This window comes from Pelecanus crispus, chromosome 2 (genome assembly GCF_030463565.1).
Source record: "Pelecanus crispus isolate bPelCri1 chromosome 2, bPelCri1.pri, whole genome shotgun sequence".
In the NCBI taxonomy this organism is placed as follows: Eukaryota; Metazoa; Chordata; class Aves; order Pelecaniformes; family Pelecanidae; genus Pelecanus; species Pelecanus crispus.
Window position 1 is genome coordinate 150,395,152 of NC_134644.1, and position 109,859 is coordinate 150,505,010.

General features: G+C 43.5%; 1 protein-coding gene across 1 annotated transcript; it reads right to left on the minus strand.

The window, feature by feature from the left end:
- Positions 1–14,175: 14,175 nt before the first annotated feature.
- On the minus strand, positions 14,176–66,918 carry NIPAL2 (NIPA like domain containing 2). The gene is given in 14 exon segments (XM_075706035.1): positions 14,176–14,270; positions 14,586–14,680; positions 16,021–16,084; positions 17,814–17,902; positions 20,307–20,442; positions 24,732–24,828; positions 30,842–30,963; positions 32,946–33,005; positions 43,279–43,450; positions 46,562–46,630; positions 65,902–65,982; positions 65,985–66,176; positions 66,179–66,271; positions 66,910–66,918. Coding segments are annotated over 14 exon segments (1,374 nt in total).
- Between the last annotated feature and the right edge of the window lie 42,941 nt (positions 66,919–109,859).

Consider the following 109,859-nt stretch of genomic DNA (forward strand, 5'->3'; position numbering starts at 1 on the left):
CATGCTCGTTAGGTGATTTCCAAATCCTTGTAACTATCAAGCCAACAGCAAAAATTTCCTCTGGGACTGGGCCCTGTGCTGCACTCCATGAATGTATTTCCATAGCAAATGTCCCTGCCTGAGACTGCCTTTTGCTCTGAAGTTTTGCTTGGAGGGTGGGAGAAGGCAGGGAAAAGGTCTCTGTATTTTTGTAATGAGGAGAGGTTTTCTCCTTCACTTCCTGCTCACGCGGTAATGGCTGAAATTTGCTTCCTTTCTTCTTGTGAAGGAAATGTTCCAAAATAAACAAAACCACTGAGTTGCAAGCAGCCACGATGGCGGGAAACCTGGAACTGGGAGGCGGCAGTTTCCTAAAGTTAGGGACTGAAAGTGAGGTTACAGCCAAAGCCTTTTTACTATGTCGACCTCTGTTCTCACCCTAGGTTTTCACATTTCATTGCCTAAATAACTTACATGAAGCTAACGTGAAGAGAAGCAACAGAAGGACATGTTGGCAAAAACGGGTATTGCGGATATCCCAGCAGTGGGGCGGTCCGCAGGAGCTGCAGGAGCGGCAGAGGAGCTGTGCGGTGGTGCCGCATGGTGCCGAAGGATGGAGGGACCGAAAGGGAGAAACAAACTGAGAGGCTAAAGGTGCTGGGGCGGGTTGATGGGAAGCCTCATGTAAGGAGGGACTGTGAGAGAGCTGGCGGAGGATGCGCCTCTGAGACCAGGGGAATGTGCCTCTCCGACATGTGAAGCTGAACAGAAATGGGAGGAAGGAGGTCCCTGCCCACCTCCTCCCGGGGCCATCCCGGCTGACCCGCTGGCCCCGGTCCCACCTGCGTGGTGCTCGCAGCCTGGCCCACCTACCCTCAGCTCCTTACCGGGGCCAACTATTTTTCAGCTGCTTTTCAAACTCAGGCTTGGGACCTGTATTTTAGCTTGAAGATAAACATTTTGAAAGCTGTCTTCTTTCTCACAGTGCAGGCACGAGGTGTTTTTAATTATCTTAGGAAAGCTTTCCTTGGCCAGGCCAATTTGTTCACAGTTTCTCTTGTGTACTTGGTCTGTTTGTTTTGCGGAGCTGGCCTATAAACCAGCTATTAGGGGTTTATTGTATAACATTATCAAGAAAGTAATCTTTGAAAAAAAACCTGAAATAACTTAATAACAACCCTTTTTTTTCTTTGCAAATAACTTCACAGAAGCCAAATGATCTCCACAACTGACCACCCAAACCTGCTGGAAAATGCTTGCTCCAAATGAAAATGTTTAGGTTTAGTCATGTTTTAGTCCTAAAATGTTTTAAGTGATGATTTGGGGCAGGAAAAAGAAAGTTCTTCCTGTAGGGGGATGGTATGGGAGAAGGAAGACTATTTTTCAGAATGATGTATTTTTGAGTCATCAATGCATGATAAGTGCAGAGACAAGCAAGTCCTGTCTGTTTTATACACACACAGACACACACATGCACGTGTTAAAGAAAGAAAGAAAGCAATGGGGAGAGAGAACAGCAGCTTTTATTACACCTACTGGTTTTATTATTGGTTTTGCTGTGCAGACTCTGAACCACGTGGGTGTTGATGGCTGACTTTTTAAGAGACAATGAAGGTTACCTTTGGAAATTTTGACATTCATGATGATAAATGTGCTACTCACTTAGAGGAATTCAGTTATCTTAAACAGACTGTAACAAAAATTTTTCTTTTTTTTTCTTTGACATACTTCTGCATTATCCCTTTTCAGAGCTAATGCCAGTATTTTTCAGATGACTCTAATTTTATTGTTTTTCTACTGACAAAGGGAAAAGAGGTATCTTTCTTCAGTGCTCCTCAAAAGGAACAGGAAAGCAAGACCATTGCAAGTGCTGAAAGGAGACTCCTCAATATTTACATTTTATTACTATTCAAAAGGAAATTTGATTGGGGGGGAGTACTGATTCTAATCAGACTATCCTTTTATGTCTCATTTCTGAGGCACCTCTTATTCACCGAGAAAATGTTTCCAGACTCTTAGAAGGTTACTCCTCAACCCAGAAAATGAAAGAAACCCATTAGGAAACCTGGATCTTTTCAGGGGTCCGTACATTTACTGTCTGTATCTTCTAGAGCCCACCCACCTTTCTTCCTTGGGATGCTCTTACACTGGTGACTGCTGATGCAATTTCCTTAAAATCGATACTCCCTCTCAGTTCTTGCATGTTTTGATCATCACTGACATCAGTTAAAGTGTATAAGGCATTCAATGTATCAGCTCTGATTTTATACTCTAGTTCATGGGAATACCCATTTGCATCAGTTACATTTGCATTGGGGTTTAAACATTTCCTTCTCTATGACAACAATTAGAGTGCTATTTTCTATTTCTCTGTAAGTTAGAGCTGTGAATAAAAATGGAGAGGTCTAACCACCCGCTGCTCTCCGAGCAATCCCTCATGAACTCGGCAGCTTTAGGGAACAATGCAGTTCTGCTCTCAGATGTTATTGTGTCCGTGGGAAGAGTATTTCTCAACCTGTGCTCTGGGGATCACTCGTGGTCTGAAAGACTTCAGAGTATGGTTTGTGAGATCACTCTAAAACAAAGAGCTCTCCCCACTATCTCCCCCATCTCAAAACTGCCCAAACCCACACACGCGTTGTCACAACTTTCAAAGGGCAGCCTAATTTTTAGTTGATTATTCATGAAGATGACTGCATTAAGACTGCTCAAGCAGCCTGCAGCTTAGTCCTCCAGAATGTTCAGGGATCTTTGGATTAAAAAGCATGGAGAAACACTGCTTTGGAGAAGTGTGTCCACTATTTTATTTATTTGGGAAGACACAAAATATCTGCCTCATGCATTATCTGTACTCTCTAGAGTCAATGACAGATTGCTGTATCAGGCTTCCATCTTCCACCAGGTGCTTAATACTTATGAATGAAGCATACTAGATGCAGCAGTGCTAGTCATAAACCCCAGCAGTTTTATATTCTTTTACTCCACTCCTTTTGTCTCCTAGACACCACCTCAGATGCTGCCGAAGCCCTTACTACCACTGTTGCAGTAGGCTGGGTTGGCTTTTCCAGTATAAATATTGCTCCTGGAATATCTCAGTTACTGCATAGCCTCAGCTCAAATGCAAGTCTTTTCCCTTCCTCACAGCTCCACTATACAGAAGGGAGGTGCTTTCTGCTATGCAAGGAAGTTCACATTGCAGCTACAAACCGCAGGAAGCCAAGACTTAACATAACAGCTACGTCAGATTGTGGAGTGGTAGACAGGGAGAGACTTCCCCATCAGAGGCTCCTGTGCTACTGCAGACAGATCACACGTTTTGTAGGCTCCATCTTAAGACTAGTTAGGTTTTTTGCTCCTGTTGTTTCTACTGTAAAGCTTGTTGGAACCTTGTTCCAGAGCTTGCTTCTACCAGAGCTGGCTGGAAACTTTGTAATTACAGACACAGTTTTATGGTACATGTAAGCCTAGTTATTCTTGTGTTCATGCTGTATTTTATCTTAGTGAATTATTTGTACTGCAGTCACACCCATGGGCCCTACACAGACGCTGCTGAGCACCCAACAAACTCTGCATATGGAGCTGACCCAAAAGGATTTAGGATGAGACTCTAAGCAGAAGATGCCAAACGCAAATTTGTGCAGAGGAGTCAAACTGGTGTCTGGACTGCTGACAGCTCTTGTGCCTCTTCCATCACAGGGAACGTAGAAATACCCCAAAGTCCTGCTGTGAAAGGCAAATGGAGGGAAAGAGGAAGAGTCAAGAGGAGTGGTTGCTCCAGAGAGGAGGCCAGGTTTTATGGCTATACCTACTTCACCTGAATTCGATTCTTTGAAAAAAGGAACTAAAACATTGCCATACCCATGAACACACTGGAATTCAGGATTGTCTCTTTCCTGTGCTGGGGCATGGTCTGTTGGAAGTGCAAGCTCAAGACAAGGCCCTGAATGCCTCCCAGTAACCCCCTCAGCTCACCCCAGCAGTCTGGTTGTTAGTTATTAAGCAGCTGAAGAAAAGCACAGGGGCTCAGGTATCTGCCGTGGCTTCTTCAATCTATGAGCACCAACATTTGCTGAAATAGAGTTAGGACTATTCCTATCATTTTTTAGCACAACAGTATTCTTGTAGGTTGATGCTGAGATCATCTTAACCAATGCTTTACTGCAGTCTGTCTTGCACATTTACCCTGTTTCATACAGCCCCAACTGCAGCCTAGCTCTGCCTGTGGCTTGGTGTGTTTAAAGCCACCATTTAGCATGACAAAACAAATTAACATAGGCTTGAATTCTGGCCAGCCAAACAGGATACATTTTTCAGCTATGATTTTGTTTTGGCCAATGGTTAATGATGACACGTTTAAAGCCATGATTTTATTTTGCATTAGAGGACTTATTTATGCATAGCAAGTATTTTTTCCAGTTCTAATGATATTTACTGCATGTTGCACAACTTCAGTCTCTAAGAAATAAGAAAAAGGTGCACTCTGAGTGGCGCAGCACATTGCATGCTAAGGAACATATGATAGGGCTGGTACCTGTGAGATATTAATCTATGCCACACAAGTACCTAGTTAACCAGACATATCCACAACCACTTTTCCCTCCAAAAAACACTATTTCAAGCTGGCAGCACTGCTTCGTTCTCTGCTGTAAGATCCCATTTTGAGTTGATCATAAAACTCTGCCAAATTTCTACCATCTGAACTGAAATTTTCATATGAGGTGTTTACCTCAGAGTGCTGCTGATGGTTATTAATAATCAGTTGATTTAACAATATGGTTTAACTTCCTCAGAGAAAAAGGTAGTGAAAACTGTTTATTTCTTAGCAGAACAGCACTGAATTTCTTTTCTTTTTAATGTAGGAGGAAAGAAGCTTCTTGTCCTGACGGCCATATGAAGTGCCACCACAGCACCCTCCAGACTGCAGCAGCAGTGTCACGGTCGAGCAGAAGTCCTCATCCCCCGATAGCCCAGTTCTTCCAGTTCCTGAAGACGTAGCTAGTGGTCTCCAGTTCAGACTGGGGAAGGATTTCAACTCGGACTTTTAAACTTCACATGAATGTTTTGACCACTAAGAAGTGCCCTGGAGCAGTGCATACCTTGAACTTGTTTAGGCCATAGAAAGCCATTTGTTTTGTGAAGCGCTGCATCCTAGAATCCTAGAATCGTTTAGGTTGGAAAAGACCTTTAAGATCATCCAGTCCAACCTTTGAAGCCATGCCCACCTCCTCGGCCCAGCGCTGCAGGGCACCCTCCCAGTGTAGCTGGTGGCTGGGGTTATGCAAATGGTCCCTAATCTGCTTTGAGCAGTGACGATGAGATTAGTGGAGGTGTCCCTCATCAACAATGAAGGCAATGTGAGGACGCTCAGCGTTCACTGTGTAATGGCATTGGCTTTGGTCCGTTCAGCTGGCAGAGCTGTGGAGCATGATGGCAAGCAGCTAGGGGAAATGCCATCTTCTACTCAGCACAGCCTTTCCAAAATTACAGTTTGTGCTATAAGTGTCTAGGTAAAGTGTCTGGGAAGTACACATCTGGGATACTTCTGGAATTCATGTGAGTACTTGTTTGACATAAGTGGGATTCATGAAAAGCTCAGCTCAGCTAAGCATCTGCAGCATCAGACCCTGAATCAGGGAGGAGGGGGCTGACGTTCAGATCACTCCTTGGCAAAATTGCCCCAAGACTTCTTTCTCTCCTTTTCCTTCCCTTTCAAGGGTGCCCTTTTGGGTTCCCAAATGAAGACTTTGCTGACTGCAGCTGGAGAGCAAGGGAGCGCAATAAACAGGAAAGTGAGAGTCTATTTATCTCTGGCGCAGCCTGCCTTTTTCTAGTCTGGATGGAAAAGAAGACGAAAGTCCACGGAGCACTTGAGTGAACAACAAATGGCATAAGAACAAATGCAGCAAAAGGGAATGCCAAGGTTGTCATCCCCCGTCAGCGGTTTGGATGGGTTTCCTCCTTGGAGAAGCGTTGGGGAGGCTCGAGGAGGGACCTCGTGCAGGAAGCAGGTGGTTTGCTTTACCAAGAACCATGCGTAATGGTCAGGGAGCTGTGCCGCGCACCGGGCCAAGCTACAGCAGATGGGCTGCAGTTCGCTCTGCTCAAGGATATTTTTCATGTTATGTGTGGAAAAGAGCAGTAACCCTTGTTTGTTATATGAGGCCTTGTAGGACTTTGTTTGGAAAAAAGCCACTTTTGAGATAAAAAAAAGCCATTAAAAATGTGAGTCACTGTAATCACATTCAAAGTGCTCCAGCATGGCCTTTTATTTGCAAAGACTTGACTATTAAAAGCAGCTTTTTTTTTTTTTTTAATGAAGAATTCCACCACAAATTATCTCAGGCTAATTGAGGTGACATTACTGATCTGTTCATTTGAAATTACTAAGAAAAAGCACACCAAACAGCTCAAAGCACTGAATTCAAACTCTTCACAGTGCAAGGGTACCAGCAAGACAGCTGTGCCTGCTCTGTGGTGTAACACGAGACCTTGGAATGTAAACGCACCACAATGTTCTCTCCAACACAAATTTCAAAGCCTAGATCCCCAAAAGGATGGGGGAGACTCGTCCCTTCTGCAGGGAGCAGAAGCAGGACCCTGTGGAGAGCCTTGGGCACCTCAGGGTGGGGACATCCACAGCCAGAGCAAATGGGTGATCTTTGGGGTTTGGATGCCCCATTCAGCATTAGCAGGTTCTTGTGTCCTCTCAAAGGGGAGATGCCCAAACTGCTGCTTTCAAAACACATCCTCACCATGAGGCTGTGAGCCGCAAGGGGCAGAGGGAGCAGAAGCCTTTCTGTTGCGTATGACAAATATCAGCATCTTTTCTCGCTGGTGCACCATCACCATCCTTCAGGAGAGACCAGCTGACCTGGGCAGGGTCTCTCCACATCCAGGCACCCCTCCCAGAGCCTATTTACTTACTGCACCTTAAACAGTCACCAAATGAGTCACCCTTCTCTCAAATCCTGGCTGAGCTCTCAAATCTCTCAGGCGCTGGAGGAAGGGCAGCTCTGTGCCGTTGCTTACTACCACTGTCAGGTGCCACCATGCCTGCGCCAGCCCCTGGGCCAGAGGGTTTTGGGGTCTTCTGCTCTGCTGGGCCTCCCAGGGACCTCTGAGCAGGGGGACCTACTCTTTGGACTGTCACCAAACTCAGCAATGAGCCAGAAGTCAAATCGCTGAAAATGATCGAGGCAGCCACATCTCTGGGCGTGTAAAACAGCCACCGTTAAATTACAGTGTCAAAACAGAAAGCATAGGCACCTCCCGGGAGAGGTGGCAGGGCTGCAGCTGGGGGAAGAGGGGAAGCTGGGCACCCAACCACAGCACACTGGGTCTGGTCCAGTTCTGTGCTACTTCTTCAGTGCTGCTATGATCTGATTTGTACTCTGTATTTGGCCAATTGCAGACACTGGAAAAACGGAGAGAGCAGAAAACAACCACAGAAAACAATTTGAGGGCTGACAGAAGTGTCTGATTGTGAGAGACTTAAAAGCTCCGTCTGTCTGGCTTAACAAAAAGCCCATCTTACTGTATTTTACTAGAGGGACTTACCAAGTGCTTTAAATCACTGGCAAAAGACAAATAGCTGCAAGCTAAATCCAGCTAAATGTTAAAATAGACATAAGGCACAGCTCAAAAGCAAACAATGACTCATTGCTAGTACAAATTACTAATGGCGTTGGTGGATCCTCTACTTTGACTAGTAGGAGAGGACAGGGTGCCTTCTTCTGTGGATGGGCCAAAGGGTTCCCACAGAAGTGCTTGGAGGAGGTTGCCTGACTGGAGCTGTGGAGGAGGCCAGGCCAGATGACACCGAGCATTCTCATATTGATGACATTCTCATATCAGCAACCTGCTGTTATTCACACCGCTGCGCTGAATCCTGCAGCACAGCCAGGTACCCAGCATCCAGTCAGTATTGTCAGGACGTGCCTGTTAGTTAATTGTTCAGTATTGTCTGGAAAAAATAAACACATGGGTAACTGCGATGCTTAGTAATAGTAAATCATATTCCTCAGCTCCTTTTCCTTGTAAAACACAGAACAGCTGTTCTTGGAAATCTGAATAGAAGCTCCAGTACTTTGTTGTACTCCATTGCCGTACAAAGTGTTACCAGCAGTAATTTTCAGTGACAGGTTAAGCTGCCTAATTCCCAGCCTCTGTGCCATGCAAGCTTTCTCTTACTCTTGGCTGAGGGCATTACAGAGCGTTAGACAGCATAAAGCTCTGGGCCTGGTACACATGCTCAAGGAACTCAAGAAAAACTTTTAAAATTTTTTTCAAATGGAGAAAAAAGTCCTGATCTCGTGTTCATGCTGCTCTGGATTTATGCCCACCAGCTATCAAACAGAAGACAAATGACAGTGCTGTTCTTTCAACCAGTTTAATGATTCTGGCAAAAGACCTGGCAGCAGACTCCAAAGATTTCATCTAGGCAAGGCAATGCCTATTCCAAGAGTGGAAATCTCCAACTGGAGAGCTGGCAAGCGCATGTTTGCGCTGGAGGTTTAAATCAATCATTTCTATTTTTCCCAATGTGATCTAGCAAAGAACAGAAATTGGCTCCTTCATCAATGGCCACAGGCCACTTTTCATGTTTAAGGTGTTAGTGCCATGGGCTACAGTGATACATTCACTTAATGTAAACCAGTCAGTGTTAGAATCACCTGTTTAATCATTCCTTTATAACAGCTCTACTTTGAAAACTGTCAACAAATGCCTTGTTGACACTGTCAACAAGGAGTCCAGGAGACCACTGTATATTAGTGGTCCCCTGGAGTCATTCCTCTGTGTTCACGCAAAACTCTCCTGCCACCATGATACATTTCTGATTCTGCTGCTGAACACCATCCCTCTCATCATTACTTTGTGAACTGACACAAATTCCCCTGGCACTGATGCCTGAGTCCCTCAGCAGTCAAAATGCTACTGCAGATTTATACTATTAAATGCACTTTCTCCCTCAAAAGCTTGGACAAACTTTAGGGGCCTAAGTGAAAAACTGGAATTTAGATTACATAAGAAACCTACTCAGCAGCTGCCTAACTCTTTATTTAGGGTCCATCTGTTGCGCTTGGAAGTTCCTGAGGTGCCAATAATTCTGCTTCTGTGGATGCCCAAAATTGCCCTTGCTTACCCTGGTGGGAATTGCAAAGTAAAGGGAGTGTAATCAAAGACTGCAGGTTTGTGCAACTTCCCTGTAGGGCAGTACCCTATAAACACTTCCCAGGTCAAGGGAAAAGCCCTGGCAATATTGTATCTTGTTATCAGAGTAAGCTTGTGGTGTGTACCCACCACACAGTCTAATTTCCACGCAGGGAGGACCTGCAAGAGCTCTGCATGCCAGACAGTACATGCCAAAGAGGCATTGATAGGATGCTCAAGGGGCCTCAACCCCAGAGACTGGTTCAGCATGTTTCAAAAATACATTTATGTACAGCCTGAGAGGCCAGCTGAGCTACATGTGCTCTGAACAGATTTAACACATGACAAGAGGACAAAGATCCTTTCTAAATGGTCATGACTGCTTAATATGTGGTGATCTATTTGCCAGTGCTGCCTCCTTGTATAACTCAATGGTTACTTCAGCCAGGGTGCTTGGAAGGTACCTCTACACTTCTCCCAGCTTCAAAAGGTTGAAATATCTCCCATCTGCCAAGGGAATGTCTTATTTCCTCTCTGCCTCTCTAGGCAATTCTCTAGAGAATAGTCATCCTTCACTCCCAAATCAGTAAAAAAAAAAAAAGCCAAACTAAAACCACATACAAAAATATATGGAATCATTATTTATTCACTGATGTCCCTCATTCTATCCCAGAACCCAGAAACATTTCAAACACGGGATTTCTCAAACTCCTGAGAATCCAGAGCACTAAACATTTCTCTATCTTTTTCTCCCGAAGTGGCCTCAGGTTGTAAATCTTCCAGCTTGGCCCTCCAATAATAATTATGGTAATTAGCCTCTCTGTCCTTTGGGCTAGTTGCTAACACAGTCCAGCTGATTTCTCCAAAAGGAATAAACAAACAAATTTAAACAAGAAAAAGGCCAAGCCTCAGAGGGCAGTAACAAAAGGGCAAATTGAAAGACACCTCGGTCTAATCAGCTGCACCCCATTGTTATCAAAGTCAACATTTTTCTCTGTGAATAACCAATGATCCTGCATAAAGTGGGTTGGAAGGAGAGATTGCAAGGGAAGTTCAGAAGACTTTTGGTCCCAGTCCATCTTTCCAGTGCTGTTTATGCACCTTCTAGCAAACAGTTGATGGAAAGAAAAAAATCAGTCCTTCGAACAAGTTGTATAGTCAGACACATGTCCAGGCTTCTAGCTGACCTTAGAACGCTCCTCATGCCATGGAATGCCTCTCAGCCCCATGTGGAGCCACTCAACTCTCACTATGCATGGCCCAGTGAGTCTGGTTCAGGGTTTTGCTTCAGGAGTCAGACACTTAAAAGTGCTTCAAGGAGCTCATAACTGCTGCATTTGGGACATGGTGACACATGAGGAGTGAGCTTAGCAGGATGTTTGCTGTATGATGAAGCTCCTCAGAAGGAGAGAACTAATGTAATACTTCCCCCTAAAGAGGAGAGAGGTCTCACTCCCTCTCCTCCTTTTCCCCTCCTTCCCACCAGACACTCTGGTCAGCCAGGTTGGCTCAGCTCAGAGAGCCAACCCAGCACGGAGAAGAAAGCAAATGGTTTCTGCAGGGTGAGTGAGCTGAACGGGCTCACAGAGAGCCAGAGGCCATGCAGGACCTCACAGCTGGGAAAAAGAGGGTGAGACTTTTAGCAGAACTGAACTGTTCAAGCAGCACACCGAGTGCATGAAACTACAGCTTCAAAGCACAGAAGCTGGAACTAGACAAGAGGAAATGGGCTTAAGCTCCGCCAGGGGAGGTTTAGGTTGGAAATTCGGAAAAATTTCTTTACGGAAAGGGTGGTCAAGAATTGGAGCAGGCTGCCCAGAGAGGTGGTGGAGTCACCATCCCTGGAAGTATTTAAAAAACGGGTAGATGTGGCACTTCGGGACATGGTTTAGTCTATTCTACCCTTGATTGGCTTAGAGTAGACTTGGTAGTGTGGGTTAATGGTTGGACTGGATGATCTTAAAGGTCTTTTCCAACCTAAACGATTCTATGATTCTATGATTCTATAAGCTCAAGGTCCTGTTCATGTCCGACCTCCCTCCTTTGCTTTTAGGTGACCACTGCCCTTACACAAAAAACATGAGGCCACCAAACACTGGGCTGTAGCGAGGAGCAGGTGATAAGCCTGCCAGGTGAGCGCCAGGCCCCTACCATGGGCAGAAATACAAATCCAGTCCAAAACGTGTTTCTTTTTTGCCAGCTGAAACCATTTGGTAAATGCATCCTGATATTTTGCAGCAAAAATTAAACAGCTTCGCTCTACTCCAGAGCTCCCATTTCCAGGCCCATGGCCAGTTAATACTTCATCTCTTACTGCAGCATGACCAGCAGTGGAACAAGCGCTAAATGAGAGCTGCTGGTTCTGGTCTGTCAAAAATCCCAAGCTGGAGCCTGGAGGACCGCGTGAGCCGCCGCCTGCCCACCACGCCTTCCCGTGGTTTGATTTCTTCAGATCCCGTGGAGGATCTGTTCAAGAAAGTTCAGTCTGCAGGTGCAAGTTTTGCAGCTTATATCTGGCCCACATTTTTGATGTCAGGAAAAACATCGCAGAAAATAACTCATTATTAAAGAGAAGGGCTCCAGAGACTTTTTTGTATTCCAGTGAAAAGGCTTTTCATTTAGCAGGCATTTGCCTGTGGTGTTTGCAACCTAAATGTCGCAAGCAGGATCTGAAAATGACATTGTTTAGAAACTGATTCTTGAAACAAATCATGTCCCTTTCTTGGCAGAGCAATGAATTCTCATCAGTGAGTTTTTCCGATCTTGTAATACATTAATTAGCTGGAACGTGCTCACATCTCAAAAATCATGTCAAATCACAAGTTTTAATTGCACATAATTCCTGCCAGTGTTTTGCTCCATAGATTGATTTAAACTACATTCAAGTTTACAGAAAACGTTTTAAACATTATAATTTTTTTATAAACCCATAGGAAGAAAAGAAATGTTGTTCAAGAAGAAATACGGTAGTTTAAAATAAATAATAACTTTTGCCACAGATTTTTACATTTGATTTCCCACTTTAAAGAGAAAATGCTATACCTGGTAACCCTTATCATCTCCTCCAGCCCTCCTGAATCATGGAAACAGATTTTGGAAAGACGCCCAAGGCTAATCATTTAAAAAAGAAACAAAACCAAATCCTTTCACCCATTTGTTTCCGAGGTCACTGAATGAAAAACTGTAGGCCTCCTATTTCCATCTTTAGCACACATTCTCACTTGAGACTTAGAAAGGGGCTTAAATTTGACTTGCAAATGAAACAGGCATGCCCTTATTCCCTGGAGAAAGCATACAAAAAGAATGTGCTTTTATTTTATTTTATTTTATTTTATTTTATTTTATTTTATTTTATTTTAAGCTTTAGAACCTTGAACTCAAGCTCTAAGAGGGGAAAGGAAGGCCACAGCCAGGCAGCTGGTACAAGTAAGGTGCAGACGCAGAGTCTTGTCCTGTGCTAGCTGGAAAAGGTCCACACTGGAAAAAACTTCACAACCCACCGCCCCATGTCCTGGTTCCCAGGACATCGCTGCATAGGAAAAACTGCAGCTCTGCGTGCGCTTTGCAGGGTTTGAAATGAAACTGTCTTATGGATCTTCAGCTGTACCTAAATGGAATAGGTAATTTCATGTAAAATGAAATAAACAGTTATTTGGGGAAAAAAAAAAAGACCTCGTTTCCTTGTATCCCACTGAAACAAAATGCGCACAGGCTATGGCCCCTATCCATTACGGCAGGTTAATTCAAACCTAAAAGAAGTATCTTGCCCAAGATGCGGGCCCTTTTCAAGAGCACTGTCACTTGTTTCTGCAGAGGAGGTATCTGACCCCCACTGTGCTGGCTGAGGTAGATCGGTGCTACCAGGCATGGGTAAGTGGACCCATGATGAATGCCCAGAAGAAGCTTTCTTAGCTCTCTTTCCTGGGAGGCTGGGACTGAGGGACACCACGACCTCCCAGACCTGAACACAGAGCCTGTATTGCCGTGATTCCCATCACTTCCCATCTCCACATCTTCAAATCAGTGTGGAGACACTACCATTTAATGAAGGAAAAAATGTACTGTTACCATGGCTCTTTGTGTTCCTTTTTTTTCCAGCCTTTCCTCACCCAGGATTACCAGCAGTTTAGGAAGGAGGCAGGAGTTGCCCTACATTTTTAGGAGTGTTTTTCCAAGACACATCAAGGGAGGGAGCCTGGCTACCCCATTCCCTCTGGAGAACTTTGCACTTTCTTCACTAAAACCTTGTTTTCCTGAAAACAGAGGCTAAACCGCAGGCTAGACTATACTAACAAATAGTATAGCCTAGCGCAGTCCAGCCCAGTGCACCGGGCTTTCCTGGGAAGATGTAAAATGTCAAGCGTGGTTTCCTAGCCCTGCCTTGGCTGGGCACCACAAATGTGTGCATGCGTGCACGTGCCTATAGTTATGGCAAATGCTCTCTTCCTTCCCTCTCCTCACACAAGTGTTTATTTCCTTGGAAGATAAGACAATTAATCTGATGGCAGAAGATAATCAGGATTTTCCCTCTACACATAATATGTAATACTTTGTGTGAACATATTTATGTATACTTATATATGCCTACAGTTTTGACTCCTGAACAGGAAGGATCAGATTTTTAAAGGTATTATACATATAGCAGAATACTTTGAAGTCACTTAGGAAAATTCGTCTCATTTGCCACCTTCATCTTTAAGCATCTACACAGACCTGGGGGATTTCAAAGGGGAATTTTTATACACCTGTTCTGTGCCTATTTGCATTTCAAGGCAATTAAGACTCTAAAAATATCCCCAAGAGGCATTGATACTTGGAGAATGTTCAGTTTCATTAATGGTTATTTAGTTTTTCTTAAGGCTTCCTTTATCTTCAGAATACATTTGCGACAGCCATGGGACAAATTACGTAGGATTAAATAATACTATGACTCATCAACATACAGGAGTTCAACATGTATTTGAATGTGTCCAACAAAAAGGTGCTGCTGATCCTTGTTCCAGTGGCATTCCTCCCGTTAATTGGCATGTAAGGTGCTTTCTTCTTTCAGCTTTGACTTTTCACTGAGTCATCTTCATTATTCAAAGTGCCATAGTGTGAACTGTGAGAATCTGGTTGTATTTTGCCTGTCAATTTTTGTCCTAAGGAAATGGGGTGAGAGAAGGGAAAAACAACAACTCTGTGAAGAATTTTAATAAAACAAATCCCCCACCAATCCATCATTTCAACATTCTTTGCTCCAGTAATCATTGTTTTCATTTGACTGGTTGTAACAATAGCTTGGAAAAACTCTGAAAAATTCTTTGAAAAATCTGTTGGGAACAGGAATAGAAAATAAGGGAACAGTATATTTATTAAATATGACTAGAGCATATTTGTGACTCAACTCTCCTAGGTCATCCCATTATCTGATATCTTATTTTTAAACAGAGAGACAGAAAAAAAGCCCTACTTACTAGGAATATGTCCATAGTCAATAAAAAAAATTTGTAAATGCTCCTCCTTTTTATTTCTTGCAATTACAAGTACACCAAGGAAAGATAGGAGACACCTGCAAAACAATAGTGGCATAGTATCATTAGAAACAGTTCAATGCATCTAAGATGAGAATTTCTTTCCACGTTTCTTTTTCAAAGACTTTCAAACCCAAGCTGTTCAGTTTATAAAGAAACTTTTCTTCCTGGCAGCTCTATACATCCATCTTGGGCTCCCTTTCAGTCTAGTTCTTGCCTCCTGAAGCTTTATTATCAGTTCCAAAGGCTCCACAGGCAAAGTTACACTTTCAGCAATATATACCTAATCAAATGCCTGTGAGTGTAAGACCACAACATTTGAATCCCTAAGCAAATCTTCACAGAGCATCTAAGCTAACATTCTAGCATTTGCAATTTCATTAACAACTCAGTCTAGCTGCAGACAATCAACATCTCTGTTGTTTTTCTCATTTGACTTTGTGTCTCAGGGGCAAGCAGTAAGCCAGGAGCAATGAGAAACTGCTATGCTTGGATAAATCTTTTATCCGCTCTGTGTTGGACACACAACCACTAATTCCTGTGTGCCAAATACATGGGTTGAATTTGCTCATCTCCATTTTCTGTCACTTTTCCTGCAGTAAAACAAGATACCGGTTGCGTGCACCTACTCTGGTCTGATTGCAGAGCACAAAGATGTCTGTAGCTATCAGCCCCATTTATTTGACAGCACTGTGGCAAGACACCTCCAGCAGTTCTGGGAGATACTTTTAACCATTTCACACCCATTATGAAGTAACTGTCATCTGTCCCCAGGGTTGTTATAGTGCTGGTAGCCAGCAGAAGGTTTCTGCTCTCACAACATCTAGGTCCTTCTTCAAACGTTTATTGTTAACAGCTTCTTAGCATGCTCTGAACTTTTCTACAGGCATGCTATGTCTTTCTCAGCACAGGAAGATGAGAGCAAGATATTATAGCACTGCCTCGTAGGCAAGCAACTCATGCAATTGCCCACGCCTAATGGCAGCAAAGACCAGCCAGATACGCAAAGTGGAAGGTAATATGGGAGGAGGTTTCTCGCAGTTGTAGAATCACCCCTTATAACATGATCTTTGGTGGAGACCAGTGATTTCTCCTTCCTGCTGGAGGAACACATGCTGCTGGTTTTTCATTCCATCATGAGATTAGTAGTTCATAAGTGTCTCACATTTTTACATATTTGGATTCAAAACCAGGCCTCCAAACTCCCAAAGCACAGACATCAATCTTTCCTTTAATGTTTTTTTATCCTACTATAATGGCTATTCCATAATACTTTAATAACAAGACAGGTTTCTTCTTACTGAGAAAAGAAGGGATTCCGCAAGGCAATGCCGTTTCAGTACAAATGTTAGTGAAGATTTTAGGCTGATACACTTACCCAAACAGAAACATGAACACGCTCAGCAAAGCTGCACTTTGGAATTCCTGATAAAATATGACCCCTGGAATGTGACAGAAACAAGAATTGCAGATCTTGACTGGCTTCCAAGTGATATGAATTACAGCTGGGACGGTCAAGAGCAGTGTCATGCTCAAACAGAGCAAAAAAATCCCAAATAAGGTATTAATACACATTGTGATGGGTTCACTTTATGTGCCCATATTCCATTATCTAGGCTTTCTCAAGATACTGCATGGGACTGGAGAAGATTTAGTCTATCAGGTTGGAGCATGTGCTGTGTTAGTAACTGCACAGATGCAGGTATTTTTTGCATTGTCAGCAACAGTTTTTATGCAGGTCAAACTCAAGGTCTTATTCACAAGCAGAGTCATATCAATAGAGCTAACATGTTCTTAATGGGTTTAGTTAAGCCACTCCAACAGACTTTGTGGACATCTTAACTCCAATTGGGAACAGGTTTTTGATAACTAGCTGTGTCCCTGATGTTTACATCAAGTTAAGGGCTCCAGCAGCCAAGTTTGCCAAATCTTTCTGGCTGAAGGGATCACTAGCTCTTTCTGGTCACCCCTCTTCCAGGAATTAGCACCTCTGCAGTGGAGGTGACAGAACCAGATGTGTATCTGGATCTCAGCTGCCCCAATTCACAGCCAAGTATATTAGCTTTAAACACTGATGAGCATAGTTTTGCTTAGAAATGCCAGAGTGTGAACCAGCCTAGCTGAAGTGTGACTGTATCTTCAAAGGCTGTAACTTGGGATGGGGGAATCATGAGATGAGGTATCTTCTACGAGCACCCCAGCAGGATTCAGCAGAGGCTGTTCTTCTAAGCCCTACACTGGTTTGACTAACCTGGTGCAAATGCATGTGTATCCAGTCTCAAAGCTATTAAGCCATTCCTGAATAGGTACTTGATCTTTTAAGGAGGCACCAGGCCAAATTCCCCATATGGTCACAAGAACGCAACCCCCTTTTGGCACAAGTCTCCACTCCGTCACAAAGCGTAGGTCTCTTCTAACACAGGTGCTGAGGCAATCTGTGCATGAAGCTAACTCCCCTTCTCATTAACGGCAGCTCTGCATGAGAAACTCCTGCACAGCAATGACAGGAAAGCCCCCAGTGTGTGTTAAAATGAGTCATAAATGTTCTAACAACATGATCATTTTGGCTCATTGCTGATACAGCATCTTAGTCGTCCTCCCTGCTCATGTTCTTACGCTGTGCACCTTTTCCAAGATTTGCAGTCCCTCTTTAACAATGCTGAGTTCAAAGTTCTCACCCAGAATAAAATGTTAAATGCTTAAAAGGTCTTTGGAGTCATTTTATTTCCTTCACTTAACCTAGAATTCCACCTTCTGAAATGGAATATACACTAACTACTATGAAACACAGCTGGTTGTCATTTGAGTAGTTTGCCAGGCTGTTAAAATTACTCTACCAGTTCAGATATGGAGAGGCTGGTGTGCACATGGTAAACGCATTTACCGGATGTCAAGATGAGGCTAGAATAAATGCAGGTACTTCTAGTAAGCCAGCAAGGCCCAGTAAACCATACATATAAATTCTGGAAATGCTAGAATTTGATTATTTTCATTTTGCTTCAAAAGTTGTGAACTTACTCATTTTTCAGAACTTAAACACCTGTCAGTTAGGAAAAACTTCTTTTTGTGAAGACAAACATGACTGGTTTGTGTTCCTGTTCACAGGCAGTAATTCTTGAAAACCTGATGTTTAGAATATCGTTCCATAGAGGCAGAAGGCCAGAAACAAACCTGAAATGATGGCACTGGTGGTGAAGAACCCAAAATTAATGGGCACAACTGCTGTTGCTTCGTACAGATGCTTTGCTTGATTCAAGAACCTGGAAGACAAGCGTTATTGCACCTCATACCTACAGGAGGTTCATCGCACTTTAAGTCAGGTTAAGCCACTTTATGTAAGTTTAACAATAAGTGTGACCATTTCTTACCACAACAGCAAGCAGCCTTGGGCAGATGTGTACATGTACTAAATTCTGGTTTTGACTCTGCAGAGTACAAACAAATTGGTGAAAGCAAGAAGGTGGATTCTTCTGGCCATAGGCTGTCTTTGGAGAGTCATTTGAAGCAGTGTTGAAATAATTTTGTCTGCCACAGATAAGGGAGGAATGCTAGGGTATTACTGCTTATGGCCTGCATTGGTTCTTGGAAGCAGTGCTGCCTGTGAGCAGCCAGGGACAAGTTGCTCTAATTTAAACAGGTTGCGTAAGGGTGTATTTCCAGCACGGACATGAACACGCAAGTCCTCGTAGGAACTGTTTCACTTTGCTGAAATCCACATTGCTGCTACTGCTCAATCCAACTTGGCTAAAACACGTATTTGTATGTTTATCCATGCAATCATATCCCAGACACACTCTGTCATGCTGGAAAGTCCAGGAAGGTGGCTCCAAGCCTGTGCTCCTTGGGTTGGAAACTCTCTGCTGTGCTCCTCAGAAAGGCAACACAAACCCTCACCAGAATCATGAGCAAGAGTGTGCAGGACCACAGGAGCATACGCTGCACACAAACCTGCAGGACCAAGACATTGGCCACAGAGCAGCCTGCACAGTCTGCATCAGTGGGTGAAAAAGGCAAAGCAATTCACCCACTTGTACGGAGACCACGGTTATCAACATTTACCCATAGGATGATGAATCATGAGTATGAACTCTCGGATGCACCAGCAGATACTCTGTTATGTGAATGGTGCATTTCAGACTGAAAGAGAAAAATCAGGAGGCTGCGGAGTGTATTCAAAACCTATAAAAAGAACCATACTTAAATGTTTCACTGGTACAATGTATGTGCACAGTAAGAATCCAAGCTTGGATCTGTTTTAGCCATTAAAGTAATTGCATGGTTATTTTAGCAACTGTTGAACAGTCTCCATGGTGCTTTAAAAATAAAGAAATCCTACATATCCACAGGATAGTCAGGATTTTGAAGTCATTGAAAACACCTCATTATTTTCTCCCATTTGCAACAAACTTGGTCACAGGGACTAAAACGGTGATACCAAGGCCCAGCACTGAATCCAGGAGGATGTTGCAGCACAGGCTGTTCTCAGCTAACACAAAACAGTCAAATAAAATAAGAGAGGAAACAAATAAAATGAAAAATTTAGAATGACAGCACTGTCTCCGTTAGAAAAAGTGTCCAACAGAGAAGAGAGAAAGAGACACTGAGCCCAGGGAATGAAATGGGCACATTTCACTTCTGTTCTAACTCTGACCCAGCAAATGAAAGAAAAAACTGGCAAGAAGGAGAGGTTAATTCAGCAGCTTCCTATTTACCAAGCTTTTATTTCCTATTTTAAATGCCTTGAGCTGTTCTTCCAGCAAAGACAAACTGGATGTAAATCACTCTATAATCTGTTACAGGGGAGTTCCTCAGTCAGCCATGGAGAGTCACTGCATAATAACGCATGGACTTGCTGATTCCGCAGGGGAATGGTATGTTCTGCCACGAGAAAGCTGGGTTGGCTCTTCTACCGGAAAATAATCATGCAAGTAAACACTCAGACTCACACTGGAGCAGTCTAGATGAGATTACTGAATGATGCTCTCAGCACCTGAAGCAGAGGGACCGGCACAAAGGGAATGGACTCTCTGTTCAGCTGCAAGCCGTATTTTACCGTGCTGCCACCCCCAGCAATCTGCGAAGGCAGCATAAAACAATCACTTAACAGGCCACAGGCCAGCAGGGAAAACTCCGATGTCCCCTGCACACTCAAAGTTAACTATTTCCTAAAAAGGTACAGACATACAGGGTAGCAAAGCACAACATGCAGATATAACAGAGGCAGGGAGAAAGTTGGGGTAAACTGTCTTCTGCAGTCTGACAAGTGACATAAGCTAGGGAAAAGAGATGCATAATGCGGGTAAACATGGCCATTTGATTATTCAGCAATGAAACTTGCTAAAAGTAACAAAAATGTATTACATAAACATAAATTTCATTTCATGAGTTCAAAACCTGTGCCAAAACTAGAACTAAATTTGGGAAGGCCTTGTATAAGGTGATAATGAGATGAGGTAGCATCTGGGTAATTAATCAGTTGTAAACTGAGAAATAAGGCCTAAATAAACAATATAATCAGCTGTAGGCAATTCATGCATCTGTCAAGGCTCTGCCAGGAGTTTGTTGCCTTTAAGTGCAACTTGGATCTGGAGTTGATAGCAGTACTGAACAAGACTGACGGCTCAACGGGTACAAAGGTTAGGACATAAGTAGAAGCTCACTTACTTGACTTGGAAAGCACAAGAAGTTGCCATTAGAACAATCATGATATAGAAAACAGGATAAGTTAGCTGCATTTTCCCCTTCGCAGAGAGTGTTATCATGCTGGCCACAGCCTTTACAGCAATGACAGTCAGCGATGCTGAAAGGGAAAGGGAGAGATTAGCAGTGCAGGATTCACAGCAGGGACCTCAGGGCATCAGTGAGGGAGGACAAGGTGCCAGGTCAGAGCCACAGAGCTGATCACCTAAAGACACACTGAGGTGGAATTTGGGCACCTAAAGCCAAGCACGTGATTTTATAACACTTGCTAAGCTACTGCCTAAACTCAGAGTGGCCTTAACTCCATGCGTGCTTTGTGTTTTGCTTGGAATTTCTTGTAGCACTGAGGTCTGCAACCCTGCATCTACCCAGAGCTTCCCCATTTTCAAAAGGGTAGCTGAGGTTAGAGTCAGATAAAATCTTGCAAGGTAGGACTCTGTGTGCATGTGTGTGAGAGGCTGAGCTCAGGTAGAAGAAAGAACTGGATCCATTTCCCACTGCTGGGCACATGTCCTAAACACTGGAGTACCAGTCAGAGGTGGTACCACAGCCTCCACATCTTCCAGACATACTTTAGTTAGCTCCAGCTGCTAATTTGGAGCCCATGTTGCATTATTCAGGAGAGGTCTGAGAGGTCTCGTTATCTGTTCAAAGCAGCTGGGACACCTCCTAACAGCAGCCTGAATGTGACACCAGCAGCCTAAAATGACTCCTCACCCTCAGGATTTCTCTGCTGAGATGGGAGCTGGCCAAAGCTGGCCAAAGCTGACTTTTGGGATCACATCACGAAGCACCCAACTCTTCCCACTATTATGTACAGAGAGCAGACAACCAACACAGGGGTCTGTGTTTCATTTCAGAGGCCAGGCTCTTAAGACCATTAATTGATTTAGCCCACCGAATAGAGTACTTCAGCAGTGTGTTTTCAATCCATTTAGTCACTGTCATTGCATCACCACAAACAAATCTCGGACAGCACGCAATGGTTTTAATACATGTTGCCAGTTCAGAGAAGTCTTGCAATATACATCTTTTAGAAAAGGGGCTGACAGTGCAGCTACGAGTTACTTCAGACTTCCTTTTGGAGTGTGCTCTTGGTTTGTTGAAGCTAACCCAAGTAGGCCCTAATTACTGCAAATAAAATGTAACAAATTCAAAAGAAATGAAAAATTATAAGAAAAGTCAGGGTGCAGAGATGACCTTTGAAAAAAGGTAATTAATCGTCAGGAGCACCGTCCCCCAGCTGGGATCCAGTTCCACCCTCTTCCAGAGCTTGGAAGTGTTGGATTTCAGTGGTCTGATTCATCCTCCTGCAACTGCAAAATTCAGATTGGCAAGGAGAGCTGCACTGTGCAAAAAGTTCAGGCCAAGGGTTGGGAGAAAAGGTGGGGGAAGAAGAACAAAATCAGATCTGTGGTTTTGATTGCAAGCATTTTTCTTATAGCAAGTCCAAAAGTTCAGGGGGAGTTTAAGAGTTGCATATATCTTGTGATGATCCTGTTCACCATCATGAAATTCACTGTTTTCATGACAACCTTTCCACCTAGTACTTCACTTCTTGCTCTGTAATGGAAATAAGGTGGAGCGGTTGAACAAACACAGCAGTAAAAGTGAGCAGAGGAGGTCAAATCCTGGCCTGCAGTGGTGCTAACGGTATAATAAAAAGCCAAAACAAGCAGCCTACCTAAAAACTGAGATTTGCACTCTAACGTGGGGGAGTTATTATTTTAAAAGAACACTTACAGGTAAAAATTAGTAGTTTGAATTGTCCAACTAGGGTAAAGATTGCTGAAAAATTGTTTCTGATGAAAGGGCAATTTCCATCCCTTATAATTTTAACAAACCAGAAAAGAAAGCATCAAGGGGTTTTTTTTGTTTGGTTGGTTGGTTTGGGTTTTTTTGAAAAGTGGAACGGTCTTTTTGGTTAAATTATCCCTGGAATAAATTTCAAAACCTAGGAAATGGTTTTCCTATCTCTGACAGAATGACCCCCCCACAAGGCTCGTGTGACAAATGATGTCACTTTCCAGCTGTTAGGGCAGGAAACTCAGAAATCCCACTTTAATCTGAAATATTTCCCCCCAAACTTATGATAAGTCCCAGTATATACATGAGGTAAGATAATTCTCACCAAATGAACTTGCAGTTGTACTAAGCAAACTGTTTGCAGGTTTTCCAATCACCTCTGTATTTTCTTCATAATGAAATTAGCTTTCATATCCAATGAAGCACAAAGGCTGCCTTCTTTTTAAAGAAACCTTTCTACATTTCATTTGCATCTGTACAAACCCTCCACCAGGAATGTATCTGTGCAGATATGGGAAAAGGCAGAAATCCCCTTCTACGAGCTGCCACGGAGAATTTTCTGCACAGAGACCCCAAGCCTTGTCCACCCCTCCCACAGCCAGGGCCCTCCCAGGGCAGTGCATGTGTCAGGTAGCTGGGAGCAAAGCTGCTGGGCCCTCTCTCAGCCCCCCATGCGCCCCCATCGCTTTGCTCAGCAGAAAGGTCGGAGAGAAAGCAGAAGGCTCTAAGTGTAGCTTTGTGGGGACTGCCAGGCACCAGGATGGCTGCAGGAGCCAGAGCCAGCCACAGTTCTGGGTTTCCTGCTTGAGGGAAATGTCAGTATTTCAAAAGTTCCCATTAACCAGGGCTTGTTTGTTTGTGTCTTTTTTAATAGAGCAGAAAAAATGACACATTTTTCCTGAAGCTGCATATGCTCACCAAAACCTCAGCAGCCACCAGCTGAAATTGTTGTTTTTGGTTGATTGCAGCCTGACCACCATACTGCAGTTAATGCCTGCTGGGGCACGGGTTTGCAGCCCTGCTGCTGTTCAGCAGCTCCACGTGTCCCTTTGGCACCGGTGGCATCAGGGATGTCAGGCTCCATGGCAAAATAAGCATGCAGAGCTACGCAGCCCAATGGCCCAGGTCTCCCAGAGCCATGTGTTGACCTTGCTTGGGGCAGCCGTCATGGTGGGTCTGCCCAGAACTGCAGCAGTCAAGCACAGAAGCCCAGCCGGGGATCTTCAGGCTTCCAGCTATGCGACAAGAAGGCTGGACCCGCTCATTGCTCCTCATGGCAGGGCTGGAAGCTGCAGAGCAGCTCAAGTGAGCTCTGCCAAAGCTCCCAGGCTCCATGCTAGAAGCTGAGGGATGGCTGGACTCACACTTTGCTCCTCCAAACCAAGAGCAGTCGAACAGTTAGACCTAAGGCTTTTGGGGCTCTTCCATCTCTGCCTCATGCAGGCAGCACAGAAATCCTTCAAGGCTTCTGCAGAGCTACAGAACCTAATGTTCCTAGCGCTGGGTAACTTAAATGGGAAAACTGTCCCAAAAAAGTTGATCTGAAAGTCTGAGCTTTTCAGCTGGTTAAGAAACCAGTCAGGGATCTGAAGGAAGGCGGTTAATAAATCTGTGAGGGTTTTTCACATTCAGTTAAATCCAAATTGTGTAACAGGCAAACTTCAGTGAAATTCGGTTTTATCAAAACACTCATGACACTCATGATTTCTATTAGAAATGTGCTTTATAAGTCTTCACAGACTGATACATGCACCCACTGAACTCAGTGAAAATACAACAACTGACTTCAGTGGTACAGTTCAAGCACCTTTCACTTCAACCAAACAAATGCGGTGTCCCATCAGGGTTTCACGGAGAAGTGACAAGAAAAGGATGGGAGAAGACTCGGGGTGGTGAGAAATTATTAATATATGCCTCCAAGCAATAGAGCTTTAGAGATTGCCTCCTGACATTTTTCAAAACTGATTCAAGTTTAACTTTATTGAAAGCTGCCTGATTAAATGATCTCCCTTCTTTCACTGGGTATTGATTGCGGCAACGTTAATTAGAAGGCAAACTTCAGTGGCCCACTGAATTCTTGCAATGCTTCTGGAAAGGTGGTAAAGTATGAAATGTTGCATATGCAAACAAGCACAGATAATGCAAAGAAAAGTTCCCGTACAGTCACAGCATATCACTGCATTTGCTTACAGAGTGCTTACAAGGTCTTAAGCTGCTCTGTTTTAAATAACTGATTTTCACAGCTAGCCTGCTCTCCAAAACAAAGTTGCAAACAGTCCCTTTTCCCAGGATCTAAAGCTAAAGTGTTATTTAAAATAAGTTTCGGAATACCATGACACACAGCATATCAATTTCAGGAAATCTGTAAAAAGAAATAGTCCCAGCAATAAGCATAGAAACTATGTTTCATAATCAGCTTTTCTCTTCAAAAAGGCCACAGTAAGAATCATGTGAAATGTTTCAATGATTCTCCTTCAGCACACTGCTTTGAAATGTCCCTAATCTAAACTAGCTGGGGAGACTGAGTGACAAGGAGTTATCAAGTAACAGACAGGAACATTAAAGTGAATAATATGTTCTTACCCAGTAGTGCTACCATCATTAGCAAAACCACGATGTGCTTCACAGACTTTCTTTTGTAAAAATAAAGGAGAATGCAGAATATTATAATTTCTAAGATCTGAAAATAAAAGGGAAGAAAGTTAGAGCTGTGAAACTATGTAATAAATGCTTCATTCAAAGTCTTTGAGATGTCACGTTCATTTTCTCTGCTCTAACAGTTCAAAGGCAATTTACTTTATTAAGCATCTTCTGCTAGAAACTAACCTTATTGCCAGTTGACTGAGCTATCGAACAATTGTTGTAATTTATCTTTCCTATTATAGCAAAAGTTAAACTTTGAACATTTGTTATTTCTTTAGTTTTTCTTTTTGCACTTCTAGCTATATTATGTCACTGGTAGTGTTGAGAAGATTTTTTTAATGTGACAGCAAGGATACCCATGTTTATTGGTAGTAATTCGTACAGAAACTCTGTTTGTAATTCCTATGGAGTAAAGCACTTACCTGGAGGAACAGCAGTCTCTCCTTCTAGCTATGGTATTCCTAATGTCGTTCTTTGTGACATGCAAGCTTATTTTTGCTACTTTCTTTGCCCTTCTCCCCAGTCCTACTAAAAAAAACCCAAACAAACAAACAACCCAAACACCATCTCTTTGTTCAAACTTTCTGTCATATATTGTAAGGAAGAAAATATTTATTTCATGCAGCGGTTCTCAAATCACAAGTACCTGTCAGGAGCTTTCCTTGAAAAGCTCAATGACACACTAGCACACCACACTGCAGGACATCTTTACCTACACTGTGCATGGTCCAAACTTGCTCCTTCAACAACATCTGACAGCTAAATGACAGATAGTTAAATTTACTGACTGGCTGTTAATGTGTCTCTTTGCAGATTCCCTTAGCAACTCTTGCCTTTCGCCATTTCAAAAGCGTGGGTATTCTCCCTCCTACCCACATTGCCCAAATACCTCTTCATGCCTAGAGGAAACAGCAAGTGCAAGAGCCAAAAAGCTTTTGTGAAGCCCAGAAGACTCATGAAAACAGGGATGATGGACCTCTGCACTAAGAGGTGCTCAGAAGCCTGGTAGTCTTAGAGACTGCGTGGAGAAAGAGAAGTTCATTTGTGCATGTTGGAAAGTAATCAAATGGGGGAAATAAGACAGAAAATGAGATTGTCATCATTAATGAATCTGGTTATTGTCATTTTTTACCAACAAAACAAGTCATAGAAAAGCCTCATGGCTATCTCCTTGATTTCATCACCAACATACTAAATTATGCTTTATAATGCCATTCCACTCTTAAACCAACAGTTGCCATAAGGCAGCACTAGACTCGAAAAGACCTGGGTGTTGCGCTGATGAAATTTCCAAAGAAGTGACTGAAAAGTTACTAGCAGGGGTTATTTAATGTAACATAGATGATTTTGCATTTTGGAGAATGACTGCAATAGGAAAGCAGTCATCAGCTACATTCAGTTACTAAAATTCTCTACCACATTCACACCTCCCCCAGTTTAGTAGTGTTCAAAAATATGAACAGAACATAATTTTGCTTTAATTCATTTTCTATTTACCTTCACACTGATCCCTTGCTCCCAAAGACAACTGAGACACAATTGCATCTCAGAACATTAAAAACACAAATTTGGATTTTATACCACCTTTCTTTAAAAAATTTCAAATATTTATCACAAGATTAAAAAAAAAAAAAAGCGAAGTGGTTTTTGTTTTTTTTTTTTTTTAAATGTGTTGAATATGATAAAACATTTTGCTGTTGGTTAAAAAAAGCATTCCTGGACTAATCCTTGTTTAATAATCTTTGCAATCTCTTGTGGAGTGCTGGTCTCATCTCTCTCCCCACCAGGCTTGCACCCAGAGGTGAAATCTGGGCCACCAGATGGTAGAACAGAGGCCTTTGCCTCAGTCTCACCATAAGTAACTTGGTCAGCCTCCACAGATTTATTCAACACTGTAACACTGGGTATGTCTAAATCAGAAACCAAGGCAAAAGTCATGTTAAGATCTGCAGACCTGTGAGTTCATCTTGGCCTCCCTGTGGAAAACTACAACAGGGTTTTGAGGGAACTCAGGAGGAGAAGTAAAGGTAGCGACTTCACTCTTCATGCCACTGGCAAACACAAGGGGAATATCGCACTATCAGGCTGCAGCTACAACAGCCTCCAAATAGCTTCAGTTGCTATTTTGACAGTGAACAATTGCTAACAGAATGGAAGAAAGCTGTGCTAAATAAATATTCCCCACATGGAAAGGTACCCAGACTAAGAAAGAAGTTTCAGAGATGTCCCAGGCATCCTCTTCCACAATGTGCCAGTTCAGAACTCGCACACAAGATGGTGTGACTGGGATGGGGCCATGGCACCAGGTGGCACAGCACTGTGAGACCTGCTTCCCCCCCAGTGTGAACCTGAGCACCCGTCACCTCTCCCACACCCCAGACTGGTTGCCACAGAGTGTGCAGAAACCCTTGAGACAGCCCTACTGTAGGCAGCCAGCTACACCTCAGGTGTTGATTCATTTGATAATCCCTAGACAACTTTAATCACAGTGCCAATAGAAGGAAGCACCATCATCTGCCCTGTGACTAAGATTTCAAACTATGCAAGAGCAATCATCCAAAACCAAGCCCAGGGACAGTCACTGGCTCAACTCATGCCATCACACCAGCTCTGGCATTCCAAATCCCTCTTCTACCTCACTCCAGCCCCCAGAGTGGCAGGTAGTGCCAAGCACCACTGAACCTTGACTGAGTCAAGTCACCGTTGCTGGCTCTGTCTATCGGCTCTCTGTCAGTCCTCATCCTGTCGTTAGCTCTTCTCTTGCTAGAGCTACCATAAAACTCCACTGTGATCTCCTCCTGTTTAAAAGTAAACAAATGCAACAAGATGACTCACTTCTGAAAGGAAACAGCCAAGCAAAACTATCAAAAGGACATAAAAGAGTCCCTGATGGCAGCTCTGGAAGGGGCGCACAGGTCTGTGTGCTTGGCTGCTTCTAACTCCTGGGGAAGCCCCAAGAGCAGCAGTGGTGTAGGGCCAGAGGTGGCAGTCCTGCGGCCGAACCTGGGGAGAAAGCGGATGTTTGCTTTTCAGGGCTGTTATTTAAGTTTACTCAGCTCTGCCAAGTCTCGCACGCTAAGCGTGAAATTCAAACAATTAGTTCTCACCTCATGCTGCCGAGCAGCCAAACTATTCTTCCGTGGTTCTCTGCCGCTCAGTGACCCACCAACAGGTCACCTTTAATCACAAGACAAGGGAGAGGCCATCACCTTGAGTCACGCTTTAAGCAGAGTGCACGGCTCCTAAACAGGACCTCTGGCAGACAGGGACCCTCCTGGGGTGCCCCAGCTGTTACCTACGATTGCATCCTGAAAATTACCCAAAATAGTGCTCGCTCTCATAGTTGATAGCCATGATAGTGTTAAATACAAAGTCCAGGAACAGGAAGGGCATAGATTATATCAGGTTCACATATTCTGTTTAGAGGAATTGAAGGAACTTGACCTGCTTACAATCATTTTTGCTATTATAACTAATCTCTACTGAAGTTTCCTCAAGCCCACATCTCATCAACATTTTTTTGTAATCATGATGTTTTCCATGTTTCTAAGCATTACCAGAAGGCACCAGAACAAAATATTGCATTGTCTGCCTCAACTGTTTTTCTGGGATATACAGCAACATAGGGACCAATGAACCAGGAGGGTCTTCTAGGCACTTTGAAGGAAAAGCAGAAATGCTTTGAACCTGATTTTAGAGAGATTAAATATTAACAACCCAATACTCACTATGCTTCTGTGTAGGGGAACCCAAGAGCTTCATCTATAATTGATGTCTTCTGTAGTGACTCAAAGTGCACATAAGCAAAAGAGAAAAAAAACAAGCTAGGATAGTCATTCTTGCTCAGACATGATTATGCTACTGCAAAGTCTCAGAAGGTGACTCAAAGTTGTCTCATGTGGTAACTAGAGGCTATTTCTGCAGAACTCCTCTGATGCCAGTGGAGTGCTACATGGGGATGGTTTATCACCCACACAGAACATTTTGTACCATTGGGGCTTTGTATTTCTCAGCAGACCACACTTCAGGGCTACTTTTAGAAAGACTGTTAGACTGCATTATACTGCTGTACTGTCTCCTCACTACATATTTATACTGGAAACGGCAATTTCTGCTGCGCTTTTTTATGTCTCAGCAGCCAACCTGTTCTAGGCATTTTACAAACAATTATGAAGAGCTGGTTCCCTGCCCAAAGAGAATGTTTGTAGCAGGGTTTGCTTGAACTTCCAGCAGCATACCACGATAATCAGGCTGGTATCTCAGAGTCTCTTGTGGAGCCTTTCACTCCTCCCTCTTCTTTGGACAGAGGAAGCTCAAAAAAGATGAATCCAGGGAGCAGAAGGAACAAATAAAGCTTGATATGTTGCTGAGTCAACAAGATTTGCTGTGTGCTTGCTCCATCCTTCCCTGCAACCCATGCTGTACATGTAGAATTAGATACTGGCTGAGGCAGGGAAAAGAGAGAAGAGGGGAAAGAAAGTCCAGGGGTTACCTGCCACCTCCTCATAATATTTCCTAAGAATACAGAATAGTCTTCCTAGGCATTCAACTGTGTTCTTATTAACTTTTCCTGAAACAAAGTCAAAAAAGCTGTTAGATGAGGAAAAGCTCTTTTCCAGCAACCTGTTGGTTTTAAGAAAATGTGAAGACCATACAGCACAGAGATTTCTGCTGTCACTGGGCGTAGATGGAGAGTTTTCTCACTCCACCACAGCAATTTAAAATCAGTGCCTAAAATGCCAGGCTGTTTTAGTATCTATAGATGGAACAGCATTGCAGAGGGGGATATTCAGTAGGAAAGAGAAAGGGTCCTCCAGTGAGCACCAAGACCCCTGTTCTGAACCACCTCCTAAAGAAGTCCCTCTCCCTCTGCTTAATCAGCATGTAATCCATGCATTTGCTGAAGCTCTTGCTGAGGCTGAAGCTATGCTTACCCAGTGCCCCAAAATTCTTGGGCATTGCTTTCAAAAGCCTCTTTACTGCCTGATTGAAAGTGCGTGTTATGTTTATGTAGCATGATCATTAATTTCTTCCACTGAGCTGTATCGCCATCTTTCAGGAGCTTTTAAAATGAACAAAAAATTGAGCAAGAAGATCAAGATTTTTTTGTGTTGGCATGTACTTTCTGCTTAACCAGTATTCTCATGGCTAAAGATGTATTTAAGGCCTGCAGGTTGGCTAAAAGATTAAGGTCCTTAAACTGTCTACTCAGTGGCTTTCTAACTGAGCTTCCTACTGAGAAAAGCCTGGGCACTAATGATCTAACCCAAGTGAGTCACTTCACTGGAAAAAAGTAACTGCTTCTGAAGCTGCTATATTGCATCTTTTACATTCAGCTGGAGGAAAAAATTTTCAGCATTCGCGAGGAAAAGAGAGAGAGAAATTCCTCCTACTCACTTTGTTCTTGTTCCTGATGCTAATTAAATACATCAAAGAAGATATACGGTATTTGAAGTTTGTATACAGATACTTTAATCAAAATAGTATTTTTGTATTTCAATTCAAACTCAGGTTCAGATTAACCTGAGTGGCAGAGAAGCAGGCTGCCTCTCCACATCTCAACTCCATACAAAGCTCCTTTCGGACAGGCTTAGCAACATGGGGATAAAACAGTGATATGAAAGAAAAAAGCAGGATCAACAGCATACATAGCCTGATTTTTAAAAGCACAAGTCCATCACATTCCAGAAAAGCACTCTAACTTAGATGTACATGCAGAGAGTGTGGCATGAACACATATATAGAAAATACAAGCAGTGCCAATATTTAGGGTTTTCCTCAAGCCCACTAAAATCAAAAATCTTTCCATTCTTGTTAATCCTGCACAACTGTGACTTTCCCCTGGCACATAGTTCAAAAGACATCTTTTGGTTCAGCGTATTTTCAGCTTGGGGACTGGAATGATTACCCAGAGACTTGCTCTCTCTCCTATGAAAAGTCACACAATTTATCTTCAGGAGCAGTTTTTCTGCCGCTAATTCATAATGCTGCAAAAAGCCCAATAGCCCCAGTTTTTCTGATTTAGGGAATAGTATGAACCAGATACTCACCGAATATACCAAAAAAGGCCAGCTCACTAAGTAATTCTGTACTCGTCTTGCTGTGAGCTCTTGGCGTACATTTGGAGCAAATGTCACCAACAAGTATGTCCCTGTTACTGTCAGTGTTCCTCCTTCAAAGAAAAGAACACATTATTCTAGTAATACAATATTTGTTAATTATGGTCATCCTTGCTCTTCAGCTGAGTTGGAAAGAGTTTCTAGAAGAAAATTTAAGTCCATTTAATCAGATCTGGGCTTAGGTAATTGGTTTGCTTTGCATTTGTGGTCTTATCGAGTACAATTTTTATTAAAGACCAAAGGATTTTGGAAATATGAAAAAAGCTGTCAGTAAAGCCTCATGGATTAGGGTTCCAACTCAGCAATGCATTTTCAAATACTCTCAATTCTAACACCAAGTGCCTGACAAAGGAGAATCAATCCTTTGTATTTCTCACAGGCACAAAGCAGGTCACATAAACTTACCCTAAACTGAAAGGACAAGTTGCTTACTGAGGCAGACAGCTAGATCATTAACCAGGGTAAATAAACACAGTTCTCCTGAAGTCAGTGCGGCCACAGAGATCTGCACCAGCTATCAACCTGCCCTGGAAACATTAAGCGCAACAGCTATGTTCCAGTCCAATGCTCAGTGAAGCTGTCATGAAGCCAACATTTTGGCCGCTCCCTTTTGTATTTGCAGACCTATGAACTGTTTTATAAAAGGTTGATTTGCAAAAGACTGTTCAGCCATTAGGTTGCCAGGGCCCCTTTTCAAGGTCGAACTTGCATTATTATGCTTTTAATAAAAATCTGGAAGTTCTGCCTTGTGGACAGCCAGCTGACAAACACAGATGTTCATCGAAGTATTGAGATAGAAGTGATCCGATCCTGAGCTCATAAACTGTATTGGATTAAGGAAGATATTAGTTAATCAATTTTTTTTTCAAGTAATCTTTAAAGTTCTTGGCAAACCTATACATTGGTGTGGAATACAAGGCTCAGGAATACAAAACAAAGCACATCCGGAGGACTTTGCTGGCACTGCTATCACACACAGTTCCTTTGGAAAAGCAAAACTGTTCTATATTTATGTGCTTGCAAAAACATCACCATATTTCCCACCATACAGCTCATTCCTATGGAATGTAGCAACATTGTTAAATCCTTCTTGCAAAGTCGAACTCACAGAAATAAAATAAATCAGTGCTTGAACACTAGTTAAAGCAACACACAATGTATAAGGCCATAAGGGAAACATGGTAAGGCAAGGGAAGGGGATTTTGAATGTAGCAGCTGAGCTCGCAAACTTGGATCCCAAACCTAAATAAATATTATATAGTATTCCTGGAAGAATACTGAACAGATCTGTCCAAAACATCCATGAGAACAGCTGGGATGTCCTTGTTATAGTACGGACAATCAAGCCTAGATGCTAGAAACCCCACAGAAATACCAGGTGCCCTGTAGCAACATCAGGTGCACCATCCCAGCTGAGATGGCTTGTGTAAAGCCCAAACCCTGAAATATTCTTGTCTCTTGCTATTACTGTGTTTAAGCGGGGCAGTTTTGATATGCAAAAAAATCTTGGACACAGACAAAACGCTGACATGTTTTTACAGTGAGGAGCATGTTTCCCAACAAAACATTGACAACATGATTATTTGTTCTTTGAAGTGATAAAATTAATACCAAAAGGGAAGTTGTCACTTTTAATTGAGCTTGAATTTTTGTGCAATGTCTGTGCAGTAAGAAAAAAAAAATCTTATATTTGAATGAATAACTCAATAGTTTCATTGTTTTTATTAAAATTGTGTTGTACTCATAAATATAACACTAAATACAACCTCAGAGGCAAAAATATACAATGAAAATAAATTTGAGCAATAAGGACACATAAGGAATGAGTTATAGTTTATAAGAGCAGAGGATTTGGGAATGCAGTCTTCCACACGCATTGAAGATTCTCTCTGTCACTTCTTCCCAATTTTGAAAGTATCTGCCTTGAAACACTTGCTCGGGAAAGTGGGACTGTGAAGGTGGGGGGCTGCGTGAGAGTTACAGCTTGCTAAGCATATGGCGACACACATGTCCATATTAGCAAACGCTTACTTACCCAATATATCAGCAGCCCTCATGGTCTTCTTTAGGAATAAGACAGAAATAAATGCACTACCTAGAACAGAAATACAAAGACATTTTTTATATTTGGTAGAATATCCAGTGCTACAGCAAAAAGCTGCCCTGGGCCAAGTATAAATATATCTCATGGCCGTTGTTGCACCATACCATGATATAACCAGCCAGGAGTCCATTCCGGCAACCAACCAACCCTCAGTTTGTGCAAGATTTTAAACCTATCCAGCAGGCTCTTACGTGGTTGAAGAGATGCAGTACCCTTTCCGTCTCCCACGCAGACACTGCTTAAACTGCTCTGATTCAGTCATATGTGGAAGTGTCAGGAAAGCTGAGCACTGATCAGCCTTACCGTTCCACTCCTCATTTTGCCACCAACTCACTGTATGGACTTGCTCAAGGAAAATTGCCTCATAGAAGGATAAAATTCTGCTTCTTTAGACTTCAATGTTATTAGTATAAGAAAAGTAGCAGCAGCACAACAAAGAGGAAGAAAGGCACTGCAAAAGCATAATATTTAGTATGAACTAAGAGAGTGGTCATGATGTTGCAAACGAGCAGGTGGAAGAACCAACATATGTACCATACAGGAGCCCTGGTCTTCCAGAGCGACTTGTAATGAGGGAGGAGAAAAATGGATGTGAGCCCTGGAAATGGCCTCCTGTTCCCTGGGCAACTCCTTCCCTTGTTCAGCTCTCTCATGCCCCCTCTGCCAGCTCCTAGTCCTGCCTCTTCGGGATGGGCAGCAGTGGGTGGGTAGAGCAGCACTAGTGATCAGGCCAGGATTTCTGGTAAGCAGCTCAGTGTGAACATGTGCTAGAGAGGGAAGAAGGGGTTTGGAATTAAGATAGATGAGACTCTTGGCCACCTGGGAGAGATGGCTCTATTCCAGCACACAACATTATAGCATCTACCTCTAAGGAGAAGCAAAAGAGGCTGAATAGCTCCTATGTAAAAGATGAGGAGAGGCCTTTGGGAGAGGCATTGGTAATGTTAGATTCATTTAGAAACCTCAAAGAAAGACTCTGCCAGGAGGGACAGTGAAGGAACACATTGAACCTAAATCATGGGATGCTGTTACAAGAGCTCTGTTCCTGCCCACAGCGTGAAATTCTTGGTTTATTCTTGAAATAACAGTTCAACCTTTTTGCAGCCATCTTTGCCTCATTATCTCTATTGTTTTGATGGAAAATTTAATTTGTGGTTAGCTAGTAGATGTACTCTAGATAAATCTAGGGAGGTTCATGCCAAGAGGTAAACAGAAAACTGGAATTCAGCATCATGTCTGTGTTATCCAGTCAGTAAAAAAACAGATATAGCAGAAGTCATAAATTTAAACTCTATCAAGGGTTATGGAGATCTATGCAAACAAATAAGTGCAATAAAAGAATCTTCAACTGAAAATGCCTCACTGAAAGTAAGCTGCCTGATACACCTTTATTCAGTGTTTTAGTGACAACTTTGCTATAGAAAAGACACTGGTATCCAGGCAACACTGGTAATAGCAGAGCTACCTAGGTTTAGAAAAGAGAGAGGACAAAAACCAGGAAAGAAGCAGCAGCAGCCTGTGCAGGAATTAATTACTGCTGTCTCCCTGCTGTTGTAGCTCTCCCAGACTCCACCTCAGCCCACCCACCTAGGCAGTCTGTCACGGCAAAGACCTGTTGCTTAATGAACTGATGCCTCAGTGATCTTTTTTTTTTTTGAGTACCCCCTTGTTTGGGCTCTCTGCATTCAGCAGAGATCTAGTAAATGAAATTTAAGGTTCAATTCCAGTGCTGGCATCCAATTTGGGGTAAGATGAGTTATGCCCAAAATTCCACTGCCTGCTTCTCTGGAGATGACAAATGGCAGCTTGGGGGGATCACAATCTCTGAGGCTGGCAGTCAGCACAGGGAGGCACTGGAATGCATTGAGATAATGAAACTTGTCACTCAGCCTGTCATCTGCTTTAATAATGCATTCAAATGTGGCAAGCTCTTTCTCCAGAGATAGCTGTTAATGCACAAGAGATCATGAGCTTAACAGAAAGTATGTATAATTAATGCTTCTTATGATGTGTAATATGTAGAGGAATCTAAAAATAGGAGAGGTTTTAAGAACAGATATTAGGCCATCTGGGATTGGAGGAAAAAGTGAAGTAGGAGGGGAGCTGCAACACCAAGGTGAGGAGAGTGAGACCCAGAAGAGACTCTGAACACAAAAGGCAACTGTCCCTGTGGGTAAAGCCACCAACACTTCATATGCATTCAAGTGAAGAAGAAAAGCAAATGGGGTGAATCTAAGCAAAGAAGCAGAGAACAGTTACACAGACCTGATGAGATGCTAGAGGACGTACACAACTGATCAGAATCCTGGCAAACTCTGGCTACTACCTTCAGGACTGAATTTTAAGCAGCTTACGGTAGCACAGGCAAGACACCACCTTGTTATTATGGACTAACTAACACAATATTTTCATTTTCTTTTTATTTTGTTAATTTTCTGGGTTTTAAGCTCCATAAGTTTGACTTTTAAATAGTCTTTTATGTTCTTCAAGTTGCAGGTTGGGTTTAAACCAGGTTAAATCAAAGAAACCAAGGGCAGATCGTCTTGATGCGGACAGTGGATCACTAGAAACGATGGGCCAGAGGAGGAGGGGTATGAAGGGAGCCTGTGAGCCCTGGGAGTGCGGGCTGGCATTTGCTCCTTTTGCCTTCTGCTGGCTTTGCAGCTTTCCCTGGCCAGCAAGACAAATGACAGGCACCAAAGTGTACCCCAGGAGCCCAGTGAGCAATGCACAGTGCTCACAGCTGCTTAGCCCCTCTTCCTTAACTCCTTTGGGCTCTGGCTTACAGTCTCAGGTGTGTTTAGCTGCTTAAGACATTAACTCCTCTAGAAAAGGCAGTTTAAGACAATATGCTAGATGGCCAACACATTCCCCTGACCATCTCCTCTCTGCCTGGTGGTCTCCAAGCTGACCCTGCTGTGAGCAAGAGGTTGGGTTAGGGCCTTCCTGAGGTCCCTTCCAACCTGAGTTATCCTATGGCCCTGTGAACCCTTGGCAGAGGAGTAAGTGGGCATCCAGATGCCACAGCTAAGCCTACCAGGTATATGAGTTAAAACACTATGTCCCAAATGCAGCTCCTAAATGCAGCCCTGCTGAAACCCCCATGCTCATCAGCTCCCCAAACTCTCCACTCCATTCCCACCATCCCTCAGACCACAGGCGAGGTGCTTCCCATCTCCCCACCTCTCCTCCTCACTACCAGTGACGTTACACCCTCCTAGCCCCCTTCCCCTTCACCATGACTTTGCCCCATCGCTGCAGCATGAGTCTAACTTCCTACCACCCAGCCCCATTTTTCCCTTTCCCACGCCAGGGTCCTCTTTTTCCCCCTCTGTCACAGAAGCTGTGTGCCTCCTCCTCCTCCAGCATTATACTGCTGTGGGAAATAAATCACTGAACATTATATTCAACTCTACAGATGAATTCACTGAGGAGCTTGGGCAATTGCTATGCTGAAAAGCATTAATGTGTCTTTGCAACTGTTCATTTGTTTGCCTGGGTTTTTTGGTTGTTTTTTTTTTTTTAAAGCTATAGACAGTTACAGAGATTGAGATCTGTGTCAGAGTGAAGAACAGTCTATGTTTTTTTTTTAATTGGTCAGCAATAGAATACAATAATACAGAAATGCAGACAAAAAATTGTGTCAAAGTGTAAGCTGGCAACAGCTTGGCAACAAAACAAGCAATTTATCATTGTTCTGAAGCCTCATTTGTTTTGAACCACTGGTTTTAGGAATACAACGCATGCACAACTGTAAGCCTAAATTGTCAGCCTGTAAGTCATTGAAGCAAAGACTGCATCCCTGGTCATCTGAGAAGACTTGTATACTTTTGGGTGAATTAGAACATTTTTAGCTTTTTAACTAATTATTAAGGTAAAACTTTCAAAACTAGGCACAGATCCTACTCCTACTGAGAGCGGTGGCAGATAGCCTGCTAGATCAAGGGAAGGGCAGAAAATCTGGAAGATGATCTGTTACAGATGAAACATTACCAAACCAACACACCCTAATTAAATCCTTGAATTCATTTCATGCCTTGGTTGCATCATGCTTACATTAATATCCGCAAATTGAGAAGTGAATAGGTCCTGTAAAATATCTGTATCTATACGACAGAGCCTTTCTGAAAGCTCATGAAACTCTTCAATCCGGAAATACAGAGTTAGTATTTCAAATGAAAAATATTATGACTTGGCACTACATCAAAATCGTGATAAATAAAAACTATTGGGTAGAAAATGGGAAAAGAAGAGTTTGTTCAGGAGCATAATTGTTATGTTGAAACAACTTCATCTTCTCATACATCGGCATAAAACAGACTGTTTCATATTCATTATTGAATGAATATATATTCACATTATTGAATGGATATATATTCACTGCAGCATGTGAATTTCAATTTAAGTTAAAAAAGTGGTAGAAAAAGTCCTTTTTCTGCATGATATTCCATTAAGTGCCTTAAGGAAAGGCTGTAATGGTGCTACATATAGCTTAGTCAGCTGCTCATTCTCTTAGGAGAGTGATTGTTTATGATTATCTCCATATGTAGGTTTTTTCCAGCACAAATAGAAATAAAGAGTAGTGTGATATGTGGGTTCTGCCACTAGCAGACACTGAATGGTGAGAACCCAGCTCACAAAACAACTCCTCTGCCTCCTAGACATGAAAGCTGCACTAAGGATTTTTTTCTTGTTTGTTTCTTTAAGAAAGGGATAATACACAACAGGGGAAGTTAAAGATAGAAAATACATACTGATCTGTAGAGTGTATTTTCTGTATTTTGTCCAACCCAGCCTTAAAATCTCAAATGAAAGAGTGTCCATCACTTACTTTTCCTACCCAAAACTATTTCATAAATAAGTATATTTCATTATTAAGTTATTTTCCTGGTACAGAGGCTATTTATAAATCTCATCTTCTTACCTCTATTTTTATTGTCAGGTCTTACACTAAATAATTCTTTTCATAACTGTTTGTAACTTCAGATATTCCTATAGCCTTCATTTTCCTCTTTTCAGTTCTTAGATGAGCTTTATGTACTATTTTAAATAGATTAGTACTCTCCTCATAAGTGCATAGGCTGCTTTTACTGCTTCTCTCTTGTCCAATAATTTTCCAATAAAACCACAAAATCTAATATTGGCCTCAGATGTTCATTCTGTTAAGCTTAACTGATTCAGTCAGGTAAAGGCATTTAAAAACACCCATTTTGCAGAATACTTTTGTACCCATTTCACTGGTGGTCTGGATGAAATACCAAAGATGGAGTAGTAGCCCTGATTCAAAGAATATTGTTTAATGTCTGCACCTCTCTGGGTCTGTGCAACAAGAAAAACATGTCATTTTGAGACCAAGCGCTTACACTGTTTTATGCAACTTAAGGGTCTGCCTCCATCTAATGAAGCAATTTAAGCTCACCCAGTTGATTTTGCACTAAATCTGTTGAGGAATGCTCAAGCTGTGAGGATGCAGTTGCTGCCAGTCACATTTTAAGATGTGACCTTAAAGTATCTTTTACACAGACAGACCCTCAGTCTACCTTCCCAGCTGAAGAGATTCAGGACCATCCCAGTACAGAAGCACTTGGAGACACTTTAATCCATCCCCAAACTCAAGCTATTGTAGTCTGCCACACAGTCAGGAAGACCTGGAGAGATGATGAGGCAGGTAGTACATTTGAGCGCTGCTGCTCAAATGAGCAGGAGGTTAAGGGTGCGGGGAATGGGGAGCAGGTCTTCCTGGGCAGGTACCAGTATTTCCATGGGGGATCCAGAGGCTGCACACTAAGAGGGGGACAAGAAAAAGGGCTGAACTGATGAGGTTGCCGGTCATGAGGGGAATGTGGTTTAGCTGAAGGATAGTGTGAAAAAAAATTATTTTAAAAAGTGCCCAAGCATTTTTACTAAGCACATTCAGAAGGAAAGGAGCTGGTTTGGAGAAAGGAGCTGTACTCACAGCCTTGGAGCAGACTAAAATATCTCTCTCCCATGCAAAGGGCTACTGGGGGGCAGAAGGACAGGAAGCACAGATGACTCCTAATGCCTGTGCACAAAGCATGAGGACAGGCAAGTCCATGTGCACTCTGCAGGCACTGACAGATAAATCACGGCTGGTTTTGAGTGTCTGTAGCACCATCTCCACGCTGGAGTCTGGATATAGGCAATTCATGCCTGAGAATCTCCCTGCCCTGAGACTAGTAGCTTAAAACCTCCTTCATCTTATCCTGCCAACATCTCAGATATACTGTCTTGCTGAAGGGGAGGGCAGGTGCTCAAGGAAAACCAGTCTGCTGACCTACCATGTGTCATTTTGGGGTAGACAGGAGAGAGGATTCAGATATGATGAGGATGGATGCATTTAGACCTGGTGGGACCTGGGTGTCCTTCAGGGCCAGAGCTCTGTGTCAGGGAGGATTAACACAAATTTGGAGAAACTTAGAAGAATACCTGTATGCATAGCCAGAGTTAAACAGAGAGCTAGCTCTGCCCAAGACATCTGGGAATAATTCATCACAGCTAATTGACTACTAAAACCTATTCTTAGTTTTTATGATAGATATTAATAGTGCACTGAATACAAAGGAAGATACTACAGAATTTAGTCAGTTGGTGTGTGACCTCTTGATAGCTATCCTGCACACTGAACATGTAACATTTCTAACATGATTAAATGTTAGTACTGGAAAAGTGGTGGACAAAACATGAAACATTTTTCCCCATCGTTAATGCAAATATCCTAACAGAAAAGCAAGCCAAATATCAGAGGAATTGCTCAAAAGAGAGACCATTAAGGTGAGCTTAATTCTGGAAACTGGATTATAGGACATATACACTACAGAGAGAAGGAAGAACCCTGAAAATCCTTTTGTTGCACTTCTAGACAAGTACAAATAATATATTTTAAAGAACAGTCTGGTGAATGTTTCACAGTTCTCATTAGTAACGGAGTTTTCAAAATCCCAAGTCCTTGGGCCACAAAGACGTTACATTACAGTGAGTGAGATAAATCCATTTCTACGAGAATATCTGAGAATCTTTTTCGTAAAGCACCATCAGGGATATCAATTTTCAAAGCCTAAAGCAATTTCTTGCCCCACAGCTATTTCGAAGGAGCTTATAAGCATGCAAAGGGATCTCAACAATGTCAGTCTAAGTGAGTTAAGCGTAAAACAACTCTCTACAGAATGATGAAAACTGCAGAAGAAATGATCTCTGATACCACTGGTCTCTTCTCATCCCACCCCCCCACTCCCCCAACTTATTTCTGCAGGCAAAAGCAAGACAGTGAGCTAAAAAACAGAGCAGCCTAAAATTACCCAAGCTACATGTAAAACATGATTTTTAATTTTTAAGTATAAAAAGCTTTTTAATGATCACATCAAACATGTATTACTCCTCCGCTTTTAAATTAAAAATTTACCAAATTCTCCTCTTGAAGAAAACAACTGCTGTCTTCTCAAACTATTTAAAACCCTGAACAGATGTAGAGCTTGCATCATTGCAACCACACACAAAAATACTTCCACTGTGTAAGAAGAAAAATATAGTCTCTGTAGCTTAATTCCAAGAAAAAAAAATTTTAAATCTACTGGTGTCATGCCAATTCATGCTCTGTGGTGCTGGATTCTTTCTAAAACCAGCCGTCAGAAGCACCCAGCTCAATAGAATGAGGCACAAACTTTTCACTATTTAATTGATACCGGGTTAAGTGCACAATTCAGTTGGATGCAGTTAAATGTGGTAGCAGAGCATAATAGATGTTGGCTCCATCTATTTTAAGACCCAGGATGCTTCCCGTCTCAGAGGTCTGGAGATATATGATGGGTACAGCCCAAATCCACTCTGGGCCAAGACTCCAGTCTGCCTTATCCTCCTCCAAAACCCTGGTTTCCAAGCAAAGGAAACTTTCCATGCAGACCCAGAGTGATGAAGATCTTCAGAGAATCCCTTAGATGACTGGGCAAAGCACATTTCTGCTCAGTACACAGTAGGTACTGAGTACCCAATGTCAGTGAGAGTCAGCTCTTACCATGTGGGATGTGATGACACCAAATTTGGAAAAAAGTGCTTATCAGAAGGTTGGGCTTAGGGTTCAGATACACATTTGGAGTTTGTTATCAGGTGCTTAATTTCTTAATTTAAAAAATTAACTTCTGAAAGACATACATTCAACAAACCAACTGCCAACTAGACTGTGCAAAGTCCATCCTCCATCACCTAAAAGAGGTCACAGCTTAATGAGAAAAGTATTTCTTGATCTTTTAAATTGGAAGACCTGTTGCCTAAACTATACTTTTTCCCAGTTGTTAGCAGGTGATGCACATGTGTCTTGGTCAGTTTGTCATTGCCCTAAATGATGAACTCTTCTAAAATTGAAAGGAAGCTCTCTTTCTCTGGCTTTAATTTCAGAAGACAGGAAAGTATCTAGTGGTAGGAAGTGTTACTGGGAAGTTATTTTTGTAATTGGCTGTCTACATCATTTTTACTTTCCCTTCCTTAAGGGAATGTTTGCTAGACTAAATAAAATTTCAGATATCTCTATTGTTTGGACTGTGAAATGGATACTGTCAGCTGATATATGGGAATGGAATATAAGATATTAAAGTGCTTTCTGGGGTCTTCCAGGATAAGTATTTTTGGCCAGTTAAGAAAAAAAAATGTGGATGAGAATTTTGATAAGCTATAACAGCTAGGAAAATGGTTTCTTGGTATTTGTTATAAGTACAGGGAAATGGAGAATGGAGGAAACAGTTGCAACATTTCTTCACATATTGCAAAGGTAAAGAAGAAGGAATCTGCCCAGATAAAAATCAGCCTTAAATGTGACCTCTTCTTTGTAGCAGTTTAATAACCAATCGAATTTTTTCCCTTCCCACTGCTTTTCACTTCTTCTTTCTAGTTTTCTATATTTGCATTTTATTCAGTTTGGGCAACAAATCAGATTGGTCAATGTCCCTTTATGTTCAGAGACATCTGGAAATGTCTAAAATTGTTGAAGATATAACTACTGCCACCAAAATCACACTGGGATATGTCATATTAATTTACATTTTCATCTCAGGTAATATCTCATTCCTTTCTTGGAGAAATCTTTCCTACAATGGTGAACTACCATGGTTTTATATCTCATTCTCCAAAATTCTGCAATAGTTTAACATTAAATGTTACAGCAAATTGCCCGCAGTTTCCTTTTTCCACTACCTCTTTGCTAAATTGCACGCACGTATGGTTGGCTGCCTCCTTCCACTGCAGCTGGGCAGTCCACCGGAAAGATAATTCATCTTTTCTACCTTCCCATGCAGAATCACTGCACTGCAATGTCACTTCCAAGCATGAAACTGGTAGCTGGAGACAGACCATGAAATGCTATCACTTGTCAATAGCAAGCAAATGAGCTCCAGCATATGCAAATCTGCTGTGATATCTCAGTCCTGGATGATTCAGCTGTGGATATGAAGCAACTCGATTAAGGGATACAGCTGCACCCTGTATTCCTGTGTTCACAGCCTCTGTACAATATTGCCCTGTCCACTCTGCTTTGCATTAGCACAACATGATAACATATTTTAAAACGTGTGTTTTCAAAGAAACAGACATCTCATACCGGTCAATACCTTAATTACAAAAAAACACATGAAGTAAAGAGCAAGATCATATCAAATGAGTCCTAAGGATAGGACTTCTGCTAAAGTCCAATTAAGCCGCACATGAAGGAAGAAATTAACAACTTTGATAACGTCCATAATTACACTAAACACTTCAGGAAATTTCTAGGCCCTTTTTGTCTCACACTGCAGAGAGTCAAGCAAGTTTGCCCATGTCAACATGAATCACGGTGATGGGCAGGGGACAGGCAGCAGAAACCGCTTGGTGTGACGGTAACATAGAAAACACATTGTGTGTCAGGATCAGACCACAGCTCTGTGCAGTCAGCAGGATGCCAGCCCCCCTCTTCGGGGGCTTGCAGAGCCGGCAACTCCAGTACAGCACTGGGTGGCAAACTGGCAGGAACTAGCGGAGCACAGAGTGACACAGAAGACAAAACTATGGAAAAAGAAAGATGTTAGAAGAGTCTCTGGGTTAAGCAGAGGGCTTGTGTTAAACTGTCAGCTCATGTAATTATATGAATAATTTCTTTTCAAACCACAACATTAACATTTTCCCCTTGTGTTTCTGCTGCAGTTCCTGTGGTATTATTCCTCTAGTCACAAACAAGCATTCAATTAAAATATGTACCCAAGCAAGAAATGGCAAACCATCTCACCTATGACAGATATGCATCCCAGTGGAGCGACGAGGGCAACAGGGGCAAATCCATAGGCTGTGAAATTGCCCACCTCTCCAAGCCCCAGCAGGGTAATCCCACACCACCATAGCTTGCTCATGTAGTAGGGCTTCGGCTCTGTTTGGCAAGCGAGTCGGAGATGAGCGCATTTCTAGAAAATTAATTATTAGGAACAGGCATGAAAAGAAAGACTTCCATTGTATTCTTATGTCTGACAAAAGTGGAATAATTAAGGGGGCTGTCAACTTCAAATTCCAGGTGCGTCAAGGTTTTCTTTTTAAACACGACTTTCAGCTTGTTGGTGCAGACACACTGCTTTGTGTTAACTCAGCGCTGCTTCAGATGTGTGCTTTCTTAGCTGTGGTGGAAATGACTGAAAAATTAGGCCTCTGAATAAACCTGAAAAATATTAAGTGAATACTAGCTAGTGCTTCCTAGCTATCACTGCACACCTCTGTTCTTCTCTCAAAGCAAAGCTCAGGAGTTGTGCTGTGAATCTGGAAACAGTCAAAGGCAGGAGATGGGGCAGAATCAGAACTGTGGCAACAAACTGGAGAAGGGGAACAGATAACGTGGTGTTCCTGCTCCATGATACATGTCCTCGCCAGAAATACAATTTCAAAATGAAAAAGGCAGTACTTAATTACATCTGCTGTAGGGAGAAGTCTAAATTAATTAGGTAGAATTTAGGATTTGGCTACAATCTCCTGTTTGACCTTAGAAGAAGATCTCAGGTAAAGCATTATTTTCAGAAGAAAAGCCAGCTATACCTGTATCAGCAGGTATAATATATACTCAAGTAATACCTCATCAACACTTCTTGTTACGTGGAGAAGATATCATTGACACATGTAATTGTTTTCTCTCTGGCTGTACAGCAAGAACCTGTATATAACAAGATAATTTGACTTTGATCACACTGGTCTTCTGAAGCAGAGTCCCGGCAGTCTCCATCAGGAGGGTATCATGATTGGGAGGGATGCAATGTTTACCACATTAGCTCTGCAGCGTATGGTTTCCTTTCTCAGATTCCTCACCAGCCTCTCTGCACATGGGTCAAAAAAGTTGGAAACCAAATTATATGACTATTGTAGTATAAATGGTGGTAAAATACTTTTTTTTCTCCATCACTTGACATTTGATTTTGGAAGAGTCCCTGCAGAGCCCCAGGGAAGTTGTAAACAATTTTCCTCATACTCCCATTCTACTCTGTAGGCTACGCTACAGAGGATGGGCCAAACAGTAACATCTGTGATACACCATAGTATCAGTTATTCCTCTTGTGCTAATTATTGCAGCTTCATGCTGTGGAACATGTTGAGGGGATGAAAACCTAGGAAGAAGTTTAGCCCTCCAAGGAGAAAGGGAGCATAAGGAAATCAAACTTCGCTGAGCCACAGGCCAGCAATTCACAGTAACATCCAGGATTTTGCATGTTTCATTTTAATAAACAAACAAACAAACAAACATAAAGCCCCAAAGAGAAATGGATATTAAATAATATTGTGAAATCAAGAATCCACGTTGCTGCTGAAAACCAAATAGGACAAGTTCTTTACCAAATCCTGAGCTCTGGTTTCTCCCCAGATTCTTGTAGGAATAACTCTTGAGGGCACAGTGTGATTGAAAAGATGTGCGACGAACGCAGGAGGGTGAGCTCCGCAGCTCCCCTACAGCCTTCTTTCTCCAGATGTCTGCCTTCTTTGCATAGTAATGTGTGTGGATGTTATTTAGGTGGAGGCTGTTTAAAATCCAGCTGAAATACATTGCAAATGGTGGGCTGTTCTTTAGCTGACAACCAGCTCAGGGGAAGAGAGGGAGGATAACTAACTGCATGGTGGGAAAGGGAGAGAGAAGAAAAAACCTTGGCCTGTCCATATAATATGAGTGCGACAATAAATGTTGAGATCTAGGGAAAGTTATTATTCATATTTATAAGATATTGTTATTAAATGGAGAAAAACCTATTTTAGAGGATAAATAAAAATTTCAGTTGAAACTCTCTGTCAAATGGCAATGCAGAGCTACTGGGTTTTCCTGAGCAACATTTAAAAAGCTGGATGATAGTTCAAATCCAGTAAATGATGTTAATGATTACGAGTCAATAGAATTCTCTCCGCATGCCTCAGTACAACCCCTGGCAAAGCATCCACTTTGGAATCTCAGTGCCCTCAGCAGAAAAGATATGAAGTCTGAACAACCTCATTATTATGGACTAGACTGAATTTTCACTTCACCAGCAAGAGTTTTTCCATTGAAATGGAGCCTGCCCTAGTACTGTCACTGTCAGCGGGTTGGAACTCATGTTGGAGAGGCAGCAGTCATCTCAACCTGCCTGCCATGTCTGGCTAAACTGATTTCTTTCTATGGGCTTCTCCAACTACAGATACTTAAAATAGAAGGGAATCATTGAAGAACCTTCCAGCATTAATAAAATGGGTTATTATGAACAGAAGATTTCATATTTCACAGCTTTCTGTTTCACCCTTTACAGAAAAAGCAAGAAGCTTTATACGAGACATATACAACTTATAAAATACAAGCCAACAAAAATACTTTTTCCGGACAACTTACACAACAATGTCTCCTGTGCTTTAAAAGCTTTTGTTAGAAGACCTAAAAATACCATGAGGTCTACAAGATACAGATTATAATGAATTATTTAACTTTCTACTGACTATGTATTCTAATTATTAATACAGAAAGGATTTTATAAATCTCATCCTACAACCCTTTGTCATAGTTGTAAGGTCAGCACCTCCCATTGCTTTTATCATTTAAAATAATATTTACTCGGATTATTTTATCTTAATTGCAGAAGGAAAACTAAATTGGTCAAAGTTGTTTTGGGGCCAAATATTGCAAAAAACCTTTATGTCTCTATGCATTTAATTACATTCATCACTCCATTAAGCAGCCCCCAAGACCTTATGATCAATTCCATTTTAGATTTGGACACTCTGAGATGATGACATCCAGTAGGACCACAAGCAGGTCACAGCTGGTATTTCCGTATGGCACATTACAAGGAGGAGGAGGAGGAGTTATGAATTCTTATTCTGTTCCCATATGGGAATCACAGCAGAGAACAGGTTGAGAGCTATCATACTGCCAACAACTACAGCAGGACACTAGTTAAAGAGAAGGAATGTTTATTAAATGCAACAAAATTTGTATTTTGAAATTCACCATAAAAACAAATTGTAACATAAACTACTTGTTAAATATAAACAACTCAGAATAAAGAGAAATAATTTTATACCTGTATATTCAAAGAGACACTAATCAGAAAGTTTGAAGCAGCAGCGAGTAAAACTCCCAAGAGCTGAGTCTGCAAGATCACAAAACAAAGAAATACAAAAATGCTTGTTAGTTTAAGAACAATATAACAGTGGTTTTCTGACAGCACATTGTAACCCAATCAAAAACAAATTATTGCACTTTTCAGTCACTGAGTTCAAGCTGCACTGAGTAAACTGATTAAAAAAGTATCTCTGCACAGTTGACTAAGACTTAAGTAGTAAACAGCTGGGAACAGAAAGGGCATCCCAGTGCAGGACGCGGTTTGGCTGTCTGTCAGTAGAACACCTTCTTAAATCTCATGAAAGAAAAAAACTAGACAGGTCTCAGTTGAACACTACACACATGTATTCTTCTTTTCCAAAAAAAAGGGACCTGTTTTATTACATAATCCAGAAGGAAAATCAACAGCAATCGAACAGTTCATATTGGAACACAATTATCTTACGTGTTAACATATCCACTGTTTGACAGGACAGCCAGGAACATAGGTCTCCTGACAGTTTCTTTAATGTATTGTGTTATTTCATCAAATACTTTTCTAATCAGCCTGTCTAATTTCCAGTAAGATTTGCAAACTTTCTATGAAGCTGAGAAATTAAAAACATTCAAGCAGGATTCATTATTTTGGAAAGCAGCCATTTAAAGATGCCATTTCAGCAAGCTCAAATAACAGGTACACGGTAGAGCTCCCTGTCTACTTTCAAACTGTTGTAACACTTTGTAGGTTGTCATAAGTGTATTCAAAACCCATTCAAGGTCACTGGTATAGTGCTGTGAGGAGTCCCATTAACTTGTAAAGACAAACATACTATCAGTGAGTTTTTATAAACAAGGTCATGGTAACATAACCCAGCATAACTATTGCTTGCAAGCTGTAAAGCAGCATCCAACTCAGTGCTCACAGCCTCAGCTTTTATGACTCTTCTCCAAGAAGTTCCCTGGGCACCTATGAACAGGCAGTGGCTACCAGCCACAGAGACTGTTGCCCCTCAGCATTTATAAAGAGGCAATATGTGGTCCAGCAAGCCCTTGGAGATGACAGTAGAAGGGGATTATCGTTGTGGCTAGATAATTCCCAGAGTAGGAAAGATCACCCCCAAAAGTGTGAAGAAAAAACAGCCTTAATACAAACGGATGATAATATTCTTATTTAAGAGACACAGCTGAATCCAACTGTCTCCAGCCCATGCGTGTCTGTACTGGCTTGGACTCACAAGGAGATGCAGACAGCAGAATCGCTCTGGGTGAAACGTTTGGCCGGCTGCCAGGTATCACCAAGACGTGACTGACGGGTACAAGGGGATGCAGAGAGGGGCATGCAGGAGGTGAGAGGGCTCCCTTTGCTCACACACCCTCTGTGCTAAGTAATACAGCACCAGAGCCACAGTCTGTGTGCAAGAAACATCCAGGGAGAAGGATTACTCAAGAGTTTTGCTCCTACGCTCTGGTGCCTGGCCACTGGAGGTCCTTCCCACCTTGCATCCTCTCCTCCCCCCTCCAGTATTCCCCAGTGGATGCTCCAGCAGTACATCCTGGGCTCTCGCAGTGTATTTTCCATGCGCTGGGAACACCCTACGCTGAGAGCAGCAGGGGTCTGTGAGAAGACGTCTCAGCACATCTCTGCTGAGATTATGGGGACATGAGCAGCCTTGCAGCCTCCTTACGCACTGGGGAAACGCTGTCAAATGGCCCTGGGGAGCACCCAGAGCTCCACAGGAGCAGAGGGGATGGGTTTTCCTTCCTGAGGCTTTGATGCTGATGGTACTACATATTGCACAAAGTTTGACCATTTCACAGGTGGATTATTGCACTCCCCTCATCATCCTGCACACACAGCAGCTTCAATAAAGCAGCAGTTAAATCAAAATTGTTTTCTTGCTCCCAAAGACTTGTTCTTTTTAAATGACAACATGCTCCCTTGTGAGGGGGTGGAGAAAAGGCCTTGTCAACCTCATCATGAGGGGTTTAAGAAAAAAGAGACAGTAGGGAATACAAACCAGAAATTGCCACCTCATTTACCTCATTATTTTATTGCTTTCACACCAGTAATTGTAATACATCCACACTACTCCCAGCAGAGAACCCAGTCTCTCTGTGGCTCTTTCTGTTTCAGCGGCCAGTCCTGCCCTTATGGCTGCATCTCTGGATAAGCCCTTGCAGCTCCTTACTCCCAGCTTTCAACCAGGGGTCACAGACACTGTGCAGGACTCAGAAGGCAACCAGCACACCTGGGAGGAAACACGGCTGGTCTCAAGCCAGCCCAAAGGAGGGTCACCATGCAGCTCTTGAGTAAAACTTGCATGCAGCTGGTGGGCAGAGGATGAGGCTATGTGTTCCATCTGTCATCCAAAATAATGTGCAAAATCAGATCCATGTATGGGTACTGATGATGATCTGAGTACCTGCCTCCAGAGGCTGTGAATTGTATGCCCCTTTCACGGCTTTACACACTGCATGGATAGGGACTCCAGCAGGAAGTCTTCCAATGCCCTGTGTCACTGGTGTCCTCTCCAGAATTGACTGCTTTTGTACCATGGTGGTTGCTTTCTTAGGTACCTGCGAGCTTGGCTCAGATATCCTTGTGGGACGCACAAGATTTCTAACCTGATGACCACCCCATGTCTGAACAGGAACCATATCCCAAAAGCCATTGCTCTTTTTACAGGTTACAGAAAGCGCCAGGAACAGAAAGAAGCTCAAAAACTTGGGTCTTCTCAGTCTTCTCCTCATTTTGTGGGAAATACTGAGACATGTGACTGATGTCTCAGTAACTCACTTTCAAATACCAAGATCAGTATTTCCCTCAGCATTGCCACTGACATGTCCTAGGGCTGGTAGTGTCAGGGGCTCCCCACGGCAGCCAGAAAGGATCTGGTAGCCTGGGCCTATCCCCACCCAACCAGGGGGAGGGCAGCTGGGGCACCAGGGCAGCCCCAGGCATTGGGCACCTCCCTGGAGATGGGGACAAGCCAAGGCTGGGCCAGCACATGGGTTCCTGAGTTGGCCCGGCTCGGTGGGGCCCATGGCTGGGCATGGCAAGGCTGTGGGAAGCTGGATATGGGTCCTGCTGCAGTGCTGGGAGGGAGCAGGGACTGATGGAGGGAGCAGGGAGCAGAGCAGGGAGGGAGCTCCCCTGGAGCAGGGACTGAAGGCCCCAGGGGGCTGAAATGGGGTCCTGGGCGGTGGGTATGGTGGGGAAGACCCAGGGGTGGGCAGGGACGGGCAGGGCTGTGGGTGCTCTCAGGACCCTGGCAAACACATGCAAAGCTGCTGAGGCAACATTACCTTCTGTCTACCTTATAGAATCATAGCACCATAGAATGCTTTGGGTTGGAAGGGTCCTTTAGAGGTCATCTAGCCCAACCCCCCTGCAGTGAGCAGGGACAGCTTTAACCAGATCAGGTTGCTCAGAGCCCCGTCCAACCTGACCTTGAATGTTGCCAGGGATGGGGCCTCCACTACCTCTCTGGGCAACCTGTTCCAGTGCTTCACCACCCGCATTGTAAAAAATTTCTTCCTTATATCCAGTCTAAATCTACCCTCCTTTAGTTTAAAACCATTACTCCTTGTCCTGTCACAACAGGCCTTGCTAAAAAGATTCTCCCCATCCTTCCTGCGGGCCCCCTTTAAGTACTGAAAGGCAGCAGTAAGGTATCCCTGCAGCCTTGTCTTCTCCAGGCTGAACAACCCCAACTCTCTCAGCGTGGCCTTGTAGAAGAGGTGCTCCAGCCCTCAGAACTTAGGCAACTTTGTGTGTCTGCACATAAGCTAACAGGAAAAACGGTGCATGTTTTTCATAGTGGCCGTCTGGGCTCCAAACTTACCCTCATTGCTAAGGTCATTTTATCATAACGACCACGTTTCACCTGAGCACTGCTGTTGGCATATATACTGCACTGCTTGCTCCAGACTGACGTGTGTTAATGAGCTCTGGTTAATATGGTGATAACACCATACCTCCAAACCCAGGGCTGGACACACACCTAAAGATTAAAAGCAGCATACGATGCCCTAAGGAGGTCAAATATCACATGGATCAGTTCAGGGAGATGAGATGAAAGTACAGTAACGCCATGCAGCTATAGCATGGCAAAACAGTTTTGTACAGGTTCATACTCAGACATGCTAATAAAGAAAACAACAGGGAACAAAAATGCAGTAAAGAGGAAAACTGGATTGCAAACTTCAAAAATCAGAGTGCATCTTAAATCAGCAGGCATTTTCTAATGCTCAAAGCAGGAGAGAAAAAATAGGCTACCATATCTCAGGCTAGTAAAACCATACATGAAAGAAAGGTGACCGGTGACAGAAGATAGATCACCCTATCAAATGAAAATGGTTGCTGTATTGCCCTGAAGGCCACCAGAACCCTTCTGTTCCCATCTTCTCATGTAAAAGGCTTCATTATTTGTGCTGTGTCTGCCATTCAGCATCCTTTAGAGGCTAGAGAACTGGTGAAACAGCCAGTTTTATAAGTAACATGATATTCTCTGAACACAGAGTTTCCAGTTGTGATATCCAGTTGTGATATCATCCGCAGCACTGCAGGGCTTCCCACACACGTCTTGAGACAAACCTCCATGAGGGAATTCAGTTGCAGAGACAACTTCAGAGCTATGGTGCTACTTCAGTCAACTAAGGACTTTTACAGGAAAAAACCTTAAATATTCAAAACTGTTGGCATAAAATGCAAGTCCCTTCATCACCAAAACATCTGTCTGAACGTACAGGCCACTTTGTTGGACCCCAGATTTCAAACTGTTGACGCATTCTTCCAGTGCTTCCAAATGCATGAGGCTTGTCACAGAAACATCCTGCCCTTAAGTTTTCCCGAAAGTAAAAAAACACCACAGAAATTTGACTTCCTTCACCTCAATATGGTTTGGAACAAGCCATGAAAGTCCCTTGCTGACTTTGCAGTCCTTTTAGACGGTCCCCGAGCACACAGACCGCAGGCTGAGACTGTGGATCTGCCAACATTTTCCTTGGTGGCAGAGCTGGCTTGAGGAATGACCTCCCCTGGCCCCTCGTTCCCTCACTGCCTCATTTGCATTAAGACAACTATTTGTGAGGCTGGCAAGGCACTGTTCCAGGTTTGAAATAACCGTCCCAAAATATACCCCATTAGCATTATGTTCTTCATAAGCCACCTGCCAATGTTTAACACTGAAGGCAGATTAAAATTCACAAGCCACAGCAAGGGTTTTGAAATGGTGACCCCGCACAGTTTGCCAGTGGTGCCAGTGGCCAAGGGAATGTGACTGTAGAGGGGGCTGCCAGGGGGAAAGAGTGTGAGAAGCGGCAAATTCGTCTCAAGCAAGACACCCTCAGCAGTCATCTGGCATCTCCCGTCCAAGCTGCGTGAGGCTCTTGCACAAGCCCAGGCATGGGGAAGGGAGGTTTGAAGGATCGGTCAGGAGGCGTCCGTTTGCCAAGTGGAGCGGCAACATATTGTTATTCAAAATAAATGAGCGGTAGTACGGCATATTGCTGCATACAGTCCTGCTTCGAACACTCATTCAGGACCTGATGCCTATTTACCCTAACACCTTTTCACATCATTCTGGCAGTGTTTTAAAAGGCATTTTACATGCAAGGTCTTTTTTTATTGTCAAAGTAGGGGTTTATGGCAAATGAAAGCCAGGCTGAAATCTAAATCTTTGGCACTAATTCTAATAAATTTATCCCTTGCAGACTAAAATCTGCATTGGAGACTCAGTTATACAGTGAGATGCAATTTATCCATATCACATGTATGTTTTCCTAATGCACATTAAACTGCAGTTGCCAGGCCTGTGAAATGAAAACTTAGAAAGTTTAACTTAATCTGCATTGACTAAAAGGTATATGGCCACTATTTATGGAAGCTTGCTATGTCTATAAATTGAACTGATGAGCAGGAAAAAAAAGACTTCAAATGTATGTTGTCAGCTCACTCATCAAAGCTAGTTAAACTGTTCCTGCTATTTTTCTTTATTTCTGTATTTATTTGTGATCTAAAGGTGTTTCCAACAAATGTAATGACATATACTGCTTCAAAAACTGCACATCGTTTCCAGTAATTAGGATTTTGTAAGATCTCAATGGATCTTATTAAAAAAAAAAGGGGGGGGGGGGGGGCGAAATGCCTCCTAAACTTCCAATTCTGAGTTAACTCTGAAGCAAGGGCAATTCAGAGTCCTTAACAAAAAACATATTTTTCAAAGAGCCACCATGTGGAATTAGGAGAGGCTTATCATTTAGTTACTATTATTCACAGAGTTCTGGCTGTACTCAGTGCTTTACAGATGTACAAAGAAAACAAGGTCCTTGTTTCAATGTTTTTCATAGTGCAATTCATATACTCATACATGGGTTCAGGCCCATATGAAGTACTGAGAGAGACCTGAAATAAGAGTAAAAGGGCAATTACCAGCGTTAGAACATGTAATGAAAATACATTTGATTTGTTCATTGTCACATAAAAGAAAAAGGACATTGTTCAATATACAAGAAGGAGAGCATTAAAACATTTGGCACCTTTTTTGTTGGGAACAGAAGGAGAGAGAACTTGGAAACTAAGTCAATAAATTTGAGTGGAGACAAGACAGTTAGTAGGTTTTACGCAGGTCATCAGGCTGGATTCCAGACCACAGTAGATAAAGTTCCTATCTCACGAATACGACAGTACCCTTGCCTTCACTAGGTTTCACCTTTCAGTACCTCACAAATTTAAAATATATCTTTTTTTCCAGAAAAGAGACAAAGTGTAAAGGCTGGAAGGAGAGCCTGGTAAGTTATCAAAAGGTGTGGGAACTTGAGAGGATAAAGCAACTACAGAAGTGGGACCTTTCTATTCATCTCCATGGTTTAATCATTTTCATGAGGTCTTATTTATATTCATCAGTCTGGTTACTTTAATTAATGTCCATAATGGATAACAAACTGAGATGAAGAATATGAATTGTGAAATATACTAAACTAACTTTCCATATGCTCACTAAGGTTATACACAAACATATCCATCCACTATAATGTTAACAGGCATTATGAGTAGTAATTTTTTTCCTTTTTGAAGAGTTACAACCAAGCCTCCCAACTCCTAAATTTCAATTTCTTATTCTCAGGAAACAAATCTCAAAATTAGAAATAAATGGGAGAATAGGGAAGGCGGAGAATGGATTTTTACACTGTTCCTCAGGTGGATAGCCTGGGATATTTTGCTGCATAATCAAAGACCATTTCATGTTTTTAATACTGCCTGCTAGATTGCAAATAAAAACCTCTCCAGTGACTGTATAACAGAGGCTCTAAAAATTTCAATCATAGTTGATAACATCTTAATAGAAAGATTTTCTCAAGGACCATCACATAACATCTCCATGGCAACTATAGAAATTACATAACAGGAAAAGCGAGCATAAGATTATAAACTTTTGCCAGTTTCCAGGTCCCTCAGGAGAAACAAGGAGGCAAGCCAGCATTGCCTGACCCCTTCTCCCACAGAACAGCCAGTTGGCTTGGGGATAATCCTCTATTGCTGCCCAGGAGCAGGCTTTCTGGATACTCCTGTTTGACCCTGTCTAGTTCCTGGTGTATGAGGTAAGGTTCAAGCCAGACCACTCAAAACCTAGGTATATTAATTCCCAGAAGCTACAGCCTGGCTCACATTGAGATGCTATGCTGCATCCTGCTATGCTATGCTCCCTGCTTTGTGTGGCTCCCTGGACCCCTAAATCGAGAGCTGAGGGGGGGACACAAGGCTCATGGCGAGCTGGAGTGTGCCAGTTCATGCCCTGCGAGATGGAGCTAGTGCTGCCTGTGCTCAGAAAGCAGGCAAGTTCAAAAGGGAGCTATCTGAACAACTGAGTAAATAGTGCTGTTAAGTGTTACATCAGGTTGCAGGACAAGGCACAGAGAGTACGGTTGAAGGGGTGGCTCATTCCGCATGTACGCACAAACATGCCTCCGAACCAAGCACAGCTATCTCATTCCCTCTTGTTATTGGAGAAGAAGCCTTGCCGGAGTACAAATGAGCTAATTCTAATTCCACTTAAATCAAATGTACAAAACCCTGACAGCAATGTAGCCAGCTTAATACATTATTTACCAAATCCGAAAAAGAACTTTTATATAAAAATCTCCCTTTACCAACTGAGAGGAGCAGGGGAATGACATGCCTTTTCCAGCATGCACCTCTCCAGCATCACTTTCACACAAAGGCAGGCTTGTCTCTCACCCTGTCTCAATTAATCCTCTGTTAGCTATAACTAACCCTTCCTTTGATGTGCACAGAAAACGCTTCTCCACATCACAGCCCGAGTGAGCATGTTCAGTTGTTGAACCCCCGGTGTCACACGTGCAGACCAGGGGTAAACATAGGCTGGAAATGAGGACACTTCCAAGCCAGTGGCATTTCGGAATAGTTTCTAACAGGAGTGACAACAGGGGAGGGGAAAAAGAAAAGATTTGACTGCATTTAGAATGAAGATTGATCCATCTGTTAAAAGAATTATTTGATTTTATGGTAGGGGAATGGGCAGCCTAAAGGCCCTTCCAGTTTGCTGTTCCTACAGAGAAGGGATGCTGTACATTAGTTCTTTGCTTTCCTTCCTGCACCTCACGCACTTGGCTCTCCTAGCTTCATTTCCACAGAGAGTGCTAATCATTTACAGATATCTCTTAATGCAAAAAAAATGACTGGACTCCAGAAGGCAGAACCTTCTGGTTAGCAACATTATTCATTTAAATATAAACAACTGCTAGGTTATCAGTGATGATTTAAAAACAGGAGGTCTTGCAATCTCTAAAATATTCACATGTATGTATGTGGGTGCATACACACACAAACACACAACTGGATGCATTTAATTTGCAGATGCTTCTGGTCAAAACTTTAAGATGCAAATCTGGGGATAACAAACACTTTAAAGAAATGATCTCATATGCAAATTTCTTGCAGGGGCCTGAGATACAGGCAAGGGGCTCGTGTTTTCCCAGTTGTCTCCCTGTGACACATTGCAGTTGTGCATTTTGATCTTTTACTACAAGCTGTAACCTGGTTTAAAGTATTGGTTACCATTTTCTAGTTCACAGTGGGTGTTGACATAAGGAGTAGGTGTCTAGTTCACAAGAATTGAAAACATCTACTGCATAGTTGCCTTCTGTTGCAGAAAACAGAAATCAGTATAGCTGGATGATCCCTTCTAGGTACCTTTATCACCTTTTTACATTCTCTCTTGCACTTTAAGAGATAACAAGGTGGCAGGTTTTTTCCCCAGTTTTGAGTATTATTGCTCTTTCAGCAACTGTGCCTTATGTGGATTCTCCCATATAGAACTGGGTGTCTTCTTCCCGGTATTTTTACTTTAGTATAGGATATAATAGTTAGAAAGTTTCTTCTTGACACAGATTACTATAGGGATGGGGCCATGAAGATAAATTCTGTCTACTCCTTTTCAGGAATTAAAAAACATGAAGGAGAACTGAGCACCCTTTTCCTGAGTCAGATGCTAGCACACAGCAGTGTGCCCAGATGGCCAAGAAGGCCCACGGCATCCTGGCTTGTGTCAGGAATAGTGTGGCCAGCAGGAGCAGGGAAGTGATTGTCCCCCTGTACTCGGCGCTGGTGAGGCTGCACCTGGAATCCTGTGTCCAGTTTTGGGCCCCTCAATACAAGAAAGACATTGAGGTGCTGGAGCGTGTTCAGAGAAAGGCAATGAAGCTGGTGAAGGGTATGGAGAACAAGTCTTATGAGGAGCGGCTGAGGGAACTGGGGTTGTTTAGTCTGGAGAAGAGGAGGCTGAGGGGAGACCTTATTGCTCTCTACAACTCCCTGAAAGGAGGTTGTACTGAGGTGGGTGTTGGTGTCTTCTCCCAAGTAGCTAGCAATAGGACAAGAGGAAATGGGCTCAAGCTGTTCCAGGGGAGGTTTAGGTTGGATATTAGGAGAAATTTCTTCACGGAAAGGGTAGTCAAGCATTGGAACAGGCTGCCCAGAGAGGTGGTGGAGTCACCATCCCTGGAAGTGTTCAAAAAACGGGTAGACGTGGCACTCTGGGACATGGTTTAGTCTAGTCTACCCTTAATTGGTTTAGTGTGGACTTGGTAATGTTAGGTTAATGGTTGGATTGGATGATCTTAAAGATCTTTTCCAACCTAAATGATTCTATGATTCTATGATTCTATCTCTATGCTTTTGTAAACCACTCATTGCTTTTTAGTTTGTCCTATTAGCCTCTGATCTCTAGTTGTTGTGGTTTAACTCCAGCCAGCAGCTCAGCCTCACGCAGCCACTCACTCACTCCACCCCAGCAAGATGGGGGAGAGAGTTAGAAGGGTAAAAGCATGAAAACTCATGAGTTGGGATAAAGACAGTTTAATAGGTAAAGCAAAAGCTGCATGCGCAAGCAAACCAAAACAAGGGATTCATTCACTACCTCCCATCAGCAGGCAGGTGTTCAGACATTACCAGAAAAGCAGGGCTCCGTCACACATAACAGTTACTTGGGAAGACAAATGCCGTAACTCCAAATGTCCTCCCCCTTCCTCCTTCTTCCCCCAGCTTCTATTGCTGAGCACAACGTCTTATGGTATGGGATATGCCTGTGGTCAGTTGGGGTCAGCTGTCCCAGCTGTGTCCCATCCCAGCTTCTTGTGCACCCCCAGCCTGCTCGCTGGCAGGGCAGGGTGAGAAACAAGAAATGCCTTAATGCTGTGCAAGCACTGTTCAGCAATAACTAAAACATCCCCACGTTATCAACACTGTTTTCATTACAAATCCAAAACATAGCACCATACAAGCTACTATGAAGAAAACTAACTCCAGCCAAAACCAGTACAATAGTCAAGAGATGGAGCTAGAGTCTTGATCAGATGAAAGCTGCTATTATTTGTTTGACTAAAGCTTCTGCAGACACTACAATCTTTGCTCTCTATCATCTTGACATGATGACTGAGTCATTGCTGCATAACACAAACACTGAATGATAATGTTCATGCTGCTTTAGTCACTGCAGGGAGCAAAAGATTGTCACTGAAAGAGAGAGAAATGAAGTGAAGAGACGAATGTCATTAGAAGTCAATAAATACAAGAACCTTGCGACAATTCCAAAGCAGAAAAAAAAAAAAAAACCAACCCAACCCCCAAACCCCCACAAAAACAGAAGAGAAACATTAAGAAATAGTAGGTTAGAGTCATAAAACAAAGTAAATGGAGTCACGATCCATTTACTCCCAAGCTGGAGCCCCCAAAAATTTAAGTAGGTTTTAATTGGGAGTTAATTATCCAGGTACAAGTCTGTTATGTGCACAAAACCCACATTTTTGTTGTTTTCCACAGGAACCTCTTTCCAGTGGAGATATCTTTGGCTGTTGAAGAACAAGGCTTCAAGTGCAATCCATATCAGCTGGCAAAATGACTTTGTTTTGAGCAGGATGACAGTTAAGTCATTGGACACGTTATCTAAGACTCTGGTGGAGATTTTAGCTCCCATGAAGCTGATTTGGTTCTAGGGTATTAAATGTCAGCAAGAGCTAGGCTTGTCCATAAAAGGACATGTACTTCTATGTACATTTATTTTTTAAATAAAAGTTACCCTTCTCATAGAATCCCACCTATGACACTGTGGCCCCTTATGATTTTGTGACCCAAAGAAGACATTATTGCTCTTTGAAGCTGAAGCATGATCTTCCTCTTCCCTAGCTCTTGTAGTCTGCTTTGGGCATTGAAAAAAAAGACGTCTGAATCTTATCCTTGTATGTCTCCAACAGTCTGCTGGGTCTGATTAACTCCTGTTTGAAGGAATCAAAAGAATCCAAATGACTCAAGTAGAAATTTGACCAAACTCAAAACCCAAGGCTTTAGAAAGATGAGTGAAGGACATGTACTTCACCTCAGCCAGCATGAAGAAGCCATGTTCAAGGAGTCAGCATTTGCTTTGCTGTGAGTCATTGCTTCCACACATGGAGAGGTTTTCTCCAAACCTTGCACTCATCATGATCCAGACCTTGCATTCACCATAGGCCTCTGCATCACAGGGTTGTTTCTGAAGAACACAGCAGGATACGAAGTGGAATATAGCCAGAGAGTCACTGTGTGCCTCATCCAAGAGTCGAATTCCAGCAATCCTGTGATTTCTCTCTATCAGAGTTCCATAATCTCTCTTCGTTTCCCCATTATGGGCTAACCAGTTCATATCACCAAACAAGGCCAACACTTTTAGCCTAGATAATGTAAATAAACTATGGACATCATGGAGAAGAATGCAGTTATACTGGTATAACCTCAATTTAAGCAGTACACATCTGTTTGGGTTTGATATTGACTATTTACTTTCGAGCATACTCTGGAAATATCACTGCCACATTTCTTAAGATCTCTGCTCCAGGCCTGGCGTTGATTCGCACACCAACTGGCTGTCTTTTGAAGCTGCTGGCAATACGTTTCAAAGTCCAGATTAGTCACAGAATGGAAAGCGTATCTCCCAACTGTTCACATTAACGAATGCCATTCTTCTGGGACAATCTGTGGTGACATTATAAACATGAGTGTAACAGTTTATACATGTCACCAAAACTCCAAATGGAATAATTGCAGCCTCCAATTACTAGGTTAGCCAAAGGTCCTCACCTCCCTTATGACTGAAGTGCACAGTCTGCTGTTCACTCATCTTTCTAAAGCCTTGGGTTTTGAGTTTGGTCAAATTTCTACTTGAGTCATTTGGATTCTTTTGATTCCTTCAAACAGGAGTTAATCAGACCCAGCAGACTGTTGGAGACATACAAGGATAAGATTCAGACGTCTTTTTTTTCAATGCCCAAAGCAGACTACAAGAGCTAGGGAAGAGGAAGATCATGCTTCAGCTTCAAAGAGCAATAATGTCTTCTTTGGGTCACAAAATCATAAGGGGCCACAGTGTCATAGGTGGGATTCTATGAGAAGGGTAACTTTTATTTAAAAAATTATGTCAATGAGTACTTTCTTGTCAAGTTAGCCAGACAAACTGCCTCATCAAGGAGTCAAATGAGCGCTAGGGCAAACGAAGCAGCAGAAGCACAGATTCAAGATGGGAGCAACACCACCTCTTTGGGTGGCAGCAATGTCCTAGATCCACACAGCAACTTCATGAAATCTCAGTAGCAGACAGGTGTTTGCCTGAGCGGCCAGACCTTCACCCTACATCACCTTGCAACTCCCAGGCAAGGCTGTAAGACACCAAAATCAGCACAGTAGCCACAGACAATTTAATTTAAATTCCATTATTTGCAGAGTAGTCTAGAAGTTAGGGGCAGGGAGGGCAAAGCGCTGCACTGAGCCAGACAACTCGAAAGCAGGGTAGGCATTCAGAGTCGTCCCATGCCTGATATTTCCTATTCAGTGCTTACTAAGGGAGGAGGAGAACTCAGCCTATTCTGCTGGCTCCTCTCAGACTAAATCTGATTCTGCTGCTCTGGATCTCTGGTGCTGAAGAGCAGTGCCTGTGTTTTAAGCCCTGTAGTAGTGGCTGAGCTGGATATCAGACAGAGTCTGCACTATGCCCCCAATCGTTCTGTAAAATGCCATTTTGAAGCAGTGCAAAGCAAACTAATTTCTGCACTAGGTAGGATATGTATAACTTGTGACTCAGGTTTCCTTGCATTTGTCTTCTGCACCTCACTTTCTGACAAATGACAAGAATTGTAATGTTCATTATTGCCTAGAAATTTCCAAATTAACATTCTCAAACCCCTTAAAACAGATCAGCATAATTACTAAAGCTCCTGTTTAACTCACTGTCACCTTAATCATTAAAAAAAAAAAAAAAAAAAAAATCCAATACACATGTTCTTTAATGTCCTCAGAAAAACTGAACTCATTTTACGATAGCAGCTGTTGGGAGGGGAAGCATTGAAAACAGTCTGAGATTTGGGAAAAATAGCCCAGTGAGAATCAGGGAACAGGCATTCTGCAGAGCTATAGCTGGTGGTCAGCATGGCCCCAGCCCTGCGAGGGCTGTTGTTTCCAATGTCCTGGCTGAGGTGTCCAGGAGGAGCCACCAAGACTGCTTTGGTCAAAATGAACTGTGAGTCAGCCTAAATAAAAGGGCTTTGCTCATCAGCTTCTGTTGGCTGTCAGGCTAGGAAGGACTTACTCAAGCAGCTCTGTCAGCAATGCTGAAGAGATAAAAGTGTCCAGGACAGATGGAGGATAAGCTCTCCCATCAATAGCATTTGCTTTGGGTCTGTGTGCCCCATGCTCAAAACGTGGAGCGGAGTTGGTTTGCTGTATCTGCTGCCCAGCACCGTGCCGGACTTTGGGAGAAAACTGTCACAGGCATCTGACTCCTTCCAGCCTTGTTAGGAGAAACCCAAGCAGGATGCTAGAAGCCTGCCAATAACACAGCACTAGGAAATTAGGATGTTCTGGGACCTTCTGGGAGTGCCTGGTGGAAACCAGATAAGCGAGTCACTCCTCAGGCTGGCTCAGAAAGCCGCATGCTACCTCCAGTCTTTGGGCTATTTTCCCACCCAGAACATCTGTTCCACACCTGCAGCTCCATCCCCTGCCTCCTCGATATTCAGAGGTATAAACAGCTCCGTGGCTTCCTCCCACTCTGCTTGCAGTGATTGAAGGAAAAAAGCTACATTTCCCTAAGGAATTTGAGCGTCACAATATCCCCATGCAAGGGGACAGGCAAGGGGTAAGGCTCTCCTGTACTTACATCCCTTACCTTTGAGTAATGAATAAGTTCCCATGCAGCAGCTGATCTTTCTTTAACCTGGAGGCTGCAGCTTATATAAGCTGTGTGCTCATTTCACACCAGACACGTTGTGATCTTTACATCTGCAGGGACAGCTGATGTTTGATAAGGCAGAATAGATGTATGAGGCTGTAAAAAAGATATGGGTGATCCTTTCTAACCAGTGCTTTATTTTGCTTTCTCATGTCAGCTTCTCACTCACACTAAAGCTAATCAGAGCACAGCCCCCAGCAGATCAGACCCACAGCTCTGGCAGAGCCTGAAAGCTGCGGTGCAAAGCTGGCCCAGCTGACAGTCCTGCATTTACAATGCAAAGCCACACATCCTTTTCTAGCAGAGCATAATTAAATGGGGACTAAGCCATGGAAATGCTGCTGGATTCCCAACAGCAGAACAACACCAGAAGAGCGTGCATCAGCACTGGCAGCAACTGTTTACCATGCTTCTTCATTATAAGCTTTGACTTTTGGATTCCCTATGACTGATTCAAAAAAGGTGTATTTGAAAGGCTGAACAAAGTCCTCTTCCTAACTTTTGATTTATAAGGGCTGAAAAAAACACACATTTCCCACCTAAGAAAACAGTATGCATTTTATCCCATACACACTCCCTATAAGATGAAGGAAAATGAAACTGTGTGTGCTCTGAAATCTGACAGGTAAAGAACAACACGATGATGAAACACTCAGTGTTTCAATACTCTTCTTCGCTTTCAGTGAACAGTTTTCGAATAAGGAGCTGGGGGGAAGAGGAAAAACTTTTCACCATAGTCTTTACAGATGAGTACAGCAGCAGAGAGCTAAGTGAGGACGTGTTTGTCCCTACTCTCCCCATGCTCAGGGACTGCTTTACCGATTAACCTGAAACAGTAACATCTGCAGTCCATCAGGGAGCAGACTGCAGCACGAGGTACCCTACAGAGACTGAGACAATGGCATTAAAAAAACCCTACAAAACACTTGAAGTGGAAAAAACCAGGAGGGTTTGCCTTCACCTTTAATAGCCTGATAATATTTGGTGTTTGCTTCTTGCAGAGGAAAGCTGCCCTGGTTGAAACCCATGTGTGCTGTGGCCATGCTGCCCTTTTGGCTCCCACCCGTGCTTACACAGGTGTCTTCGCTTGCTCTAGAGCTTTCCCTGATTGAAAACCATGGTTGGAAAATTTCATGGTTTAAGTGCTTATAATATCCTGGTGAATGTTTGGAGGATGTGCCATGACAATTCTTTTCTCTAGTGGCAGTGCCAGCTGAAGAGGCCCTCACTGTTTCTGGGGTGCGTCCTCAGCCAAGGGAAATGGAGAAATAATCTTCCTCTCCATGGTGGCAGCTCCCTGCCTTCCTGCATGGGGTCTCTCACAGCACAGGGGCAGCAGCCCCCACGATGGCAGAAGTACCAGCAGGGATTGTGCTGCCACTGGAAGAAAGCGGGACCAAACCATGCCCTCACCTTGCTGAGGCTCAGTGGCACTAGATATCAAACCCTTAGCAAGGGGTGAGTTGAAGCACTGAAGACTTTCTCCTTGAACAGAATGAGCTAAAAACCTTAATTGTGGCACTTCACACGAAATCTAGATTTCATGTATAAGACAGAAGGCAGCGTAGAGAGAAGACCTCACAATGATGTGTTTAATCCGTGGGATTTCTCATCGCACCTGATAGCAGCCACCACTGCCTGCTGATTAGAGCACACGAAGGATCAGGTTCCCTGGCTGCACATACTCACCACCTGCAGGTACGCCCTGTGACAGGCTGTGATATATTGTCACGGGACAAGAGGCCACGGATCCATCTGAAGGAGCTGTCAACATTTTAAACCTCAAGTATACAGCCGAAATGATTTATTACCACAACCCACGAAATAAAACAATCTCTTGAGGTGAATGTCTGGGCAGCCAGTAATAACTCTGAGTTTTTAAGAGACAGGCAAAGGAGGAAAAAGAAGCAGAAGTGAAATTAATTTCCATCTCCAGCTCAGCTTCCGCACCTGAACAACTACACACAGTGACTACACACAACAGCTCTGAACTACTGAGTTATGCAAGAAGTATTATTTTCATTGATTTTGCCACCCAGCTCTTTTCTCCTTCTCTGATACAAAGTCAAACCAAGATCAATATTGTAGTTAATAATCTCAACTGATCTTGCAAAATATTTTTGTCCATAAACAACAATATTGGAAATAAACAACCTTTGAGAAATGCTGAGGGAAATAAAAAAGAATTAAACTGAAGCAATTACATACACTTTCTATTAAGCAGACCAAATCCACATGTGGTGGCTTCTTATATTCATTACTCCAGCAGACCCAAAAATACTACAATAACAGTAGTTTCTCAGGAAATACTTCAGGCAACTAAGTACATATTTCATCAGATTTTACTGCATCATTAAACACGCCCATGTCCCATGACAAACAACGCAGGGCTGAGACAGGGAAGGCTGTGGGAGCACAGGATCCTGTGTTGCAGATTTCAGAGGTGCAGTTCCTCAAGCAGCATCAACCAAGCTACATCCACGCTGATGCCAAGGAGAAGTCCTACCTCTACCCTTTTTTATCACAATGATGCATTCCCCCTGCTACCCTCATGCCAAGAGCCAGCTCCAATTAGCCTGATCAGGGACCTGGCAGGAGAATAACCCCAATGAAAAAAACCCAAAGAAACGTAATGCCAGCACAAGGAGGCATTATACTACACAACCACATGGACACAGGCACTTTAACTTCTTCCAGGGAGCTGCGTGCTTACAGACATTGTTTAAGGCTTACTCTAGTGCCACGGATGTCCCTAATGCATGTGTCAGATCTGCTGATCCCACGTGAAAGTCTCTGATGCCCATGTGGCACTAGGCAGCTGTGACTGGAAGCCATGCTGAGCCCCTCTGAAAGGGGATCTCACTCTTTCACCTTGTGGTGGTTCATGGGGCTGAAGGGGCTGAAAAATATTCTCCCCCTGAAAACAATTCACCTCAGCTTTCCTGGGATGTTTCCAGGCAGATGACAGCTGGTGCAGTTATGGTCTCTTGCAGAGGCAGAAAACAAAGAGCTCCTCTTCAAACCAAACTGAGAGGATGAAATGGCCTCAAAAAACAGGGAAGAGCCCCTGTGTGAAGATCTGAAACTGGGCTGATCCACTGAATCACAGCCAGGATAACTGGGAATGGAGGGAGGAAATGGTTTCTGATATTTCCAAAAATGTAAAATGTGAAAATGGGGGTGCACAGACGAATTTAGCTATTCAGAAAATTAAGGTTGGCGGCAACACATGACCCATAGTTACCCATTACCTGCTCCAAAGCCTCAACTCTACAAGTAAATGGAAGCACAGAAAATCAGTCTCACCTGCTGATACCCAAGAAACACTAATAATTTGTTCAGGTCTTCCCAGAAAACTACCAGGCTTAAACCACAACAATCCTCACACAACCGCCCCAAGAAGTACAGGAGCAGGTGGTGAAGCGCTGGAACAGGTTGCCCAGAGAGGTGGTGGAGGCCCCATCCCTGGCAACATTCAAGGTCAGGTTGGACGGGGCTCTGAGCACCCTGATCTGGTTAAAGCTGTCCCTGCTCACTGCAGGGGGGTTGGGCTAGATGGCCTCTAAAGGTCCCTTCCAACCCAAAGCATTCTATGATTCTATGATATGCTTTGCAAGAAAACCGATAACCCCACCGTGATGTGCAGGTGGGTGTCCCCATGCCAAGGGAGTTCCCTGTTGCTGCCTTCCTCCGGCAGCTCTGCAAGCACGGCCAGTCCCAGGGCCCTAACTCCCAAACCCACAGTAACCCTTGGCTCCGCACTCTTGTCTCCCATAAAAGATCCCAGCTCCGGTCCTGGGAAGCACTGCCACCAGCCATCAGCCAGAAGGCCTGCTGCTCCAGGGACACAAGTACAGGAATTCACAGTTTTCCTTCCGTCTGAGAATATGGGGCTGAGAAATGCTTCCTGCCATCTGGATATCGACCCAGTAGCAAATGAAGAATCCAGAGGGGAAAGTTTTTGGGACCTTCCCCAGGTTATGACCTGCTACTGGGCTTCTCATAGAGAAAGGAGAGCAGTTAGTTGCAAGCCATTTTATGCACAATTTATACCAATACTTTGCATTGTAAAAAAGTGCTTTGCTTCTCATGCAGTGAAAAACAAGAATGTTGAGTAACCTCCAATGCCTCCTAGTTTATGAAGCAAAAAGCAGAGAAAAGGTAAAGGGTTTAATCAACCTCCAATTCATTTTTATTGTTAGCAGATGCTATGACTTGCTAGTTCTCCAGGGCCACTTCAGTCTCTCTTTTGCAGTTGCCCAAATACATTGTCAGCACTGACAGTGACAGAAACACCGATGACAAAGAACAGCGATGCTCTAGTGCAGAACAGCACAGCTCTGCCCAGTTCCTACTCAGAAAGCACTGCTTGGAGGGGGAAGCTAGGGTGGCATGGGCGGAACAACTGGGTGAAGAGGGAGCAGGTGTCAGCAGCAAATGGGTCCTGGAAGGGGGCTATTTGGAGGGTGGTGGGGATGATTACCCAACTCTCCCCAAGCCCACTCATTCCTGGGCCCCAGCGTGGTGTTGCACAGCAGGCACTTACCTTGTGTGTGCTGTACCAGGGGCCGGAGAGGGGCCCGCTCCCACTGCCCGGGCCCCCAAAGGATGCGTTCCAGGATGCCCACTCCGAAACAGGGAGGATGCCCATGTCCCTGCCCTCAGGCCCCGGCCACTGGCCATGCCATGCGCTGTCACACCAGTGGGGACGGGTGGCTGTGAGGGGAGGTCGGCAGGACCGGGAAGTGGCACTCGTTTCCTGGTGTAGGAAAGGCTGCTCTCGTGGGTCACCCTGCACGCAGGCGTGTACGGCCGAGGGCTGCGGCTGCTGGTGGGCACCAGGAGACCCTCAGCTGGGCAATATTTGTAGCATAGGAGAGGAAGGGGAGCTAGACAGAAGGTTTTACTGCTCCTTCCTGGGGCTTTCAGGTGCCTTTTTTTTTTTTTTCTCTCTCTGACTTCCTCAATGCCCCACCCTGCTCTGAAAAGGTAGCCTGAGAATTTAACTCCTTCAAATCAATGCCTAAATCTAATGGTCAATTATTAATTCCTCACTGCTAGGTTGCAAGAGCTGGAAGTTGTTGTTCCCTTATGCATATAGTCACTTGCATAAATTCTTACTTCTGTCATGTATTCTTCGCTTGTATTTTCTGAATAGTTTCTTTGCAGAGATTTCAGGCAATGGGTTTATTCCCCGGCTGTGGCTTTATCCATTCATTCTGCAGGTTTTGATTTGATCACTTAAGCTCTCCTGGGGAAAAATGATAACTAAAAATGCTCCTTAAAAGGGAGAGTAGGAGCTAGCAAGGTAGGAGGTTGGGAGAATTACATGGGAGACAGAAATAGGCTTCTACAGAAGCACAGACAGGAAGAATTAAGCCACTGCATCTTCAGGCTCTGGACAAGACAACTGCTTGCAATCCAGAGAGCTCATACTGTGCCTTGGAAGTATTGGGTTGTATTAATTTATCCTGTTGGTCAGCTGGGCTTGAAAAGGTCCTGACAATTAGCGTGATTGCTTAGTTCCAGTGGGACTGGTGATCCTACCATCAGCAAGATGCATCGAGAGAGAAGAGAACAAGCCAGCATAAGGAGGGCACGCTGGGGACTGTGCTTCCAGCAGGCAAGGAGGTATGATACCTAACAGAAATGAGCAGCAGCAAAGTTGACTGCAGAGAGAGAAATGAGGATACAGCCCCCCAGTATGATTAAATTGTTTAAAATTGGAATGAACACGCAATTACAGGAAAGAAACTGAAGTTAAATTAATACTCTCCTACTTGACTACATAACCAATGCCTGCATTAGCCACAAGGATGTTATCTGAATCCAGCCAGAAGGTCATATAACAAAGGCAGAAGTGGCAAGGTAGTGCTTCGTTCAGATGATGATATAACACCCCAAAATACAAACCCTTGCCTCATAACAAGAAATGCTTTGTTCATGTGTGTGGCGTAACTTGAAATACCAGTTTCTGTGATCACAGCTCCAGTGAGTCCTCTGTAGATACTGAAGCTAGCTGCAGCCATGTATACATAGGTACACTGGAAAAAAACAGCTCCGATATTTCACAGCTATGTAAATTGCTGCAGACTATTTTTACGGCATTGCGTAATTATTCTCCGGAGTCTAAGCTTACATTTAAAGAAAAAGAAGTTTCTAGGCAATTGGGGTTATGGTTGCAAAAAAAACCCTTTAAAGTGGAACCGGAGCGTAAACTGCAGCAGTGATATTTGCCCGGTCTAGAGAGAGTTGAAACAATAACTCAGAGGGAAGTGTGAATGGACCCATTCTTCTAACTGGAGCGCTAAACTGGAAGTCTGCTGACAATTTAAGTGTAAACATCAGCTACTTCAAGGCGGATCATTTTAGCAGAAACACCAGGCTAATGTTCTTATTTGTCATCCTCAATTTGCACTTGTTGCATAGCAGGTCCTGGGGCAAAGAGGAAAAACAGCAACTGGTTGTCAAAGGTTGCTGAGCTGAGGAAAGTTCTCCAGTTCCTCTGTCTCCCTCACCCACAGTCACTTCTGCCCCAGCTCAAAATGGGGAGCAAAGAGGTCGACGCTTCTGCAGGCTAGGGAAGTTGTCTTTGGTAGCCAAAAGCTGCAGCAGTCCCAACCAGCCTGCTAGTGACCTCTGCAGTATGGTTCTGTTGCCAAAAATGCACAAACTGGTAAAAGATTGAAAAGGAGTGTAAGGGGAGTGGGAGGAGAGGAGCAGCCCAAAATATCTCTTGAGGACAGTTCTTGTTGTTTTCCTTCATTCTTGTTGGTTCGCTGCCTAAAATACAAATGTGACTGTGGTTTTCTCTTGCATAAGAAAGCTATTGGAACAGGTTTTCTGTAATGTTGTCTATGTGGAGCCCTTGTTGAATTGCTTTTAAAGTTGATCTAGCAGTGACGGATCGCTCTTCTGCACTGGGTCCAGACATGTTAACTCTGTCTAAACACACCAGGGGCACTTGTGGCATCCTTTATTTGTTAAAAATCTCTGATTGTCTTGCATGTGTAAGAGCCCAAAGTTATTCAGATGAATTTAACCTTTCTTTACATTGCACGCCAGTGCTATTAAGAAAGTAAACAAGGTTTTAGAAACTACTTCTGCTCAGTTACCACCCTCCATTAGAAAAACCAACTCAGTATGTGCAAATGTCCCTACACTTGTGCATTGCTGTTTTCAGGCTGAAAGTGATGCTGAGGTGATTGGCATAAAGGTTTGAAAGCCCTGGGGACTGATGCTTAAAATATTCTCAGGAAATGTCCCATGGAGTGGAAGCAGAAGGTGGGATCTGCAGGATGTTTTGACTGAGAACATTATTTCCAGTTTTCAGTGGTGCTCAGCGGTGCTGCAAGCTTCTGCCCAAAGTCGAGTTCTGTTTAAGGGTCCTTCAAAGCAGGGGTGTCCTCTGCCAAGTGGGCCAACAGAATAGACTAGAGCCACTTCAAAACCATGAAAATATAAGGTGTTTTCAGTGGGCACCACAATACATTAGCAAAACAACAAGGCAGAGGTCTGGCACCAGAGTCAGGGTCACATCACTAGGGACATGTTCAGAATGCACCATGCATGATTCCCTGCATGTGTATTTTCAATTGTTGTCCTTGTTGTACTGTGGGGAATCTGTGGTAGCTAAAGAAATACCTCAGGGAAAGTATCTTCAGGGTGACCTGACTTCCTATTGCTGGCTCTGTCTGTCTTTACACCTGGGCAAAAGTAACAGAAGTACAGGTTTGTGTCTGGCTGTGGTGGCTGACCCACATCAGAATCAGGACAGGACTGATTCTCCCTGTGAGTAGCATCTCTCTCCCTCTGAGTAGCACACAGCAGGAGATAACACCTGTGAAGATGGACTAGATGCTGCTTGAGTTGGTTTGCTAGAAAATCTCAAGGTTGACTAAACTGAGTAATCTGCAAGGTGGCAATCTTTGACGCCTCCTATTCTATTGCCAGTCATTTTGGGGTAGAAAAGAAGAGGTTACGCAGCCTGAGAAATGACATCCACCTTCTCTAGTGGGTCCTATCAGGCTCTTAACAGCTTGGGTTACGTCTGAGCAATGGAGACACAAGAGACTATTGTGGGTTTTAATTGCATGGATTCCCTTACTTTGATGCTGTATTTCTATCTGATATTTTTCAGCCAAGCATGGCTCTCTGTTAACAGACAATGATGTTCCTCTGTTGGGTCACAAAGCTTTGGAGACTGCTGTTGTGCTTTAACCCCAGCTGACAACTAAGCACCTCACAGCCACTCGCTCACTCCCCGCCAGTGGGATGGGGGAGAGAATCAGAAGGGTAAAAGTGAGAAAATTTGTGGGTTGACATAAAGACAGTTTAATAAGTAAAGCAAAAGCCGTGCATGCAAGCAAAGCAAAACAAGGAATTCATTCACTACCTCCCATCGGCAGGCAGGTATTCGCCATTATGAGGAAAGCAGGGCTCCATCACACGTAACAGTTACTTGAGAAGACAAACGCCATCACTCTGAACGTCCCCCCCTTTCTTCTTCTTCCCCCAGCTTTATACACTGAGCATGATGTCATATGGTGTGGGACATCTCCTTGGTCAGTTGGGGTCAGCTGTCCCAGCCATGTCCCCTCCCAACTTCTGTGCACCCCCAGCCTACTCACTGGTGGGGTGGTGTGAGAAGCAGAAAAGGCCTTGACTCTGTGTAAGCACCACTCAGCAATAATGAAAACATCCCTGTGTTAACACCACTGTTTTCAGCACAAATCCAAAGCATAGCCCCATACAAGCTACTGTGAAGAAAATTAACTCTACCCCAGCCAAAACCAGCACAACTGCAATAGGTGCTTTGTCAACCTCAGGTTCAGATGATCTGGGACGGTGCTTGATCCATGTGTCTCCCTGAATTCTGGCTTGTCTGATATTGGGACCACATAACCAACAGAGTCATTATGCAGTTTTGTACCTCTAGTTGCTTTAGTCTCCTGAAGTCATCCATGGATAGCTTGACCTGGCACCAGGGTCACTTAATTTCAGATACTCAATGCACTTGGGTGTCTGAAGAAGCAACAAGAGGGCCTTTCGTGTTTGCTTGCCCATGTCCCATTACTTTTCTGAGCTTACACTTCACCACTATAGACGAACCACATTCTTAGCTGAGAAGAGCCCACATCCTTTACTACTGGGCTCTGGTCACTGTTACCAAGACTCCCTAGGCCAGAAAATGATAGAGGTTATGGTCTCCTCCTCCGCAAAATAGGCAAACAACCCTTCCTCCAGGGTACCTACGTGTTCCGACCACCATCTGCTCTCCACTGTGAGGACAGAGCCCAGGTGATGGGAAGTTCACTGCTGGGATGGATGGTCCCAGCTGGGTGAAACAGGAGAAAGTTGAAGACCTTGCTTTTACCTGCTGCTCAGAGGACATGGCTGCTAGTGCCAGATTAGTGCAAAAAGTGCTAAGCTTGTGCAGGATGATCAGACGTGTTTCTGAGTTAAATGTCTACAAGCAGACTTTGCTGGGTCAGTTCCTGTGTGTAAGGCCGTACCTGAAGGCCTGAACCTGTGAGCTGGGGAATCTGCCTGGGGTGGGCTGCAGCCAGGGTATACTGTGTAGTGTTAGCACAGGACAACTTGTGGAAGATGTGTACAGACAGTCTGTTGATTTTTACAAGGAGCTTTCATCTCCCTTCCCCCAGCAGCTTTACAAGTCCATGGTGCAAGTATGTTCTACTCCATATGCTATCAATTATAGTCTTGACTGGAAGTTACTTTCCATCTTGAAGTCTACAAACGTACAAAAACCAGGAGTCCTGGAATCAAGATGTACATTACAGACCTTGGAGAAGGCTTTTGTCATTCCTTTCTGGATGGTGGATCAGTGAGAGATTTGTAGACTTTGGACATTTTCATTTTTGCTTTTTAGACCCTACCAATTTAGGCTTAATCCTGATCCTTTTAAAATCAATGACAAAGTTCCCACTGACTTCAAAAGAGACGGCCTGAGCTCTCAAATACTTTAAAGAACAATTTTAAACAAACAAACCTAAGATGGATAAGAAATGCATTTTCTCTCTCTATTAGGCATGCAACTTATTTTCTCCGAATGTAAACGTTACCTGGAGAGCTAAGCAGTGATGTGGTTTTTATTATTTCTTTAGGAGGCTACAGTACCCAAAGTATATTCCATACATACTTCTTCATTTAGGAGCCAAACATAGCTATGTAAAGTGAGCAGCTTGTTTACAGTAGGCCCTTATGGCTTGCTATCAAATTAGTGGCAAATCAGGACTGTAGTAAACAGAGGTCAAAGATCAAACCCACAATTCCACATAAAATTCCAGACCATGTACACAAAATTTAAAATGCAAAATCTTCAAATCACAAGACCATCAACTGCTCTTAAAACTAATCAAAAGCAGGATAAGGACTGGAGGAAATGAAATTTAAACATGATTTTAATCCAAATTTTAATGGAACAGCTACATCATGGATATCTTTTAAACCATGACAGCTGACTCCATGCTACTTATTCTCACTTGCCATGAAACAAGGTTTTGGTACATCTCACTCACTATTCATACATGCCGTTTTGCTTCTTTTTCTCCAATTTTAAATAAAGAGAAAATAAATTATATAAGAAGTGTTACCACCTAAGACTTTACAGTGGCTCTGTTCCTGCTAAAGCACATGGTAGTTTTGCATCACGTATTTTTAGTGCAGTGATTCTTTGTGCTCAGAATGGGAACTGGTAAGATGCCGTTTGCTCTGTTTTGTGCTGGAGTGACTGTGTTTGAACGCAGTCAGGTCCCTTGGCTGGTGGTCCCTTCCTTACCTGGAGGCCAGTGCCCACGTAAGTGTCTCGCAAGAGATCCAGGACCATGCGAGTCCCATACGTGTGTGTTAGACTAAACCCCAGTCTGAAGTGGTCTGGGAGGAATCCTGTTTCTGAACCCAACTAAGGGAAAATAAGAAGGCAGACTCCTTAAAACTGGAACTTATTCGTTTAATGAAGATTTGGTTACTGAATGCCACCAGATGTCAGCATACACTATATGATTAAAAGCAAGTGTCTAAGACCTCTGAGAAGAGAGCAGCGATAAAACTGCCTCCTGTCTCATGGAAATGATGTACCAGATCAGCTTTGCTGTGGGAAAAATTATGGCAGGGATTAGCTGGAAGAAATTGCCTGTGAGGTTTTGCTCGAATATCTGCTCAGTTCTTCCATCCTTGGGGGGTGCCCATCTGCCTTCCCTTCACCCTTTCTTCTCACCCACAGGCATGCTAGAGGCCTGGATCAGCCCTGTCCCCAGTCTACACCTCCCTGGAGTTTCCCGGCATGGGTCCAAAGACCTGCATCTTGCTTGGATCCAGGGCAAGGGGAGGAACTTGCTAGGGATCCAGAGACCTGCTTTCCATACATGTAGTTAGGGAAGATACATGCCGACCCCACATACAGCAGCAGTATCTGCTCTGGCTGTGTAGGAACATGAGAACTCACCAAGGAGGTGGGCACAGAGAGTGACTACTGATGGCTTAGGGGAAAAAAATGTGACTAGCAGGAAAAGTGTAGTGTGATATTTTTTTTCCCCCTGACATACTCCTTCTCACTCTGGCAAATGCCAGAAAGCCAAAGCTGTTCTTTGGATCACCCAGTTGAATACCTGCTCAGAACAAGTTTTAGACTATAATCTGTGTATATGAGGGCTCTATTTTCTCCTACTGAACTCAATGCCACAGCTCTTCAGAGTAAGGGCAAACCTTTAGGAACCTGCAGCCAGGCTTCTTCCCTGACTCTTCTTACCTGTCTTATGGCAGGACCTGTAATATGAACAAACATGCCCCGTCTATTTCCTGATGACTTGGCTATTTAAATTTTGCTACAGCTGGGCACACATTGTATGTTTTCCTTTTCCTCCAGTCATATGCAACTTTTAAAACAGGTAAAGCAACAAGGCTTTGCAATGTAGCCCTGGCCTGAAAGGCCCTTTCAAAACTGTTTTTCTTAATGGACAAGTACACAGCTGAAGCCATTATTCTGCCACTGTAAATTTTGACCTCAATCTGCCACTATCCACACACATCCCAAGAAGTCAGAGAACGTTGATCTGTCAGAAAATACGAGTCCAAATAAGATAGCCAGAGCCCAGGGGACAGCCAAGCAAGGTGATGTTCCTCTGGAGCTGGGATTCAACATGCCATACAGCCGAGTTTTCCAGCATGCGTCCTCTTTTTCCCTCTTGGAGGTTTAATTTAATTTTGAGGATTTCTCTGTGTTTGGCTGAGTTTCTGGGCGTTCAGCAGCTTTGGTTGAAGGTCCAGTACAATAGCTCCAAGTGCACTGGCACCCCTCCAGACTTCACAGCCGTGGCTACTGTGCTGCAGCAGATAAATTCTGCTGCAGGCACGTGCTGTTGTCACCACACAGCAACACAGCAGATCTGATGCTTTGGGGCAGCTTCAGAGGTCACATGTTCATAGGGAAGACACAAAAAGCACAGTGCTTCTGGACGCTATCAACACCATTGCCTACGTGCTATTCAGCTGCTTTGCTCCTTCTCAGCCAGTCTGGTGCATCCCAGAAGCATCAGATGTCCGTACCAGAGGCACGTGTATGCAGACCATCTGCACAGCAAGCTCACTGCATGTGTGTATGCAGTAACACCACAGAAACTCAAGGAAACCAAGGGCAAAAAATGCATCAGGTCTTTCAATCTCATCAACGGCATAAGCTGGAGCGACCTGAGGATGGCTCTGTTTGCATCACTTGAGTCTCACCTAAAGAAGGACACATCCCACCTGTGTCTCATGTTAGTGGCCTAGCAGTAAGACTAGGGGACAAGTAGTCATGAGATTGTCTGGGGAGTGCCTGTTTAACCTGCCTCTAGCTATGGTTTGGGGAATCCCTCCACCTTTGAAGGGGATAAGGCAGGCACCTCGCTTCAAATCAGTGGAATATCCTTAAACAGGATTTGGGTGCCTATGTGCCTTTGAAGATCTGACCTGGGCCTCAGAAACCTTATTCCACTGAATAGCCCATTGACTTCAGAGGAAGGAAACTGCATATTATAAAATCTGTATTCCAAAACCACAGTGAAACCAGCCCTGGAGCCAGATACTTTATGTATTACAGCCTTGACAACACTTACATATGGTGGCAGTGAACTGAAACAGAATATGATAAGGTCTGATCTGGATTGGATCTGTTTAAAAAAAAAAAAAAGTGATTTAAAAATAAAAATTATGGTATTTTGGTAAATCCATAAAATCCCTGCAATATTAAACGTAAAACCTAAAATAACCCGAGGCAACCTCCAGCATAACTGGCCTGAGAAAGCACTGGTTTCTTCCCTCCAAGAAATACGTTGTTAACATGAATATCACATATGTTTGTGTGTGTGTGAGTGTGCTGGGAGCAAGGGAAGAACTCAGATACATTTAATAACCAGTCAATTGATATCACAAACCTTGTATATACACAATATTGCTTGTTAAAATATTTGGGGAATTGGAAACAAGCTTTCTTCACATTACAAAAGACAAAATCTTTTTATGCCTTTGCGTTTTAAATTAAGATTCAATAGGTTTATTTCCTTAGAAGTTCTGTTTTCATAAATGTACCATTTTGACTTCTAAGAACAGACAAGATATCCTGATTACAAACTAGCTTTTATAAATGCCAAAGATCAAAGTTCAATGTTTTTTGCTTTGACTACAGCAATATTCACTACAGTGTTTCGGAAATGCTGCTTTCAGCCTTGTAAAACCATCCAAGCAAACAAAACCTGTACAGATCTTCAGGGATGGAGATAAACTCTTTGGATTATTTGGACAGCACAACAGTAAATAATAATAAATCAAAAACGTGGTGATAGGTTTCTTTCGCAGGGAACATCTTCACTGAGGTGTATTGACACAGATGTTTCCTGAAAGAGCAAGTAGAGATCCCTGAAGCATTTGCTGCAGAAGTTTGCTTTGGTGGGGAAGAGTATCACAGTATAAGTAAACAGGATTTTGCAGGGGTATATGTTGGGGAGGGGGTGTTAAGTTTTCTTCAGGCAAATGATGAATTTCAAGTACTTCACTGAAGAAGCAGCTAACCGCAATAGTGCAGAAAATACATACTTTGCCTGTAAAGTGGGTTTTTTCTAGACATAGACAGTTTTGTTAGAATATGTATTCAAGTTCTTAAAAACAATTCATATAGAAAATACCTCCGTCAGGGATGCTCCATGAGTTTTAACTTCCTTTGGGAAAAGCATTTCCTTTCTTGCCAGAAATTTGGTTCCTTATTTAGAGTCTGTAGAACATTCCTCCCTATATTTATTATATTTTTTACCATATTATAATAATTTTAAGATGAATAGATCTTTTTTTTTACCTTGGACTGTGTGATGATGTCCCTTTTTCAACTTAGACATGAGGAACTGATCTTTCTTCTGAAAATACCTTTTTTATTATTAGAAAGCCATTTGTGATACAGAGTTTACAGACTGTTTATGATAGTTTTGAACATGATGGAAAGAAAAAAAGAGCAGTAAAAATTGAAATCAAGCTCTACCAGGCAAGGAAACATATTATATAAGGAAAAGATTTACAGGATTTCAATCAAGAGCGGCTTATGTGTGTAACACATGGAGAGGTTTCAGTTTGGTTGTTGCGGATCCTCCAATTCCTCATCCAGTCTTTGCACATGTGGAATAAATGGATTCCACCCAAATCTCAAGAGTGCAAGGTTTTCCTTTGCCCTGTAATACACTCTCCTAAGCAGAATAGGTTTTGTGGATTTCTCCTAAAGGTCAGTGATCAAATCCCAGATGCATGTGTGGGTGGGGAAAGCCCATTTCCAGTCCATAGCAGAACAGGTTTTTTCAACTATTAACAGAGTTTCATGCAGAAACCTACTCATCTCTTTATAAATCAAATGCAGCAATTCCTGTTATTTAAATAAGCATGGTTTAGAGTGTGCACAGATATCTTCACTTATTGCCATGGTTATACAGATCAGGTTTGTATCCACTAGTTTGCTATCTTAGGACGCGTGTAACTGAAATGTATGACAGAATCCGTGGAGACTGGCTTTATAAAGAGCTGAGATACAGGTAGAAACTGTAAGCCAGAGGGGATTTTAGGTCTTTGACATTTTGAGGAGGTTTTATTTTTTTCGTTTTTCCTCAAGGGTGATTTAGATTCTCTGTGAGAAATGGTATTTTGGAGTCTGAAGGCTATAACAGGTTTCCCTTAATTTTTACGTTGGATGCAAGCTGTGTTTGCCATTTCTGCAGTCTTATCTTACCCCCTGTCTTTTCTATTTTTGTATTATCCTTCAGGATGAATCTTTCGTATATGTACATCCTCCTTTTTGCCCTCTGTCCTGGGATATGGGAATGGCAAAGTAGGGATTACGCCATTAAGCCTGTGGTGGACTTCTGAGATTGCATTTATTTAACCTGTACAGCTCCTGAGTTTGCTACTTTTGAAAATCCAAGTGTAGACAAAGACTACTAAAAAGAAGCAGCAAAAGAGTGTTCTAATTGCTTGCTAAAATGACTGCAGGGCTAGCTTGGGAGACAAGAAACCCCAACAGACAGGCAGGCACCATGCCAATGTCGCAGCCCTTCCTAGCCCAGATACACATGCCCATCCCTGGTGGCAAGAGGGAAGAGGGATTTGGGACAGGCTGTCTTCCAGCTTTCAGCTGGGGTTGCTCTGTGGCAGCTTCTGCCACAGCCTGCTGGGGAGGCTGCCTGGCACACTGCAGAGCTGTACGGTGCAGGGGATGGGGATCAGGGTGGCAGGCTTCTGGGTTGGACTCTTTAATTGGTTTTGTAGCGCAGCACAGATATTCAGGTCAAAGAGGGCTAAAATAAGTTTTAGCTCTTTTTGCCTTACCTATCACTGAATGTGAATTTCCTACCAGTAGCAGTCATAGCACTGACAAAGCTGCTTGGAAAATAGGTTTGGGGTTTTTTTTCAACGTTGCTTTTTTTTTTTTTTTTTTTTTTTTATTAGACCTAATAAAAAGCACAACTTAGTCTCAGGTTTCCAAATGAACATTTGGAAATTGTCCAGGAATGAATGTCTTGCCACAGAAAGACAAAAAAGAATGAAGAAAAGCAAATTTTTCATTTGAAAAATTTCAATGGAAAACATATTTGCCAGGCATTTTAGCTTTTGTAGGTCACCCATCAGCCTCAGGTATGGCTTGCAAGTGTTCCTTGTGTAGATACGTCAGTGATTTTAAATAGTATGTTGCAAGTAGCAAGCTTTTGTAATAAATTATATCAGTACTGGTAGCTCAATTTTATGTTGTCTGAAGGTGTGAATACAGATTCCTCTAATCCCCATATTTTCAACAAGGAAAAGTGTATTTGGTGGCTGTTATTGTTAAAAATTTGCATTCTGGTAGCACCTACAATTCCCCAGCACAGACCAAGACTCCACTGTACAAACATGACAAAACGATAATTCTTTCCCCTAATAATGATTTTCACATGGAGACCAACAGCAACTCCTATTTGCTCTGTGCAGTTTGATTCAATGCTCCAAGGTACTGAAAGTAGCTACTTCGAAATCATGTTAGAACTCTGCGTGCGGTCCCATTATAAGCAGTTTGTTTGTTTAGGATTCCCATGTGTAGCATACTGTCTGGTGGTGCATGCTTATTTTCCAGCACATGCTGGTGCTGCTGAACTGTCAGAGAGGAATTCCTTCCTTTGCAAATGTAGCAGTATCTTTGAAGTGGTTCATTGTGAGCTGCTTCTCAGTAAAATTGTGTTCGATACTAACCACAAGGGAAAAAATACACAGGAATTGAAGGGGAGGTGTTTTTAAATCGAGTAAAGAGAAAGGTCCCCTAGGGATCGCTCAGGTCTTGTGTCTCTACAAGGCCTAAACTCTTACCCACAGTTTATGCTTCCTGTTTATCCAGTGGAGAATAGCAATAGACAAAGACTTTCAACCGACTAGAGGTTTCATAGGCTTTCGTTTGGGTAGTTCATATAGCAATACTATATGGGGACCTGGCTTTGTCAGAGCTTTGTACATCTCATCTTGAAAATCTAATCACTTCAAGGCACTCCATCCAGACACTGAAGGCTCTGAAATCACTGTCCGCTTTCCACAGGACCTTTAGTGCTGCAATATAGAGTCAAATAAGAGATATGTATAAAGTGAGCCCAAGTGTTGTGCTGCACCAGAAGAGAGCCTTGTGTCCAAAGTGGTTTTCCTGCCGTCTCAGGTGCTAAGGACTGCCCCTGATTTACCACCTGTCAATGTTTGAAGTTTCTCTATTCCAAAGATAATCCAGATCTCCTCTGCTCATCTCGCAATTCTCCAAACTTTGTCCTTGAGCAAAAGTTGTTCCTCAAGGATGTGACTGGTCCTGAGGTTTCACAGATGACTTTGCAGCAACCTAAGAGGGAGTGCTACTGGAAGAGGTTTTCCTTTTCTCCAGATACCTCTTGCCCCGGCCCTGGCTGCACACTCCTTCCCTCCTCTCATTTCAGCTCTTGCAATCCAGCAGCCCTGTGGAAAATCAGAGACATGAGCCGATCTGGCTGAAGACTTTTTTTTCCCCCGGGTTACTTTTATAGCTTTTTCTGCTTACAGTTACCCTTATCTTGATGTAAAAATCTCCTACTTCACCCTATAAAATATGCACACACTACAGTATGCAAAAATAACACGTTACTTCAAGCTCACTTAAGAATCTGGTGTGAGAAGTCCCACGACCACCACCCCTCACCAAAGCCCTGTGTAAAGTGATGCAGCATGTGCACAGGCTCACTGGAGAGATATGAGCAGAGTACTGAACACTTTGGCATGACCTTGGAATAATTAACCTAATCTGAAATACAAGCAACTATCCTTTGGTATTTAACCTTTCCTTATATATAATTAAACCATAGGCTCCCATTTAAATTTTAAATTAATAGTTCTTGTAGGTGCTATTTTTTTCTTTCTTCGTAGTGGCCTAACGGCAAGGAGCCAATGCACCCTTGCTTTTTGGAGCAACTGTATTTCAAATAGTGAAGCCTCAAAGCCTGCACACTGTTTTGCCATATTTATCCTTGCCTAAAAGCACTGACTGCCCATTCAGTCACAGAACCGAGCATACACAGCTTGTTAATTGATACTTTCCTATTCTGATCTTCGTTGCAGCCTGCCAAAATTATTGGGAGAAGAGTGGAGATTTTGCTTGGTTTAGGACTATAAAAAACCCCATGATCTAGTTCTCCGAAGATCATTTAAAAAAACAAAAATAAAGCTTGTTGGCGCTTACAGCCAGTAAGCAAAACTACGCAGCATGCCTGCACCATGCCATTGGAATGATGCTGAGGGCTGGGGCTCAGCCCTGCCCCTGCTGCAGAGCCTGTGGCTTGCGGCTGAGTCACCCGCTGCCCAAGGAGCTCAGACGGGAGCAGGAGCAGCCCAGTCCGCTGATGCTCGGCCTCCCTACAGCTGTCTCACAGGCCTTGTTTATGACGGGAAGTTACACTGTGGTAGTCACCACGAGTCCCAAGCAACATGTTCTAACATGATGTAATTTCCCAGTGTAAACCATCCTCCTGGTGTCTCTTTCCAGTTGCGAGGCCAACAAACAACATGAACGTTGGGCTCAGCCGCTAGTATTGCAAAAGTGTCCAAGGATGCCAGTGTGAGGAAGATGTAAGCTCTTTCCTCGTGTGCTTCAAACCCAATTTAGTCCAACTGTAACAAGCCCAGGTGAGACTTCACACCTATTCTGCATTGTCCTGGTTTCAGCTAGGATAGAGTTAATTTTCTTCCTAGCAGCTGGCATAGTGCTGTGTTTTGGGTTTAGTAGGAGAAGAATGCTGATAACACACTGATGTTTTAGTTGTTGCTAAGTACTGCTTATGCTACTCAAGGACTTTTCAGCTTCCCATGCTCTGCCAGGTGCACAAGAAGCTGGGAGGGGGCACAGCCAGGACAGCTGACCCAAACTGACCAAAGGGCTATTCCATACCATGTGACGTCATGCTCAGTATAGAAACTGGGGGGAGTTGGCCAGGGGGCAGCAATCACTGCTCGGGGATTGGCTGGGTGTCAGTCAGTGGGTGGTGACCAATTGCATTGTGCATCACTTGTTTTGTGTATCCTTTTGTCATCATTATTGTTGTTGTTATTATTATTATTAATTTTCTCTTACTCTGCTGTCCTATTAAACTGTCTTTATCTCAATCCACAGGTTTTACTTTTTTTTTTATTCTCTCCCCCATCCCACTGGGGCAGGGAGGGTGAGTGAACGGTTGTGTGGTGATTAGTTGCCGACTGGGGTTAAACCACAACATGCATGTACAGAGGTGCATCAACTTAATTATGGCAGCTTTAAACGGATTCCATTAAGCCAGTGCACTTGTTCAGATTCAAGGTTTCAGTCTGGCTTTCTGGGTGCAGGTGTGATTGCTCTGCTCCCCTCCATTAGCACCACAGGGGATGTGAGCATCCCCATCCCTCCAAGCAGGCAATTCCAAATCATCCTGGGTGACTGCTACAGTACAAATCATCCTGGCTGACTTAAAACAGTTAAATCTGTTGGCCTGGGCCAATGCTGGGGTTAGGCTACAAAACACTTCCACCTGCGTCCCCACGAGTGAGCTGCTGGGATGAAGAACATGGACAACTGCCAGCAGCATCTTTTCCATCAACGCAGCTGAATCCTGAATAGGATGTCTGTCCATGCTAAGGAGTGGACAGTTGCACTAGGTACCTCGGAGGTGAGTAGAGCAAGGGAGAGCAGGCATCTCAGCAGCAACATTCACCTCTATAGCATAGGCACTTCCACAGTCTCACAGCTCTGAGTTACTTTCAGATTTATAAGATATACACCAACAAATACTGACATTCCCCTTGGCTCTCTAGCCAACCAGTGGTACTTAATGATTTCCTACAGGCAAAAGCAGATACTTCAAAATCACAAAGTCTCAGCTTCACATACAAATCCACATTTACACTTGACAAAAAGTGCTCTCAGGACAGTGCAGTGAGGGACAGAGAAGCAGAGACAAGAGAGCCCAGAAGGAAAGGAACACTGAAAATTACTTCGATGTACTCAGCATCTTGCCATGTAGATGCACTTTGCAGAAGGAAAAAAAAATTACAGTAATAACAATACTTTGCATTTGTTATGGTGCAAGTGCTAGAGCACGTACTGACCTCACCCTGTCAGCAGGGAGAGCAAGGGATTATCTGACCGGTTTGGTTGCACTCATGACATTTTTTCTCACATAAAACTCCGTTGACTGCAACTGATTTACACCTGAGTAAATAAAAGCAGGAGCTGTTGTAATTACTTCATCCTCAAAAGATAGAGGAGAATCTATAGTTAAGAGCCTGGTTTAGAACATGTTTCTCTTTCCTAGCTAATTGATAGAAGCCAGCATTTTCTGTCAGAACGACGTCACTGCAATGTAGCAACAAACATTCGTAGAACTGAGCCTTTTTGTAAACTCCTTCCAGGCTAGGTGGATCACTGAACACATCCTCAGCACATCAGAGATTAATTTCTTCTTCTTCTTCTTTTAGTGTTGGCAAGCAAAGGCACAACAGCCTGAAGTGCTGTATCTCCAGGAACAGCATGGTCCTTGAATACAAATATGATCTCAGATGGAGAATTTAGGAAACCTAAATCCCGTAGCATTTGATAGGCTCCGCTTGATGCCTACAGTTGGATTTCTCACATTTTGCAGCTAGGAGGGGCAATATATTTGTGTTTATGGTGGAAACCCAGAAAACCTGGACATTGAAAAAGATGATGTAAGAAGAAAGATTGGTGTTTGCTTTGCAGTGCTGTCCTACCCACAACCGCAAGTAAAATGTATTCCCTTTATATGTCATATGAATCCACAGTGCCTCTTTGCCAGGTTACAAGTGTCGCTACAGCCTTGTGGTCCTCGCCTGGTGCCCTCAGCTCTACCCCTGCAGCGCCTGCTGGCAGCAAGGAAAACCTGACCATAGGTGTGTCCCTGTTACCTGCCACGCTGGAGCACAGGGCCGCGGGAGGCTGGCAGCAAACACGGGAACCACAGGTGATGTTTCCCTCTCCAAAGGCACTTCGATACTTCAGAGCTGACAGCAATGATCTTCTTCAGCTGGTATTAGCAGGAGAGAAGGTAAATACACACAGCGTGAAAATCATCCATCTGCAAAATCCAAAGTGCTTGACTTACATTTAAACACCTGTGCACAGAAATGAGTTTCCTCTGCAAAAAAGGTCTCGCTTCAGACAGCAAATACTGTTTTAATACTGTCACTGCTCCTGGCACAGCCACAATTCATTTGTATCACCCAGTCATGTTGTCATGAGCCTGGTTCTCTCTGGGTGAGAGCTGATAGACTTTATGGGACTGATAATGTAATCAAATCCAGAGAAATTAATAAAAGATAAAATATTTTCTCAAGTTTGTTATTACAGCATAATGACAAGGAGAAAAAAGTGCCATTTGTTGCAGAGTAGTTGGATTTAATACTGAGATTGTTTGGTCTTTTGATGGAAGCTTTTATTTTAATCAATTGCCATCCTTGGAAGAGTGGGTGTTACTTGCCGAGTAGCTCTAAGTGGCATATTAATATTGAGATCTTTAGCTTGTTTGCAAAATTGCCACCCATTTCCTAAAGCTTGCAAAGGAGACAGTAGCAACCCATGTGTCCTCCTGTATAAAGCCACTGATTTTGTCAAAATTTGTCTGTGTGCCTGCAGAGACATCATTAAAAATGCATGATGCTGAAGGTTGCAGTGCCCGGGAACAGCCCGCACACTGAAGACAGCAAGAGCTGGCTCTGAGTTAAAACAGTGAATTTGTATTTATTTTCTTTTATTGCTTACTCATTTATTAAGCGGGAGAACATTTGTCACTTGCTCAGTTTTTCCAGCGCTGCACTGTCTCTCCCTTTCTCTCTTTCTGCATAGTCTTCAGCCGGTTTGCGTAGGACACGCTCTCTCCTACACCCACTTAACTCCCAAGGTCTCTGAAATGCCTACGCCCTTTATATCCACTGGAATGCTTTTTTTTTAAAACTCCAGCAGATGCAGAGCCCCACCTTACAAAGAGGGGGAGGCAGAGGTCACCCGCTCCCCGGGGAGCGGAGGAAGGTGCAGGCAGCGCATCCTGCTCTGCCGGGAAAGCCTCCCGTATCACCCCCCCGGGTGAACCGACCCACCGTGCTGACCAGAGGAACCCCGTTAGTGACAACCGCTCTAAAAGCCAAGTTAGCCTTGCTCTGTGTAAGTAAGGATATGTAAAATGCTGTCACTGTAAACAGGCCTGAGGGAGTCGAGGTCATTAACACCATTAAAACGAAGCTTCGTCTCTTCGTCCTCGCAGGGCTGCAGAGCAGCGGAGGAGAGTGAGAGCAGCAGCTCCTGCCTTCTCGCTGTGCAGGCAGAGAGCAGGCAGCTCTTCCCCGCCCTGGGTGGGTGCCTGTCCTGCAGCAGCTCTTTCAGAAGCCCCTGCCCACGTTGCCTTCCACACCAGCGTCCTCCTGGCCTGTCGATCTCCTTAGACCCCATGCTGGGATCGGGGCAGAATAACCCGCCACAGAGGTGTCATTCGACAAAGATTTCTTGTGGTGGCCGTCGTGCCTCCCCACCAGGAAACAAAATCTCCCTCTGGTAACAAACCTCGCGTGCACTCAGAGCCACGGGAAGGGCCGTCAATTGATTCCCATCGCTTTCTCCGGGACTCCAGGTATTCTGCCTGATGGGACCTTATACATTTATACTTATGGCTTTACATTGTTTCATTTCCTGCTAGTTTCTCACTAACAGCCTGCTTTGATTTAACTCCATGTGGCCAGGCAGGATATGATCAGCCAGGAAAATAGAGAGGCTCTTGATATTGATATTGATGTACTGATATTTAGGAAGAAATCAAAAGGCATATATTTTTCCTCATTCTTTCCTCCTGGGGTTTCCAAATACACCTTAACTTAGAGCAGTAGGGCAATAAGGAAGAGTCCCAGCACCAGGGGAGAACAAAGCCAGCCTATTGCCCCTTTCCTGTCTTTTAGGAAATGGAAATGTGGGAACTTCTGTGATCTTTCATGTAGGCGAAAAGTTAAGGCTAAAGTCTTAGAGAAGTGCCCATTCATTACCTGACACTCTTGTTGCCCTCGGGATTCATGAAAATTGGACTGCAATTTTGAGTCCTTTCTGCTTCAAAACTTGCCTTATTTTTAGAAAGAGACATTCCTGCATTTATTTTGTCTTTGTGTGATAGATTTTTCCTTTCCCAAGTCTAGGACTTTGTACTTGCCTTTATTGAATTTCACCTAATTGCTTTCAGACCATTTCTTAAATTTATCAAGATAATTTCAGATTCTTCTCCTGGCCCCCAAAGAGCCTGCCAGCGTGGTGTCATATGTGAAGTTCACAAGCCCATTTGCTCTTCCATCATTCAAGTAATTCACAAAAATATGGAATGGTACCAAGCCTAGGACAGATTTCTATGAAACCTCATGCATGCAACTTCTTCTGTTTGTCAGCAAATTCTTGAGAACTACTTTTTGAGTACCTTTTTAATTACATTTTCCAAGTATTTGTGCATCCTGCCCATAGCAGTTTCAGCCTGACCAGGCTGCTGAGTTTCTGCATGAGAACACCATATAGAAAAATGTCAACAATCTTACTAAAATCGAGATAGATCACATCTACTTCCCCTTTTCCGTGATGTCCATTTTTTTTCAAAGAAGGAAAGTAGATTACTTTTACATGATCTGTTCTTGCCAATCCCATGTTCCTGTTTTTTATCATATTTTTTCCACCTAGGTGCTCCTAAATAAATGCATTTATCTGAATAACTTGAAATCACTGCAAAGCTGTCTAAGTTATAGATTTCCAGACCCTTTCTCCACCCCTCACCCCTTTTAAAGGCAGGTGTTTTTATCTGTCTTGACTCCGCAATATTGCCATAATTCAGAGTCAATTGCTTCTGGTCAGAGATTGCTTTTGATAATTCTTTGACTCTTTCTTTTATTAGGCCCTCCTGCATGAAACGTCTAACCCACCGCAATAAACTTCATATATTCCCCTCTGCTTTGTCCTAAGGCACTGTTGCCTTGTTAGTATTAATTATATTGTAATTACATTACCTATTTCACAGCCTTTTTGGTAGGATTTCTTCACCTTCTACATCAGCTGCATTCACTGAAACCTCTTTGGTTTGGTTGGATTTTTTTGCAACTCTTGCTGTTGGCAACAGCTTTGGGGCCTTTAAGACTTTCTCATAGTTATCTCATTCTTACGTTGTAGTTTCTATTCAGCTTAAGAACATGCTCTTGTTTCTCCTTTTTGGATTTCCAGATGAAGAGGAGCTCTGAGTGCACTCCTCGTGAGGACAAGAAGGTCCAGTAACCCCAACGAAAAGATTCAGCTGAGCCTGGGGAGGGCAATGTTCTGAAGAATGGTCTGACACTGCCCATGAACGAACCTGTGTGCAGGTGTTTGAACAGGGAGGGCAAAGGTGTTGGGACAAGAACAACCTGTTTGTGGGCCCAGTGATGTCTTTTAAAAGTGAAGCTGTACTTTAGGGTTCCTCCAGTGACCAGGCAGATGTGCAGGAGGCTCCAAGCATCTCCACCAGCAATTTTTTTCCCTATTCCCCTCATTAGGAAAATGCAAAACTTTGGCTGGATTAGGGAACTGATCCGGTAGAAACAAAAGCATACTTCAGCAGAGCCTTTTAATTTTTCACTGATCTGGCTCAGAAGAAAACTGCACAAAACACTGAGCCAGTGCCACAGAGGCAGCAGTAGCATAGCTGGAGGCAGGGAACAGGAGGAACCTCTTAAATCTCCTCCCTGCTGGGGACAAGCTTTCCGCAGGCCGGCTCTGAAGGGGAGACCAACTTGCAGATCTGAAGTAAGTGCCAGTGAAATGCCATGCAGCGCAGAGCTGGTCAGGAATTTTTGCTTTAATTATTTTTCCCCACAAAAAAGTTTACATTGCAACTTTTGGCAGGAACAGGGCAATGGCCAGAAACTTTCTTTTTTTCATGTTTTGTAAATAATTGAAATAGGATAGTTCAAGGGGGTTTGGTTCAAAGCCAGCTTTTTTCAATTGTAAGTTAATTTATAATTTTAAAAATATGATATCAACATTGGAACTATTTCTAGATTATTACCCAGGCTGCACAGATGAAGAGGACTGTGGATTAATGGCTGCTCCCTGAAAAAAAGAAGTGTGGTGCCTTTAGGATGGAATTTCCATCATCTTCCTTTCTTGAACACAAAATATTTAGCCCTTTTTGAGGAGGAAATGTAGGACAGGCAGGAGTGATTGCTGCAGGCCACAAAATGAGCCAGGGTGAGCGGGATTGGAATTCAGGAGCTAAACCTGACTTCCCTGGGCTGCATCCTGATGAAGTGGGAAACCTTCTGCTATTCAGTGATTTTGAGATGAACAGTAATAAAAGCTTGAACTTCAGGCAAGGCTGCCTAAACTTGATACAGCAAAGAAGTGGACCCAAACAGAATTGATCAGCTGAGGGGGCTGAACAGTCGATCAGTGATTTACCCTTGTAAAAAGTGGATTATGAAAACACAAGGTAGCTATTCTGGTTAACAACATGCTAGATAGGGATAGTGAAGCTTTGCACATGTCCTAAGTATCATCAGATAGCTCAGTTAACTCCTGAGATACGTGCCAGAGAAGTAATGGCAGGGTCTGGCCCTGCTGGAATGCGATGACTTTTAAGAAGTATAAAAGTCAAACGAGTTTCTGGTAGTGAAGATATCTTCCCAAGATGTAATCATGGAAAATTCCTTTCAAGAGCTGGTGTTTAGACCTCAGAAAATGCACAGCAAATTGCATTGTGATTTATTTGTCAGTGTCTTTATAGGTTGGGCGTTACTTTACCCCACAGCTGGAGTCAATTTTTAATATTTAAAAGTGGAAAGAAAGCAAAACCTAAACACATACAGATCTGTCTGGTTTAGATTGTACTTTTCCCAAACATTACTGTTTAGAATTGAACCCTGAATAGATTTCTGCAGAGGCCAGCTGGCAACACAGAATTAAAATAACTGGGACTGGATAGACTGTATAGAAAGACCTCCTAAACTGCAGTTAGCTGATCTGGTATTCACAGTCACTCCAGAAATAAATCTAATCTTTCCCTTCTTCTGATAAAGGACATGAGGTTCCATCTCCGTTTTTTTTTTTTTTTACCTCCACCTCTTTCTCTTTCTTTCTCTCTTTCTCTCACTCTTCCATAGCAAAGTGCTGTACCGAGTAGGTGTGGTACAGTGCATTCTTTAAATACAGTAGTTGCTGGTTACCATGAGAGCCTGCTGAAGAAACAGATAAATAGAGTGAGGTGGCAATGATGATTTACATCACCCTTGAATCACACACATTCAGAGCAATTAATGGAGAAATAGACGACAAAGAAATTTTCCGGTGCCCATCAGCTTTTACTCGGTTAGCCAGGAAAGGCTAACGAAATAACAGCTGGAGTCAGAAACAGATCCTATTTCAAAGCCCATACTGTACCTACACTAGAAAATTCAGTCTCCTGTGGTTCATGCTCAAGCTTTGTTACGAAGTTGTGCCTGGTTTGCTGCAGCATTAAATGAACTGACAGGTCAGTGCTTAAAGCACAGCTCCAAGGACTAGGATTTGGGAATTTTATTGCCTGTTCTGCCAACAACGTGCCAGGTGATTTCAAAGCTTAGGCACATTACCATGATATAGCAGATAATCACACAATGGCTAAGCACAGTAACTGTCTGTACATGTGTTTATAACCTCTAAGTCTGCCGCTAAAGGCGAGATAACAACTTAACTTGATCCACAGAGAAAGACAGTTACATTGGATCTGCTGTGGGCTGAGAGCAGAAATGTGGACACAGCTCAGCTGATGCACAGTGAGTTGTTAAGCCTGTGTTACCAGCTCCTGTGTCTAAGTGCTGGGAAAAATCACTTTGCTTCTTCATATCTCAGCGACAAACTGCAATGGCATTGCCTGACTCACAAATGTGATGTTACCATAGTCCTTACTAAGGTCTCAGAGATTCCCAGACAGAAGGGAGAAATGGAAATATTTTAGCTGCTTTATTATCAACCGTACAAACAAACAAAAATCGCTAAGCCTATTCCCAATCTCCCTCCTTTTTTTAGGGAGAGGTACCTGTGGAAGAATCGTTGTGCCAACCGCCAGCAGCTTCCAGCTCCTCAGAGCCTCTCTGTGTTATAGTAGACTACACATGGAAACAAGACCATCTTTGCATGGCATATCGGACTTCATGCACAATTTCAGTCTCCAAGTTGCTGGTGAGTGGCCCTGGCACCCCTGCAGGGAGCCATGGATATGTTTACCAACAAAAGGGCTCTGTAATATGCAACATATGGAGATAGGAAAAACAACTCTAATTGGGAAAGGCACAATCCCATTTGGTAACATTGTTGTACCTCTTAACAGTCTTTTATTTATTCTCTCTTCCCTACTGAGTCATGGTGGATGCCAAAAGCCAGGACCACCAAGCAAAGCTGGCTCCTTCCCAAAAATATGCCTTGCCTGAGTGGATTTGCTCTGTGAACGATTGCAGGGAGATGTTCTCCTTCAAAGATTTTTATATGATTGGAAGGGATGTTGTGAGATAGGCAAGGAATGCTTCCAGCTGAGAAAGGCTTTAGCTTCCTGCCTGTCTAGTCCAGAGCAAGAAACTTTTTGGCTGTCTGTGGAGCTGCTGTCTGCAGACCACAAGGCTCTTGGTTCAAACCTCAGCTGTGAAAATGTGCACTAAGGAGCGTTTATTCAGCAGCTGGGGGACATCTCTGCTTGAGGAAGGCAGCTAATTCAGTGTCTGGCCAGCAGCTGGCAGTCCTGGCAAATGATATATTTTTTTAAAATATCAACTCTTGTGGCTTGTCGTCCCCATCATGAATTTTCACATCACTTCTTTGAAGATTAACACAATTACAAAAGGTTTCTATTACAAACCTTCCAGGATCAGAAGGGATTCTTAGAGCAACTCCTTGCTCTTAAGGGCAACTGGTCTTGACTGGTCAGGCTCCATCATGATGGGATTAGTTTATCTTTCAGAAATCTGCAGGAGGTGAGAAAGGTAATACAGATTGCTGTAGTGGCTAATAGGAAACACCAGTGAGGAGGGCTCATTGCTTCGTGTCTTAGACTCTGTGTGCATTCTTTGCAAACAAGCATCTTGCTAGCTCTAGAGGCTGCCTGTAGTCGTAGGAAACATGGCAAGGCATTTTCCTGACAAAACTATACTTCATGGAAAAATCCTTTGTTTCTACTCCTACAGTGTTTTCAGTTGAAAAATCTCTTGTTCATTCAAGCTTTCACCAAATTAAATAAGCACAACCCTGCCTGGATTCTGGGCAGGATACATAAAACCAGGTCCCCTTTCTCTGGGTCTGTGACACCGGGCCAGCCCAGCCGGCCGGGTCTGCCGTAGGCTCTTGGCAGTCAGGAATTCTGCTCATAGGCAGGGTAGCCCCGGCATCAGGGCCTCTGGCAGCCAGCCCCGGTCTGCAGGGCTGGGGGAGGGATGCCAGGCAGCACACCCGGAGTCTGGAGACCCAACGACTCCAAAAAGTGAGAAGCCTGCAAGCTCTGGCTCTGTTCAGGTCTCAGCTCCCTGGGTCAGAGCAGGGATGCTGGCATCTCGCAGAGCCTCAGGTGGAGCTGCCTGATTCCCAGCTGCAGAGCCAAGTCCTGGGAGGACTGAGACAAGCCCCAGCGTTTCTGTCTACAGGGCAAGATAGGAGGGTGGGACCGCTGCAGCTCCTGAACGTAAATAGGAAAGACAGGGAAAACTTTTCAGGCCAATTTGGCCCAAGCCAATATTTTACAAATTTTTCTCAGATCAGACACTCTGGTTTTGGACCATCTCTAGTGACACAACAAAACTCACATGTTAAAATGACTCGCAGTACTTAAATGGGGAATCTAGTCCAAACTAAAGAGGCCACCTAAAGGGGACCATCCCCTTCCCTGGCATAAATGTAGTCTTATTACAAGCTGCATTTTAACCTTACTCACATGAATTACATGCTCGGCTATCTGAATGGAAATGAGTAGATTTGGACTAGATGTACCTTTTTGCAAGAATGACCCAAATCTTACCCAAATATTGCAAAATTTTCATGTCCATACAAAAATTCTCAAAATCAAGGAAATGAAGACAAGCACATTTTGGTGTGCAATGAGAGCACAGGAGTGGGAAAAGAGACGTATATAACATAGAAGGAAAATATATTAAAAAATCAAGTCGGACACAGAAATATAAAGTGTTCTGTCTCTCTCAGGCCACAACCCATTTTATCCAAGGTGTGTATGTGCCAGCAGGTGTGCCATTCACATGTTCAAACCCTTTTTCTCTTTGGAGCAAGATAGACATAGATATAGAGTCTAAGGATGGAAGGATACTTGAAAATCATATAGCTGGATCTCATGTGACACAGAAAATCTCAGGAACTGATCTCTGCATCATGTCTCAAACTTATTGTTGAACACATCCATACACAGACTTGACCAAGAGAGACCCATCCCTAAATTGCTCTAATACTAATTTCTCCTCAATAGCAAAAATGTGTCTGCACATATCTACCCGGTAAGATATATTTTAAAAGTGGTGTGGCAAAGGAAAAGATTCAAGGCATGTTATCAAGTTTTGGTCAAGATTCAGATATAACAATGTTCTCACCTAGCTGGGGCCTGAGGAGGTTTGGCCTGGGTACATTTCTCTAGAGAAACCAGATGTGTGTTTGCATATCCCCAAGACTGACTGCAGTACATAAATGTGAGCCAGGACACCACAGCCCTGCCAATGTTTCCTCTGTTCAGCATCACTTGAATGTGATGGCCTTGCTGCAGTCACTCCAATATTTTAGCCATGGAGTTGTCCCAGTGACATGCCTCTCAGCTGAACAAGGCCATCTCCGAAAATGCTTTCCTAATTCCTGTGGTTAAACCCCACTCCCCAGGGTCGCATGTGCTCACGAGAAGGAGAGAGAATTTTCCTTCATCCCGTTCTAGCCAAAGCACTTCTTTACAACCCAGAGAAGGTAGCACCACCAGAAACTCTAAAGGTCTGTGTGCAGGTGAGCTCTGTCCTGTCTGAGAAACATCCTCAGTCTCAGAAACTTTTACAGCGACTCTCTGAAAAATATCAGGGAAACAAAGTATGGAGCAGCTTCATCCTCCCGACAAAGTGTTCAAGCAGATCAGCTAGAAATGTGGTTTGCAGAAAGAACCTGCATGGAGGATCCAGGTCACTTGACACCCAATTGTAAGTACCTGTCACGTGGCACAGGTGATCCTTCCCAAAAGGCAAATGACATCTCTGTACAAGAGAAGGCATACCCCAAAATACGTCCTCATCAGCACAAATGATTCAACAGTATGCAGGGAGGGAGCAATTCCAACAGCAGCAGTGAAACCAGCCTTCCTATTCCTGGCAAAATATCAGTGAAGTACTTCCCGGAGCGGCTCCTCCAAGCCGTACAGCAAGGTGCTATTGCTGGATATGAAGGAAAGAGCATTAACCTTCAGAAACAAATCCTCCTGCTTTTGTGTGTCAGGTTTATAGGACAAATAAGGAACATGCCTGAAGGGTCTTAGCAAGACTCTTATATTCCCTTTCAACAGTTTGTTTTTAAATATGCCCAAACAAGCTGTTGTCCTTCCCTCCAGTTGTTAGGAAAGGAAGCTATAGCACTGTAGCACTTAAATTCCTGGGTGAAATCTTGGTTGCACTTAGTCATTGAGGTATTTGCTATTTACTTCAACATGGTGAGAACTGCACATCTCTTACTTGCCTGAAAACACAGTAAGGGACCATCTGCAAAGTTGGCTGCAGGAGGCTTTCACAGAGCCATTTCATGGGATTTTTGAGACTGCTGCCCCAGGAGAGGGATTCTTTATGGTTTCTCATTTGGCAAATCTGTGCTGCTTATAAATTCTGCTATCAGATACACAGGAGCAAATTTCAAAGTATGAGGTGTGAGTATGCACCCCAGGGCAGAAATTGCTTCTTTTGATAAAAAAATTACACAGGTTGTATGTGAGCTCCTGGACTTGTGAATGCTTTTGAGGCTCTTGGTCCAGGTACACACCCAAGCTGCGTCCCCCTTCTGTGTTTGGACAAGAGCTGCTTGCAAATGATTACTGTGTCCTCCTACACCGCAGAAATACACCCAGAAATGGGGTCTAAGCAGAACCCAATGTGTCCAGTCAGGTACCTGGTGTGAATAATCAGTGACTATATCTGAGTCGCACCATACAGCCTGTCCACTACTGCAAATAGAGATGACTGGTGATGCTCCATTGCAGTTCGTTATTTTGTTATTCTTTACTTAATGCTAGTCTCAATCTATAGGGCACATATATTCTAGGGGCACCTCTTGTGAATGTGAATGTGATCTGCAAAGCTCACAGTGACTGCGAGCTCCACTTTTCTGCACAGTGCTACATTTGTTGAATTTATTTTCTGGGCTGAATTGGCAGTTATTGATAATGATAATAGCGCCTAGCTTGTGTATAGCATGCTCCAACAATACATCTCAGAATGTTTCCCAAAGCAACACAATTCCCTTTTATTTCCATATGCCCTGCAATTTCCATATTCCTAATTTAGCTCCCTCCTTTACACAATCTGATACAATTCAGGAGGAAAAGGCAAAGAGGGAGGCCTTCACCTGTTGTTGTTATCCAAGAGAACATCACTGCTACTGCACACAGATGGAGGACCTGCAGGAAAGGGTAGGTGCAAACAGGTCAGTGAAGAAGGAGCCAGCAGCTGTGTGGGCCTAGCCCCACACTCATGCACAGCTGCACTGAAAATCGTCCTCGTCTTTGAGTAGGTGTAGAAAAACCTGTAGCCTAAATTTCACCTATCTCCTTATGGCAGTGGGGGAGCCTCAGAGAGTGATTCATAGGACCTAAATAAGGCAGTAAGCAGGCAGCTGCCTGGAGCTAGTCAATAGGAACATCAGGCACAGAAAGGCAAATGGAATTTAGCCCCAGTGGTCTAATAGAAAAGATCTGCCAGTGACCAACTTGCTGCTTGGGTGGTTCTTCTGATGGTAGTTTGTGGTTTCAGTTATTACTTTCAACAAAGGAATGAGGATAATAAAGATTTCTGAGTCTAAATTAATCTTGTGAGGCTTGTAAAAGTTATATTCTGTACCAGCTTTGTGTTAGGCACAATCCAGTCGCTTTTATTTGCCTGAATGTCCTCAACTTCTGAAATATGCGCAGTACATGGAGATACCACATTCTACAAGAAACACAAGGATGAAATTCATGTTTATTCTGCATTAAAACACCCGGTGTTGAATGTCAAAGGCCTGTCAGTAGAAAGTTTCTTGAAAACGAAGCATCTCAGATAGAGCAGGATCAAAGTTTTACTTTAAATTTGGAGTCAGACACTGTATTTTCCCAAAAACAGCTACACTCACATGACTAGCAAATAGGCCAGAACAAAATGAGAGTTTTTAGATAAGTTATGCTCTTCTGCCAGCTATTGTGAAACCCTGAAAACCTACGCATACTTGTAAATAGATCACACTTACATGGAAGGAGATCTCTAAATGCACTGTGACTCATACAGCTTAAATATACAAGGATGGATCGTACACTGCACAGTGCTGGAGTTTCTTTCAGGATTGTACATTAACAGACTCGTGGTATGCAGTATTACAAGGGAGCATTGGTAAGAGCACTGGGGAAGGAGAGTGGCTGTTTACCTGGCAGATTTTGAGGAATAAAGATCCAATCGTCATTTTACTTTCCTCCTCAGTAACTACTAATCAATCTAATTATCAACAGGACATTTTTAAAGCTTTGGAAGGTCTCATTTCACTCAATAAGGAAGGAAAATATATGGCCATCCTCAGAACGTTACACTGCAGGCTTGTGAATCTGCTCACCAATGTTCTTTTGATTCCTTATAGTTATGAATACTCAGAAATTAATTGCTTACAGGCTTAAAGTTAAGTGCATGCTAAGTGCTTTGCTGGACTGTTCCTTTGCTTAAGTGCTTTGCTACATTCTCAGTAGACTGTGGGCTCAAATCCTCATCTGTCTTCCCTGTGATTTTGGCATTGAATCTCATAGTCTACGTCTACATAGCTCTGAAGGATGATGGACTCAGCAGCCCATGCATCTCCGAGTCATTTGGCTGCTGTGGTGACCACTGGCCAGTTGTTCTGCAAGACTGCCTGTTGGTGGGTCATTGTGTGGCTGTGTTTGGACACATATTCCCACATCCCCTGGAGCATGTGTCTGGGCTGTTATCTCCTATATGTTATCTCCTTGTGCCAACGAGGGTGGCTGGCACAGCCCCTCTTGATGGGGTTCCTGAGACTGTCGTTACAAGATAGTGGAGATGTAGTCCAAGACATGCAGATCTTGATTTGAAGCTTGTTTGAACACGGAGTCAGGAAACTATCCATGGCCTTCTGAGCATTTAGAGCCTCAGATAAGCTCCACTTGTCAAAAACAAAGGGTTAAAGACAACACTGACATGTTTTATACATTTTTCACTTTATTCCACAGTAATGAGGACTATAAAGATGCTTTATTCAGATTGAAAGATGAGATTTTTGGAACATGAATCTTTGGCAAATTTGGTAAGGAAGTTGCCTGGAGCACCAGGTTTGGCTGATGAGTGTACTTGCAGGCTTGTGAGCCAGGATGGGGCAGCATCAGCAAATGCTACAGGAAAAAACAAAGAACTCCACTTTGTGCACATCTACCCTGGGAGCCTGCTTTCGGCCCCGTCCATCGATCAGCACATGCTTGAATGCTTCCTTTAACTGGGGCTCTGAAACAACACAAACCATTCGCTCTGAGGGAGGGAAGGAACTCCTGAGACTTCTGCAGCCTGAATTTTGAGCATCAAACACTAACATCATTAATTGCTTCCAACCGAGCTAGCAAAGCCAGAGCGATGCACAGACATCTGTGCATGAGCAGCTCACATTGAACACATTTAGAAATGTTGGGGCAAGTCTACTTGGAAGGCTAGTAACGTTCACTAGGCAAGTCAGTCGCTGCCAATTATTCACTGTGCTGTAATTCAGAACGCCGTCCTTATGTTATAGATTTAGTGATCTCGGCCCCTGTTCAGAAAGACTTAGAAGCGCAAGGCACTCTGCTTACAGGCTCTGGCTCTGCACAGGGTTTCGGCATGTGAAGGACACCTATTTTCATTGGAAAAGACTCGCCAGCAGCAACTGTCAAATTCTGGCCCCATGAATTTTGTTTGTGAAAGGAAAATTTTAAATCTATTATTCAACTTGGAAAACAACTGAGTATGAGTTTGTGAACCATCTTGCCATTTGAGGAGACAAATTAATGAACCCTAGTAATATATTAGTCCAATTGCCTCTTTTCTCCTATTGAAAAAAAAGATGATATTGAAAGAGGTTAAAAAATGTTGTCTGCCCATTGAGCTGATGCCTGCTTTTCTTGAGTTACGAGGTGCATACATTATGAGCCTGGAGGGATGCAGAGTTCTGAGTGCATTTTGATGCCTTCCACTCGCTTTGCCATTGAGATGTTTGCTGACAACCTAAAAGGGTGGAGGCACCTCTGCAGTTCTCTCTGGGGGCTTTTAAGGTTTATTTTGCATTTCTGTTGTATTCCAGGCTCGCAGCTGTAATTTTTCTACTGTCCTTTTCATATTATTACTGATCATGAGTTCATTCCTTACCCAAACTGGCTGAGGCCTGTTTGTAGCCATCCCTTTCCCTCACCGCATTTCATGCCTGAAGAGGGATCCCACAGCCAGTGTCTCTGTGCCTGAGTGGAAAAGGGGGAACACTCAGCCAGCAGCCCGGCTTTCCCCTTGTCACCGGCAAGCATGCTCTCTGGCCTCAGCAGGACCGTGCAGTCCAGGGGCCATGGAGATGGGCACTAGAGGTACAGCTACGTGCCCAAGAGGCAGGCAGGACCACCACCAGCTGTCACAGGGAGACCCAGTACAGTCGCTAGTTGTGGATCAAGCAACTCCTGTTTCCCACTGCTCATGGCCCACTGCTGGTGGAGGGGGCTGGTGCCCTCTGCCCAAGCTCATCCTGGAGGAGCCGCTCTGCAGAGTCAGGCAAGCCTGCAAGGAGTCTCTGGCCTTTTACATGCAAGGAAAGCTCCAAGAGACCCTGTAACCACAGGCTGTCCCCTCAGCCCTTTCCCAGTCTCACATTTTTCAAGCCCCAAGGTCTTACACAAGCCCCCAGCACACCACACACGCACCAGGGCCAGCGCAAGGAGGAGCCGGGTTCGCTTGGGTTTGGCTCCAGCCAGGGCCACAGCTGAAGCAGCCACACCCTGGCCTGCATCCAGCTGGCATGGAGCTGCTCCCCGAGTGTCCACAAACACAGATGCTAGCTTAAAAACAGTGTGCAAACACAGCCAAACTGCTCTTTTACCTGGGCTGGTAGGAATGCCCATGACAATGTAGTTCACTAACTCGGGTTCCCCTGCTGCTTTCCGTTTGGTTTCTTGCTGCAGCATCTGAATTGCCCAAAGCTGTCAAACGCTCAGGACATATGCCTACAAAATAGAAATCATGAAATTAGTTTAAGTAGGAGATTTTTAGCAGATCAATCAATCCCTTCACTGTTTGGTATTTTTTTTTTTCTTTTGGTCTGTCTTCTGAGGCATTAAGATGCACGTGCATCACACTGTGTTTCCTCTGCTGTCCTTCCTTTTTCCAGTAAAAGCTAAGATTTTCACTTAATTACTTTTCTCTGCAGCTATAAGGAAAAAAAAAAAAAACCCAGAAATATGATGAGACTTGTGTTAAAATCAGTGTTGGCAGTACTATCTCATATGTTGAGTTCTTCCATGGCAGAGAGTAACTTTGCCACTAGCCCAGAATATGGAGCGACACATAGTTTACTCATAGAATCACAGTCTGGTCGCCAACTGCCCCTTCTTCTAGGCATTTATTATACTAGTAGATAACTTCCCTTGGCAAGCTGGTTGTCATATGGATGAGGAAAACAAACCTTCACTTCATGGATTGCACAACTCATTTGAGCAGATAAACCATTAAGATGCTTTGACATCAGGTAAGATCCTGTTGCAACCCCTCCAAGCCTCTCCCACAGCCCTCGCATCACATTCCCAGCTGAAGAAAAGCTCTGAGCACCGGAGTCCTTCTGCACAGAGCTGAGCTCTCAGAAGAGGTACCACATTGCTTTATACATATAAATAACCTGTATTGTCATCACGAGGGTATCTCATCCTCTACAGAAGACAGCATTCAATGCTGAATATTCACTGTCAGCATCAGTTCTTTTGAACTTTCTAGGAGGGGCAAATATTTTGAATTCCTCAGACTTTGCCAAGAGAAAGATAAATGACCATGGTGTAAAATTTCCATATTTTGATGGCACTCATTTTATGTTCAGGCTCGGGACTTAGAATAATCGAGTTAGTTTCATTTCTGTTTATAGCTCATTTCTGCTCAATTTCCTCTCCTGCCTTTCCCACAGTAACTCAGTGTGGTGGGGCTTGGGCTACAGATTCTACAGGAGAATGGTTAAATCCAAGTTAAAATTTGTTTCACTAAAAATACACTCACAGCTCATACAAACCTATTTATTGATCCTATTTTCAAAAAGCTTCACCTGTGACCTAACTGAACTAGACTACAACACTCTAAGCTTTTGATGATACAGATTTTCCCAGATATTGCTTACTGTCTGTTTCTAATTCATATGCATGTTCCTGATCTATGACAACTGGCTGGTTTATTTTTAATATCATTGCTGCACATGAGCAATAAAGGGTGACACTTCTTCAGAAACCCACAAACTAGCAATAATCTTCTTCAGTTACAAAGGAAAAGAGCAGAGCCCTGCCATCAAGGAGAAAGCATCAAATCTGGGGGAGAAGTTGCAAAGAGAAGAAAAGGGTCTTCACATAGTATGCAACCCACATACATTTTTTTTTGGCTACTCAAAGGTTTGTTGCAATTGCCAGCCAAGTACTACACAGCAAAATCCAGCTCCACTGGTGCTATCAGAGCTGCTCTGGCACTCTGAAGTTAACCTAAAGCTGGCTTATATAGCCAGATGTGGTTTTTCCAATTGCAGAGGATCATTGTGGAAGGATGGAGAAGGTCACGAAATGGACACATTTGGGGCTACCGTTGCCTGTCTAAGGCTCCCTGGTTCCTAGGGAGAAGATATTTCACAGGGGAGACTCACAGTGACTTTCACAAAAGTCAACCACAGATGAGAAAGGACCATCCCGGGGCTAAACAGGCACTCGGAGGGCAACACTAGGCTGGCCTAAACCCCCTTTTTGCTTCCTCTTCTTAAACTGAAATGAATGTAAATAAAAGCCTCCTCCCCAGTGGCACCATCTCTCCAGCCTGCTGGAGTGGGACGAACAGCAGGAGCATGACGGCGGGTGCAGCTGCTCTCGGATGGGCTGTGGAGGGAGAAGCCGAGCCCTCAGCAGGCTCTGGGAACTGCTGGTGGCCAGAAGCCGAGCCCTCAGCAGGCTCTGGGAACTGCTGGTGGCCATGAGCCCATGGCTGGGACCACACCACCAAGATACACACTGAGCAGTTATTCTCTCTACAGAGTGAGGGGATGTTACACTTTAAATTCCTAGATCTGACCAAGGTTTATTCAGCACGTTCACAACTATACATAGGTAAAGAGCAGTTCTTTTCCAACAACCCCACTTTATTTTTCATCACATCTTCGGCTGGTAAAGGCAATCTGTATAAATAATATACTTCCACCCTGGCAAGGTACTAGATCTGGTGTTACACAATGCTCTGATGATAGCGTTAGAAAATATCAATAAAGTGAACACTAAGCTGATGAAGAACCGACATATCATAGTGACAGCCATTATCAAATCAGGCTGGCTTTATTAAGGCTCTGTCAGGCCAGGTGCTGAGCCTGGCACTGTTTGATATCTTCACTGGTGATCTAGAAGCATAAAATAATTGCTAATAAGATATTTGGTAACAGAAGGGTAAATAATTTTGCGGGCTGGACAGTTATGCAAGACTGAGAGTCTGTGTTCATTCTATCTAAATACCCTTTAGTACAGGTAAATTCTACCTTATATACTGCTGAACAAGGAATGGAAACCAAATCTTTGCAGAGAGGAGGGATCCTAGCCTGGGGTGAGTGACTCAGACTAGGTCCTAGTAAACAAATACCTTACCAGAAATTGCCAGTACAATATTGTAGAGGAATTGATGGTGAACAAAACTAACTGAAGTCTGCCACAGAGTATGGGCACCAAAACCACAATACCGTGTATCATCAGCATTTTCCATCTCAAGTTTTTTAGAAGGCTTCTGGGAAACTGAAGAAGATGCTAAGAGACATCAAAATATTGGAGGGCCATGGAAAAATGCCTTATATTGGGAGACTTAGAGAGATCAGTCTGGTTTAAAGAACGAGGACAAAGAACTAATTTTCAAGCACATTAATGGGAGAAAACACCAGATTTGAAGTGGCATTTTGTTTTCATGGAGAAAAGCATAACGAGAACCATGGATGGGAGATGAAGCCAAATGAATTCACATTGGAAATAAAGCACAGATCCTTAGCAGTGAGAACAATTAACCACTGGGAAAAACATTGGAAGGGATGGATTTTCCATAATTTTCTCATAATGTCCCCTGTTCAAGTTTGAATGCCTTTCTGCAAGCTAAATTTTAGTAAAAAACTAGTTGTTGGACTCAGAAGCAATGGGAAGCAAGTGAAAAGCTGGAGATACACAGGAGGTCAGGCTCAGCTGGTAGTCCTTTCTGGGCTTAAAAATCCCCTGCATCTATGAACTACGTTACTAAAAAAAATTGCCTCATCTCCTAACAAGTGTAATAGGCAGAGAAATGTTCCTGGAATGGATAACTGTAAGTTTTGATTGGCCAATGATACATATCACTTAATGAAACCTAAAATGAGGTGACAGATACCATCAAAAACATCACCGATAGAAATTGTTCAGATGTTTGTTGTGAGCCTCTTTTGTTATATTTCTTTGTTTGCATATTTGCCAAAGGATTTCTTGGCTTGCAGAGGTGATTATGTGCCTTATTGTACGGATGGGAAGAAAGCACTCTTTTCATGACAATGATGCAGACCATATTGATTGTAGTAGTCATTTTATTAGAGAAGCAAGTTCCAAAATGCATACCATTTAGTTGCTTGGGGATTATAGTCAGTTGCAATTTTTCTGCTAATTTAAGTTACTGTAGAAATAAAAATATTTCCATGTTGATTTTATTTCAAGAGCAATGAGATTGCATGTCTAGTGCACAGCTTTATTTGACAGAGAAACTTGCATCTGTATTATATCACTGACAGCTAGAGCATTTGCCTGCAGAATACTACAGAAAGGTCATGATTACCAAGAGAAACATAAATGTGTGTGCACTTACTAGCTTATTTGACTTGGAAGCTTACAGCTAGATATAGCTGAACAGAGTATTGCAATAGGTAGGAATATTTCTCAGAGAGGGGTGTAATCAATTCATAATTTTTAAGGAAAACCACGAATGTGCAGGCAATCTACTGTTCTTGCCTTCAATTGACTTGTTGGTCTGTGTTACATTATTTTAAACAGCAGTTGCCTATTATGAGATTTGTGAAGGTCCTGCTGATTCTGAAAAAGTGGGTTTCATGTGGACAGATTGGATAATAATACTGTGTTCAAGACTTCGCTTTCTACTCTGATCAGTTTAAATTCTTCAGGAAAAGGACATGTTCTTGTCTGTAGGTATCTCATGCGTGTCTCTTCCCTCAGTGGATAATAACAAATATTTCCCCAAAGCTGGCTTCGTCAGAAATGTAGCAGTGATTGCACTGAAAGACTGAAGCTCCAGAGAGGGGAAAAGTTCACCTCCCTTGGTAAACCTCAGCATGGCTCTGAAATCATCCAGGCTCTCAGCTCTAACTGCCTTTCTCTCCCCCACATCACAAAAATAGCCTTTGAGTTCAAAATGATCACATACTCATCTTATATAAAACGCACAGGTTCCCAGAGAAGCTTGTGTCCTATTTGCTGAGGCGTTTACAGAATGATTTCAATGCCTGCACACGATGGAAAAAATTCAGGGTTTGTGCTACTGTTTTCAAACTAATACATGGGCTGGTGATGATGAAGAACATAATGTTAGAAATAATAATGGGAATAGCACTTCTATTGATGTACCATCAAAATTAAGACTGACAAAATGAATCCTTGTTTCAAAGCGAAGCTGGAATTCTAGGTATTATGTCTATATTGCCTGCCAAGCCTGGACCTAACACTGTGTTTGAGGCCCAAATCACCTGCCATGGAGGTGGGTTAGACAGATGCCCATACTCAGGTGTGAGTTTTATATGATCACTGGAGAGCACTTGGATCTCTTCTGCCTTTGAACGTGTGGATGGCACAGGCACATGAATGCTTGAAGAAAGTCCACTACTGTACATTTACCCCATCAGTCCCTGCAGTGGCATCCCATAGCCGATGTCAGGAAGACAGGTCTGCTGCACAGGGCTTTCTATGCAGGTTTAACACAATGTGCATTGGACACTTGCTAGGCAATCCCTGCCACGGTCACCAGGGCTGCAGCAGGGACTGAAGGTCTGTGAGGAATTTTTCCTCTCAGCTCTGCAGGGAGAGTTAGAGGAAAATCCAAATCTGTCCTTTTCTGCCAATCTTGACAGCTCCCCGGTAGCTCCCCAGCAAGCTGAAAATGGCCAGTACTGATCCTTGAAGGTTGAAGCCACACATTTTCCTCACGTTGGAACAGGGGGTGAAGAAGACAAGCCGTGGTCAGAGATAAGACCTGAGTCTTTATACATTCACTTCATACTTTTTGGGTCTCTACTTCCACATATGTACCAAGAGAGCAGAGCATCTCCCTTTACACCTGCTGCAGCAGATGCTGAGCAGTCCAGGACTAGTCCTCACCCCAGTCCCTGGCTTAGAGGACTCACAGCCCCAATGCCACTTCCCTGGGCCCACTACCATGAACAAGTGAAGTTTCTTTGCAGCTTGCCTTGCTCCTTTGCTAGCCTGCCTGAGCTTCTGGTGTTGGATCTCCTGCAGGTCCACCTGCTCCCACTCTGCCTTCTGGAGTTAACCAGGTACATCCCCATTACTAACATCAAGATGCATTCTGCTCAGCTGAGGGCAGGTGGCCACATGAGCACAGAATTTGTCATTGAATTAGACTTCCCAACCTAATGCCTTCCTTTAGGCAGGACCTGGTCTCTCTGGCAAAGGTGCTTCTGCAAAGCACCTTGTGCCCAGTGCGCTGCTGGTCATTAGTTTGCATGGGGGTGGAGGAATCCCTTCCCTGGAGCAGTTTTCTTCTGCTCTGCCTGGTCTTAAGCTTAATTCTCTGTACAATGCTCTGAAGAACACTCCCCTACCAGAGGATCCCCCGGCTTCTTTCAGACCTTTTTTCACAGATAACCTGTTTAAGGCCAACTCTAAATCAGGAGCCAGCTCAGCTTTCTGCCTCCAACGAACTGGATTGCCCCAGGAGGTGACAGTCTCACTGTGTTCACTGTGCAGCAGGCATCTCAGCTGAGAGCTTGGTGCTGCTGCAGGGCTCCTGGCCCCGGCTTCCCTGGTGAACCAGCAAGGACCCTGCAGGAGACACGGTGCTGAGGGGCAGCACTGTTTGGTGGCACACTGTGTGGCTGTGGCTCATTGCCCAAGGCAGCCAAGAGGCAACCCAACACACGCAAATGGTCTACATCTCATCCACCTTCACTTGAAGACAATACTCTGGGCTGCACCCTAAGCAAAATGTCTTAGCCTCAGGATTTTAGGGTTAGGACATCCTGGTTCAGCTTATCCTACTGGACAGCTATAGGGAGTGCCTGGCCCTGCGTGCCAGGTAGTTCAAAGCTGTCAGCCTCCACCCTGCCTGTGTCTGCCTGCACTGCTGTCCAGGCAGGCACACGTGGTTAATGCTCTTCAAAGACACTGCACAACAGGGTTGAGCATCCCCCCTGGTTTTAGGAACCTGTTGCTAAGTTCCAGCTGGCGTGTGCCTTTCTTGCACCTTTCCCCAGGGACCTCAGATGTCTCCAGAATTAGACAGTTACTGAGCTGGAGTGTTTGGGAACCACATTTTGTGCTCTGGCTCCTACAGATTCTTGCAGACAGGACCCGTGTATCCAAGTCCTTTGGAGAATCCAGCCCCAGAACGAAGTCTCCTTGCTGGCTTTTCTGGAGACCAGGTGATTTTCCAGCTCCAACCCAAGCCTAATACCCTTGAGGGGCAGTTGATTAGTCACAGACGGGGACTAAACACAACGCCCATCTGTTGAAAAGATCATCTTTTTTTCTATTTTTCCAAGAGAAAGAAGTTCCCAAGAACCCAATAGCCAAATGTGATTTGCATTAAATGCAACATGTTGAGGTCCCCCCTTAATTTAAGTACAAGAGACAGTATCCTGCTATCAATGCCCTACTGTGATTCAGGGATTTATCCCTGTAAATCTTAGCAGGGGGCTATTTAACCAGCAGAGCCCAAACTCAGAGTTTGCAAACAGACCTTAAAATAAAAAATGTAGAAGTGGGTTAGACTGAGCAGGCAGCTTGGCATTCCTTAACACAGAGGCAATTTGTTTTCAAAACTTCTGTAACTACAGCCTCTCACCCCTCAGCACATAAGCACTAATCAACCTGCAGGGAATCATTAGCTTAAAACAATTACCAGCAGATTTCTTTCAGGTATCAGGAGTGCTGGGGACTGCAATGCTTGTCATTTGGCATTCACTGCATCCTTAACCTTTCCAAAGGCAGCTAGAGAGAGCAGAAACCAACAGAGAGCTTTTCAAAAATCTTTTAATAGCTGCTTTCTCCGTTTGTGTTTATAGCGACCATAGCTGTTGCAAAAAGCTTTCTAAAGCGCTCCAGGCCTCCCCAGAGCAAAGACTGGCTGGTGCTGGGCATTGTAATAGCAGCACATTGTTTCACAGGTGCAAAGTCACTCTAAACCCTTCCCTTTTCCTCTCTCTGGAGACCAGAGCTGGCCATAACTTTCCGCACCATGCCGTCCAAGTCTGGTGTCATTACTGCAGATGTGGTTTCAGCACAGTGCGTGGGGCTGGGAATTGCACTGGCAGCTCACTAATGCTGTGTCTCTGCACTGGAGACCCTCTCATTAGAATCACCGTGTTGGCTGAAGAGTAACATTTTAATGACATTTGCAGATGTCATTCAAACCATGGGTGGCTTTACCCATTTAAACATAGTTCTTAGGCTACGTGGCTTGGTGCAATTGATGCTTTGTGCCTTTATAAGCATGGTTCTTGAGAACATTTTTCACTTGTGAACAGAAAAGTCCAGATCCTCCATAGCAGCTGAGACTATTTAGTAAAACTGAGGAGCAGGGACAGCAGGGACTAGTTAGTGGCTTCTAATCTTCTGTTGTACTCTGGCTTCAAACTGAGTTGGAGAAGCTTAATACCATTTAATGCTTTCAGCTCCTAAAGGATTCACTGGAAGACATACGCTTATTCCTGCTACAGGCCTAGGTGGAGAATAAAGCTGAAAATCTGCTCCCTTAAAGTAATGGGAATGTGATTTTTCTGCACTGTTATTCCCATGTAATCCACGAACCAGGATCTCTGTGCAACATCTGTGCTATCTATGCCAAAGAGCAAAATCTCCTGATCTCATTCCTCAGTCAGTGGGTCTGCAGATACAGCTGTCTTGGTTACATGCTTTTTACATAAGGCTGACAAAATCACCAGTAACCTTAATTCACAAAAGCAGTGTCTTCAGACTGTAGCCCTTATCATTTGAAGCATCCTTACAGAAAGCATGTGGCTCTACAATGAGATTTCTGTTAAGGCCAAGAGATCCAGATGTCATTCATAATAATTAGTATCTCCAGTATTACAGTGACACCTGTGAACAAAGCAATAAGAGGTCCATAATCTTTCTGCTCCCCCACTCAATCAACAAGAACCAACCCATCCATGCATTCAATGGTGCAAGGCAAGGTAAGAAAATGCTCTTTTTATTCATGTCCATGCATGCGCATCCCAGCAGCTTCCTTGCCAACATTTCAGAAAAGTGCTTCACAAGGTGACTAGTCCACTGCCTGTCCTCCTCACATGGCTGCAGAGGAAGAGGCATAAAACCTGGTCTACTAGACCTGTTCGCTGCTGGCCTGACTGCCTAGCCATAGAGCACTAACAGAAGGTGAGAGTGCCAATACTTGTCTGCTTCTCTCTGAGCAAATTTTTAAAATTATATCCTGGTCCCAACAATCCAGACATAAGGAAAATGTATTGCTGGTTGTGGGTTAAGTGGAATACACCATGCTGGACTTTAGACAGGTACTTCTGTTTTCACCCAGAAGCACCCAGTCAGCTGCTGTCTTCGCGGAAATGATGCAGAGCTGACTCCTACATCACAACCTGTCTTGCCAACATTACTGCTAGACATCAAGCTTTCGGGGACAATCCAACAGAAGACCTTTAATATCTCCCTTGGAAACCATCCGTCTGTCTTTGTCAATATAGATCATCAGTAACCAGGTAACTTTTCTGTAAGTTTTTGCATCCATACACTGCTTCACATTTTCCTGCTATTTTTTCTGTATTTTATTTCTAACATGTGACCTTTATGATGGAATTCTGATGCTGCTTTATGCCTGTTACGTTTTCTTGTCAGAGAAACAGAGCCCCTGACCCAAACCTTCTGGGGGCTGTCACTGAGGCACAATCAGCCCCTTGGGCCAGTGCTGACACCCAGTGGTGTGAGTCAATGGAAAGGCTCTCCAGAGCACCTTCCAGCTTCAGCGGGGGGTATAGGACTTATTATGGGATGATTAGAAGGACCACAGCTGGGAAAAGGGTTGGATGAAGATTGTTTTGGAGGAACAAGCATGAGAAAAGAGAAGGATAAGGAAATAAAAGGGACTGATTGCATGTAAACACGACTGGTCAGTAAGTTTGCTGGGCCATGCCCTGCACGTGACCAGCGCAGTCTGTTGTCTCTTCTCATTAACCTCCATCTCTATTTTCCTGGGTGAGGGGACTCTTTTCTGCATACATGAGTGTGTATGGAGGTCTAAGTGCCAGCAACTGGATTTGGACCACAAGTTATAAGGGCACATATGCCTGGGGTGCCAGCAACCCAAGTGAGTAAGGGTTCATGCATCAGTGTGTCATTGCTAACAAATAGCAAGCAGCCAGACTAGCCAGTGGCTAGAAGTGGCCTGGAAGCTGAGTATTAAAGTGGCCATAAACCTGGCTGGGTATGTGCATGTCTGTGAGTGAGACCACTGGAGGAATTGGCTACTGGAGGCACCAGGAGATCCTGGACCACCAAGTCCTGGAGAGACCATGGGGTCTCAGGGTCAACTGGGAGACCTATCTGTGTGTGTGCGCAAGTGCACGTGTGTGTGCATGTCTCTGTGCATGAGGCAACTGGAGACAAGAGGATGCAAGGGCTAGTTGCTGAGTAGGCTCGGTGTCTGACCTTACTGGGGATCCATAGTGTGCCATAGGGGACTGTGTGTGTCTGTGAATGATGGAGTCCACAGCAACTTGGAGATTGGCCTTTGCTCCAAACCCTGGCCTACGCTTTGTCTTGTCCCTTGCTGTGTATAAAGCATCATCTGTGTAAGTAAACTGAAAAGCACCAGAAACTGTTCCTAGGCACTGAACTCAATCACAGTAACTGTAAGGTTGTAAGAACAACCCTTGTCATGCCTTGAGTCTGTGCCAACAAACACTCCTAAACAGTTTGAAGGCATGATTTGAGATGCAGCTCAAGTTCGGGTTTGCACAGAATCATCCTTTTTTGGAAGCTAAGCGAACTTAAGGCCCCTCCTGTGCCAGTTAGCATCAGTGCCAGAGATTCAGCCTGCACACATTTAATTTACTGACTGAGCTGTAGGCACAGAACCCTTCCCTGGGTCCGCACCCTCCACTTGGTCACTGAGCATGGTCCCCCCGCAGCAAAAAATTCCAGATATCAGCCTGCCTGGACTATGGTCACTGGCCCTGCTTCCTACCCAGCTCTCTGCTGGATCAAACATTAGGTCGTACCACCCACCCCCATGCTCAGCATTGGCCCATACCTTTGCTCACATTGCCCTTTCTGAATCCCTCCATTAATTCCACTGGTCTAGAAGTTCAAGATTTTGTCTGTACTACCTATCAGTTTTTCTTACTTGAGATTCATAAACATCCATGTACCATGCTCACCTTGAAAGCCCTGTTTGCAAATCCTCTGTTCCAAAGCCTACTCACCAAACACTTGCAGAGGGTATCCCACTAATGGGCTGAGACTACCACTGATCAGGTTGACCAGGATTGTTTTATTGTTTCTTCGTGCCTAAAGGCTTGAACTCTGCCCCTAAGATAAGAGGCAAGAAGAAACTGGCAAGACAGAGAGGTATATTTCTTCTGAAAAGAAAAGATTTTTTTTCTTACATTTTCTCAGCACTGATGGATTTCAGAGAAATGAACAGAAATGCCTAACAGTGGAATGGAAACCCCACGCAGCGTTTCTCCTCATAACCTCATCAGGTCTCAGTGATGTTAATCCCCATGTGTGTATCTTTCCTGCAAGATCTTAGTGACTCCCCTCAGTGCCTCCTCTGCACCAACCTGTACGGCTGAGCCACGGAAACAGCATGTTGTGGAGTGCCAATGATAAGTGATGGGGTACAGGAGCTCCTGTTACCTGATCCTGCCTTCGGAGAGCAGGTTGCTGCCGTCATATTACAGGTCCTACTGCAATGTGGGAGAGATGTTGGCTCTGCTGGAGATGACATTTTAACCACGTCAATCTCCCTCCTGCCTCCACCCTCCTAGATCAGTCAGAATTTGTTTCTCAGAATTTGTCGATGGCAATCTCTTTCCTCTTGCTACACATATGAGACCTTCCTAAGCAGATGGATAAAGTACTTGCTGGTAGGAGCCAGCATGGAATAACAACCAGCTGGCTATCATGACCCATATTTTACATTGTTTAGGTACTGGATTAATAAATATGATGGGATTAATACATTCAATAAGCAGTGAATAACAAAGGGAGATTTCATTGCTGGTGCAAAAGGGAGCACATCCCCCATCACCAATGACGGTGCGTTTGCTTAGTGCCAGCATGGAAGCCATCCCAGAGAGTCAATAAAGGCTAAATCTTGCCAAACAAATATAATCATTCCTTTCTTATTGATCTGGAAAACCAGCAGAAGAAGGGAATGAAGAAGCAGCCTATGGCCAGTCCTGAGAAAAGCCTCACTACAAAACATGACTTGAAAAATGAATGCAAGTTGGCTGGGAAATGAGCACTGTCACAGAGATTGAACACAGGCTGTGAGTCCATAAACAAAGAGGAACAAAAGATAAACATGAACATAAAGAGCCGATGGGAGAATATCTGGGGCATGGATTGGGTGTGGGGAGGGGAGGAAAAGAGGGCTAGAAATCTGCTCTAAGTCTGGTTTTATTTAATGTCTATTAATGATCTGGAAGGAAGCAGTAAACACCACATTCATTCAATTTATATTTGATGTAACGACCTCTATGAATTAGAGAGGTGTTGTGTAAACCAATGGGGACAGACACAAAACATAAAGAAACCTAGACAGGCTGGAAATAACAAAACGACAGCCAAGTGGATGGGCACAAGGCAATAGTCTGCAGGAAGAAGCTCAACCTCAAATGCAGACATGGAGTGGAGAAATGTGCTTAAAGAAGGGAGACAGAAGGTCCTAATAACAGCGGAGACCAACAAACTGGCTGTGAGTTTGTGGAGCAGACTCATCCCAAAGGAAGCGAGAGGGTAAGTATCTGGACCTATTGATTTATGAGGAATTAAGTCAATGAGATGAGTTTGGCTGCATGACAGCCGAGCAAAGAGAGCAGAGTGTGGTCAGGCGTTAATGCTGAGACAATCTGCTGGAGGTGAGGAACTACCCTGGGGACCTCTATCTATTTGGACAGTGTAAACACCACAAAGGAGGAGGAGGACTGATTTATGGAGTGGGGAGGAACAAGGGTCAGAAACAAGCTAAAAGAAATATAGGCTGGCACAATGACAGGGTGAGCCGTATTGTCCTGTGAAACAGCTACTGCGGAGGGGTCTCACATTTCTTCCTCTGAATCCCTTAAAACTAGATTGCATAAAAAACACATGAGAGAATGGGCTCTAGGAAACAGGCTTCATCTTGGAGAGGATGGACTGAATGAAGATACAGGGCAATGACAGCCAGGGTGACTGCAGTCCAGATAAAAGAGTTTGTCAGCTAATACATCTCATCTGTTGTAAAATCCTAAGAAGAGATGAGCCTCTCTCTCCCCCAAACTGCCCTCACAGCACAGTTGTCTGGGAAGGAAAAAGAATCATAAAACCACGGGACAGCTAATGAAAACACAAAGATAAGAGAGAGGCTAAGGAACTAAAGTGAGTGACCTACCAGCAGGTACCACCTAGGAAAAAGACAGGTTCAGATCAGGGACACTTCACAGCTCAGGGGCTGCAGTATTCACTGGGAACAAGGGAGGTCTGAGCTCTCTGCCCCTTTCACCAG